This window comes from Chiloscyllium plagiosum, unplaced genomic scaffold, assembly GCF_037043375.1.
Source record: "Chiloscyllium plagiosum isolate Xiang-an unplaced genomic scaffold, Cpla_swu_hap1 HiC_scaffold_10, whole genome shotgun sequence".
Taxonomy (NCBI): Eukaryota; Metazoa; Chordata; class Chondrichthyes; order Orectolobiformes; family Hemiscylliidae; genus Chiloscyllium; species Chiloscyllium plagiosum.
Window position 1 is genome coordinate 71,016,562 of NW_028270148.1, and position 144,179 is coordinate 71,160,740.

Sequence of the window (144,179 nt, forward strand, 5' to 3'; positions counted from 1 at the left end):
GTCGTGACTGGAAGGGGGCAGGGAGATGGCGGGGAGCGTGACTGGGAGGGGGCAGGGAGATGGCGGGGACCGTGACTGGGAGGGGGAAGGGAGATGGCGGGGACCGTGACTGGGAGGGGGAAGGGAGATGGCGGGGACAGTGACTGGGAGGGGGCAGGGAGATGGCGGGGACCGTGACTGGGAGGGGGCAGGGAGATGGCGGGGACCGTGACTGGGAGGGGGCAGGGAGATGGCGGGGACCGTGACTGGGAGGGGGCAAGGAGACGGTGGGGACCGTGACTGGGAGGGGGCAAGGAGACGGTGGGGACCGTGACTGGGAGGGGGCAAGGAGATGTGGGGACCGTGACTGGGAGGGGAGATGGTGGGGACCGTGACTGGGAGGGGGCAGGGAGATGGTCAGGACTGTGACTGGCAGAGGGCAGGAAGATGGTGGGGACTGTGACTGGGAAGTGGTAGGGAGATGGTGGGGACCGTGACTGGGAAAGGAGATGGTGGGGACCGTGACTGGGAGGGGGCAGGGAGATGGTGGGGACCGTGACTGGGAGGGAGATGGTGGGGACCGTGACTGGGAGGGAGATGGTGGGGACTGTGACTGGGAGGGGGGAGGGAGATGGTGGTGACTGTGACTGGGAGGGAGATGGTGGTGACTGTGACTGGGAGGGGGGAGGGAGATGGTGGGGACTGTGACTGGGAGGGGGGAGGGAGATGGTGGGGACTCTGACTGGGAAAGGGGAGATGGTGGGGACTGTGACTGGGAGGGAGGAGGGAGATGGTGGGGACAGTGACTGGGAAAGGAGAGATGGTGGGGACTTTGACTGGGAAAGGGGAGATGGTGGGCACTGTGACTGGGAAAGGGGAGATGGTGGGGACTGTGACTGGGAAAGGGGAGATGGTGGGGATTGTGACTGGGTGGGGGGAGGGAGATGGTGGGGACTGTGACTGGGAGGGGGGAGGGAGATGGTGGGGACTGTGACTGGGAGAGGGGAGGGAGATGGTGGAGACCGTGACTGGGAAGGGAGATGGTGGGGACCTTGACTGGGAGCGGGCAGGGAGATGGGGGGGACTGTGACTGGGAGGGGGCAGGGAGATGGTGGGGACTGTGACTGGGAGGGGGCAGGGAGATGGTGGGGACTGTGACTGGGAGGGAGATGGTGGGGACCGTGACTGGGAGGGAGATGGTGGGGACCGTGACTGGGAGGGGGGAGGGAGATGGTGGGGACTGTGACTGGGAGGGGGGAGGGAGATGGTGGGGACTGTGACTGGGAGGGGGGAGGGAGATGGTGGGGACTGTGACTGGGAAGGGGACGAGATGGTGGGGACTGTGACTGGGAGGGGGGAGGGAGATGTTGGGGACTGTGACTGGGAGGGGGGAGGGAGATGGTGGGGACTGTGATTGGGAGGGGGGAGGGAGATGGTGGGGACTGTGACTGGGAGGGGGGAGGGAGATGGTGGGGACTGTGACTGGGAGGGGGGAGGGAGATGGTGGGGACTGTGACTGGGAAAGGGGAGATGGTGGGGACTGTGACTGGGAGGGGGGAGGGAGACGGTGGGGAAAGTTACTGGGAAAGGGGAGATGGTGGGGACTGTGACTGGGAAAGGGGAGATGGTGGGGACTGTGACTGGGAAAGAGGAGATGGTGGGGACTGTGACTGGGAAAGGGGAGATGGTGGGGACTGTGACTGGGAGAGGGCAGGGAGATGGTGGGGACCGTGACTGGGAAGTGGCAGGGAGATAGAACATAGAACATATAAGAATACAGCGCCGAACAGGCCCTTCGGCCCTCGATGTTGCGCCGATCCAAGCCCACCTAACCTACACTAGCCCACTATCCTCCATATGCCTATCCAATGCCCGCTTAAATGCCCATAATGAGTGAGAGTCCACCACTGCTACTGGCAGGGCATTCCATGAACTCATGACTCGCTGAGTAAAGAACCTACCCCTAACATCTGTCCTATACCTACCCCCCCTTAATTTAAAGCTATGCCCCCTTGTAATAGCTGACTCCATACCTGGAAAAAGATTCTCACTGTCGACCCTATCTAAACCCCTAATCATCTTATACACCTCTATCAAGTCACCCCTAAACCTTCTTTTCTCCAATCAAAACAACCCCAAGTGCCTCAGCCTTTCCTCATACGATCTTTCTACCATACCAGGCAACATCCTGGTAAACCTCCTCTGCACCCGTTCCAGTGCCTCCACATCCTTCCTCTAGTATGGCGACCAAAACTGCACACAATACTCCAGATGTGGCCGCACCAGAGTCTTATACAACTGTAACATGACCTCAGTACTCCGGAACTCAATTCCTCTACCAATAAAAGCCAGTACGCCATATGCCTTCTTCACCGCACTATTTACCTGGGTGACAACTTTCAAAGATTTGTGTACATGGACACCAAGATCCCTCTGCTCATCCACACTGCCAAGTATCCGACCGTTAGCCCAGTACCCCATCTTTTTATTACTCTTACCAAAGTGAATCACCTCACACTTAGCTACATTGAACTCCATTTGCCACCTTTCTGCCCAGTTCTGCAGCTTATCTATATCCCGCTGTAACCTGCCACATCCTTCCTCACTGTCAACAACTCCTCCGACTTTCGTATCATCCGCAAACTTGCTCACCCAACCTTCTAACCCCTCCTCCAGGTCATTTATAAAAATGACAAACAGCAATGGTCCCAAAACAGATCCTTGCGGAACACCGCTAGTGACGGCACTCCAAGATGAACCTTTGCCATCAACTACTACCCTCTGTCTTCTTCCAGCCAATCCACTCCTAATCCAAACCTCCAACTCACGCTCAATGCCATACCTCCGTATTTTTTGCAGTAGTCTACCATGGGGAACCTTATCAAACGCCTTACTAAAATCCATATACACCACATCTACTGCTTTCCCCTCGTCCACCTCCTTAGTCACCTTCTCAAAGAATTCAATAAGGTTTGTGAGGCATGACCTGCCCTTCACAAAACCATGCTGACTATCCTTGATCACATTATTCCTATCCAGATGTTCATAAATCCTATCCCGTACAATTCTCTCTAAGACTTTGCCCACAACAGAAGTGAGACTCAACGGCCTGTAGTTCCTAGGGTTATCCCTACTCCCCTTCTTGAACAAAGATGGTGGGGACCGTGACTGGGAAGGGAGGTGGTGGGGGTCGTGACTGGGAGGGGGCAGGGAGATGGTCGGGACTGTGACTGGGAGGGGGCAGGGAGATGGTGGGGACCATGACTGGGAGGGGGCAGGGAGATGGTGGGGACCGTGACTGGGAGGGGGCAGGGAGATGGTGGGGACCGTGACTGGGAGGGGGCAGGGAGATGGCGGGGGTCGTGACTGGGAGGGGGCAGGGAGATGGCGGGGACCGTGACTGGGAGGGGGCAGGGAGATGGCAGGGACCGTGACTGGGAGGGGGCAGGGAGATGGCGGGGACCGTGACTGGGAGGGGGAAGGGAGAAGGTCGGGACTGTGACTGGGAAGGGGCAGGGAGATGGTGGGGACCGTGACTGGGAGGTGGCAGGGAGATGGTGGGGACCGTGACTGGGAGGGAGATGGTGGGGACCGTGACTGGGAGGGAGATGGTGGGGACTGTGACTGGAAGGGAGATGGTGGGGACTGTGACTGGAAGGGAGATGGTGGGGACTGTGACTGGGAGGGGGGGGGGGGGGGGAGATGGTGGGGACTGTGACTGGGAGGGAGATGGTGGGGACTGTGACTGGGAGGGGGGAGGGAGATGGTGGGGACTGTGACTGGGAGGGGGGAGGGAGATGGTGGGGACTGTGACTGGGAGAGGGGAGATGGTGGGGACTGTGACTGGGAGGGGGGAGGGAGATGGTGGGGACAGTGACTGGGAAAGGGGAGATGGTGGGGACTGTGACTGGGAAAGGGGAGATGGTGGGGACAGTGACTGGGAAAGGGGAGATGGTGGGGACTGTGACTGGGAAAGGGGAGATGGTGGGGACTGTGACTGGGAAAGGGGAGATGGTGGGGACTGTGACTGGGAAAGGGGAGATGGTGGGGACTGTGACTGGGAAAGGGGAGATGGTGGGGACTGTGACTGGGAGGGGGGAGGGAGATGGTGGGGACTGTGACTGGAAGGGGGCAGGGAGATGGTGGGGGTCGTGACTGGGAGGGGCCAGGGAGATGGTGGGGACCGTGACTGGGAGGGGGCAGGGAGATGGTGGGGTTGTGACTGGGAGGGGGCAGGGAGATGGCGGGGGTCGTGACTGGGAGGGGGCAGGGAGATGGCAGGGACCGTGACTGGGAGGGGGCAGGGAGATGGCGGGGACCGTGACTGGGAGGGGGCAAGGAGATGGCGGGGGTCGTGACTGGTAGGGGGCAGGGAGATGGTGGGGACCGTGACTGGGAGGGGTGTGGGGAATGGGGCGGACATGAAGGACATTGGGACCATGAAAAAAACATATGGGATGAAGAGCGCCAGCGGAACAGAAAATGGAGATTCCCGAGCCCTCCTTTCCACACTATTTCTCGGAACTTGGGCTCTGCTTGTCACAGCCTCCATTCAGCGGCCTCCTCCTTACTCCGCGGGTTTCCCCCTCTGTCACCACTGAACTCCTGCTCAAAATCCCTCGAGCTTCATTCGTCCGCTCTGTAGTGCCTTGGCACATGTCGGTTGACGTAAAGCCTACGTGATGACGTTGACGATTGGAACCGTTTGTGTGCCCAGTTCGCAATGTGCGCATGTGTGTGTTTTCTTGCTGTTGTTGGTGTCAGCCCACAGTACCTTGTTTAATTGTCTAACGCTGCTCTACTCACGACTGGATTTGGCACGATTGCAGGTTGTCTAAATTTTCATCTAAATGAGATACCAACTGTGTAAAGAAATTCAGGAGTTGTATTATTTTCGTTGATCGTTCTGTGTCATTACCCGAGTGACTGACAAAGTTTGTGAATACTGAGAACATTGATCAGAGTTGGGTTTGTTCTGGAAATTTTATGATAGTGCCCAATGATCGACTGGAATCAGAGTTTCCTTGGATCCATAAAGTATTATTAATAACATTGCCAGTTATTTCCCTTGGTTTATGCTGTTTTCTTTTATTGATGTTCCCCTCCTCTGTCTGTAAGGGCTTTAGCCCGAAACGTCGATTTTACTGCTCCTCGGATGCTGCCTGAACTGCTGTGCTGGATTAGCACCACTAATCCAGAATCTGGTTTCCAGCTTCGGCAGTCATTGTTTTTACCCAGTTACTTTCTATGTCTATTTCCAACCTACATTCTTAAAGCCATCCTTAGACTATTGCTCCCCCACTCTATTTCTGTCATTCTTGCTCATCTTTTTATCTACTGTTATTTGTACCCTGGCTATTTCTCTTTTGCTTTCTCTTCCTGCATTCTTTTCCAGAAAGATATTACAGAAAAACAAACAGTAGAAAATCCATAGAAAAAAAAATACAGTTTTAGACTCAATGGACATCCTAACAGCAAATAACTGCAGATGCTGGAATCTATACTGAAAACAAAAATGCTGAAAATCACAGTGGGTCAGACAGCTTCTGTGGAGAGAAAGCAAGCTAATGTTTCGAGTCTAGATAACTCTTCTTCAGAGCTGACGTGAAATGTGGAGGGGGCAACATTTATGCAATGGTCACCAAATACCAGACTAATGCCATTCAACAGGTTTGCTGATGACACCACTATACTCGGTCGAATCTCAGATGGCGTTGAAACAAACTACTGACAGGAGGTGGAAAACCTGGAAAAATGGAGCACTGAGAACAACCTAATTCTCAATGCCGGCAAAACTCATTATTCACTTTCGGCAGGATGTTACTCATGCCCCCTACACATTAACAGCATAGAGGTGGAACAAGTGGAGAGTGTCAAGCTCCTGGGAGTGGTCATCTACAACAAGCCTTCTTGGACTCTTCATGTGGACGCACTGGTTATAAAGGCCCAACAGCATCACTTCCTCAGGCAGCTGAGGAAATTTGGCATGACGGTGAATACTCTTGCCAACTTTTATAGGTGCACCATCGAGAGCATCCTGTCTGGATGTATCCCTACCTGGTATAGCAACTGTACCATTCAAGATCGGAGATGGTTACAGAGAGTGGTGAACTCAGCTCAGACAATCACAAAGGCCAATCTCTCATCTATAGATTCCATCTACCAGGCCCACTGTCAAGGAAAGGCTGCCAGCATTCTTAAAGATCCAACCCACCCTGGCAATGTTTTTCTACAACTCTACCACTGGGGAGAAGGTACAGAAGCCTGAACACATGCACCAGTTGGTTTCAAAACAGTTTCTACTCTACTTTTGTTAGAATACTGAATGGACTCACAAACTCTTAACATTCGCCTGTACCTGTGTTTTTGTTTTTGCCGCTGTTTACCTATTATTTACTTATCTATGTCACTTAATTATGTGATCTGCCTGTATTGCTTATAAGACAAAGCTTTTCTCTGTGCCTTGGTACACGTGACAATAAATTCAATTCAATTTGGTAGTGTTGGTGGTGGTGGTTCTTGGTAGAGTAGTTGGGAGGGTTTAAATTAATGTGGCACACATAGGAACCATAGGCTTAGGGCAGTAGATGCAGAAGTTAAGGGGGAGGTAGAAACCAAGGCAAACATGACTAAGAGTGAGAGGCAGGGAAACACTGCTGAAAAGAACAGAGGTGGTCTAAAATGCATGTGATTCAATGCAAGAATCATAGTAGGCAAGGTAGATGAACTTAGAGGTTTGATTAGTACTTACAACTGTGATATTATTATGATTACGGAGATTTGGCTGAAAGAGGGAAAGGACTGTTAGCTGAATGTCCTAGGGTTTAGATGTTTCGGGTTTGATTGTAAAAGGGATGGAGGAGCTGCAATACAGGATAAAGGTATCATAGCTGTACTGAAGGAGGATACATCTGAGGACTCGTGTAGTGAGAAAATATTTGATTTGATTTATTTAGATTAGATTCCGTACAGTGTGGAAACAGGCCCTTCAGCTCAACAAGTGCACACCAACCCAGACCCATTTCCCCCTGACTAACGCACCTAACCTATGGCCAATTCACCTGACCTGCACATCTTTGGAGTGTAGGAGGAGACCGGAGCTCCCGGAGGAAACCCACGCAGACACGGGGAGAATGTGCAAACTCAACACAGACAGTCGTCCGAGGCTGGAATCGAACCTGGGACCCTGATGCTGTGAGGCAGCAGTGCTAACCACTGAGCCATTTATTGTCATGCTTACCCTAAGTACAATGAAAAGCTTTGCTTACAAGCAATACAGGCAGATCATCGTAAGCAAGGATGTACAGACCATATGGTTGAAAAAAACTTAGAGGCACAGGTTACATCGCACAGGGTGTGCGCAAGGCAAGATCAATATTAGCAAGATCAGCATTTTTTGAAGTTAGAGAATCCATGCATCAGTCTTACAACGACCAATAAAAAATTGTTACTGAACCTGCTGGTGCGTGTGTTCAAGCTTCTGTATCTTTTGCCTGAAAGAAAAGGTTGTAGGAGAGCATTCCTGGGGTGCGATGGGCCTTTTATGATATTGGCAGCCTTTCCGCTGCAATGAGCCGTGTAAGTGGAGTCCATGCATCGAAGGTTGGCCTCCGTGATGGTCTGCGCTGTGCATGCAACCTTCTGTAGTTTCTTAGGGTCCTGGGCAGATTAGTTGCCATACCATTATGCACCTGCACAGTTTGCTTTCAATGGTGCATTTGTAAAAGTTGGTGGGGCGATTGTTCGGAATTTGGCAACACAGTTGTGGGTGTACAAGGAGTGCAATAGGAGGCTGAAGACACATCCTTGGGGGGCTCCAGTGTTTGAGTGTTATTGTGGAGGGGTTCCGTTTTTCTATCTTCACTAATTGTGGGTCAGAAAGCTGAGGATCCAGTTGCAGAGGGTGGAGCCAAGACCAAGATCTACAACTCAGGAATAGCAAAGGTAAAATCACAATGCTAGGGGTATACTACAGGCCTTTCAACAGCCAGGGGGAGTTAGAGGAGAGGATATGTAGACAGATTTTGGAAAGAAGTAAAAATTGCAGGGTTGTAGTGGTTGGTCATTTTTAACTTCCCCTATATTGACTCAGACTCATTTTGTGCTAGAGGCTTTGATGGGGCAGAATTTGTAAGGACTATTCAGGAGGGCTTCTTGACACAGGATATAAACAGTCCAACCAGGGAAGGGGTTATACTGGACCCAGTTTTGGGAAATGAGCCCAGCCGAGTGAATGAAGGCTCAGTAGAGGAGCATTTTGCAAATAGAGACCATAATACCGTGAGTTTTAAGATATTCATAGATAGGAATAAAAGCAGTCCTCGGGTGAAGATGTTAAATTGGGGGAAGGTGAACTAAAGCAATATTGGATGTAGATGTTTTGGGTTTGATAGAAAGAGATGTAAAAGGGGTGGAAGAAGCAGAGTATATTGACTGAAGCCGGCTGTTTTTGAGGGTAGATCCATATTGGATGTGTGGGAGTATTTCAAACGGTAGTTGATAAGAGTTCAGGAGCGGCACACTCCTGCGAGAAAGAAGCATGGGTACAGCAAGTTATGTGGACATTGGGTAACCAGGGATGTTATGACCTTGGTTAAATAGAAAGAGGAAGCATATGTAAAGTCAGGAAGGATAGGACCTGACAAAGCTGTTGAAGTGTATAAGGAAAGTAGTAAAGAACTTAAACAAGGAATTAGAAGGGCTAAGAGGGATCATGAAAAGTCATTAGCAAACAGGATTAAAGAGAATCCCAAGGCCTTTTATACATATATAAAAACAAGAGGGTAGCCAGAGAAAGGATTGACCCACTCAAGGACAAAGGAGGAAATCTATTTGTGGAGCCAGAAGAGGTATATGAAGTCTGAAACGAATACTTTGTATCACTGTTCACCAAAGAGAAGGAATTAGTGGAGGATGGTCTCAGGGAAGGGAGTGTCGAATTTCTAAGCCAAATTGCTAGTAAAAAGGACGGGTTGTTGTGCGTCTTCAAAAGTATTGAAGTAGATATGTCCCCAGATCCTCATGGGATCTATCCCAGAATGTTGAGAGAGGAAAGAGAACAAATTGTTGAAGTATTGGCAGACAACTTTATATCCTCTTTGGCCACACGTGAGGTTCCAGACAACTGGAGAAAAGCCAATGTTGTCCCATTGTTTAAAAAGGGTAGCAGGGATAATCCAGGAAATTACAGGTCCGTGAGCCTTATGTCGGTGGTAAGGAAATTATTGGAAAAGATTCTCAGGGACAAGACCTGTACACATTTAAAAGCAAATGGACTTATTAGCGATAGATATCATGGTTTTGTCCGGGGAGGATTTAGCCTCAGTAACTTGACTGAGTTTTTCAAGGAGGTGACGAAGATGATTGAGGGAAAGGTGGTTGGTATTGTCTACTTGGACTTCAGTAAAGCCTTCGACAAGACCCCTCATGGCAGACTGGTATAAAAGGTGCTGTCACATGGTATCGGGATGAGCTGGCAAGATGGATACAGAGTTGGCTTAGTTATAGGAGACAAAGGATAGCGGTGGAAGGATGCTTTTCGGAATGGAGAGTCATGACTAGTGGTGTTCCACCTGGATCAGTGCTGGGACCTCTGCGGTTTGCAGTCAACATAAATGATTTGGAAGAAAATGTAGCTGGTCTAATTAATAAGTTTGCGGATGATACAAAGATTAGTGGAATTGTGGATAGTCGGGGGGGGGGGATGTTAAGAGGATTGTCAGACGATACAGCAGGATATAGATCAGTTGGAGGTGTGAGCAGAAACTTGGTTGGAGTTTAATCCTGACAAATGTGGGGTGATACATTTTTTGGAAGGTCAAGTACAGGTGGAAATTAGTTAAAAATCACACAACATCAGGTTACAGTCCAATAAGTTTATTTCAGAACAGTAGCTTTTGGAGCGCTGCTCCTTCAGGTGAGTGTGGAGAATAAAATTCTAAGACACAGAGTTTGTAGCAAAAGTTTACAGTGTGATGTAACTGAAATTATATATTGAAAAAGACCCAGATTGTTTGTTAAGTCTCTCATCTTTTAGAATGACAATGTAGGTTTCAGTTCTTTCATATGTAAATCGCAAAACATTTTTAAAAAGTTACATTCTCAAGTGCACTTTAACAATTGGTGTCATGTCAGCCCAGATAAGGTATTGAAGGTGTCAACTCCCTTTGAGGCTGTCTGTGCAGAATGTTCAGACTGATTCTAATCTAAAAAAACGATTTTGCAGAATCCTACATGGATTCATGCAGTTTTTGAGCAAAGTAAAATGTACTTACACTATTACATTTTCATCCACATGTTTATCCAAAGACCATTTAAATACCCTTAATATTGGCGAGTCTACTACTGTTGCAGATAGTGCATTCCATGCCCCTACTACTCTGAGTAAAGAAACTATCTCTGATATCTGTTCTATATCTATCGCTAACATTCTTATTTTTACAAAAGCAAAATACTGAACTTGCTGGACGTTTGAAATAAGAACAAAATGTGCTGGAAATACTCAGCATGTTAGGCAGGATCTATGTAAACATTTTTGGTCAATGACCTTTCACCAGAACCAACTTAAGACAGGAGTATAGTAATTATACAGTGAATGGCAGAACCCTTAGGAGTATTGACATGGAGAGGGATCTGGGTGTGCAGGACCACAGATCACTGAAGGCAGCAGTGCAGGTTGATTAGTTGTGAAAAAGGCCTGTATAATGCTTGCCTTCATTTAAAGTGGCATTGTGTATAAGGATAGGCAGGTTATGCTGCAGATTTATGGAACTTTAGTTAAACCATGCTTGGAATATTGCATAAAGTGCTGTTGACAAGACTATCAGAAGGATGTGGATGCTTTGGAGAGGGTACAGGAAAGGTTTACCAGGATGTTGCCCATGTGATGATGCTGCCCCTTTAACAAGGTTATGTTGTTCTTGTTTATTTGTCAAGAGGGGTTGTAAAGGCAGAGGTGCTGATTTATCTGGAAATAGTTAGTTTGAACAATGCCTTGAGGAGTGGCCAGTTCTCTCGGTTCAGGTTTTTTTCTAGTTTGGTTTAGTTTTGGCTTTGAAGAACAGTTGGATAGATGGGTTTGTTTTCACTGGAACACAGGAGGTTAAGAGGCACCCTGACAGAAGTTTATAAGTCTGTGAGTGGCATGGATAGAGTGGAAAATATGAGGCTTTTTCCCAGGGTGAAAGGGTCAATTACTAGGGGATACACGTTCAAGGTGCCAGAGGGGTGGGGGAAATTTAAAAGAGATCTGCGAGGCAAGTTTTTCACTCAGAGGTGATGAGTTCCTGGAACGTGATGTCAGAGGAGATGGTGGAAGCAGACACAATAGCAGCATTCAAGAAATTAATCGATGAATAGGAAGAGAATAGATGGATACAGGATCCTATAAGTGAAGACAGTTTTAGTATGGAAGCGCAAAATGCGTCGGCACAGGCTTGGAGGGCTGAAGAGGCTGTTCCTGTGCCGTTTTTTTTTCTTCTTTGAGATATTGTTCCTCCTGTTTGCGCTGTGATTTGTCGGAACACTACAGTGTGCCAAGTGAACATGCAAGCAGGATGCTGTGTTAAAATGACTGGCTAGAAGAAGGTTTGGGTCATGGACCAGAGGTGTTCAGGAGTAAAAATTAACCTAAAACAAATAGAAGTCTGGAAAGCGCTCATTCAAAAGATTGTAAATTCAGTAGCCTCGTTAATTTTCAGCACAAAATACACAAAACATAATGGATGAACGTTGGGTTGATGGAGATGAAGTAATTGAATGCCAAAAAAGTCTCAAGGAGCTGAATTGGTTTACTCCTATTCTTACATTTCAGGCACTCCTGTGCACCCACTAGTCACAATTTTCTTGGCACCAATTTGGAAGGAAGTGTCTTGCTTGCTGACTTGGACATGTTAAAGAAAAACTGTAAAATAAAGATGTATAAAGCAAATTAAACATTTAAAAATAATCCAAGGCATTCTCAAGTTTTGACAGACTTGTGGTTTTGCCATAATTGTCTTAATTTTGTTTAGAAACCAAAACAGAATAAAAGAACAAATTTTGGAGTTAACATTTATTCTGTATGAGCATCGTACATTTCCAGAGAGAACTGCTTCGTCTCACTAGCTGGGTGTAGCAGCTCATGTTGCATAGCCCAACCTACGCTTCAAGGATTTTAGCAAGGTTACCAAAGCAAAGACTGAATGGCATTTCAAGTGTGCAAGCTTATTTTATGTCCTGTAAGTGCTCTTATGGTTCCCTCTAAACTGAACAGGAATAGTTAAAACTTTATTTTTCATTGTAACATTACATTTATGGTGGAATTGCAGGACACAATAAAGAACTGTGAAGAACAAGTTTTCTTTCAATTAGGAGTGAGGCATCTGATGTTTCTCACTCAAGGAATCAATTCTGCCATTGCTATTTATTTATGTCCAGAGTTTGAATCTACAGAACATAAAACATTACAGCACAGTACAGGCCTTACGGCTTTCGATGTTGCACTGACCTGTCTGAACCAATCTGAAGCCCATCTATCTTACACTATTATATTTTCATCCACATGTTTATCCAATGACCATTTAAATGCCCTTAACATTGGCGAGTATACTACTGTTGCAGACCGTACATTCCAAGCTCCTACTACTCTCTGAGTAAAGAAGCTACTTCTGATATTTGTTCTATATCGATCGCTAACATTTTTACAAAAGCAAAATACTGAAGTTGCTGGATGTCTGAAATAAGAACAAAATATACTGGAAATACTGAGCATGTTAGGCAGCATCTATGTAAACGTTTCTGGTTGATGACCTTTCACCAGAACCTAAGACAGGAGTACAGTAAGAATTTCAAACCAGTAAAAGATGGTAGGAAACAAAGCTCTGTGGCTGGTGGAGGGAAGGGCTGATTGTACAACAAAAAAATTCATGATAAGACAAAGAGTGGCAATGGATAGTTTGGAAAAACGAAGGTTCTGTCAAAATGGGATATGAATTGCATATAAAAACACATCTGAACGCCAATACGAAAGGTTGAAGAAAACAAACCAGATCAAAAACAAAGATGGAGGCTGGGGTTATTATCAAAACTTGTTGAAAATCTAAAATAAAACAAAAAAGAAAATGAACAAACGTAGGTATGGCGGTATCTGTGGAGGCAAACATTCCACCCTTCCCTACATTCACCAACTGATTTCAGATCCTTCCTCAAATTCTCTGTCTCCATTCTTGGAGGTGGAGCTATCAAGTAATGTCCACTACAAACTCTCAGACTCCCACAGCTACCTTGACTGCTTTCTCACATCCGTTTTCATGACACCAATTTTTCACACCAGCGCTGTCAGCATGTCTTCATTTTCCCTTGAACCTCAGATTCCCACTCAGCATGTCCATCCATTCCTATTTTCACCACTTCCCTTTCTTCCCAGAATCGTGGTATAGTTTTCCTTTGTTTTCAATTTCCACCCCAACAGACATCAGATTCAATGGATTGTCTTCTGCCATTTTGACCAGCACCAGCACATTATCACCAGCATTCCCTTTCAGTATTCCGTAAATTACATTCCACATTGCAAGGCAGGTTGTAACTGTACTGGAACAGCTTAATTAAGGAAACGTCTATTTTCTTGTGACTGTGCCAACAACTATGAAAAATAGTGCTGCCTATCTGATATTTAACTTGCACAAAGAAATGAGTGAAGTGCCATTGTGTAGCAAACCTGGCCAAAGCCTCTTAACACATTCAACTGTGGCAGGTGAAGTATCCAAACAAATATTCCTAATACACACATGTTATGATTCCAGATTAGTAAATCACATCAAATGCATCGAACTGGCTAACTATTTAATTAGACAGGTATCAAAAAGATCTGCACAGTTCCAGTGGATACATTTTTAGCTTAGGTTGCTTAAGCTGCTGATCAAAATTTTTAATCAGATCCCACTGTTATTGAGTCCTTAGTCATAGCAATTGCATGTAAACATTAAACATGTTAAACAGGAAAACAAGTTATGTTATTTTAGGAAATGGTAAAACATCTACATATGAGACCGACTCTTTTCTCTAGAAAACTGTCTCTGGTATAGCTCTGAAGATAGGTGTGGCTGAATATGTAAAATGAGCACCGCACCTCTAAGGACAAATACAACAGGTGTATATATAGATCATATTCAGTGCCTTTGGCTTACTCTAACTGAACGCACTTTGTAAATAACATTTATTAATCATTATTGAAGAAATGGAGAGTAAGGATCAAGATACCAATAAGGCAAAAAGACTGCATAGAAGCAGGTAAAACCTTTAAAAATTATCTTGTGGTATTAGTTTATTTCTAAAACTGTATCTATAAACAATTCTGTAAAATATTTAAAATATTATTTGATATATAGATTATGTGATATTAAATATCAGTTTTTAGAACTAGTTTTGCAAATTAAGTGAATAGTTGAAAATCTTTGGACACATTGTGTGGAGGGGAAACATCTGTGCCTAACAATATCTCAGTAATCGAAATAATTTCAGAGCAGTATGAAAGGAATTCTTGTTCAAGGTAACAAGGTATTAAACACGCAAAATTGGTCAAATGCTGATTAGTTTTCTTTACAAAGTCAATTAATTGCAAATCATTTTTTCAAGTTGAACGCTGCAGTTTTTGAGAATTTGTAATTGATGTTGAAGTGCAAAGAAATTCAAAATTGCATTGTTCACCTGCATACCTGCTCTGTCTCAGTTTTATTCATCACCAATTAAGATATGTAAAAATCTGGGTAATTTTACCCAAAATAAAACTAATTGAATTTTATATATTTAAATGATTATTCTTCAAAGGCCAATATGCAGTAGGTGCTGCATTATATATTTCTTTGTTTAGTTTCAGGAAAACATGGGATCCGTTTATGTTGAAAATGGTAAATGACGAAGAAGAAGTCACGGGGAAATTTGTGTTACTCTTGCAATACGTAATCTGCTTCATTTTTGGAGTCTGTGTACTGGGGTTAATCTTTCTCAGCAAGGTCAGTACATCCTTAAAGAAACAGCATTGAACATTTAAATAAAACTCTTAAAGTTATTCAGCACCTTTTGTTATGTTCCAAATCAATTACTGTAAAATTAATAATAGCATTATAGTGTTCCTTTCAATAACTTTTCAGATTTCAGGATGCCCAGAGCATTTTCACTACTCATTAATTATTTTTTGAAAAACACAGCATAAAATAAATAGTCAGAAGACTTGTTTTGAGTAGTCATTGAGAGATAAATATTGTGCGGGTAACTAGGATACCTCAAATAGTGCCATGGAACATTTTACACCCACCTGAGATTACAGACAGGGGCTTCAAATTAATGTTTCATCCAAAAGAAATCAGCTCATGACAGTGCAGCACTCCGGTCTACTATCGATCTAGTTTTGTTCTTAAGCCTTTGAATTGGGATTTCTGAGGGGTATCTGGTAGTTTCTAACTGGCATCTGGTACTTTCTGAGGGGTATCTAGTAACCTCTGAGGGGTATCTGGTACTTCAGAAGATGAGTGAGATCAGAAAGATTGTAATGTTTCATTACAACTACATTAATAACATGAGGATATGTTTTGGGATGCAGTGGAGGCTGGTACAATTGCAACATTTTAAAAGGCATCTGGATGGGTATATGAATACGAAGGGTTTGGAGGGATATGGGCCGGGTGCTGGCAGGTGGGACTACATTGGGTTGGGAATATCTGTTCAGCATGGACATGTTGGACTGAAGGGTCTGTTTCCATGTTGTACATCTCTATGACTCTAAATGGCATTAGTATGAAGCAAAACATATTAATGGACCAGAATTTATTGTAAACAAAAATGGCAAAGTGAACTGGACTCTGCATCACTCATGTACAAATTAAAGAGAAGCTTTATTTCAGTGCAAATGGAAAGTTTAGGTACAAAAGTCTAGAATCCATGTGACAGGTAGTAGACTGGAAGTTATGTAGGATGGCAGGTGGATAAAATGAGTAAGTGGGTGAGCTGTAGGTGGTTTGAGGGGAGTCAAGTTTAGCTGTGAAGTCAAGTCAGGTGATGGAAGGTGGGAAAGGATCATCAGATTGGATTGAGTTGGGCTAGTCAGCTGGTGGGGGGAAGCTGATTAGTCAAGTTGGAAGTTAGTTGGTTGGTAGGAGGTGGGCAGGGCCAGATCGGGTGTATGGTAGAGTGATCAGGATAATGCAGTTGGTCATGGTAGTCAGGTTGGACTGAAGAGATAATCAGGATTTTGATGGATATTCAGGAGATCTGGGGTTGTGGCCAGGTCATTGGGGCTATTGTCAGGTTGTGCCAAGTCAGAGTGGTAATCAGGTTTTTGGGGTCTACTTCATTTTGGACTGACAACAGAGCATGATGTGTTGAAGGGAAGGATTTACTGACAGGAAGTGTTCTCAGCTTCAGTCTTTGTTCCACCCAGTGACCTGGTGGTAGGAGATACCTGATGTACAGATCAGCCAAGGGGAGAAGTGAAGTCTGTTGGGTCACCAGGCTACCCAAAATGCAGCTAGTGGTATAAGGAAAGGGCATATCTTGCTTTCTCCCAAAGATACAACACTGCGATAGATTACTTCTTTGGATACTGTGCTCCTCATTTCTGGAAAAGCTGGGCTCAGAAGACCTCACAAAAAAGTTCAGAGCAGTGTCTGACATGGAAAGGTTCAAGCAAAGCAATAACCCAATGATGATTGCTCACTTTCAAACTTTGATTAATTAATTCCAACCAGTGATAGGGTCATCACTTTTGCTGCTGTAAATGCTGTGACAAAATATCATGGAAAGAAGTCACTAATTTGTAGTTTTCTGACATTTTAGTGAGTGGTATTTGTGTTGAAGAATATGCACTTTTATGTTTCACAGGCCAGTCTTCTGTTACTGATCAGTGCTTCAAACAGTGAATCACCTTTTGAGAACAAACCTTTCACTCACCTTGTCCTCGCTTGTGCATTAGTTGTACCTAATGTTCTGGCCTTGGCAAAGGCCTTATGGAAGGTATCATTTGGATCATCCGATGCTCCTTCACTTAATATTCTAGGAATGGTAAGATGTTTTTTAAAATTCAATTTAAGAGCTTTCAGGTTTTCTAGAAAAAGAAATTAAAGGAATAGAAGGGTATATTTATAATTTCACTGGACTAGTAAACCAAAACCCCAAGCTCATGCCTTGAGGACTTGGATTCAAATCATGGCAGATGGGGGAATTTGACTCTACAGAGGCCGGTATCCCATTACCAAGTCACCCTTTATTTACATGTGGAGAGTCCTTAACGATCTAGCTTCCTCAGAGCCAGCTGACATACCTGCTCTTACAGCCTCAATGAGGGAACTCATATTCTATGAGGTCCACCTGGTTGACCTTGTTACAAAGAGTTGCTCAACTGATGATCAATAACTGTCGATTGTTGTAAAATGTATTTCAGAGAATGTAATCTGCCATCCTTGTCTGGACAGTATGTAACTGCAGACCCAAGGCAATGTAGTTAACTTTTATTTGCTTTCTGAGCAATTAGAGAAGAATGATAAAAGTTGGCTTAGCCAGCAACATCTATATCTCATGTATAAATAAAAAATACTTGGAGAGAAGCTAATGTTATGCTTGTGGCAGAATTTGGGGGTAGAACTGATGCAGCAATTGTTTTGCACAGTTTTGTTCATGCCTCTATGAAAACATCAGAAAAAAAATTAGACATTGTCTATATTCTGTCCATATTCAGCACATATCACTCAATGCAACTTTAAGTGCTTTAGTCACTCGAAGAGCTTCTATATTTTCAAAAAATATATAATTTTAATGTCTCTTCAAGTTATGTAAATACTTTTGTGCCTTTCAATGATGAATTGACAAGGAATTGACACAAACCAGGAGCTCTTAGGAAGTAATAAATATTGACAAACCTGATTATCTGAGAACAAATCTGCAAAATGTGGAAAGGGACAACTTTAACCTTAATGCATTAAGTTCACTCATCTAAGTGTGCTCTTTTTGAAGGAGTAAATTAGTTGTCATTTTAGAATTTTTTTAGCTAACTTTACAAAGTTATTTCTCAAAAGACATTTAGGAAACAAGAAAACAGAAAAATAACATATTTTGAACATTTCATTTGTGATTTATTAAATATCACAAGTAGTTCTCATAACCTGGCCCCAATTTTTGTTCCCTGATTGAGCGCCGAGATGGGAGAGACCCTAGTTCCATGAACCTGACTTTTGAGTGTAGCTACCAGCCTTATGGGGAGACAATGACCCAGTGCAATTACCACTTGACTGTCAATCCAGAGATCTAGGTTCTGAGGATCTGTGTTCAAATCATGCAGTGGTAGATGGTGGAAGTTGAATTAATTCATGAAACCATTATTGGAGGAAAAACACATATGGTTCACTAATCTCCTTTAGAAAGGAAATTCCTGACTTATATGGTTGGCACATGTGTGACTCCAGACTGTCACCAATGTGGTTGACTTCCAACTGCCCTCTGACCAATTGGAGATGGGCAATAAATACTGGCCAAGCCAACCATGCTGACATTATGTGAGAGAATAAAAAATAAGCTAGAGTAGAAATTGGGGCTGACAATCCCAGAAGACCTGAAGAGGATGTTCAGTGAAAAAGCAAGAGAGGTGGAAAGCCTGATTTAAGGCCCTGTCACTGCGTATAAAACCTAAAAGAATAGTGCATAAAACATGTCTTCACCCCTCCTAACCACACACACACCCCACACACTCCCTCCATCTTTCTCTCTCTCACTCTCTCTCTTTCTCACTCTCTCTCTCACAACCACACACAAACGTTTCCCATTCCACATTCATTGTATATCAATTTTTACGGTCATATGCCAAACCATACTCATAATCAACACCCTTTCCTTTTCACCTCTTGGGTTAAGTCACTTAGTATTCACCACAGAAGATCTCAGAACACATCCATAGGTGTGAGAAAAAAAAGGTCTATTTAGTGTGTGGCATTACAGATTTTAATATTGAGAAAAAAACCTCTTTAATTAAACACGTTTACTACATTTAAATTAGTTCACTTCAGTAAAGTCTTATAAAACATTTCAAATTCATCATGCATTGAAATTCCTGCATTCCCCATGGCCAAGTCAATTAATTTACACATCCCTGAACATTATAGACAATTTAGCATGGCTAATTCACCCTAACCTGCATTTGGGATGGAAACTGGAGCACCTGGAGGAAACCCATGTGGACACAGGAAGAATGTGCAAACTCCACACAGACATTCATCTAAAGCTGGAATTGAACCCAGGCCTCTGTTGCTGTGAGGCAGCAGTGGTAACTATTGAGCCTCTGCCACCAACCCAGCACCTGATAATTTAAATGGCTAGCTGACTCTATGAATTCATCATGCATAAATTTTCAGTTGAGTCTGTGAAATTGTGAAGTATCATGGTCAGAGCAGGATTTGAGATTTACTGGTATGTTTTGGAAAAAAAAATTAAGCCTCTGTATTTGGGTCTCACATTCTGCAAGAGAAAGTCAAACCAGCAGATGCATATATCATATGAAATTGTAGCTGGGTGCTATTTGACTGGCCACCGTTGTACACCTGATATTTAAATTCATTGACTTCAGTAATCTGAAAATTGTACCAAAGGAGCTACTTCAGCACTAGCTGTAGACAACATTCAGAACTTAACTATCACAACAAACTTAACTAATTGAGCATGAATGTAAATCCATGTTGGTCCAAAACCTTATTTCAATGATTAATCTTCTTTAAGTGTAATGCAATATTATAATTTAACTTTGTGGATTTTCTTTCTGTCATCTCTCTAATTTTCTTTCCAGGTTTGTTTGATTGAAGCAGTTGTTGCTTTTGGCACTTCAATCTTGGTCCTGGTCTGCATGCCTCACTTTGACATTGTAACCAATTTGTATATTTTGAATGGTGTTTGCCTTCTTCCTGCTCTTCTGCAAGTAGTATTTCAGCTGAAACCACTCAAATCTTCTATGTTGCTTCCATTGGTAGGCTTTGGTTTTGTTTTCATGGGTCTCTTGCTTTTCATTTTAGCTCACAACCCACAGCAACATTCAGAAGAGGTTAAACACATTAAACCGTACGTAGCCCTTGCAATAGTTGCCTTAATTTTCATATCTTTCAATTGGTGGGAAAATTTTACATCATACTGCAAATTTGGAATAATGGAAAATATAAGGGAAAACTTGCAATGTACCAGAAACATCACATATGTTTGTACTAGTACAGTGCGAATTCTAGTTATTGGTACTGTAGTGGCAGCTTGGATTCCAGTGAAGGAATATAAGTGGGAAGATGTAAAAACAGTCTCTCAATTCGATTTAAAAATTATTTTGTGCCTCTTTGGAATACAGGGGATTTCTTCTGCTCTTTGTCACTGGTTTGGGGTTCTGGTATGTAAAATGCATGCAGTCAGACGCAGCTTTGCTGTGCCTTCCGTATTAGCCACACCAATTGTATTTTTTGCTTTTTTGATTGTGTTGTATGACAGCTTCAATAAATACGGCAAAGCAGATAGCTTTAACTTGACTGCCCTCTGCCACAATTTAAAAACCTCCAACGATAGCGATTCTGTGCAAATCCTACTTTTAGAAATTCCTCGCAGCCTTTGCAGAGCAGAAGCGATATTAATTTCCAACAAAGTTGGCTTGGCACTGCTTGGCTCCTTGGCTGTATGCTTTTGGCTAGGGCTGATTTTCTCCACATTCTACGTGTGGGGCCAGCACATTCAAAGGATTGAAAGGACATCCCAGCTGTTTGTCCGACGACTGTACGAGGCGGCCTTCATGGAACAGTCAATGCTGCTTAACACACGGGTCCAGAAAAAGAAAGAGAAGAAGGATAAAAGGTAAAACCCTCATATATTTTCTTCCTGATGTTTTTATGGAAAGATATTTTTTCTCCAGAATTGTTTAGTACAACGAAGCTCATTTGGCTTCCCTGTTAACATTCTGTCGTTCTGCAGCATTTTTTTCTCTTTTTGAATGACAAAAATATGTGCCAAGTGGAGAAACAGACTTATTTCATTCACAGATTGTTGTTATCCTTTACCCTGAAGGAAATTTATTTGAGCAATTCACAGCTAAGTCTGCAGTCTGCAGATAATGCTTAAAGAGCACCGCAATGAATGACCAATTTCTCTGATTTTTGAAATGACATTCTGTTTCTCAGCAGTACAACAAAATCAACATGGCCTGATTTACTTGGGACAGTAAGGTTGCCAACCATGTAGGACTGAGCATGCAGTCCCCAGGACACTGCCTTGCATGGCCTTGGAAATAAAAAGACATATGGACATGAAAGAAGATTTATTTTGACATTTTCTTTGAATTGTTGGAAAATTGTTGGAAAAACCCATCTGGTTGAGTAATGTCCTCAGGGAAGGAATCTGCTATCCTTACCTGACAAAGGGTCAGTTAGACTCGAAACGTCAGCTCTTTTCTCTCCTTACAGATGCTGCCAGACCTGCTGAGATTTTCCAGCATTTTCTCTTTTGCTATTCTTACCTGCTTTGGTCTACATGTGACTGTAGATCCATAGCAATGTACTTGACTCTTATCTGCCCTATGGGCAATTAGAGGTGGGTAATAAATACTGTTCTGGCCAGTGTTGCCCACATCCTATGAATTTAAAAATGTCATATTCACTGACAATTGCACAATGTTCAGTTCTATCTGCCACTTTTCAGATACTAAAGCTGTCTCTGCATAAAACAAGATCTGGACAACATTTAGGTTTCAGCTGATATGTAATGTTTACAAATAATATTTGTGCCTTGCAAGTGCCAGAGAATGACAACCCCAACAAGAGAGAATCTATTTGCCTGTGATGTTCAGATTTTTTTTTAGATTAGATTCCTTCTATGTGAAAACAGGCCCTTTGGCCCAACAAGTCCACAATGACCCTCTGAAGAGTAACTCACCCAGACCCATTTCCCTCTGACTAATGCACCTAACACTACATGCGATTTAGAATGGCCAATTAACCCGACCTGCACATCTTTGGACTGTTGGAGGAAACCAGAGCACCCAGAGCAGACATGGAGAAAAAGTGCAAACTCCACACAGTCGCCCAAGGCTGGAATCGAACCTGGGTCCCTGGTGCTGTGAGGCAGCAGTGCTAACCACTGAGCCTCCGTGCCACCCGTATGTTCAGATGCTTCTGCATCACCATCACCGAATTCCCTACTAGCGATGTCCTGGGTTATTATTGACTAGAAACTGAACTGAATCAGCCATTTAATATACTGGTGACAAGAACAGAGGAATTCTGAGCTGAATAACTCTCCTGTCTCTCCAATGCATGTCCACCATTTGTATGCATAAGTTAGGAATGTGATAGAATACTCTCTGCTTCCCTGGATGAATGCAGTGCGAACAACACTCAACAAATTCAACACCATCCAGGGTAAAGCAGCCCATTCGGCTGACACCCCATTCACCACCTTCAACATCACTCCCTTCACCACTGATGCATTGTGGCAGAAACTGTGAAGTATCTGTGCTGCAACAACTCACCAAGATTGCTTCAACAGCACCTTCCAAATCCATGACCTCTACCATCTAGAAGAACAAGGTCAGTGGATACGTAGAAAGTCTACCACCTGCAAAATCTCTTCCAAGAAGCATACCATCCTGACTTTAAACTTTATTGCTTCCTCTTCATTGTAACTGGATTAAAATCCTGAAACTCCCTTCCTTCCTAAACAGCACTGTAGATGACCCTACACCACAAGGACTGCAGCAGTTAAGTAGGCAGCTCACTTTTACCTTCTTCAGGGCAGTTAGGGATAAGGGGTCTAGATTGGAGTGGTGCTGGAAAAGCACAGCAGTTCAGGCAGCATCTGAGGAGCAGTAAAATCGATGTTTCGGGCAAAAGCCCTTCATCAGGAATACAGGCAGAGTGCCTGAAGGGTGCAGAGATAAATGAGAGAAGGGTGGGGGTGGGGAGAAAGTAACATAGAGTACAATAAGTGAGTGGGGGAGGAGATGAAGATGATAGGTCGGGAGGAGGGTGGAGTGGATAGGTGGAAAAGAAGATAGGCAGGTAGGACAAGTCATGGGGACAGTGCTGAGCTGGAAGTTTGGAACTGGGGTGAGGTGGGGGAAGGGGAAATGAGGAAACTGTTGAAGTCCACATTGATGTCCTGAGGTTGAAGTGTTCCGAGGCGGAAGATGAGGTGTTCTTCCTCCAGGCGTCTGGTGGTGAGGGAGCAGCGGTGAAGGAGGCCCAGTACCTCCATGTCCTTGGCTGAGTGGGAGGGGGAGTTGAAATGTTGGGCCACCGGGCGGTGTGGTTAATTGATGCGGGTGTCCCAGAGATGTTCCCTAAAGTGCTCTGCTAGGAGGCGTCCAGTCTCCCCAATGTAGAGGATACCGCATCGGGAGCAATGGATACAATAAATGATATTGGTGGATGTGCAGGTAAAACACTGAAGGATGTGGAAGGCTCCTTTAGGGCCTTGGATGGAAGTGAGGGAGGAGGTGTGGGCTCAATTCCTGCGGTGACAGGGGAAGGTGCCAGGATGGGAGGGTGGATTGTTGGGGGGCGTGGACCTGACCAGGTAGTCACGGAGGGAGTGGTCTTTGCGGAAGGCGGAAAGGGGTGGCGAGGGAAATATATCCCTGGTGGTAGGGTCCATTTGGAGGTGGCAGAAATGTCGGCGGATGATTTGGTTTATGTGAAGGTTGGTAGGGTGGAAGGTGAGCACCAGGGGTGTTCTGTCCTTGTTACGGTTGGAGGGGTGGGGTCTGAGGGCGGAGGTGTGGGATGTGGACGAGATGCGTTGGAGGGCATCTTTAACCACGTGGGAAGGGAAATTGCGGTCTCTAAAGAAGGAGGCCACCTGGTGTGTTCTGTGGTGGAACTGGTCCTCCTGGGAGCAGATACGGTGGAGGCGGAGGAAGTGGGAATATGGGATGGCATTTTTGCAGGAGGTAGGGTGGGAAGAGGTGTAATCCAGGTAGCTGTGGGAGTCGGTGGGTTTGTAAAAAATGTCGGTGTCAAGTCGGTCGTCATTAATGGAGATGGAGAGGTCCAGGAAGGGGAGGGAAGTGTCAGAGATAGTCCAGGTAAATTTAAGGTCAAGGTGGAATGTGTTGGTGAAGTTGATGAATTGCTCAATCTCCTCTCAGGAGCATGGGGTGGCACCAATGCTGTCATCAGTGTAGCGGAAGAAGAGGTGGGGAGTGGTGCCGGTGTAATTACGGAAGATGGACTGTTCTATGTGGCCAACAAAGAGACAGGCATAGCTGGGGCCCATATGGGTGCCCATGGCTACCCCTTTGGTCTGGAGGAAGTGGGAGGATTCGAAGGAGAAATTGTTAAGGGTGAGGACCAGTTTGGCCAAACGAATGAGAGTGTCGGTGGAAGGGTACTGTTGGGGACATCGGGAGAGGAATAAATGGAGGGCTTGGAGGCCCTGGTCATGGCGGATGGAGGTGTAGAGGGACTGGATATCCATGGTGAAGATGAGGCGTTGGGGGCCGGGGAAACACAAATCTTGGAGGAGGTGGAGGGCGTGGGTGGTGTCTCGAATGTATATGGGGAGTTCCTGGACGAGGGGGGATAGGACAGTGTTGAGGTAGGTAGAAATGAATTCAGTGGGGCAGGAGCATGCTGAGACGATGGGTCGGCCAGTGTGGTCAGGCTTATGGATCTTGGGAAGGAGGTAGAACCAGGCAGTGCGGGGCTCCCGGACTATGAGGTTGGAAGCTGTGGGTGGGAGATCTCCTGAGGTGATGAGGTTCTGTATGGTCTGGGAGATGATGGTTTGGTGATGAGGGGTGGGGCCATGGTCGAGGGGACAGTAGGAAGACATGTCCTCGAGTTGGCGTTTGGCTTCCATGCTGTAGAGGTCAGTGCGCCAGATTACCACTGCGCCCCTTTATCTGCTGGCTTGATGGTGAGGTTGGGATTGGAGCAGAGGGATTGGAGGGCTGCGCGTTGTGAGGGTGAGAGGTTGGAGTGGGGGTAGACAGGTTGAGGCGGTTAATGTCCCGGCGTCAGTTGGAAATGAAGAGGTCGAGGGCAGGTAATAGGCCAGCATGGGGTGTCCAGGCGGATGGAGTGTGTTGGAGGCAGGCGAAGGGGTCCTTGGAAGGTGGGCGGGAGTCCTGATTGTGAAAGTAAACTCGGAGGTTGAGGCGGCGGAACAAGTGTTCGACGTCACGGCGTGTATTAAATTCATTGATGCGTGGGCAGAGGGGGATGAAGGTGAGTCCTTTGCTGAGGAATGATCGTTTGTCCTCAGTGAGGGGGAGGTCAGGGGGAATGGTGAAAACTCGGCACGGCTGCGAGCTGGGATCTGGTGTGGGTGTGGAGCTGGGAGTGGGGGCGGAGCTGGTAACTGGAGTGGGTGTGGTGGTGGGGGGAATGGGCGTGGAGTCATGAGAAGGGGTGGTGTTCCCCTCAGGGTTCTGGGGGGCGGGAATGGTGACAGTGGGAGCTGTGGGGAGGCATGTCAGCAGAATGCAGGTGAGTGGCATTGGTGGGGTGGAAGTGGTGGCAAACACGGCAGTGGGGGGGTGGAAGTCACTGAGCGTGTGACATCAGCGATGATGTGAGGGGTGAAAGGGATGTCACGTATGGTGCATGAGGAATTGTGAGGGGCGGAAGTGGCTGTGGAAGCGGCCATGATGGGGGCAGAAGTGACATCATCAATTAGTTAGGGATAGGCAATAAATGGTGGCTAAGCCATTTATCATCTCATGAACATAATAAAAGTGAATTCATCTAATCAAGTAATGACAGCTGTTCACAATCCACTTGATTTGGGAAGGCAATATTATATGAGGACCAACTAAGCAGCTAAAGTAAGGAAGGGGGCTGGCTGGTTTTAAAGAGGAGGTCATAAAATGTAAGCCCCCTGGCCACATTTAACAGACTTGATGAACGTGATCGGTGAAAATGAGTATTGCAGATGCTGGAGGTCAGAGTCAAGATTAGAGTGGTGCTGGAAAAGCACAGCAGGTCAGGCAGCATCTGAGGAGCAGGAAAATCCACATTTCTGGCAAAAGCCCTCCCTTTTGCCCAAAATATTGATTTTCCTGCTCCTCGGATGCTGTCTGACCTGCTGTGCTTTTCCAGCACCACTCTAATATTGATGAATGTGATAGTCAAAGGTATGGCAGGTATTTAAAAATAAAATGCTCCTAACCTGGAGACTTCTTTGGCTTCCTGCTGTATCTTAATGCTTCTGATATGGAGAGCATCTTGACATAAGTATGTGTCAACACTCCACCCAGCTGACAGGAAAACTCAAAATACATGGGGAAATTTTAAGAGGGTTATAGGGGAATTGCATTATTAGGTCTCCTCTACATTGTCCACTTGAAATTTGCACCTTCAGATTAGTCATTGCTAAAATATTGATTTTTGAAAATTTTCCAAGTAAATTATTAAATTTAAATTGTTTTCCTTGTAGTTTAATTGACTCACGTGTAATTAAACTGTCATAGTCACTGTAACTTCCTAGCATTGTACATTATTTAAATGATTAGGTATTAACAACAAATGGAAATATTTTCTACAATAGAAAATCGGACCATGTCATGATATATCTGTGTGCAACAATGTGGCATGAAACAGTGGATGAAATGGCAAAGATCCTTACTTCAATATTCAGGTAAATCCAGAAGCACCAATGTATGTTACCGCTGACATCAAAGCCAGTATGGGAGTTTCTCCTCAAGTTGTTTAACGACATAAATCACTATTCAAACAATGCACATTCTGAATAGCAAAGCAATAGTAACATTTCATTGTCTTTGCTGAGGTTGTCTATGAAGGCTTTCAATTTGTACAATGTCATGTTGCACTTCATCAAAGCACTGTGCGAAGCTTTCCAAAACTTTCTGCTTGGCGGAGCAGGCTCAACAACACCAAATGGCCTGCTCCTGTTCCTATTTCTTATGGCTTCCCTCCACTCTGCTGTTGCAGTGGCAATTCTGTTAATGTGTTGATACTTGAACTTTGATTCTTCTGCTCTGTATTCAAATGTTGTGGAATATATTGGCCCGGATTGCTGCTCTGCTCAAACCTTTCTGTCTGATTCATGCTGGTCTCCATTTCTAGCCTGGTCTTTTGAATCCAGCTGAGAGAAATAGGAGTTTATGGAAGTACTCGCCATAATCTTCCAATTCTCAGATACGATGAGAGTGGGGTGCTGCCAGAAGACTGAAAAATAACAAATATCCAGACAAGGCAGTAATCCGAACAATTACTGTCTAATCAGTTTATATGTGATAGTGAAAAATCTTTACAAACAATCTGGGACAAAATTAACAATTATTTAGAACAAATTCAGATTAATTATTAAAGTTAGCAGAGGTCTGTTAAACACATATCATGTTTAAGTAACTCGCTGCTTGAGTTTCCTCATAAGGTAATAGTCTTGTTAATTAGGGTAATGTGGTTGATGCAACATTTATGGACTTTCAAAATGCATTTGATAAAGAACTATTTAATATATTTCACTGCAAGGTTGAATCCTGTGGAATTAAAGGGACAGTGAAAGCGCAGGTAAAAGGTTGACTGACTGTCAGGAAACAGAGTTGTAGTCAATGGTTGGTTTTCAGACTAGAGAAAGGTAGACAGTGAATTTTCCCAGGGTTGGGACTTACCTGATTTTTATAAATGATCTCACCTTGCCTGTGCTGGACATGATTTCAATATTTGCAGCCAAAATGTGAAAGCATTGTGCACTGTCTGAAAGGTGATGACAAATTTCAAAAATTTATAGTAATGCTAGTGGAATAGGCAGACAGAGTGGGCAGATGAAATTTACAGTGTGAAATGGTACATTTTCATAGGAAGAACAAGTTGAGGCAATGTAATATAAAACACACTGTTCAAAAAAGGTGCTGGAACAGAGAGACCCAGGATATATGTGCACATTTCGCAAGAGTCAGACCAGAGACTGAGTAACTTAATAAGAAGTAAAACAAAATTTTGATCTTTGCAAATGGAGGCATGGTAAACAAAATCAAGCAAGTTCTTATGAACTATTTTGGCTTCATTTATACACTATACAAGTCTGTACATCACACTTTCGGAAGGATATGAAGGCTTTAGAGTGTATACAGAAACTTTTTATGGGAATGGTTCCAGGGATGAGGAACTTCAATAACAAGGATTGATTAGAGAAGTTAAATTTGCTGTCCTCAGACAGGAGAAGTCTGAAAGAAGGGTAGATAGGGAGAAACTGTTCCCATTAGCAGAAGGATCAATAAAGAGCATTGATGTAAGTAATTTGTAAAACATATAACTCAATTCTCACCATTACTACATCCTTTTTAAAATCAGCAGAAAAAAACCATAAGAACCTGAGAAATATCATTTTATGTTGCCAGGGTTTAGATACTACTCAAGGGTTGTGTTGAAGCAGTTTCAATCAGGGATTACAAAAGAGAATTGTATAAGCACCTGAAAATACAAAAGAAAATGCAAAACTACAGGGCAATGGTGGGGGATTTGGACCAACAGAGTTGCTGTTCCCTCCAACTGTAGGAACATGACAAGCTGAATGGTCTCCTTCTCTGCTGTAAATATTCTACGATTGGCAATCATAAAAGGGATGTATTCTAAAGCTGGGGCTAAGCTTCATGTATCACCTAAGGATGTGATCTCTCATTTCTAAATGATACACCATTTGTTTACCCAGCAAATTATTGAAAAATCAAAAAAAAAACAAATTGTTTAGAATCATGGGGCAGGATGCACTGAAGTCTAAACTAGTAATTTTATAATTGGAAATCTAGCTCTTAAAATCGCTTTGATATTTTCTCTGAATTAGGAGAAAGTGAGGACCCAGATGTTGGAAATCAGAGTTGAGACTGTGGTGCTGGAAAAGCACAGCAGGCCAAGGTGCAGGAGGATCGACATTTTGGCCATAAGTCCTTCATCAGGAATGAGGCTGGGGGGCTGAGAGATAAATGGGAGGGAAGTGGGGTTGGGAGAAGATAGGTGAGAATGCAATAGTTAGATGAAGATAGGGGAGAAGGTGATAGGTTGGAGAGGAGGGTGGAATGGATAGATGGGAAAGTTGATGGAGGTCAAGAGGGCAGTGTGCTGAGTTGGAGGTTTGGGACTGGGATAATGTAGAGGGAGAGGAAGTGAGGAAACTGTGAAATCCACATTGATCCCATGTGGTTGCAGGATCCCTAGGTGGAATATGAGGCGTCCTTCCAACAAGTGTTGGGTAGTCAGAGTTTGGCGATGGAGGAGGCCCAGGACCTGCATGTCCTTGTCGTAGTGGAGGAGGAGTTGAAGTGTTCAGCCACGAGGTGGAGGGATTGGTTGGTGCAAGTGTCCCAGAGATGTTCTCTGAAATGATCTTCAAATTGGCATCCTGTCTTCCCAGTGTAGAGGAGACCACATCAGGTGCAATGGATACAGTAGATGACATTAGTGGAGGTCCAGGTAAATTTCTGTCGGATGTGGAAGGATCCTTTGGGGCCTTGGATAGAGGGGAGGGGAGGGGAGAGGTATGGACGCAGGCTTTGCACTTCCTGCAGTGGCAGGGGAAGGTGCCGGGAGCGGGGTGTGGGCTGATGGAGGTGGGGGGTGTGGAATGGGGGGGCGGCAGGTGGGGGGTGGAATGGGGGAGGGAGGTGGGGGGTGGAATGGGGGGGAGGTGGGAGTATGGGGGTGGGGAAGGCATGGATCTGATGAGGGGGTCGCAGAGAGAATGGTCTCTCTGGAACCCTGATAAGGGTGTCTTTACTATTTTCCCAGACCTCCCCCTCATTTAGGAAGATTGTTTAGTCCTCAGAAAAAGCCTTACCTTTAACCCTTTACACTCTGAATTAATGAATTTGAAATGCATTGCGACCTTGAATATTTCTTTGGCTGCCTCCACCTCCAGGTCCACTTTTTCAATGAAGACTCCTAACTACCCACCGAGGACCCCTTCTCTTGCCTCCAACACACTCCATCCACCTGGACACTGTATACTGACTTCCACCAATGTCATCTACTGTATCCGTTGTACACGGTGTAGTCTTCTCTACACCGGGGAAACAGGACGCCAACTTGCGGATTGTTTCAGAGAACATCTCTGGGACACCTACACCAACGAACCCCATTTCCCTGTGGCTGAACACTTCAATTCCCCCTGCCGTTCCACCAAGGACATGTAGGCCCTCGGCCTCCTCTATCATCAAACCCTTACCACTCGACGCCTGGAGGAAGAACGCCTCATATTCTGCCTTGGGACCCTGCAACCATACGGAAGTAACGTGGATTTCACCAGTTTCCTCAATTTCCCTCCCCCAACATTATCCCAGTCAAAGCCTCAACTAAGCACCGCCCTCTTGACCTGTCCAAGACCTTTACCATCTATCGACTCCACCCTCCTCTCTGACCTATCACCTTCTCCCCCACCTTCATCTACCTATCACATTCTCAGCTACCTTCCCCCAAACCCCACCCACCTTCCATTTATCTCTCAGTGCCCCGGCCCACAAGCCTCGTTCCTGATGAAGTGCTTATGCCCGAAATGTCGATTCCCCTGCTCCTCGGATGCTGCCTGACCTGCTTTGCTTTTCCATCACCACACTCTCAACTATTTTTCTGAACTGCCTTATTGTAGTAATTGAATATATGCTGATGGAGATAATATTTGATATAATGCCTATTAGCAACCGATCATGACATAAGAGGTCTTCCATTAACTATTCCTACAATATACTGTTGCCTGTTTTGCTCATTCCACAGTTAATTTATCCATTTATTTTTCAGGTTGGATAAATACAAACCAAACTCTTCAAAGTCACATAAAGATAATTTTGAGTTTGAAGCACACATTTACTTTGATGATGCTTTTCACCTCACTAATCCCAATGACAATGTACAGAAAAGAGTTTTGAATCAATATGTTAAAAACCTTGTTTGCATAATGGAAGACATTTACAGGTACTGAAATTATCTTACATTCATTATTAACTCCCCTATATATAAATAACTAATTACAATATCAACAAGCCCCTCACTACCAACTACATCTTATGTTGGAAAATTAGCTTGGAAAGTAGATATAAAATATTGCAACATGTTTCTGGACTGTCTTTGACATTCTCTTATGTTCGATGACACTCGTGACATGATGTACATGGTCAAGTGATTTTTGTTCATGTCTGTGTGTCTGCTGCCTAATGACTAACTATGTGAGAGAGTTAACTCTGAGGGTGACTATTATACTGTCTCGCAATCTACTTGATAATTTGTGTGTCCATGTCAGCGTATGCACATTCTCTGCTCTTTCCGAAGATGAAATGACAGATTTTGTGGATCTTTAATCTACTTAATTTTATAGACAGACAATAAACATCCAGAATAACATACAAATTACATTTATTTTGATAAGTATAAATTCTTTCTTTGGAAACTTGTAAAAAAGAAATACATTTGTGGCCCTATTGTTTTTGTGAACTGACTTACTTGTCTTTTCTTTGTGAACAATTTCTAACTGCTCAAGCTGTCATCTCCTTAAAACCTACCACTCATGGTCTAACTGTACCCCTTGGTCTTTATTCCCTGTGTCTTGGCCAGTGTTTCTAAGTTTCTCCCCTTTCAATGTTTCATCAATAAGTTTGCCAATTTTCTTTCTTCTTCCCCTTTCTCCCTTGATTTACAACGTTAAAGAAAATGAAACTATGGACCAAGACTATTATTATTTTTTGTTTGTTGTTATATATTATTATATTTGTTCCAAATACTCTTAGTGAAAAAAATCTAAATAAAACTGTATATTAGGCACTACAATTTGAAGGAAGGCGATGGTAAAGTCACTAGCCCATAAGGCAGGGACCGAGTCTAATGCTGTAGGGACAAGTGTCCAAATTTTGCCATAGTAGCTAGTGAATTTAAATTCAATTATTTATTAAAAATATAACCTGGAATTGAAAGCTAGTCTCAGTGATAGTGAAAATAAAACTATCATTGATTGTTGTTCAAATGCATCAGGTTCATTAATTTCCTTCAGGCATGAAATCTGTCATCTTTACTTAATCCATCCTACATGTGACTCCACAACCATAAGATGGTTGAGCCAGTTCAAGGTAATGATGATAGTTCTACCAGGGATGCCCACATCCTAAGAGAGAAATTAAACAAAAATTAAGATGTGAACTGAATGAAGACATTAATTCTATCAGCGTAAAGAAATTCATGAATCATAGATAATAAATCATGCAAATATAAGTTGAAGTATAATTCAGATTTTAAAAATGTGAATACATTTAATTTGTATAGAATTTAAATGAATAATTGTTCAGAAAATATAACACATAAAAATCATTGACTAACTATTATTCACTACTTCCTGATAGTATTTTATAGTAATTGCTGCTGGCTTTAGTAATTCAACTAAATATTGGATCTCATAAATTTGGCATGATAGAAATAAAACCTGTGAACCTTCCCTAGCTTAACATCAGTATTCATTTTTAAAAAAACATGTAATTATTGTTATATGAAAAACTAAATGAATGGCACTAATGCATTGTAGTCTTTGGTCTGTTTCTGAGAACAGTGACAATTTCATTTTGCAGAATGTTTTTGTTTAGTCAGGGACTTTTAATAATGAGGAGAGACCATTCATGTAAGTGATACTTTTGAGGCGTTGTGCAAACACACAGTTTCAACATTAAGACTGCTCCAATACCATATGTGTCATGTATATGTCATGGATATCAAGAAGAAACTTGCAGTTAATTTTTTGGAATTGATCTTTTGTTGGCAGGATTTTCTCGCATGAAAAACAGAGTTTGAAGGATGAACAAGAAGATGATGACATAGTAAAGCAAACCATAATGGAGACACCTTATGGTGGAAGAATCACATATACTCTTCCATATGGAAACATACTTTATGTTCATTTGAAAGACAAGCAGAAAATTCGGCACAAGAAGAGATGGTCTCAAGTATGTTTAACTAATGAACATAGCATAAAATGGCCATGCAAATAGAAACCATTCCTACTAAATAGGAAACCTGGAAAATCATATTACACAATGTTAAGTATATGATTGTCTGGTGCTTTAAAGCTGCATTTCATATCAGGCTCTGAAGCTGTGTACCAGGCTCCCATCAAATGTTGTAATCCCTCCTATTCACATGATTGAATTTTTCTTTACGAAAGGATGAGATATTCTTTGTACAGAAAGTTAAGCCTGAAGCGATTTAGTAATTTTTAGATCCCATGATATCCATGTTTTATGTAACAGAAAGATATGTCGAAGAGAGTTCTTCATGTAAACCTAATGTTAAGTCTAAAACAAACTTTCCAATGTAACTTGACCCAATAACTGAATGGATCAAAAACTGTAATTATATTGACAAACCACTTCCTCTATAATCCCATTTTAGTTCAACAATATAATACCATGACAATTTTAGAGTACATGTAGTAGAAGTTATGAATTTCAGGGTGTGGCTATCACATTGTAAGTCAAGAAAAATCATCTTAAGCTTTTCATTTAGGAGTGTGTTGCTACTACCAAGAAATAACCTTCTGGCAATAATAAGACATCCGTTATATAATACTGTTGACAGTGTTTCCCAGTGTTGAGCAGTTCATTTTAAGTATTTGGTTGTTATGCTATTATACTTAGCAGGTATCATGGTTTATTGAGACGTAGACATAAGTGTGTAAGTTTTGAGTAGATTTAGTTATTGTTTATAAAATTCATAACCTAAGTAATCTTAATTTGAACATTTAAGGTTGATATAGTAATACTCAAATTTTGCTAGCATGAAAAAAAATTAGCAGCTACATTGGCATCATCCTCCACCTGCATTGATGACTATCTGCGCTACTTCGCGTTCCCACTAGGAGCTCAAACTGTTCGTCAACTTCACCCACACCTTCCAGCCTGACCTCAAATGCATCTGGACCATCTCTGACACCTCCCTCCCCTCGTGGACCACTCCATCTCCATCTCCAGCAACCAACGCAGTACTGACATCTATTTCAAATCCAGCAACTCCCACATTTACCCTAACTACATCTCCTTTCACCTCCTCCTCCTGCAAAAATGTGATCCCATGCTCTCAATTCCACCACCTCTGCTGTATCTGCTCCCAGGATGAGTGATTCCACTGCAGGGCATCCCAGATATCCTCCTACTTCAAGGACCATAATTTCCCCTCCCCTATGATCAGCAATGCCCTCATCCGCATCTCCTCCATTTCCCGCATCTCTGTCCTCAAACCCCACCCTCACAACCACAAGAATAGAGTCTCCCTGGTCCTCCCATTCTACCCCACTATCCTGAAAATCTAGTACACTATCCTCTTTCATTTTTGCCTTGTTCAGTCTGACCCCACTACCAAAATGATACTTTCTCCCCTACGCTTATCTGCTTTCCACAGGACCATTTCCTCCGCGACTCCCTGTTTAGCTCAACACTTCCCACTAACCTCTCCTCCCCACCTGGCATCTTTCCCTGCAGCTGCAGGAGGTGCAATACCTGCCCTCACAACGCCCCTCTTACCTCCATCAGACCCCAAAGGATCATTTCAAGTCTGGCAGAGGTAGACATGCATTCCCTCCAACCTAATTTATTGCACCCGTTGCTCCCAATGTGGTCTCCTCTACATCGGATAGACCAATTGCAAACTTGGGGACCAGTTCAGGGAATATTTATGGTCCATACTCTCCAATTGACCCCACCTTTCAGTTGTCAGCCAATCCAACTCCCCTTCCCACTCACCTGATGACACGTCCATCCTGGGCCTCCTCCACCATCAAAATAAGGCTACATGCAAACTGGAGGAAGAACCACCTCGGGACCTTACAACCAAGGTGTTGTAGCTTTCAAATTCACTAGCTTTCAAATCTCTCCACCTCATCCCAGCTTCACCCCTCCCTTTCTGCCCTGCCCCCTTGACCTGACCTAATCTATCCATTTTCCTTCCCGGCTATCTGCTCCACCCTTCCACTGACCAATCACAGTCACTTTCTAACTGCATCCACCTATTGCCAGATTCTGGATTAGAGTGATGCTGGAAAAGCACAGCAGTTCAGGCAGCAACTGAGGAGCAGCACCCCACCAAGCTTTCCCCAGTCCCAAACCCCCTCGCTCTATTTATATATCTTTCCCCTTTTCTCCTTCCCCAATCCTGATCGACTGCCCTCCACCTCTGATGCTGCTTGCCCAGCTGTGCTTTATCTACCTTCATACTTCATTGACTCTCACTTTCCAGCATCTGCAGCTGTCACTATCTCCTTCATTAGTTATGTTTGGCAATATTAACTTTATTTGTATTAAAGAACAAAGAACAATACAGCACAGGAACAGGCCCTTTGACCCTCCAAGCTTGCGCTGACACACTTTGCCCTTCCATACTAAAACAGTCTTCACTTACAGGATCCATATAACCCTATTCCCCTCCTATTCATGTATTCGTCCAGGTGCTTCTTGAGTGCTGCTATTGTGTCTGCTTCAATCACCTCCTCTGGCAGCATGTTCCAGGCACTCACCACCCTTTGTGTGAAAAATTTATCTTGCACATGTGTTTTAACACCCCCTTCCTCCCCACTCACCACTTTGAACCTGTGTTGCCCAGTAATTGACCCGTCCACCCTGGGAAAAAGCCTCATACTTTCCACTCTACCCATGCCATTCACAATCTTGTAAACCTCTATCAGGTTGCCTGTATTCCAGTGAAAACAAACCCAGTCTATCCAATCTTTCTTCACAGCTAAAATCTCCCATGTGCAGCAACATCCTCGTAAACCTTTTCTGTACCCTCTCCAAAGCATCCACCTCCTTCTGGTAGTGCTGTGACCAGAACTCTACACAATATTCCAAGTGTAGCCTAATTAAAGTTCTATAAAGCTGCAGCATAACTTGCCTATCTTTTATGCTTAATGCCCTTTCCAATGAAGGCAAGCATGCCATAAGCCTTTTTTCCTACCTTATTTACCTGCGCTACCACCTTCAGTGATCTGTGGTCCTGTATTCCCAGACCCCTCTGCATATCAATACACTTAAGGGTTCTGCCATTCACTGTATAATTTCTACCTGTACTTGACCTTCCAAAAAATGAATCATCTCACATTTGTCAGGATTGAACTCCATCTTCCATTTTTCTGCCCATCCCTCTAACTGGTCTATATTCTGCTGTATCCTCTGATAATCCTCCTCACACTCCGTAACTCCGCCAATCTTTGTATCGTCCACAAACTTACTAATTAGACCAGTCACGCTTTCCTCCAAATCAATTACGTAGACCATGATCAGCAGAGATCCCAGCTCTGCTCCCTGTGGAACACCACTAGTCACAACCCTCCATTCCAAAAGTCATCCTTCCACCGCTGCCCTCTGTCTCCAATGACTAAACTAGCTTTGTATCCATCTTGCCAGGTCATCCATAATACCATGTGACTTCACTTTTTGTCCCTGTCAGCCATGAGGGACCTTGTTGAAGGCTTTACTGAAGTCCACGTAGACAACATCAACTGCTTTTCCCTCATCAGTCACTTTCACTACCTACTCAAAAAACTTGATCAAGTTAGTAAGGCACAACCTCCCCTGCATAAAACCATGCTATCTATTGCTAATAAGTCCATTTCCTTCTAAATGTGTAATGATCTTGTCCCTGAGAATCTTTTCCAATAATTTCCTTACCACTGACAGGAGGCTCACAGGCCTATAATTTCTATCCTTCCTAAACAACAGACAACATTGGCTTTCTTCCAGTCATCTGGACCTCACCTGTGGTCAAAGAGAATGCAAGGATGTCTGTCAATGCTCCAGCATTTTGTTCTCTTGCCTCCCTCAATATTCTGGGACAGATCCCATTAGGATCCAGGGACTTATCAGATTAGATTCCCTACAGTATGGAAACAGGCCATTTGGCCTGACAAGTCCACACCGACCCTTCGACTAGTAACCCACCCATTTCCCTACCCTATATTTATCCATGGCTAATGCACCTAACACTATGGGCAATTTAGCATGGACAATTCACTTGGCCTGCACATCTTTGGATTGTGGGAGGAAACTGGAGCACCTGGAGGAAACCCACGGAGACAGGGGGAGAATGTGCAAACTCCACACAGACTGAGGTGGGTCCCTGGTGCTGTGAGGCAGCAGTGCTAACTACTGAGTCACTGTGTCGCTCCTAAACTCTCATCTACTTTAATACTTTTTAAGATGCATACTACCTCTTCCTTTTAATAGCAATTTGGCTTAGAACTTTGATACTCCCTTCCCTGAGATCACCTTCCACTGATTTCTTCTCTTTGGTGAATCCTGACACAAAGTATTTGATTAGGATCTCTTCTACCTCTTCTGGCTCCACACGTTGATTCTGTCCTTTGTCCTTGAGTAGATCAACCTTTTCCCTGACTACCCTTTTGCTTTTTATATAAGCATAAAAAAGCCTTTGGATTCTCTTTAATCCTGTTTGCTAATGACTTTTCATCATCCGTTTTTAGCCCTTCTAATTCCTTTGTAAGTTCTTTTCTACATATATACTTAAAGGCCTTTGTCAGTTCCCATCCTCCCTGACCTTACATATTCTTCCTGTTTCTTTTGACTAAAGTCATAACATCCCTGGTCATCCAAGGTCCACGTAACTTGTCATACCTATGCTTCATTCTCACAGGAACTTGTCGCTCCTAAACTCTTATCAGTTGCTGTTTGAAATGCCCACATATGTCCGATGTGGATTTACCCTCAAACGGTTACTGCCAATCAATATTCTCCAGTTCTTGCCTAATATTGTTGTAGTTTGCCTTTCCCCAATTTAATACCTTCGCCCAAGGACTGCTGTTATCCCTATCCATGAGCATCTTAAAACGCATAGTATTAGGATCACTACTCCTGAAGTTTTCCCCAGCTGTATTACAGCGACAGGGACCTGGATTCGATTCCAGCCTTAGGTGACTGCATGGAGTTTGCACATTCTCCCAGTGACTGCGTGGGTTTCCTCTGGGTGCTCTGGTTTCCTCCCACAGTCCAAAGATGTGCAGGTTATGTGAAGTGGCCGAGCTAAAATGCCTGTCGTGTTCAGGGATGTGTAGGTTAGGTGCAGTAGTCAAGGGAAATGTAGGATAGGGGAATGGGTCTGGGATACTCTTTAGAGGGTCATTGTGGACTTGTTGGGCCAAATGGCCTGTTTCCACACTGTAGGGATTCTATGAAACTTCATTCACCTGGCCATTCTCATTTCCTAAAACCAGGTTCAGTATAACCCCTTCTCTGGTTGGACTGTTTAAATCCTATGTCAAGAAACCTCTTGAATGGTTCTTACGAATTCTGCTCCAACCAAGCACTGAGCATGAAGTGAGTCTTAGTCAATATAGGAGAAAGTAAAATTACCCACCACAACACCCCTGCAATTTTTACATCTTTCCAAGGATTGTATATTCTTTATGTTCTTTTGATGAGACAAACAATCGTTCGTCTAAAAGAGTCAAGTCAGTGAGTTTTCATGAAAGCATAAAATCCCTACATTGCAGAAGCAGGCTTTTTGACCTACTGAGTCTGCATCGACCCTGTAAAGAGCGTACCACCCAGCCCCACTACCCACACCTATCCCTGTAACCCTGCATTCAATATGGTTAATCCAACTAAACTACACATCCTTGGAAACTATGGACAATTTAGCATGGCCAATCTACCTAACGGGCACATTTTTAGACTGCGGGAAAAAACCATAGCAACCACAGGGAACCCATGTAGACATAGGGAGAATGTGCAAACTCAAACGTCAAAAGGGAAAAAAAGCACATGTAAGGTTTAGGAAGCTAAAATCGGATAGGGCCTGTAAGGAATATAAAGAAAGCAGGAAAAAAAACTCAAGCAAGGAATTAGGAATGCAAGAAGGAACCGTGAAGTGACCTCGGCAAGTAGGGTTAAAGAGAATTCCAAGGCATTCTATACATACATTAAAAACAAGAGGATAACTAGGGAGAAGGTAGAGCCACTCAACAATAAAGGAGGGAACTTGTGTTTGGAGGCAGAAGATGTGGGTGAGATCCTAAATGAGTACTTTGTTTCACCCAGGAGAAGGATATGAAGGATAATGAGATTAGTGTGGAGCATGGTAATATACTGGAGCATTTTTAGATCAAGAAAGAAATAGTATTGGATCTCCTGAAGAGCATTAAGGTGGATAAAACCCCAGGCCTGATGGTAAGTATCCCAGGTTATTGAGAGAGACAAGAGAGGAAATTGCTGGGGCCTTGACCAAGATCTTTTCTTTTCTCCCTAGCCACTGGAGAGGATTGGTGAGTCACCAGTGTTGTTCCTCTGTACAAGAAGGGAAATAAGAATGATCCAGGAAACTATAGAACTCACATTGGTAGTTTTGAAGCTATTGGAAAGAATTCTTAGCAATCAGATTGATGTACAATTGGAAAAGCATGGCTTAATTAGGAACAGTTAGCATGGCTTTGTGTGTGGCAGGTCATGTCTTACTATTTTGATTGAATTTTTCGAGAAGGTGAGGAAGGTGATGGATGAGCTTGGAGCAGTAGATATGGACTACATGGGTTTAGTAAGGCTTTCGACAAGGTTCCATGCATTGAATCCATGGCAACTTGGCTATTTGGTTTCAGAATTGGCTTGACCATGTAAGGCCAAGGGTAGTGGTGGAAGGGTGTTCTTCTGGCTGGAGGCCTGTGAGAAGTGGTGTTCCACAGGAATCTGTGCAAAGATCTCTGCTGTTTGTGATATGTAAATGACTTGGATGAAAATGTAGATGGGCAGATGACACAAAGGTCGGTGGAGTTGTTGATAGTGTAGAAGATGGTCAAAGGTTACAGCTGGTTATAGATCATGGACAGAGAAATGGAAGGTGGAATTTAATCCAGGTAAGTATGAGGTGCTGCACTTTGGGAAATCTGATGTTAAGGAAAAGTATACAGTTAATTAGATTAGATTACTTACAGTGTGGAAACAGGCCCTTCGGCCCAACAAGTCCACACCGACCCGCCGAAGCGCAACCCACCCATACCCCTACATTTACCCCTTGCCTAACACTACGGGCAATTTTGCATGGCCAATTCACCTGACCTGCACATCTTTGGACTGTGGGAGGAAACCGGAGCACCCGGAGGAAACCCACGCAGACACGGGGAGAACGTGCAAACTCCACACAGTCAGTCGCCTGAGGCGGGAACTGAACCCGGGTCTCTGGTGCTGTGAGGCTAACCACTGTGCCACCGTGCCGCCCACTAATGGAAGGACCCCAAACAGCATTGATGTATAGAGGGATCTTGGGGTTCAAGTCCATAGCTCCCTGAAAGTGGCCACACAAGTAGATGGAGTGGTAAAGAAGGTGTGTGGCATGCTTGCCTTTATTGGTCGGGGAATTGCATACAAGAGTCGGATGTCATGTTGCAGCTTTATAAGACTTTGGTAAGACCACACTTATGGTATTGTGTTCAATTCTGATTGTTACATTACAGGAAATATGCGGAGGCTTTAGAGAGAGTGCAGGAGGAGTTTACCAGGATGCTGCCTGGATTAGAGGGTATGAGGAGAGATAAAAAAACTTTGGTTGTTTTCTCCGGAGCAGCAGAAGCTGAGGCGAGACTTGATAGAAGTCTGCAAAAATTATGAGATGTATAGACAGGGTTGACAGTCAGAATCTTTGTCCCAGAGTTGAAATATCTAATCCAAGGGGGCATCCATTTAAATGAGAGGGAGAAAGTTGAAAGGATATATGAAGGGCAAGTTTTTTAACAGAGCTTGATAGGAGTCTGGAACGTGTCGCCAGCAGTTGTGGTGGAGGCAGATACAATAGGGGTGTTTAAGGGACTTTTGATAAGCACATGAATATGCAAAGAATGGAGGGATATGGACCAAGGACAGGCAGGCAGAAGAGATTAGTTTAATGTGACATCATGTTCGACACAGAGTCTGACGATGATCGTGAATCCATTGTCGATTGTCGGAAAAACCCATCTGATTCACTAATGTCTTCTAGGAAAGGAAACTACCATCCTTACCTGGTCTGGCGTACATGTGACTTCAGACCCACAACAATGTGTTGACTTTAACTGCTCTCTGGGCAATTATGGATGGGAAATAAATGCTGGCCTAGCCAGTGATTCCATCATTGTGAATAAATTTTAAAATACTTGCAGGCTAAAGGGCCTGTTTCTGTTCTGTACTGTTCTATGTTCTGCGTTCCACACACACAGTCACCCAAGGGTAGAATTGAACCCAAGTCCCTGATACTGTGAGATAATAGTGCTAACCACTGACACATCTTGCTGCCTAAGTTATAGCAATAAATTATTTACCAATTCCCTTAAAGGTGCTTGAGATTAAAGTTGCCTTTTCCTGTTAATATACATATATAGTGAGGCTGTTTTGAAATTCCTGTTGAGGTTTCAGACACTAAAGAAGTTCTAAATCTGAAATCTAAGAAGATAATTGACACTCTTCAACATTGACTTGGTTGAGAATGGAAACCAAAATCTCCAAAGCAATAGAGGAACCTGAGACATATGTATGAAGTGAGTGATGTTTCAAAGGCATGTGATTCAATTTTGGCACTTTAAATGAGTCAAATAGCAAAGCTACAGCAGTGACGGGGGACAGTGCATGATTTGGCCCTGTGTTTGCTAGCATTTTTTATTTACACATTACATTCTTCTTTTCAGATCATGTACATGTATTATCTGCTGGGATGGAAATTAAATAAAAAATACATGACCTTGTCAGGCAAATTTGAAGATGAAATATCTACTACCAATGCCTTAAAGGTAAATTATGGGGCTTCCTTTCTAATGTCTCAAAATAAGGATCTGTGATAACAGTTTATAAATTGTGTTCGGGATGAATTTTAAATCCAAACAATAGGCTTGAGTCAAGTGAAATATCTTAACTGTAAAAATTGCAAGCTTGATTCAAAAACATCTGCCGTTTCAGATTGGATAGAGACAGGAGAAGGAATAGGTTGCCTTTCTGCTTCCAGGAGGTGTTGGTAATGCAGCTGACAGCTATTAAACATTGGCCAGACAGGTTTCCCGGACCTCAGGAAGGCTGTCATTTCAGAGCATAGGTGATGACATTTTAAGAGAGGAGTACCACAAGAGAAATATTTCTCTCTGCTCCCAAGCATACTTTCTCCCTGTGGACCCACTCCCTCACCAACTATCTCTGCACTTATCCCCAGACAAATTCCCTGAGTTGGGGATTGAATCCATCCAGGATCATATCACCTACTGTGATTAGCAGTCAGAACTCTCCTTGCCCCAAAGGTTGAACTTTCACTTTGGTTGCATCCCTCAGCTGAGGGTAGGAGTAGATTAAGAATACCCTCCAACTCCTCCCACCTACCCCCCACCCACCATGTTTCCAGTAGCAGTGAAATGTTTTGTATGTACCTAAGAAGACTCTCCACCCAACTGGAAGCCACGCCTAATTCAAGTCGTCTTTTGATCAAGGATCCCTCTCATATGGAAAGGCAATTTTGTCTATCCTATCTGAATCTCTACTTCCTGTATCCCCTGCCTAACAAACTTAACCCTGTCAGATATTTTAAATACAAAATAGTAAATATGTTATGTAAAAGACCAAGCTCTTGTATGCTTCCATCATGCTTAGTAATTTTGAATCCTTCTATTCAAAATCTTAAGTTCACTTTTGTATTAATTATGCTTAAAAGACAGAGAAGGAAAACACTTACATTTTGGCTTTGGATGGGGACACTGATTTCCAGCCCTCAGCTTTGATCTTGTTAGTTGACAGACTGAGAAGATATCCAGATGTCGGGGCTGCATGCGGTAGAATACATCCAACTGGAACTGGTATGAAGTTTTATCTCTCTCTACTCAACCTTATTTGATGTGTCTTTACATTTTTGCACTGTGTAAAGATTTATAGAGAGTCATAGAGCTTTTATAGCATACCAAGAGACCCATCAGAGCATTGTGTCTAGACCAGTCATCAAGCATCTATCTACTGTGATCCATTTACCAGCACTTAGCCAGCAGCCTTGCCTGCCACATCATTTCAAGTGCTCACCTAAATGGTTCTTAAATGTCTCAAGGGTTCTTGCCTCTATCATCCTTTTATGTAGTGAGTTCCAGATAGCCACAACATGCTGGTTGAAAAGATTTTACCTCAAATCCCCTTTAATCCAACTGCTCCTTAAAACTGTGATCCTGGTTATTGACCCCTCTACTAAGCAGAAATACTTCTCCCTATCTCCCTGTCAATACCCCTCACCACTTTGTACACCTCAATCACATCCCCCTTAGCCTTCTCTACATCTCTCCTGGACCTGGAAATTTATCCACTTCAAGCCTGCTAAAACTACTAATACGTACTTCCTCTTAATGCTATTTTGTTCAAGTAAATCACAACCACTTACTCACTATGGATAAAACTCAGCTCTTAATAATCTTTGTAATGCTCACAAAGCCATCAAAAGAAAGCAATCATCCATTCAACTTCATTTTTAAAAAGTGCTGTTCTTTGGAGGTCATAAAACTATTGTCTTTCAAACTCCATACAAAAAAAGCTAAAATAATTGTGAAGCTATCAAAATAAAGAAATAATTGAGAAAAAATGCTTCAAAAAGACATAATCATATTAAATATTTATAAAACTGTCAATCAAACTGTTCATAGGCCCCTTGAAATCTTTTCAGTTAACCCCTGCTGAGCTAAATCAAAGAATTGGATTTGGAACTCAGCGAACCATTCATAATATTTTTCCATTGCACCATTCCATATTCAAAACCCTCAGAGATAACTAAAGCATAGCTTTCACAATTATCTGAACAGGCATCTAACATAGAATTTCAATCGGTGAAGCCAGAAAACTATTCAATTTTTCAAAGACATAACAGATGTCTGGACTTCAAATCAAAGTATAAATGAAAGCATGGATTCAATGTGACATATGAATATCTGTTTCTGAACACTGTTGAATGCATAAGTATCTTTAGAAAATCTGCTATAACCTATAAATACTTCCACAATGCTGGCCATTCAATAGTCATAATCGTTTAAGAACAGAGCTTTATGATCAATCAGTGGATTAAAAAATATTTATTGTGCAGACTCATAGCAGTTGAAGTTAGCAACACTTTGCAACACTTTAAATACATAGATGCCCCAAAGATCATGAAGCAAGGATTCTTTAGTCCACTATCATCCGATCTTTACAAACATGAAGGACAATTAATGTCTTGGAAAACAAAGTATTTACATGGAAATAAACCTACATTTCATATCTGATTGAGAAATCCTTTGCCTGTCTCTCCCTTTTTCCATGAAGCCTCTCGATGGAGGAAAGGATGTAAGTGTCAGAAAGAGGCCTTATGACATTTGAAATTAGCAACACATTTTAAATGTATTTGTCAAAAGGTTCCTGACTCAATATTAGGCTTCTCCCAAGGTTCAAGGGCTGACTGAACTGATGTGATTCACATAGGCATCAAGATACCATCCACCCCACTGAAACTCTCAAACTTAGGAAAATGCAACATTGAGACAGACACTTAAAAAACATTGACCACAATGTTATCTCGAGTGCATGTCCGCAGACAGATGGTGATTTCCTGGTGATAATTTACTGACAGAGACAAATTAAGAGACCACCACTAGAATGCCATCCAACTGAGAATGGCAACCACTATCACAGAGTTGCTAGTCCAATCGGAGAGTTGGCAGTCTGTCCATTAAGACAGTAGAATGGAGAAGAGGATGCCTCTATCTTTTGCTTGAAGGCAAGGTAGAATTTCTTTTAATGTGCCAGTACTAGACGTGCGGAGACCAGTGTTTGGAGAGGTAACCTCTCTAACTGGCATCATTGGATCAGTGGTGGGTGGCCATTGGGGAATCCTCAAGGGACTATACAGCAGACATTGACAAAGCCCTCTTGGAAACCTATTGGGGTTCACAGTTTCACTTTAGCAAGTGCCTCCAGTTGGTGATTGGCTGTTATCACTGTCGTTCCTTCCTAAGAACATACAGAAAGATGTAAACCTCCTCTGCTTCAAGTTTGAAGTCTCCTGCCCTGAGCTGGTAGATTTTAGCCCAGCATTACCATTGTTTGTCAATGGTTGATGAAAGAAGCGGATTTAATCAACCAAATGTCCTTTTCTTACTCCATACTTTCTCATGTAAAATCATCTGATTTTGAATCTCTCAACAAATCTATGCATAACAGTAAAATGTACATGTCCTCCTCTCTCTCTCTCTCTCTCTCTCTCTCTCTCTCTCTCTCTATATATATATATATATATCTTCACCCACCCCTAACAGGTCCTATGGTTTGGTACCAGAAGTTTGAATACGCTGTTGGCCACTGGCTACAGAAGACAGCTGAACATGTGCTAGGCTGTGTCCTGTGTAGTCCAGGATGTTTCAGTTTGTACAGGGCAGCAGCCCTAATGGATGATAATGTTGTGAAAAAATATACTACCAAAGCGACAGCAGGGCAGCATTTTGTCCAGTATGATCAAGGTAAACCTAATGCATGTTACTGATGCCTGCTTTTACATGAGTTAGAATTTCTACATACTAGATTCACTTGAAATCTTTGTTTATCAAACATCTGACAATGTAAGCTTTAAACATATTCAATGATCCAGCTTCCACTGCTTTCTGTGGAAGGGAATTCCCAAAAGCAGACAATCTCTGAGGGAGAACTCACCTCCTTTTCATCTTAAATGGGAGAGGCCAATCTTAAGTAGAGAAGGCCTTATTTTTAAATAGTACTCCCTAGTTCTAGATTCCCCATTAGAGAAATATTGTTTCAGTGTCTACCTTTTTCAGATTCTTCAGAGTCTCTGATGTTTCAATTTGACCTCCACTCATTTTTTTCAAATCTAATGAGTACAAGCCCAAACTGCTCAACCTTTCCTCATAAGATTAATCCTCAGAACAGTGCTCAGTCAAGAGAACATTCTCTCAACTGCTCCAGCGTAAGAATATTCTTCCTTCAGTATGGAGATCAAAGTTGTGTAGAATGCTCTGCTGCGGTTTTACTGATGCCCTGTGCAATTGTAGCAGATTGAATGTAAAATTAAGTTCTGTTACAATCACCCTTAATTTATACAATTAGTTTACCCATACATTAATCAATGAGTGCATGAATTATCCTGAAGACAGACCTAATTCTTGCACGAGAGATTTTAACATTTTTGGATGTTTAAATGATTGATATTAGCATACTGGGCTGGAAGCCACCTTTAACAGGTACACTTATCACCTCCACCAGGAGAAGACCGTTGGCTGTGTACATTATTACTTCAGCAGGGGTGGCGTGTAGAATACAACGCAGCTTCAGATGCCTATACAAATGCACCACAGGAGTTCAAAGAGTTCTACAATCAACGACGACGTTGGGTACCTTCAACTTTGGCAAATACAATTGATCTTTTAAACAGTGGAGCACAAACATCCAAGAGAAACCACTCAATTTCAAAACTCTACATTCTGTATCAGATTGTTGGAACTGCAGCATCAATTCTAGGTCCTGCCACTGTGGTTTTAATGATTGCAGGTGACTATGCGTTTCTACTTTATTGTGAATTTTTTTTTGCTTTAACTTGGGATAACATACTGTAACCATAGGTCTTATTTCATTTCTGCAACATTATCATAAAAATGTGTCAGTGCCACAGATGCATTAGTGATTGTATTTTGCTGCATACTGATGAAATGGCACAGACTTTTTTTTTGCCTCCATGACTAAAGTACAGATTGCTGCATCAACATGAAGGTTATGCTAACACACAGTCATCCCCTAGTGTACCCTGTCAGGATCTACATAAACAATTATAAGCTATTTTAGATGCCAGTCAGGCCATTGTATTCAGCTATTGAAGTTGCATCATGACAGTTTCTCATACTGTTTTACAGTCTCATAGTAAGATGTATGCCCCGAAATTGTCCAGCATTCAGAATCATGCAAACCATTAGATTTATTTAAGAAAATTATTTGGCAAGCCTTGTTACAGTCTCCTCCATACAATAGAGAGTGAATTCAACAATTCTGCTTGCAGCTAGAGATATTATTTGTTGGGAATGCAGATTATTGACAAACCTGCAGCACTGATTCTGCAGCCCTTTTCTTAACAAGAGATGTTCTCAACTAGTAATGTAGGATAGCTGAATATTTTCAGTATAACAGAAATTGAATATTGCTATGAAAAAAAAAGTGCTTGTTAAAGCTTTTCATATTACACTCATCAGAGCAGATTGAGAAGAATGCCAAATTTCCAAAGGAGCAACAATTTATATTGCATGAGAAAAAGCTGATTGTTTGGCAAATGAACTCTGGTTGGTTGAGGTGCTGCCATAGAAAATGACCCAAGAAAATGTTGTCCCGCAAGTGTTAGTTAGTTGAAACAAGCTGCAATAATCACACAAGCTTTTTTTTAGTTTACAGCGGACAGGACCTGCATGTGAACAGTAGTAGCTTCCATTGAATCCCATTGTGAAACTCATTGATAATCTTGAATTGATTGTTAATGTAATTCTTAGCACACTCAGGATTGTTAAGTAATGCTGCCCTTTTGCAGAATCACATCTAATGTTGGTTTTAGTTTTACAAGCATGACCTGAGTGGGGACTGTCCATACTCTACCTATTGCAAACAATCAACAAGATGTATTATTTGATATAACCTACCAGTCATCGGGACATATGACCTACATACATTGGCACCATATTGTCACTTATTACAAAAATTACCGAATATACTATGCGATGTGTTGATTCACTTCAGACTGAAACACAAAATAGTGTTATTTGCATCTTTTCTCATCAAAACCTTTCATTTTCATCAAACAAACAAAATACGTTTACAAAAACCAAATACTAAGTCAATAATTCCACTCTCATGCCATGTTATGTATCGTGATATCGTTCTAACAGCACATTACGATGTGACCTTCTGAAGGCAACAGCTGATACGCATTGCTAAAGCAATGTGAACCATTTATAACAGAAAGAAGTTTCACCGTACAGCAGCTAGAACAGAAAATAATCCCAAATGCATTTGCAGAGAAGAGGAGAAAATGAGCATCAAGCAGCAGAAAAGTCAAGGATGGTCATCAAATATATGAGACAGAAATATTCTTAGAATTCCTCCCACTTTGCTATCTCAACTTCTTTGGAGGTGCAGTGAAATAGTTGTTTATTTTGAAATTATGGTGATTGAGCAGGAGCAATTTTGAACATATGCTTGATTGTGGTCTATCAAGTAGGTCTTGAAGAGGTTATTGTTGTATAGTTCCTGATAGTCCTAATGAATTATGCTTAGCAAGTGAAAGCAAAGTGTACCTATTGCTATCATGCAATAAATTACCTTGTTATGTAAGGCAAGTGCCTCTTTGTTTACTTTCATCAGTGGTCTGTCCTCTACCACTGGTAATTAGACAGTCTCTGGACTCAGCATGGAAAAAGGAAAACTGGTGACAGGGAACCACTCAAACCAGAATATGACAGTCATGTGTTACGATGAAAAAATATAAATGCCTCCAAATATGTTTTCTTAAATATTGATTAATTTTAATTATATATAAGGTTATTGACAGAAAACTTATAGGATAATTTTGTTTTATCCAATCTTAATAATACAAAGTTCTTCTTAATTCAAGATGGTGACTTTTTGTATACAACAATTTACAGGAGCATTTACCTTTGTGTTTAACTGGAATGGAAACGTTGCTCTAGCTCTTGGAGTTGTGCCTCCTGCCATCTACATACTGATCTGTTACAAAGTCAAGTCAGATACCCAGATCATAATTGCTGCTGTGATGAGCATCTTTTATGCTTTTCTAATGATTGCAACAATAATGTCTATTATTGGTGAGTGTTTCATGACCTACGTTTTGGCAAATAAAATGACATTTACAAGAGTTAATTGTATTGATGCAAACCTTTGAAATTAATCAATTTAAAACATTGTAATATTGATTTCCTTTTATATTAATTAATCATTGGCAATATGAATTACCAATTTAAAGATACAGAGTGACATTCAAAGCATTTTTCCCTTGTCAGATTAGAAAATGAAATGTAATGTAAAAATGCAATGCACAGTATTGAAGAACAAAGAAACAGAGAGAGGTCACTGAGCCCTTGAAAATATTCCAACATTCAGTTAGATCATGGCTAATATCAAAATATTTTGCATCTTAACTGTATTCAGTTCTCTTGGTCCCACATTCTTGTGATTTATTAATAGTGGTCCAAATATCTTTTTTCCTCTTCTGAGCAATTAAGTAGTTTTTGGACCATCGTAAATCAACAACCTATTAAGAGCCTTACTTTTTTGTGCATTACCACCTATTTTATTTATTATATAGACCCACTTTCAAGTTTATAACAGAAACTCCCAATGGAAGGTTTAGTCCAATTAGGTTGATTCCCAGGAATTTTACACTTTGAATTTCATCTAAGGAGTTAAAATTGTAATTAGATATAGCTTACATACAGTGTGGAAACAGGCTCTTTGGCCCAACAAGTCCACACTGACCCACCGAAGCGCAACCCACCCAGACCCATTCCCCTACATTTACCCCTTCAGCTAACACTATGGGCTAATTCACCTAACCTGCATATTTTTGGTCTGTGGGTGGAAACCCACGCAGACACAGGGAGAATGTGCAAACTCCACACAGTCAGTCACCTGAGGCAGGTCTCTGGTGCTGTGAGGCAGCAGTGCTAACCACTGTGCCACCATGCTGCCCATATTTAGTAACCTTAATAAATTACTGTCTCATTACAGAACAACTGATGGCAATTTATATATAAATATATGTATGTACATATTTATGTTAGAACACAAACTCATATACAAAAAGAGTACTTTTATTCAGCAAAATTAAAATAGTCAACTTTATTGCATGAAATGAAGCAGCAGCATTAAAATGGATGCTATAGGAAAGGCTCCAGCAATGGAGTTATGGCTGCTGAAAACCTGGTTTTTGTGCTGTTCTCAGAATTATATTACAGCTGAGCTGTCGAGGAATCAATTTTAGTGTTTAAATGTGCCAGCTGGTCCCATTTCCATTTGGCTGTTAAACTTTACAGACGTCTCTGATGTTCATGTACATCTACTTAGCATCCTTTTGTACTTTCCAGTCGGGGTCACGTGCAGTGGCTGGAATAACCACAAAAACGTTTGAATGTAGTTCTTTAGCCATTGTTCAGGGACAAAAGGATTAATGCTCTTTTGTGTTCCAGTATTGCACTTATTTTTAAATGTTATTTGAATGTAGGGAAGAGGATAATGTTCACATATAATCCAAACATGAATGCTAATAATAAATCAGAGATTTCCGATATTTGTCTTTCTTTTAATTTCATGGGCCAAATCTTCTGGTCTTTGGACTGCTGCAGGACAGGTGTTTGGCTGAGTTAGAACATAGAACATAGAAGAATACAGCGCAGTACAGGCCCTTTGGCCCTCGATGTTGCGCCGATCCAAGCCCACCTAACCTATACTAACCCACTATCCTCCATATACCTATCCAATGCCCGCTTAAATGCCCATAAAGAGGGAGAGTCCACCACTGCTGCTGGCAGGGCATTCCATGAACTTACGACTCGCTGAGTGAAGAACCTACCCCTAACATCAGTCCTATATCTACCCCCCCTTAATTTAAAGCTATGCCCCCTTGTAATACCCGACTCCATACGCGGGAAAAGGTTCACACTGTCAACCCTATCTAACCCCCTAATCATCTTGTACACCTCAATCAAGTCACCCCTAAACCTTCTTTTCTCTAATGAAAACAGCCCCAAGTGTCTCAGTCTATCCTCATACGATCTTCCTTCCATACCAGGCAACATCCTGGTAAACCTCCTCTGCACCCGTTCCAGTGCCTCCACATCCTTCCTATAGTATGGCGACCAAAACTGCACACAATATTCCAGATGCGGCCGCACCAGAGTTTTATACAACTGCATCATGACCTCAGGACTCCGGAACTCAATTCCTCTACCAATAAAAGCCAGTACGCCATATGCCTTCCTCACCGCACTATTTACCTGGGTGGCAACTTTCAGAGATCTGTGTACATGGACACCAAGATCCCTCTGCTCATCCACACTACCAAGTATCCGACCATTAGCCCAGTACCCCATCTTTTTGTTATTCTTCCCAAAGTGAATCACCTCACATTTAGCTACATTGAATTCCATTTGCCACCTTTCTGCCCAGCTCTGCAGCTTCTCTATATCCTGCTGTAACCTGCCACATCCTTCCTCACTGTCAACAACTCCTCCGACTTTCGTATCATAAAGTTGTGCATTGGTCCCTGTAGAAGTTTTATTATGTTGCAGTCTGGGAGAATTGTTTGGGGAATTTCAGCTTTGAATGGGCATTTACTTTGCCCCATGATATCCGTGCAACTGTTTCTGATTCTGAACTGGAGACAGAGATTTTGGGCTGTTCTAATATGCTTATCTGGATAGCCATCCGGAAAATAAAAGACAAATTAAAACGTAATCTAACTCCTGGTTAACTGCACAATTTGCTTTAATATTCACCATTACCACTAGAGTAAGTTCTCTCAATGAGGCTACCCCCACAAATCCAACTTGACCTGAATATACCCTCCTCGAGAAATCCCCAAACCCTGACTACCTCTCAAACCTGACTACCTTCCTGTCATGACCCGACCTTCTGGACCTATCCTGGCTAACTCCTTAAACTTCCAATGACACCAGATAACTAGATGAGATTGTGGAGTACTTTGAAATGTAGGGCTGAGTCAGCTCAACTTTGTCAAGGGGAGCAAAAACAGAAGTGGTTGGAAAAGCTCAGGAAGTCCGGCAGCATCTGTGAATAGAAATCAGGGTTAATGTTTTGGGTCCGGTGACCCATCCTCAAAGGAAGGGTCATCAGACCAGAAACATTCACCCTGATTTCTCTGTGCAGATGCGGCTAGACCTGCTGAGCTTTTCCAGGAACTTTTGTTTTTGTTTCTGATTTACAGCATCTGCAGACCTGTCAGTTTTATCAAGGGGAGGTCGTGCTTGACAAATCTGTTAGAATTCTTTGAGGAGGTAATGAGCAAGTTAAACAAATGTAAAGAAAGTATTTAGCATACTTACCCTCATTGCTCAGACCTTTGAGTATAGGAGTTGGGATCTAATGTTGACGTTGTACAGGATGTTGGTGAGGCCTTTTCAGGAGTACTGTGTCTAATTCTGGTCTCCCTGTTATAGGAAGGATATTATTAAGCTGGAGAGGGTTCAGAAGAGATTTACCAGGGTGTTGCTGGGAATGGACGGTTTGAATTATAAGAAGAGACTGGATAAGCTGGGACCTTTTTCACTGGAGTGTAGGCGGTTGAGAGGTGACCTTTTAGAGGTTTATGAAATAATGAGGGGGATAGATAAAGTGAATGATAAGCGACTACAGTCACTATGTTTAAAAAACATTTACGTAAGTACACGAATAAGAAATATTTGAAGGGATATGGGCCAAGCACAGGCAGTTGGGAATAATTTAGTTTGGGATTATGGTCAGCATGAACTGTTTGGCCTTCACAGTCTATTTCCGTGCTCTATAACTCTATGACTCTACATATCCTCCAAACATTCAAACCACCAGGAATGCAGTTTTTGTGCTAATACCATTTTTAAAATGTGTTGACAATTACCTACGCTCTGCTATCTTCCTATGTCTTTATTTGAGGGTGTAACCATATAGGTATTTAGTTACCAGACCAATGGGTGTGACCGTTAAAATTATTATCGTAAATGTCAAGGGACCTTTCAATTAAGAAGAACAAAGTATTCACTATATTTAGAAAGGAGACTGTGCAGGTGTCAATGCAGCAAGGGCACCATTGAATGACAAAGATAAAATCTTGGGGAAGACATTAAACTCACATGAGCCCATTTCATGTTTGCAAATATATTTGTAATTTTAAAAATTGTTAGTGTTAGGAGAGAGGCTAAGACTTCAAAAAAGGTACAGCACAGAAATTGTCTGGGGTCTTGCAGATGACATGCTTCATGTGCAGAGCCAGAATGAGCTGAGGGTTTCTGTTTCGACCATCAAACTGCGCAGTGAATTCTAGACACCCACTACCCTTGAAGAAAAAAGATTTTTTCATGTTCCCTCAAATTCTTCTACCTCCTTTAGGCCACTCTAACCCCTCCCTCCATCCACTCTCCCTATTGTCCTCTGCTCCCTCTCTCACAGTTCACTCTCCCTCTCCCCCATCTAGTTTATCCCACGCTCATTCACTTCACCCCTCCCCATTCATTCAATTCCCTCCTCTGTTCAGTCAACACCCCCACTCTCCTCTCCCCTTTGATTCTTTCCCTTCCCTACTTCTCTATATCCCTTCCCCATCCTGTTCCCCTTCTACCTCTCCACTTTCACCTTTCACCTCATAAATTCCTCCTCCACACTTTTTCACATCCCCATTCTTTTTTCCCGACACCATGCTCCATTCTAACTATTCCCCCTCTTGACTCTACCCCTTTCCCATTTTACTTCGCCGCCCCACTGCCCCTTCTCCGTTGACCTCCTATCCTCTAGCAGCTGCTACACAAACAGTTTCAATTCACCTTTGACACGTTTTGTTAAAAGCTGAGCTATAAGTGGACAAATGGTGCATCGCCCTAAAACAGCATTAGAACGTTAAACATGCAAAGAGGGAACCCACATTAATTGTTGGACTCTGATTGACAAATTCAAGTATAAAATGAGTGAAACAAGGCCACAGCAGTGATTCCTGAACTAAACAAGGGCCTTCATGTGAAAGTAAAGTCATTCCTATTCACACTTACATGATACTTGGAGGTGGATTTGTCATAGGCTCTTTCAAATTTTTAATCAACTTGTTATGGTCCCACTCTGTGGTCATTATATCCTAAGGTGGGACCTGACCCGGCCCTCCAGGGAGCATGCTACAAGACTCAGAGCTTTTTGCATTGATGCTAACATTATGTTATCTTTTTTAGGTGAAATGTTGAAAGAAAACACCTTTATTACTCCAACAGGCTTATTCTTCATCTCGATGATGATCCTTTACTTCTCAACAGCAATGCTGCATCCCCAAGAATTCCCTCTTGTATTTTACGGATTGTTGTACATCATCTGTATCCCCAGTGGATACTTGTTGCTGCCAATTTACTCCATGGTAAACATGAATAATGTTTCATGGGGCACACGTGAAACAGTTACTCCAAAAATACAGGACAAAAATAAAACTAAGCAGGTTCTGCGATATGAAAAGAAATGCAAATGCATCTGTTGGGATATTGAATTTTTAGTCAAAGAGGATAAAAAGGAATTAATTCACCATGCAGACAGGTAAGTTTCTTTTAAAGTAACTTACAATAAGCTGTCGTTGTGCAAATTAACAGTACCGTCTCCTTGTGCCTGGTGTTGGTTTGTATTTCTTTGTTTTGAACTATAGGTTAGTTATTAATTATTGATTGATTTATTTTCTTTGGATTAAATTGGTCTCTCAAATTGTCTCTTACAAGCTCAAAAGGATGGATGATATTAAGTCCCTGCTCTTCAAGAGAACTCAGGCTTTATAACAAGGCTCTGTATCAAATTCTCACTCACCTACGCTTCTCTGACTGGTTGGACTTTCAGGTTTAGCTGGGCTTGATTTGTTAGGTGCTTTCCAGATACTGAAAATTATGACATGAAGCTGGAATCCTAATTTCTGCTGCAAGGGGCAATGGAATTTCTTTTGTTGGGTTTTTAGAGAGTGAGGCTGATATTCTGATTCTTCGGTGGGATTATATTCTTCCAGAGCTGGAAATGTGTTGCTGGAAAAGCGCAGCAGGTCAGGCAGCATCCAGGGAACAGGAGAATCGACGTTTCGGGCATAAGCCCTTAAGGGCTTATGCCCGAAACGTCGATTCTCCTGTTCCCTGGATGCTGCCTGACCTGCTGCGCTTTTCCAGCAACACATTTCCAGCTCTGATCTCCAGCATCTGCAGACCTCACTTTCTCCTTATATTCTTCCAGGGATGTTTTTGGATGGAAAGACGAACAAGAGAGAAAGCTTTGTTCCTACAGTAAGATTCTGACTACTTATTCCAGTTTTAAGCATTAAAAGGTTTAATTGCACATTTTCCCATGAATTAAGATGACAAATGCAAAATATTTCAGGATTTACAAAGGCAAAATTCTTTCTGATATTGTTCTATTTAATATTCAGTTCAGGGGTACTCATAAGTGCCTCAAAACATCTGAAACGTGATATTCCTTCTCATTGCCAACGTCAGTCTTTTCACCACATTTAGGAATGCAGAGCTCAATTTTAACCCATTAAAAATCCATCCCTTGTACAGCATCAAAATTGGGGATTGGTCCTACTTTTCCGTTCTACTTTTGTTGTGCCCTTGAGAGTTCTGGGTGTATCTTTGGAATGTTTTGCTCCTGGAGAGATCATGTCCTTTGATCTTTTTAATTAGAACATCACATTTGATTCTAAAGATTGATATACTTAACTTATAGCTTTTACTGTCTGGGTGGAATCTTACCAGGCACTGAAAGACGTGGGCTATAGTGAGATGCGTGGTAGATCACTAAGGTTATTAGTGAGCCCCATCTCAATGTCGAGATCATCACGTTGCATTTTGCTCATTACTTTTCTCAAGCACCTTGAAGAGACGAGTTCCCAGTTGATGCTCATAATTGTTTATTAAATGTCTCATTAACAGTCCAACTCACTGCGGCTGCAAACTTACCAAACTCACCAAAGAAACCAACCATCCACATGGAAACAAGACTGTTTCTTAGTCAGTTCATTTTGCTTGCTGTCATAGCACTCACTCACTACATTTGCCTTATCTTACCTTTTTGCACTTTGCATCCAGAGGTGCCAGGGTCTTACTACTTTTATCCTGTCTTGATATTTAGTGCGCGCACAACCAGCTTGACTCTTTCTGCCCCTTTGGAGGCTGCTTTCTTTCTAGAATGAGACAGATGCATGTACTAAGACAAATTAAAATGGGTGGTACAACTGTCACTTTTGGTGTATGTGGAGAAGTATCCCTAGCAAATGAGTAAGCAGAGCAGAGGACATGCAGGCTTAGTAGTTTCAGGGGTTTGGGTGGGTGACAGTGAGTGAGGAAAGATGTTGCTAGCAATAATGAGAGTGTTGGAGCATGAGCCTTATTGGGAGGTGGACCAGTGGCTCATTGGTTAGCACTGCTGCCTCACAGTTGACCTGGGTTCAATTCCAGCCTCAGGCAACTATCTGTGTGGAGTTTGCACATTCTCCCCGTGTCTGCGTGGGTTTCCTACCAGTGCTCCAGTCTCCTCCCACAATCCAAAGATGCGTAAGTTAGGTGAATTGGCCTTGCTAAGTTGCCCACAGTATTTAGGGATGTGTAGGTTAGGTGCATTAGTCAGGAGTAAATGTAAAGTATAGGGGAAGGTGAAAGGTTACTCTTCAGAGGATTGGCGTGGCCTTGTTGGGCCAAATGGCCTTTTTTGATACTGTAGAGATTCTATGATAACAGTAGTAAAGAGAGTTTAAAGTTTCAGAAGGAAGATGGTTGCATGTATGCTGACAGAGTGGAGAAGCGCATTTACCTTCTTCCTACAGAACTGGATGTTCCTTCAGACCAGCTGAGACTGTTGTAACCTGGATGGCGAGATGAGATGTCAGTATAATGGCTTCCACTGCTGGTCCTGTGTGGTTGATAAAGTTCCACCTTTGCATCACCCCATCAGAGCGAGGCATGGGTTTCTGCCATTTTGGCCATATCCAGGGCAAATGTCAGGAACCACACAGGGCTGTTCTAAACTGCCAGTGCTTGTCCAGGAGTACATGAGCTTTTAAATATGATGCCAGTGCCAGGAATTCCGGTCAATTCCAGGATCTCCTGTGAGTAGGTTGCACCAGGAATGGAACGTGGTAAGATGGGGTGGAAATCATATCATAAAAGAATCATAGAATCCCTGCGGTGTGGAAACAAGTCATTTGGCCAAACAAGTTCACACTGACCCTCTGAAGAGTAACCCCCCCAGACCCATTGCTGTATGTTTACTGTTGACTAATGCTCACAACCCTGAACACTATGGGCAATTTAGCATGGCCAATTCACCAGACCTGCACATCTTTGGATTGTGGAAAGAAACCAGAGCTCCCAGAGGAAACCCACACAGACACGGGGAGAATGTGCAAACTCCACACAGACAGTTGCCCGAGGTTGGAATCAAATCCAGGTCCCTGGCGCTGTGAGGCAGTAGTGCTAACCGCTAAGCCACCAAGCCGCCCCGATGATATTCACCATAAGGGCTGAATTGTCAAATAAAGTAGCGAGTTTGGTAGGATATGACAATAAGCCACATGGCCTTGAGGCAAACATTACTCCACCAAACTCAACCTAACATGTACTTGACAAAAAAATCTAAGATTCAGCTCCATACACTTTATGTTTGAACTTTTTCAATTTAAATAAAAATTGTTTTTCTTTCTTTCAGTATCATTGAAGAAGAAGAAATAATTGAATTGAGTATTGAAGATAGTGAGTATTAATATCATTTTCTTTGGTAGTGTTTTCCAGAAATATATTGCCAATATAATTGTATTTGATATTAGTATTGCAGGACTTTCTTTAGACTTGAGCTATTTTCTTCAGATTTTCTGCTCCTTCTTGTAAACACAGAATCATGGCACTTTACTGTTGCAGCCATGGCACATACCTTTCCTTACTGTAGTCAAGTATCTTTCTGATCTGTCAGCCAAGATATTCAGTAGCTGTAGGCCATCTGACCACATCACTTACAGAATTCAATTCTACATTTACCCTGTGTTCACATGCATACCTGTGAAGCATGTCAGAGCAGCAATTTGCCATTCAGCGCCCTCAGTCCTCCCAGCCATTCAATTGGCTGATAGCTGATCCATATCTTGGCTTGATTTAACTACCATGGTTTGATCTTCTAAAACCTTTAGCCAATCAGGATCTCTCAAACTTAGTTTTAGCATTTTCAATTGATCTAGCTTCAAATGCTTCTTGAGAGGGAGAGACAGCAAGAGAGAGTGAGAGATTCCTGTTACTTTCATGTAAAAACTCGTTTTCTGACAGCCAGAATGGTTTAGCTAATTTGTAAAATTATATCCTTTGTTCAGGGCTCCCCCATTTTTCTAGGAGGAGAGAAGACAGTTTGACTGACTGGGGTCAAGACGTTCCTTCTGTTCATTTTAGCATAAAACACAAAAATTCTGGAAATACACATTTAAAATCTTTCAGAAACAAACTCAGTTACTGGTCTTTCATTTGTATCCTTGATCAGAATGGAAGTTTGCAATTTGAATGGACATTTTAGTACGATTGAAAAAAATAAACAAAATTAAAGGAGAGGGGATAGAACCGCAGATACAGATGGAGCTTTATGTGTGTTAGTGGGTAGCTAATGGAAATGCAAACTGTTTTTAAAGAGCAGTTACAGATAAAATACATCAGAAGTGAGGCCACACAATGATGCTGGTTAAGAGAACACCTAATTTGTTGATAAAAGCAGAAAGAACTGCAGGTGCTGAAAATCAAACACAAAAATAGAAATTGTTGAAAAAGCACAGCAGGTCTGGCAGTATCTGTTGAGAGAAATCAGAGATAACGTTTTGAGTCAAGTGATCCTTCCTCAGAACTGGTCACTCAAATCAAAATGTTAACTTTGATTTCTCGCCACAATTTGTTGATATATCAGTCTAACGCTTATGTTATTTTAGAGATTTCTAGGCTGCAAAGTGATACTGGGAGAATAAAAGATACCTGGATTAACTGTAAAATATGCTTGGTGGTTCCACTGGGTCAACAATTTGTGGTTTTTGAACCCCAATTCAGTCTGACTCCATTGCAGCATTGAGGGTGTGCTATATATTCTGGGGTAGCACCGTTAAACTAAAGAGTCCATTGCCCCTTTCAAGTTAATATGAAAGATCTTATGAGACTATTCAAGATAAAACAGGGAGTCCTTGCTGCTGTAATCGCTTTTAATCACCTTCGATTAAGATCTGATTATTTCACTACTTGCTACAGTTTTGTTTATAAGACTTTGTTGTGCATATATTGACAACTGTTTCTCTGTCCAATATAACCATTCAAAAAACTGTGTTTTGTTTCTCTTTCTTGTGTTTCCCTTGTATAGAGTGGATAAGCAACTTGCAAGAGCAGTCATTCCATATGATGCTTGTTGTAGAAGAACTTGATGAAGTGAGTTGCTTTGAATGACATTTGTCATTATTTCCTTGTACATTCATCTCAGTGAGTCGTATGAACTCCATTCTGTTTCATGCAGTTACTAACCTCTAATGTACTGTAATATAGACATTTGGAACATAATTTCCCAAGCGAGTTTTGAGAAGATTTGTAATTCAGGTTGAGGTTCTTATGCATAATTGCCCAAATTGTGCAGTCTAAAGCTCATCGGAGTTTTGACATACAACAAAAGATGTGCAAAGAGATGCTGGGGAAAGTCATGATGCATGGCCCTATGTGAAAATGGACTAGGAAATTTCAACCTGCAATGGATAATTTCCATGCACTTCAGAATCCTCTGTGAACTGAAGAGTTGTAATGTGAATCCTCACCCAGGAAATACTACACAAAAAAAACAAGTCCAACTCCTAGGGAACCACAAAACCAACCCCACAATCAGCAATACTAACCTCTGACTACCTCCCTGACCGTCCTGACTACCATCTGACAGCACCCTCTCACTGACTACTCCTTTCAGTTCAGATATCACCCACCCACAAATACCTATTGAAACTCCCAGAACCGCTTGACACTCTGGTTACTCCTGATTTTCTGATTATCTTCCTCACTCCAACTGACTATCCCCTGAATCTGCGACTACCACAAAAATCCCTTACCAATCAAATATTTACAGTTTTGACTATCATCCCACCTAGCTGCTTCACATGGAGGTGTGTATGGGCCTTGGCTAGTGAGGAGGGAGGAAGAAAATGGGCAGGTGTTACACCTCCTGCGATTGCATGGGAAGGTCCTATGGTGTTTTGAGAGCTGGTGAGTGTGGAGAAAGACTGGACCAAGGTGTTCCCAGAGGGAATAGTCCTTGTGGAATGCTGAACTGGGAGCGGAGGGCAATATGTGTCTAGGGATGGCATTCTGCTAGAGATTGTGGAAATGGTGGCTCAGATCATTTGGATGTGGATGCTGGCAGATTGGTAAGTGAGGATCAGGGGTTAGAAGCAAAGGGGTGAGGGCCGAAGTGCGGGAGATGAATCAGGCACAACTGAGGGTCCTGTTAAACATGAGGGAAATCTCAGTTGAGGAAGAAGGTGGACATTTTGGAGACCCCTTTGTAGAAAGAATTATCATCAGAACAGATGCGATGGAGATGGAGAAACCGGGAGAAAGGAATAGAGTCTTTATAGGACACAGAGTGTGAGGACATATAGTCAAGGTAATCATGGGAGTGTTTGCGTTTGTAATGGATGTTGGAGGCCAGCCTATCACCAAAAATGGAAACAAATGTCATGAATGGAAACAGAGGAGTCAGAGATGGACCAAGTGAAGGTGAGAGTGGGGTGGTAATTGGAAGCGAAATAGATAAATTTCTCCAATTCCAGAAGATAGAGGGAAGCACCACTGATGATGTCATCGATGTACTGGAGAAAAAGTTGAGGTGGAGACCGGAGTAGGACTGGAACAAAAAATGTTTCATGTACCCCACAAAGGGACAGGCATAACCATTCAAGTGGAGCAGGTATGCAACTATGGTAGTGTCTCCTCAGAAGAGCTGGGCCAGTATTTTTATTGACCTTATTGTTCTTATATTTCTTATATGTAGGAAGAAATCCCATTCTGGAATGATCTCATTGAATTGTACCTTAAACCAATTGAAGAAGATAAAGCAAAACAGGCAGAGATAGCAAAGGAACTGAAATCTCTCAGAAACAAGGTAAGTACAACTTACAAGTGGTTGTTCTGACTCGATCACTTGTTCAAGCCCAGAGGGGAAAACAGTGCTGCATTATTTTTGGTTGTTGGAGGACAAAACAATGGAGGTGCATAAGGCACTGAAAAAGTTAGTCAGCCTCATGCTTCTAACATGGTTTACCAACCTATCTCCTGATTTGTTCAATTTTCTGAACATAACAGACCAGCTGTAATTTCTACTCTTGCTTGGTACTAAATGCCTCCTCATTGAAAGAATGCAAAATGTGTATGATAATGGACTAAAGGGTAAATTTTGTGTTGGTTTATTTGCAGAGTCAAATTTCACTTAGTAAGACAGAGAATTGGAGAATCACTTTGAGTGTTGGTTAGCACACCCAGTAGGTACAATTCCTCTTTTTCCAGTGATTAAAATAAATCAGGAACTCCTATTGTACAGCTGCACTCATTAATCAGGCTGATTTTTGTTGTTACATGTACAAGTCTACAAGAATCATACTGCAGATGTATATTGTACTTGGGTAGCATTTATAATGTTGTCATTATGAATAAACCTTTACATTCTTTGCAGGCCACTTTTCTCTTCTTCATTATTAATACTCTGTGGATTGTTTCAACGTTTTTTCTGCAAGCAATTGGTTCAGAGATACACATCAAGATCCCCAAAATCCTTCCAAATGGTACTTTTTCAAAAAGTGAAATTCTAACCATCGAACCACTCAGTTTTATGTTCTTGCTATCGTTTGCTGGGCTGTTGGGAATTCAGTTCCTCACCATGTTGTACCACAGGTATTAATTCAAATATATTTTGTTTTCTAAATAATTAGGTCCAGGGTCACATTCTTGGATTGGATGCTTGGGTTTGGGAGCAATCCTGGCTCTGCAACCCCAACTTTTAAAAATAGCTGCCCACACTTGCCATGTTTGATCCCATGTACTACCCTATACTCAACCACTCATCTCAATGGCCTCTCTTATGCCTACACCTCTAATCATCTCAATAACTCATCATAGCCCTTGTGCCAACATATGCTAACTCATGTACCCTCACCCTGCCTTCCATAACAATTCATCTAATATCCATCATGGGCACACCTCAGGAGTCATGTTAATAGACGGTGGTACAGTGGGCAGCACAGTGGCACAGAGGTTAACACTGCTGCCTCACAGCGCCAGAGACCCAGGTTCAATTCCCACCTCAGGCGACTGACTGTGTGGAGTTTGCACATTCTCCCTGTGCCTGCGTGGGTGTGCTCTGGTTTCCTCCCACAGTCCAAAAATGTGCATGTTAGGTGAATTGGCCATGCTAAATTGCCCGTAGTGTTAGGTAAAGGGGTAAATGTAGGGGAGTGGGTATGGGTGGGTTGCGCTTCGGCAGGTCAGTGTGGACTTATTGGGCCGAAGGGTCTGTTTTCACACTGTAAGTAATCTAATCTAAATATTCACAGATGATTTTCTTTTGAAAAACATACATTTTGATCAAAACAAAAAAAACTATTCAATACATTGAAATTCTTTCAACTAATCCCTTAGGTAGACAAACGTTTCATTCAAGTACTCAATCCCTTATGAAAGTATCCCGTAGATAAACAAATACTTCTATAATCAGTTGGAGCTGTCCTTCAAAATGCTAACTAGATAGGTACCCTATCGTGAAAATCATAGTTTGGGAATTCAATCAAAGAGCACAAATCCTATAATGGCTTTTGTCGACAGGAATGTTAAAATACCTAGCACAGTTTCTGTTTCAATTCACACTTTTTTTTGTCAGTTCCTTGACAACTTTAACAGATTTGGCAGTCCCAAACATCATCCCAGTCATCCACAAAGTGGTACAATGGGGTGTTGACAATGATATCAAGTAGCATTTGCTGTGCAATAACCTGCTCACTGAGACCGAGGTTTGGTTGCACTAGGGCCAATTAATTCCTCACAACTTGGTCTAAACATAGCCAAAAAAAGCAGAATTCCAGAGGTGAGGGGAGAGTGACTGCAAGGTTATATTTGACTGAATCTGGCACCGAGGAGCTCTTGACATACCTGGCACAAAAGACAATAGTTGTGGTTGTTGGAGGTTAATTAACTCAGTCCCAGGGCATCAGTATAAGCATTCCTCAAGGTTGTGTCCTCAGCCGAACCATCCTTAGCTGCTTCATCAATGTCCATCTTTCCATCATATGGTCAAAAGTGGGCATGTTCACTGATGATTACACAACGTTCAATACTATTCACACCTCTACCAATACTGAATCACCTCTTGTCCATATGGAGCAAGTCTTAGTCAAATTAGGACTAAACTGATAAATGGAAAATAACATTAGTGACAAACAAATGCCAGGCAATTACCATCTCCAAGAGAGAATCAAACCGCATCCCCTGCCACTCAATGGTATTACCATCACTAAAACCATCAATATCAACATCCTTGAGTTACCATTAACCACCCTTATAAATACTCTGGCTATAAGAGTGGGTCAAACACTAGGAATTCAATGAAAAGTAACTCACCTCCTTACTTTTCAAAGTGTTTCCGTTCTCGACAGAGCATAAGTCAGGTGCTTGATGAACGTATTCCCACTTTCCTGAACCGGTTCTATTCCAAAAACACTCAAGAACCTTGACAGCACCCAGGAAAGGCAGTCTGTTTGATCAACACCCCACATACTGTCTTCAGTATTCATTCCTCTTACCACCAATGCATGACCGCAGCACTATGTACTAACTACAATATGGAGTGCAATAAGTTACCAAGGCCCATTTGACAGCACCTTCTAAATACGTGACCATTACCACCTAGAAGGACATCAGGCACATGGGAACACCATCATCTACAAGATCCTTTTTCCAAAACATACATCATCCTGACATGGAACAATACCACTGAGCCTTCGATGTCACTCAGTCAAAATCCTGGAACTCACTGCCAAACAGCACTGTGGGTGTCGTTACACTACAGTAACTGCTGCAGTTCAAGAAGGCAGATCACCCCCAACTTCGCCAGGACATTGAGGGATGGACTGTGTTGTTGGCCCAAGCAATAATACCCACATTCTATGAATGTGTTAGTAAAATGAGTTCAGGAACTTCTTAGACACCAGCATGTCGACATTTCACAGTCCCAAAGGGGGCCTTTTGCCCTACTTCCACTAAAAGGCAACTAACTCCCCCACCATCACCTGTCCATCTCCCTCAACAAAGGCACCGTGGGATCAGATCCCAAGATGTGCCTTACCACATGAAAAGGGTACACTAACTATCCAAAAGGAATGCATGTTCAACAGACCTGGTTGATTCCTGGTTTACCTGGTTTATTTGCCACACCCTGGATTCCACACTCCAAGACTCCAAAATCCTATTTTATTGAAGCCAGCTTGTCATTAAAATGGCTAGCCATTTTCAGAGACCATTGTAGCCTATGAATTGTAGCCTATCCCAATCCCTCTCCCCATCCCCCACAAAATATGAGGGATGCTAGTTTCTGGAGTGCGACTTGGTTTTCTCTCTATCTTTTAGCATTTTCACCACAGCAGAGACACACCATTGTCTCAAAATTCTAGGCGTTAATGCAATGTTCTGGAAGTGGTAACAATTTGTTAACTTCATTCTAGGATTACAACACTCACCCATTTTATTGCATATAAAGGAACTGAAATAAAACCTCAACAGAAAGTTGGAAAGTATCACCAAATGGTAAGACAAATAAATTTCATTATGCATTTGCTGACAAGAATCAAATTTTCAGAAATATATTAAAATGTATCCAGTTTAATATTTGCACTTTGGTCACACTGCCCTTGTGTCATGCTTCAGCCATTATATTTTATCATTTCAAAGAAAATCAGCAAGTGTCGAAGGTGTGAGGGGTTTCTAGAGAACCATGAGTCATACCTTTACATCGTGCATCACCATGGCTTAATACTCAAAATGCTTTTTAATAATGAGATATTGTCCTTACATTGTCAAGTATACAACCTTGCAAGAGGTTTTTGTGACACAGTAGTAGTGTGCCTACTTCTGGGCCAAAAGGTTTGGGTTCAAGTTCCATCTGGCCCAGACATATGTCATAGTATGTCCCAGCAGGCTAAATAAAAGAACTACAACTTCTCTGATCCAGAAAGAGAAAAACTCCAACTGTAGAAGTGGACTTCTACAAGTGATAAATTATTTGAAGAAATTTTTAAAATATGAAATTTTTTTTTTCCTTTTTTAACTCAATACAATATTTTCTTAACTCTTTTTATATAATCTTTCTGATCATTGATTCAACTTTAATTTGCCATATTTCCAATATGCTTCTGTTTCCTTTTTATTCCTTAAAATATTCTTGCTTCAGAACAGAGACTATTGGTTCCAACAAGATTAAAGATGCCTTCTTCTCCGCCCACTCTTTCAGTTACTTAGTCTTTTGAGCTAAAGGATGTTTTGTTCTGGAAAAATCTGAGCTGTTGTAAAATGTTATATCCTCAAATTCACCATGAAGAACACAGGTTTAGTGTTTAATTATAGCTTTAGTTTATATTGTTCTACCTGGTCAGATAAGCATTTTATTTACATTTTCTAAAATAATACTTTCTTGATGATTGGATAGTAAATGGTTATCCCAGGAACAGGAAATTTTCTCGCCATAGCAAACTAATTATAATATGTCTTTTGTCTTCATGGTGTTGTCGGACTGAGAGAGAGCAGTGGCATTTCATAAATCATTAGCAACTATTTGCATGCCAGAGCAGATTTTATTCTGCGAGGTGACTGTCATAGGAAGAATTAGTTTTCCTTAATTTCCTGTAAGTTAAAGATAGGACTAATCACACTCACCTATTACTGTGAAAATGCCACAGTAATGTCATGTCAGGGCTTAGTTAATTACAGAAATCTAGATGTTAGTGTCCAAGATGTATCTCATTATCTGTCTCTTTCTGCCTCACTCCTAAATTGCACAGAGAAATGTGCAGTTCCTGTACTTGCACTGTGAGTAAAAAGAAAGTTAGAGCTGGTCTGAATTGATGTACGGTGTCTGTTTTATCTCACTTAATATCCAACAATTTATTAAAGTCTGGTTTAGCTGTCAGAGATTATTTTCATGGTATTCTCATTGTTAATTACTTACAATGAATTTCTCTGGCACTGAATAGCAACTGTTACAAATATGGAGTCTCATTCCTTTAAATTTTAACTGCTGTTGGCGTTTTAATACATGCAAGTTTAAATCTATTTTAATTTACTGTTCTATCCCTCATTTTTGTCTCCATTTCAATCCAAGCTTTATTTTCTTCCTCATTAGCATTTCTCTTTCTGTACCTGATTTGGCTAAGAACGTCACAAATATATTTTAGTTTTGTATCCGAGTCCTTGCAGTGAGCATCTCAAAGTCCTGTAATTTAAATTATTAAGTTGACACACAGTTGCTTATCTGTTCACCCAGTTCCTATTGCTGCAAAGTTATAGCCTTGTGATCTTAGCAATTTACATAATAAATTATTGTGAAAATTTTAAAAAGACAAGTTTAACTAAAGGACACCCTGTTAGTTTCACTTCAACAGTAAATTTTGCTACAATGTATTTTGAGTTTTACTTTTAATCTAAGTAAATGCAATTTTGTATTCCAGGTACAAATACAGAATTAAAATTTAATATTATTTAACTTTCTCCTTTTCTAGTATAAAGATCATGAGGTTTGACAATATACAGAAGAAAAATAACTGGTGGTTGAGAAAAATCGAGCAACATCTCACCAGTGTCACAAATATATTACCATGAGCTTTATGTGTGAAACACAACTTGACAACTACTCAGGGACATCGCAGCGAAATCTGTGGCTCGTGTTACAAATCAGAAAAATATACAATGGGAGAGCTATTTTCGAGTACATCAACAATAGCTGAGAAATTTGTTGGTATTACATCCATTTTTAAAGAGGCATATAAGTGCCCTGTTCATCTCACTTCCTGTCTCACTCTTGACTGTGCTGACCAACTAGATTCATATCTAAACAAGCTATTCCTCATTTTTCCCTAAACTTGTGAGCTACCTTGAAGCCATGACTGGGACTCAGAACTCTCTATTTTTGGGAATAAGTACAATTGACTGGCTTAGATTTTGACTCGGGTACATGAGGCCAATTTTTGATAATTCTGCTACCACTTCCATTTGGCACAAGCAATTTGTGCCGCACCAGGATGATAGCCTGATTTGAGAGGTATCCAATTATTAGCTTATAAAATTAAATATATATTTCAAGAGAGGAAACCTTTTGGAAATCTGTTGATCCTTGGTATTATCAGATTTAATTAATGCTCCCTACCTCTGAACTTAATTCAACGTGCAGAGAATGATTTTTATAACATAAACATCTCCACAAATTAGCTCAGACAACTCAGGGAAGAATAAGTTCTGATCAGTCTCGAGATTGTAAATATTTACCAAGATACATAGCAATCCACTATTTAATGTACTTATGACAGTTACTAAATTGAAGAATTAGGAAGATAATTTTGTCCATGTTTCCAGATTGCAAAACTGCATCTATGTTTTTTATAAGAATTTTACAATTTTATTACACATTGACCACAAAGGAAATTTTTCTGAAGAAAGCATGCAGAGGTCCAGATAAGTCTTCATTCATAGAAATTAAGAGCAGAAGTAGTCCATTCAACATTGACCCTGCTGGAACATTCAAGATGAGGATGGCTGATCCTCGATCTCATTGTCATATTTCTGCTTTCTCCTAACACCTCTTGATGCCTTTAAAATTTAAACATTTATGTATCTCTTTCCTGAATATGTTCAATAACTTGACCTCCACAGCCTTGTATGGTCAAGAATTTAAATGGTTCACTACTATCCAAGTGAAGAAATCTTTCTTCATCTCAGTCCTAAATGATCTAGTCCATATCCTGAGATTGTGTCATTGGTTCTACACTGCACAACTTAGGAAAACATCATCTCTGCATCTAATTTTTCCAGACCCGTTAGTATTTTACATGTTTTAATCAGATTCCCTCTCATTCTTCTGAACTCTAGTGAAAACAGGCTTCTCATAGGGCTGGAAATGTGTTGCTGGAGAAGCGCAGCAGGTCAGGCAGCATCTAGGGAACAGGAGAATCGACGTTTCGGGCATTAGCCCTTCTTCAGCCCTTCCCTAGATGCTGCCTGACCTGCTGCGCTTCTCCAGCAACACATTTCCATCTCTGATCTCCAGCATCTGCAGACCTCATTTTCTCTTCTCATAGGGCTGTCCTGCTAACCCCAGTATCAGCCTCCACTGCTCTCCCTCTATGGCAAGTGCCTCCTTGCTTAACTAGGGAGACCAAAACTGTATTTAGTACTCTAGCTGTGGTTTCACCGAGGCTCTATATAACTACAGCGAGACATCCCCACTTCTGAACTAAAATCTTCTAGCAATGAAGACCAATTTACCATTTTCCATCCTAATTGCTTGCTGCACTTTTATATCTATTCCATTGACTGGTGTACTAGGACACAGAGATCCCTTATACATCCACGCTTCTCATATCACAATTTATTTTTCTATTTTCCATACTGAAGTGTATAACTGTATATTTAGCGGTATTGTACTGGATCTGCCCTGTGTTTGTCCACTCCCTCGAGTCGTCTCAATCATCTTGAAGCTCATTGCATCCTCATTACAGCTCAGATTCCCAACCAATTTTGTGTCATCAGCGAACGTCCTCCTGAACTGTTCCCCTTTCTGTTCATATCTGAGCCACATGTTCCATGCTGGATATCTGTTGAAGACAGGACTTTACATTAGACCTTAGATTTCTCTTATGCTAAATGATTTTATTCAAGTCTTAAAAGTGATCAAAATTTGCCTATAATCATGACTTTAAAAATTATCAATAGATATAAAACGGGATTATACAGTATTGTATTTCTTTGTGTGTGCAATGTCTATGAACTGATGCATATAACTGATCATATGCAAAAGGAAATTAAGATGATTTTGTATCCAAATACATGTGCACAAGACACACACTAGGTGCATCATACCAAGCATAAGGAATTATTAATGTGCAATTAAGATGCTTCACAATTGATCATGAATTGATTAATATACATATAATTTTGCACAAAATGGTCAATTGTTCCAGTCTCTTGTTTACAAAAATCTGGTAGATGCAAAATGTTAAATGCAAATATAAATGTTAATTTATAAAACAATGAAATTACTTATTAAATGTATAATCTATCAAAAGACACCTATTACTTATTTACATTTAAACTGCAACTGTGATAAGTTTTTGTCTGCACTTTTCCTATTATAAAATGCAGTTGACTCTGTAGACATGTATGCTTGATTTACACAGTTAAGATTGAAACTTAGAACTGCCACATGTCAAACCTGCCTTTTTCACTCTGCAGAATTTTAAACCATTAAACATGTTTTGTTTTTTTGAATGCATAAATTTCCCAAGCCAAACAAAAAAAATGCTATAATCACAAGATATTCTTGATGAACCTTTTCTAATGTTCCATGCACAGGTTAATGTCCATTGAATTTTAGCTGAGGATAAGCAGGACATTTTAGAAACAATGGATTTGATTTTATATAATATATATACTTTCTTGTGTTTATTTTTGAATTTTTGATTGATTTACTAAATCAATTTCTAAATGGTCTGTGTTACACAATTTAAAATTAGACTGGACTTGTGTATAATTTATTGGGAAGCTCAACCGAAGGTGACCAGAGTCTACATACTGCTTTTTAATAACTGGTAACCTGGTTAATATGATCCTTTAACTGAGCTGTCATTTTTGTTCCATATTTACTGATAGCAAATGACTACTATTTTAGGTGGATAGCCTGCACAAATAATTATATTCATAAATTTCCATTACTACATATAACGAAGTGAATGTTTAGCCAAATTTTTAAGATGCCAATCATTGATGTGTGATGCCTTTGCTGACTTAATAAACTAGTTAAATTTAATATTTCTATCTGATTAGTTTGAATAAAGATCAGTTTGAATAAAGAGTGTCTCAGTATTGTTGTAAATGTATACACAGTAATGTCAAGATTACAGATGTCTGCTATAGAAGGGTTAAGTGTGATCTTATGAAAGCGTTTTAAAATCAACGTAAGACAACCAAATAAATAATAAAGGGACAGAAAATAAGTTTGAGGAAAATTGCAAGTAATATCAAGATTGACAGCAAGAGCTTCTTTAAATATATAAAAAGAAAGAAAGAAGTCAAAGTGAACATATGTTCCTGAGAAAACAAAGTTGAGGAACATTGGGGTTCTGCAAAGTGATCTCAGGTATGGAGGATCTATTTTATGAGAAGTTGAATAGATTAGACCTGTACTCATTGAAATTAGAAGAATAAAAGGCTACCTTAATGAAATATAGAAGATTCTTATGGGAATTGGCAGGCTGTACGTGCAAATGTTGTTTCCCTCTGTGAGAGAGTCGAGAATTAGAGGAGATAATGTCAGATTAAGGAGTTGCTCATTTAAAACAGAGATAAGGTGGAATTTCCTCTTTCAAAGGGTAGTGAATCTGTAATTCTTTACTGCGGAAGGCTGTTAAGGTTGGATTGTTAAGTATATGCAAGGCTGAGATAGACAGATTTTTAATCAATAAGAGAATCAAAGGTTATGGAAAAACAGCAGGAAAGTGGATTTTTGGATTTTCAGGTTAGCCATGACCTCATTGAATTGTGGAACACACTCAATTGGCTGAATGGCCCATTTCTAGTCTGATGTTTTAGGGTCTTAAGTTGCACAAGCTCCAGGCGCTCAGCCTTTCTGCCATGCCCAAGAAGCCTGTGAGTTTTGCGAACATCTCACTTGCATTGTTCACGGCAGGTTCCTGTGCTGCCTCTCATAATTTTCAGCAACTCCCTTAATTTTGGAGGTTGCATGTAAGTTGCCCTTTACTGACAAGTTAATGGTTATTATGAATGTGTGTTAATTGATCAATCAATGTTGTTGACTCATTCGGTGGGTTTGAACATTGTACTTTAGAACTCAGAATGTCAGAAGTGAGATGTGGGTTCACTCACCTGCAGTTTCCATTCCAACATCGCGGCATGAAGTACCACTCTGATGTCTACATTTTAGCTATGCACCAAAAGACCTCACTCTTTGCCATTGATCTTTCCACTGAGGGAAGCACACTTAGTAGATCACTCTATTATGAGATATTTAAATGCTATCCTAGCATGCAACTCGATAACATTCACTGTCACTGTCTTAGTCACCAAAATTGGAAACTAATAAACTGGTTAGGGCCTATTATTTACCAAGATCCTTGTACAGCTTCTTCTAAACACATGAACACTTACATCTAGAAGGACAAGGGCAGCAGTTACATGGCAACACCCACCACCTGCAAGCCACGCACCATGCTGACTTGGAAATATATCACCTTTTCTTCAGTGTCACTAGGTCAAAATCCTGGAATTGGCTCTCTAACAACATTGTGAGGCACATGTATAGCACATGGACTGCAGCAGTTCAAGAAGGGAACTCACCACCATCACATTCTTAAAGGCAACTAGGGAAAAGCAATAAAAATGCCCACATACCACAAATTAATTTTTATAAAATTTCATGTCATGATATCCCCCATCAAAGTCTCAAAGAGTGTCCCTATGTCTAACATAAAAGAGACATTTAATAATTGAGAATTCATTTCCTACCCTGTTTTTAAAGATTTCAGATCTTTAGATTAAGTGATCGGAATGTGAGAATGACAAAACATTGGTGTGTCTAACTGCCAGACTGGAAAGAACAGGTAGTCTCACGGGGTGGGGGAGGGGAGAGAGGGTGACAGAGAATGTGACAAGGAAAGCTAAAAGAAAGGGAAAGAATGTGTTCACAGTTTGAAAGCGTTGAACTCAATATTGAGCCCAAAGGTTGTAAACTGCCTCGCTTGAAGATGAGATGTTGCTCCTCCAGTCTGTGCAGTGATTTGCTGCAGCATTGCAACATGTCAAGGACAAACAAGTGGGCATGTAAGCAAGACACTGTTAAAATGATCAATTACGGGAAGGTCAAGGTCATGCTTGTGCACATACCAGAGGTGTTCTGCAAAGCGGTCACCCAGTCTGTGTTTAGTTTCTCCAATCTTGTACTTAATCTGAACTATCAACATCCTTTGTCCCCCAGCACTCCAACATCCCCCCCTCCCCCCACTCCACACTACTGCATAAATGCTGCCCCCTCCATGCTTCACTTCAGCTCTGATAAAGAGTCATCTAGACTCAAAACTTTAACTTGCTTTCTCTCCGTGGATGCTGTCTGTGATTGTCAGCATTTTTTGTTTTCAGTTAATGTTTCTTTCTTAACATTAATAAGCCAGTTAATAACTTCTCCAACTTCTTTTTATTTTCATTGATCTCTTGCACCCTTTGTGGAATTTCTTAATGTTCCTTAAACCACACCAAAAAAAATTACAAATTGACAGAAAAACTCTAGCCTTACCTCTCTGCCTTTATAGTTTTACTGATGCTGATCTGTCGTTTTAATTGGAAACCTGAGTGCGGAACAAATGACAGCTTCTTCCTCAGGCCAAGCCTGTCATAAGCTCAATCTTGGGAAGGTGGAACCACAAACCACCAAGGTCCTCAGCCATGAGAAGTAGCAGAACTTCACAGATTTCTACTCGGAAACATTATAACTCTGTTGACCTGGGCTTTCCTCTCTGTCTTTCTATCCCCATCCCCCAATCAGTTGACTGCTGGAGATCCCTGACTGCAGCCACCTGTCTCCCACGTTTCATTTCTTTCCATCTACATAACCGTTATCATTAGGTTCAAATGGACGTTGGAGCCTTGTAGTCCTCATCCTGGCCCTCAAATGAAAGGATCCTGCTTCACAATGAAATCTGGATAGTGTTCATTCCATTTGCTTTTCTTATGTTTCAAAACTATCTATGTGAAGTGCATTACCTATTCCTGGAAGCCACGAGGCCATGTGACTTATAGGCAGTGATAGCAGGCCATTCCCTGAATTCAGCCTCCTTTCTCCCCAACACTCCAACCAACACTCTCCCCCCTCCACTATTGCATAAAGGCTGCCCCCTGCACACTTCATTTCAACTCTGATAAAAGGTCATCTGGACCTGAAATGTTAGCTAGCTTGCATCCATGGATGCTGCCTGACCTGCTGTGGTCTCCAGCATTTTTTTTGTTTTCAGTTCAGATTCTAGCATCTGTAATAATTTGTTCCTAATGAAAAATTAACAATATGTTTGGTTTGAACAACAGTATGAAGCAAAATCTCATCTTACAGGTGAGATAGGAAGGATCAGGAACTATTTGCAAGTCACTAGTGCCAGTCATATTAGAATTGCCAATTCTCAAAAATGTCAACTCTCATACATGGAAATACAAATCAAACTTATCCAACATGTCTTACCTTCAATCCTTTAAGGTGTTGTACTATGTTAGAGAATGTATTCTACAAGTAGCCAATGCCCAATATATCTACCTTGTAATTTTATTATTCAGTACTGCATGCAGTTCTCCAAATGGGTTCTGATCAAGACTTCGTAGTCGTATAATTCAGCAGCATTGTGGACTAGTGCTATGAAGACCTAATTGGAGCCACCTTCAGTTTTGTTAAGCCTTGGTCTCCCAGTTAGAACATGTACAGTTGGTGCCCTTTTAGTTGCATATTTAGAATGGACAGTTAGAAACGTGAGAACTAGAAGAACGTGTAAGCCTTTTGGTATCTCAAGTCTACTCCGTCATTCTATTGCCTCTACTCCTTTATCCTTCATTCCCTTTTCAAACAAAAAGTGGAGAGTATTCCATCACACTCCTGACATGCATCTTTAAGATGATGGACAGGTTTTGGAAGGTCAAGAGGTGAATTACTTGCCACAGGATTCCTAGCTTCTTTTGTGCTCTGTAACCACAGTATGAATATGTCTGATCCAATTTAGTTTCTGTTATTGACTGGCATCTGTGGGGCACAAATGTTATTTGCCACTTTTCAGTCCAAACCTAGATATTATCCTGAACAATGTGCAAACAACAGCAATCACCCCTGCTTCTGACCTTATGGAGGGAAGGTCATTATGAACCAACTGAAGTTGGTTGGGCCTAGGACACTACCCTGAGGAACATCTACAGAAATGTGCTGGAGCTGAGATGTAGAAACACAGGAAATTGGAGCAAAAGTAAATCATTCAGACCATTAAGCCTGCACCACTATTCAACCAGATCATGGCTGATCTTCTACCTCAAAGTTCCCATACTATCCTCATATCCCTTGATATCATAAATACCTGGAAATCACTGAATGGGAAAGTGGGTTTTAACTGGTACACACATCTAACATGCAGTGAAACAACATGTTTCAAAATGACTGTCATTCACACTAGAAGGGCAGTCATGCGATGAATGTGGTTCACAAGTGAGCAATTAGAATGATTTAGAGAATTTAATTCTTGACAAGTGACTCAAAAACTGAACTGATTTTCATGGCAGAAAGAAATAATGGAAGATGCGAGTGAAATTTAAGTTGAAAATCAGATGACAATGACAAAACCAAAGAAAAACTAGAGTTTGGAAGAAATGACAGTATCTGTCCTTTCCTTCCAAAATGCTGTGAACAAGACATGATTTGGTAAAAATATGCTGGGAGAGAAAAACGCAAATTTCAAGGTGGGAATAGAGATGGTTCAGAAAAATAAACATTCTCATCATGAGCCCGGATGGGACTTAAAAATTCAAAACTTCCCTCGATTCATCAGGATGCATTCTGAGTAGGACAAGACAAAAAAAAAAGCTTTGGTAGATATCAGGTACAGAATGCTGCAGAAATCCTGCAGGAGGATGGAAAGTGCATGGAATATATCAAGTACTTCCAACCTAAATTTAAGGAGACTGAGTAAGAAGTTTGTAGACGAAACAAAAATTGACCACATGGTTAAGGAAGAGAACTGCAGAGTGCAGGAAAATATCAATGGACTGATCAGGTGGCCAAATAGAGCTTGAAACTAATTTTTGGGGAGGTGGGTTGGGGGGGTGGTGGTGGGGGAGGAGAGGGGGGATATTCAGTTGTGTAGAAAGTTAGGAAATCAAAGGTAAAGGAGAAGTTAGGAATGCAGCTTAGTGATGAGGCTGATTGTTACCAAAAAATAGCAGGAAAAAACTGCACTAAGGAATCAAAAGACTATCGGGAAATTTGGGAATAATTGTAACATGACCTGCCAACTCATGTACTCAATACCCCATGCATGACATAAAAGCATGCCAGATGCCTTCTTGACCACTCTATCGACCTGCGTTGCCACTTTCAGGGTCTCTCTGTCCATCAATTTTCCCCAGCGCTTTTCCATTTGCCATATAGTTTGCTTTAGAATTGGGGATCTTCCAAAATGCATCACCTCACATTTGCCCAGATTGAACTACATCTGCTATTTCTCTGCTCAACTCTCTAATCTATCTATATTCTGCTGCATTCTCTGACAGCAGCTTTGTATCTGAATACATGAACCATTTAGAATGGAATGAATATGTTTATAGTGTAAATCGAGACAAATGGGTATGATTTGATGGCAATTACTGAGACATGATTCCAGGTAGACCAAGGGTGCCCCCTCAAATGGGGCACCCTCAAAGGAGTCTTATTTCTATGAGATGGATTGACCATGCAATCTGCATTCAGTGTCTCTAAAGCCTGTAATTTTAGTCAGTTTCAAATCATTCAAATTAACCTGTACTTATTTGCAGAGGAAGAAATGTTACACAAATGCCACAGCATTTAGTTTGGTTAATGTTGCAGACTAATGATTTAAAAACTAAGATTTTGTTCTATACACAGTTCAAGCAGCTGGAACAGAAGAACAAAGAACAAAGAAAATTACAGCACTCGGACAGGCCCTTCGGACTTCCAAGCCTGCGCTGACCCAGATCCTCTACCTAAACCTGTTGCCAATTTCCAAGGATCTGTATCCCTCTGCTCCCTGCCCATTCATGTATCTGCCTAGATACATCTTCAATGATGCTATCGTGATTGCCTCTACCACCTCCGCTGGCAACGCATTCCAGGTACCCACCACCCTGTGCGTAAAGAACTTGCCATTTATATTTCCCTTAAACTTTTCCCCTCTCACCTTGAACTCGCGATCTCTAGCAATTGAGTCCCCCAGTCTGGAAAAAAGCTTCTTGCTATCCACCCTGTCCAAATCTCTCATGATTTTATAGACTTCAATCAGGACCTCCTCATCCTCCGTCTTTCTAATGAAAATAATCCTAATCAACCTTTCTTCATAGCTCCATACCAGGTAATATCCTGGTGAACCTCCTCTGCACCTTCACCAAAGTATCCGCATCCTTCTGATAATGTGGTGACCAGAACTGTATGCAGTATTCCAAATGTGGCCGAACTAAATTCTTGTACAATTGTAACATGACCTGCCAACTCATGTACTCAATACCCCATGCGATGACGTAAAAGCATGCCAGATGCCTCCTTGACCACTCTATTGACCTGCGTTGCCACCTTCAGGGTACAATGGAACTGAACACACAGATCTCTCTGTACATCAATTTTCCCCAGGGCTTTTCCATTTACCGCATAGTTCGCTCTGGAATTGAGGTTCTTCCAAAATGCATCTCCTCACATTTGCCCAGATTGAACTACATCTGCCATTTCCCTGCCCAACTCTCCCATCTATTCATATTCTGCTACATTCTCTGACAGTCCCCTTCACTATCTGCTACTCCACCAATCTTAGTGTCATCTGCTAATCAGACGACTTACGCCTTCCTCCAAATCACTTATGTATATCACAAACAACAGTGGTCCTAGCATGGATCCCTGTGGAACACCACTGGTTACAGTTCTCCATTTTGAGAAACTCCCTTCTACTACTACTCTCTGTCTCCTGTTGCCCAGCCACTTTTATATCCATCTAGCTAGCACACCCTGGACCCCATGTGACTTCACTTTCTCCATCAGCCTACCAAGGGGAACCTTATCAAATGCCTTACTGAAGTCCATATATGTGACATCTCCAGCCCTTCCCTCATCAATCAACTTTGTCACTTCCTCAAAGAATTCTATTAAGTTGGTAAGACATGACCTTCCCTGTACAAAACCATGCTGTCTATCACTAATAAGTCAATTGTCTTCCAAATGAAAATACATCCTATCCCTCAGTATCTTCTCCAGCAGCTTCCCTACCACTGATGTCAGGCTCACCGGTCTTTAATTATGTGGATTATCCTTGCTATCCTTCTTAAACAATGGGAGAATATTAGCAATTCTCCAGTCCTCCAGGACCTCACCTGTGTTCAAGGATGCTGCAAAGATATCTGTTAAGGCCCCAGCTTTCCTCTCTCACTTCCCTCAGTAATCTGGGATAGATCCCATCCGGACATGAGGACTTGTTCACCTTGATGCCTTTTACAATATCCAACACTTTCTCCCTCCCTATGCCGACTTGACCGAGAGTAATCAAACATCTATCCCTAACCTCAACATCCATCGTGTCTCTCGGTGAATACTGATGCAAAGTACTCATTAAGAATCTCATCCATTATCTCTAACTCCACAAATAACTTTCCTCCTTTGTTCTTGAGTGGGCCAACCATTTCTCTGGCTACCTCTTGCTCGTTATATACAAATAAAAGACTTTGGGATTTTCCTTAACCCTGTTTGCTAAAGATATCTTGTGACCCCTTTTAGCCCTCTTAATTCCTCGTTTCAGACTGGTCTACTTTTCCGATATTCTTCCAAAGCTTTGTCTTTTTTCAGCCACCTAGACCTTATGTATGCTTCCTTTTACCTCTTAGCTAGTCTCACAATTTCACCTGCCATCCATGGTTTCCTAATCTTGCCATTTCTATCCCTCATTTTCACAGGGACATGCCTGTCCTGCACTCTAATCAACCTCTCTTAAAAGCCTCATACATATCAAATGTGCATTATTCCTCAAACAGCTGCTGCCAATCCACATTCCACAGCTCCTGCCAAATTTTGCTTTAGTTGGCCTTCCCCCAATTTAGCACTGTTCCTTTAGGACCACTCTCATCTTTGTCCATGAGTATTCTAAAACTTATGGAATTGTGATCACTATTGCCAAAGTTATCCCCTACTGAAACTTCAACCACCTGGCTGAGCTTATTCCCCAACACCAGGTCCAGTATGGCCCCTTCCCGAGTCGGGCTATTTACATACTGCTCTATAAAACTCTCCTGGAGGCTCCTTACAAATTCTGCTCCAACTAAACCTTTAACACTAAGTGAATCCCATTCAACGTTGGGAAATTAAAATCTCCCATCACCACCACCCTGTTGCTACTATATTGTTCCATAAACTGTCTACATATTTGTACCTCTATCTCACGCTCACTGTTGGGAGGCCTGTAGTATAACCCCAACATTGTTACCGCACCCTTTCTATTTCTGAGCTCTGCTCATATTGCCTCACTGCTCGAGTCCTCCATAGGGCCCTCCTTCAGCACAGCTGTGATATCCTCTCTGACCAGTGATAGAACTCATCCACCCTTTTACCTCCCTCTCTATCCCGCCTGAAACGTCTATATCCTGGGGTATTTATTTGACCTCCTATAATGCTTGTATTTGCTTTTGTTTTGAATAAATCTCTCAATTGTTGAAAGGAACATTTGGTGCCAAAATAATCAATACTGTGCCATCAAGATATATTTTTTCTCACTCCACAAAGTCAAATGAAAGACAATGAGGAATAATTATGATTGTGGTGCTGAGATCCAACTCTCATTTTTAAAACAAAAGACTGGTAGTAATTAGTTGCTTTAAGATCTCTGTTATCAAACATAAACAATTCGAAAAGAAGTTCAAGCAGAAATGTGATAAAACTATAAGATTGTATTATAAGCAGCATCGATGTTCTCAGCTTCAAATCTGTTCAGAACATAATGGACGTGAATTCTTCTGCCCTTGAGTCTACTCACCTTTCAGTGAGATCATGGATGATCTGCAACCGTACTCTATCCAGCTGTGTTGGCTTCAATTTTCCCGAATAAGGAAGTGGTGTTGGAGTTGAAAATGTTAAGAGATATCCGATCCTCCTTAGAAAACATACGCAACGAACAGCACATTGCGGGTTCAGCACATAGGACTCAGCAAATGAGCTCAGCACATAGGACTCATGACTCTTTCACCTTTCTCCATGCAATCATTCAGTACTGGACTTTACTACTTTTCGAGTAGTTAGGAATCAGGCTTTTCTTTTACCTACTTGCTTTATCATTGTATTGTTCACCATCTCCATCTGATCAATATTAAATCTTACTGAAGGATCATGTGTCACACATAGCAGAGCTCCCATTGGTGTAAGTCAGGGAGCCACCCTCGTCACTGTGGGAGAAAAGGATAGGGTATCCATATAGATTGCTGATTTCAGATGTTTACTTCCAATCAGTCTATAGGTGTCTTTAAACATCCCACAGTCATGGACAGTGGAACAACGGGAGGAGACATGCCTAATCTTGTTTCAAATTGGACACTGGCAAGTTGGAGAAGACCTAAAGAAGAAAATGTGTTTCTTCTCTCATCAAGTGTGGGACAATTTTCAGTGAATATGATGATGGCATTAGGTATTGTGACTAAAGATGATCATCCAGCGAAGATTCCTCATTGCCAGATGCCATCGATCACTGGGATGAAGTCCAGGATCACCTACAGAGGTCTTTACGACAAGGTGTCATCCAAGAGTCACCAATTTTGTACGCCTCCTCCACTTATTCTGAAAGTGGATAAATCACTGGACCAGATGGACGACATCCCAGAGTTCAAAAGGGGATAGCTGAAAAGATAGTGGAGGCATTAGAGTGATCCTTCAGGAATCGCTAGAATCAGGGAGGGTCCTGGAAAATCGCTAACATAGCACCCCTATTTAATAAGTGAGTAAGGCAAATGACAGAAAATTACAGGCCAATTAGCCCAACCTCGATCGTAGGTAAGATTTTGGAGTCTATTGTAAAGGATGAGATTTCTGAATACTTAGAAGCGTATGGTAAAATAAGGCAAAGTCAGCATGGTTTCATCAAGGGAAGGTCATGCCTGACAAATCTATTAGAATCCTTTGGGGAGGTAATGAGCAAGTTAGAGCAAGGAGAGCCAATGGGTGTTATCTACCCAGACTTCAAGATGGCCTTTGACAAGGTGCTGCACAGGAGGCTAATGAGTAAGATAAGGGCCCATGATGTCAGAGGCAAAGTGCGAGCATGGATAGAAGATTGGCCTTCTGGCAGAAAGCAGAGAATGGAGATAAAAGGGTCTTTCTCAGGATGGCAACCGGTGACAAGTGGTGTTCCACAAGGGTCAGTGTTAGGACCACAACTTTTCACTTTTTAGAGATTAAAGATCTAGATGAAGGAACTGAGGGCAGTTTAGCTAAGTTTGCAGAGAGACAGGTAGGCTTTACCATTGAGGAGGCAGTGAGGCTGCAGAAGGATTTGGAAAAGTTAGGAGAGTGGCAAAGAAGTGGCAGCTGGAGTACAATGTGGGAAGCTGTGAGGCCATGCACTTTGGTAAGAATAAAAGCATGAACTATTTTCTTAGTGGGGAGAAAACTTAGGAGTCTGAAGTGCAAGGAGACTTGGGAGTTCTAGTCCAGGATTCTCTCAAGTAACCTTGCAAGTTGAGTCAGTAATTAGGAAGGCAAATGCAATAATGGCATTTAATTTGAGAGAACTAGAATATAAAAGCAAGGATGTACTTCTGAGGCTCTATAAGACTCTTGTCAGACCATATTTAGAGTATTGTGTCCAGTTTTGGGCCCCATATCACAGTAAGGATATACTGGCCCTGGAGCGGGTTCAGGATTGGTTCACAAGAATGGTCCCAGGAATGAAAAGATTAACATATCAGGGAATCTAATCTAATCTAATATCAGGAACGTTGAGGACTCTGGGACTATACTCGATGGAGATTAGAAGGTTGAGGAATACCCGATAAAACTTATAGAATATTGATTGGCCTGGACAAAGTGAATGTTGAAAAGATATTTCCATTAGTAGGAGAGACTAGGACACAGCCTTAGAGTAAAGGGAAGATGTTTTAGAACGGAGATAAGGACAAATGTCTTCAGTCAGTGGTAAATCTATGGGATTCACGGCCACAGAAGTCTGTAGAGACCAGACCATTGAATATATTTAAGACTGAGATAAATAGGTTCTTGATTGTCAAAGGGATCAAGGGTTATGGAGAGAAAGCTGGAGAATGGGGTTGAAAAACCTATCAGTCATGATTGCATGGTGGAGAAGACTTGATGGGCTGAATGGCCTAATTTCTGCTCCCATGTCTTATGGTCTTACATCATTGTGAGGAAGAAAAACTAAACACAAAGAATCTGTGGTGATTACTGGATAGTCAACACCAAGACTACAAAGACTCATAAACATTAATCTTTACCTAGGATTGAGGAAACATTGCAAGTTGTCAAAGGTGCAAAATATTTCTGCAGTTTTGATTTGACCTAATTTTACAATGGCCAATAGCCCAGCTACTCATTGCTCAATAATATATTGAAAAGAGGGTATTCTGAAGAGGCCATGAGGGACTTTAAAATACATAAGAAGGCCATTTGAGCTCTTCAGTGTCCCTTCCACTCTCATGCATGTGATGGACAAAGCTTTTGCTGATCTTAGTTTCCAATTTCCGGGTGTATCTGGACATGTGGGTAGGCCTTTGCAAGACGGACACCACCTTAGCCGAAATAATATCAAAACATTTCCTACGTTGAAAATTTTAAATAAAAACAATAAGTGCTGGTTTTTCAGATGAGAAGAAGCCATTCTAGCCTCAAAACTGAAACTTTATTACAGTTTAACTTCAATGGCAAACCAGAGAATGGCTAACTTTTCGAGATAAAAGTACGTAACTTGAAGCACCTTGTTACCAAGGAAGGTATTCTCCTGATGATGAGAAAATCTGAGTAGTGAAGAAATGGGCCTGGCCTAAGAGGAAGAGGGAACTGCATAGGTTCCTTGGTCTAGCTTCTTATTATGGAGGGTTTGTATGATGTTATGCACAGTTGGCTGCTGCACACCAGAATGTGCTGAGGAACTCAGAGATTGCTGCAGGAATGGTTGGGGATGGATATAGAAGTGTGATACAACATACAGGGAGTTGGACCTCAGCACATAAAGAATCCTCTTGCATCCTCAAGCTGAAGCTTATCTCATTATCTGTCCTTGGCTTCACAGATTTCCAGCTCCCTTTCAGTTTGAAAACCGGTGCCAGTTTCCTTGGCCCACGAACCGGCCTGTCAAAGGTTCAAAAGGAGACTCAAGCCAAATGAGAGGAAGATGAAGTATTTCACCAGGATAAAACTGAAACTGCAAGCTCTGAGGGCTATTTCTCAGAAGTTCAGAAACACTCGGATTGGGATGAAGTTTGAAGCATTTACTACCCACTAAGCTATTTTCAAATATTCGCCAAGTTGTGAACAGCAGAGATGTATGGGCTGTTGAACTCACCCAGTTGCAATTTGCAGATTCAGTACAAGTCAGGCCAATGTGACATGAATTATGGCCACAGGAAGGAACCTATGCCCACCTGGCCACAGGGTGCATGACTGAAGCCATGCTCATTGTTATGGACCAGGCCCGGCTCCTCAAAACATTTCAAGGAAGTAGCCCAGACCCTAGCATTGCTGGTTGTTTTAAGCATGTATGAAGTGGATATTCCAGGAGAGAATCAGCTGGTCAAACCACTTAGGTTTACACAGTTCAGAATTTATTTACAAGATTGCTGAATGAAACACAAACAATAGAAAACAGAATACCAAATAATTTAACCCCCTTGAAAACCCAACAAATCATCCCAACTTAATGATACTGTTCCAAATACTTGAAACAATCCCCATAAACACCCCTTGGCACAAAAAGTAAAACCAAACACAGGTTCTTACAAGATTGAAGTCAGAGCGAGAGTACCAGCCTGGACCTGCTTCTTTGAGTCCAGCAGCTTGTTTCCACACAGCTTTAAAAACCAAACCAGAGAAAAGCTGAGCTGGGATAACTGGCCACTCCCCTTTCATTGTACAAGCTTTTTTATTTAAAACCTGAAAGAATTCTCCGTCAGGCAGTATCTGTTAACTATTATCAAATCGGCCCTAAAGCCCTTCACCTCCAGACTTTTCAGAGTCTGTGTTGTTTACAACCTCTTTGATAAAAAGGCCAAGGACAGCATAACCTTGCTAAAGGAGCAGCACCGTCACACCATGTTCTAAGTCAAAGGCAGCATTCTGTGCCTGATGCCGCATGACATTCAAAATAAATTGCAGCGAAGTGTCAATGATGTACTTCTGAAAGAGACCCAAACCAGACTCAAGACAGGTAGGCAGGAGGCTGGAAGAACACAGCAAGCCAGGCAGCATCAGGAGGTTTAGAAGTCAATGTTTTGGATGTAACCCTTCTTCAGGACTGGTGTTGGGTGTAGGGGGAGCTGCAGATAAAGGGAGAGGTGGGGGTAGTTTGGTGAAGAGGGGATAGGTGAAGACAGGTGGAGGGTATGACCTGCCAGGCGTGTTTTCATCTTTACTAACAATCTTGAAAGAGGACCACGTAGTGCTTCACCTGTTTGATGATAACATCAATTGTCTGCAATATTACTTGAAAACCCAACATTCATCAACAACACCAGCAGTTGAAAGATTCTAAAGCTATGAAGAAACTGCTGATGGACTAGAAGATCAGGGTGGAATAGTTTGTCCAGTTCTGGTTGCCCAGTTTTAGGAAGGATATTACCAAGTTGGAGAGGATTCAGAAGAGATTTACCAGGACATTGCTAGATATGGAAGCTTTTGAGTTATAAAGAAAGAATGAATAGGCTGGGACTTGTTTCACTGGAGTGTAGGAGATTGAGAGGTGACCTGATAGAAGTTTACAAAATAATGAGAGGTATAGATAGAGTTGATGGTAGGCATTTGTTTTCCCTAAGATGGGGAATTTCAAGACTTGGGAGAGGGGTGGGGGACACATTTTTAAGGTGAGAGGAGAGAAATTTAAAAAAGATATCAAAGGCAAATGTTTTATACAAAGGCTGGTTCACATGTAGAATGAATCTCCTGAGGAGGTGGTGGATGTGAGTACAACGACAACCTTTAAAAGGCATTTGGATGGATACATGAATAGGAAAGGTTTGGAGGGATATGGGCCGGGACCAAGCAGGCGGGACTAGTTTAGTTTGGGATTATGTTCAGCATGAACTGGTTGGACCGAAGGGTCTGTTTCCATGCTGTATGGCTCTGTCAGAAAGGTGAAGCAAGTCATCCTTCTTGACAGCCTCAGGTGGTGGTAGCTGCTCAGAATAATTAGGAGGAGAAAGTGAGGTCTGCAGATGCTGGAGATCAGAGCTGAAAATGTGTCGCTGGAAAAGCGCAGCAGGTCAGGCAGCATCCAGGGAACAGGAGAATCGACGTTTCGGGCATAAGCCCTTCTTCAGGAATGAGGAAACCACCTTCCTAACCTGCAATCTTCTTCCTGACCTCTCTGCCCCCACCCCAGTCTGACCTATCACCCTCACCTTGACCTCCTTCCACCTATCGCATTTCCAACGCCCCTCCCCCAAGTCCCTCCTCCCTACCTTTTATCTTAGCCTGCTGGGCACACTTTCCTCATTCCTGAAGAAGGGCTTATGCCCGAAACGTCAATTCTCCTGTTCCCTGGATGCTGCCTGACCTGCTGCGCTTTTCCAGCGACACATTTTCAGCTCACAATAATTACCCTGACTAGAGAAGGACGGTACTGGCTCAACTTAGCTGCTGATATTGTCGATTGCTGTTGCAATCGTGAGAAGTGTACTTTGGCCAAAGCAAGGAAGTGACTTCACTCCAGCGGGGAATCTCTCATCATCAAGAGACCTCGAGAGATTCTTGTCACAGATTTTACAGTTCTTAATCTCTGTAGTAACAGAACTGAGCACATTCTCATACTCACAGATATTTTCACCAAGTTCAAGCCGGTCATTCCTACCTGAGACCTAAAGGCCTCAACTCTCAGCCAGAGTGTGAGTGCATGACTGATTTGTTTGTTTCTGTGTTCCATGTTGGATTTGCAGTGATCAGGAAAGCAAGCTTGAGAGCAAGGAACTTTGTAAAGCCTGTGACATTGCTAAAAGCCCATATCCACGATCATAATGGACAATGTGAATGATTCAACCATACTCTGCATGACTGCCTGGGCAACTTGCCTCTCTACAGTGAATGAAAGTGGCCTGAGTACCTTCCAGAACTGGTTTATGTTTATAATAAAACCCTCACACTCATACACAAGCTATTCTCCACTCTTATTTGTGGTGAGACCAATCATTCCTGTGGACCATTTCCTTGGGCTCACCATGTCTTCTGATAGGGTGTGACCAGGTCTGTTTTTAAAATTAAATTATGGGATAAGGGGGTCACTGGCTAGGCCAGCATTTATTGCCTATCCCTTATCTGCCCAGAGGGCAGTTCAGAGTCAACCGCATTGCTGTGGGTCAGGAGTCACATGTAAGATGGTAATTTTCTTTCCTGAAGGACAATAGTAAACCACCTGGATTTTTCTGACAATCATCAGACTTTTAATCCCAGATATTTATTGAATCACATTTCACCATCTGCCATGGCAGGATTCGAACTGAGGTCCCCGGAATACTACCTGGGTCTTTGATTTAACAGTCCAGTGATAATACCATAACAGCTGAGCATCATATAAAGATAAGCTAAGTATTCAAGATGATGTCCATGAGCACAAACAGAGAGATAACCTGAAAAGAGAAAATTTTGATTGATGGATTACAAAGCCGACAGGACTGACAGTTAAATTGGTTCAAGGGTATTTCGCAAAACCTGAATGTCAGGGTCAGAATCAGACACAGGTTGTATGGGACCCTGAACCCCACCGAATCTTCAAGCAGCTGGATACAGATGCACACCTATTTTGTGAACCAATAGTTTGGGAAAGCCTCAGAAAACAGTTCACTCAGGGGAGGTGTGAGAAGTCAAGATGATGTTGAGGAAGCACTCACTCAACAGTGTTGTGGAACCTGAAGTGTTAGTGCTTTGTTCGCCCAGTGTAGTGGAGTCAGATAATGATGTGGAATCCTGGAATAAGCCATATGCTGTGAATCCAAGGGATGGATCTGGACTATCAACCAAGGACTAACGATTATATAACCTCTGGAATGTGATTGGCTTAGACCCCACTGTGGGTGATCTGCCACAGATCCTGGATCAGTTGGAAGGTAACAGTAGAGATAAGAGGCTGAGAAGATCTTCTCAAGCAAATAATGGATATCACCCTAACACGTACCATTTGCCCAGACTGACAAGACAAGAAGAGAATACTACCATCACTGTGGACTCAAAGCATTTTAGCCATTGTGGTACATTTGAACCTGTCAATCATATAACTGCTTAGCACATAGTTACTGTAAAACATTAGGGTCTGTTATAAATGATAGATATCAGAGCACTTATAAAATACCAGCAATGGTACATCCAGTCAGTTGGATATATGAATGGGAAGTAATGTTTGCAAAATCTACTGGAGTATTTTGATGATGTTAACTAGTAGAATAGATATAGGAGGACCAGTGGAATTAGTGCATTTGGATCTTCATGTTTTTGGTAAAGTCCTACCTAAGACATTAGTGTGCATGATTAAAGCATATGGAATTGGGGGTAATGTACTTGCATGGATGGGGAATCGGTTAGCAGATAGAAAACACAGAGTAGGAATAAATTGATTGCAGTGTAGTGACCAAGATACCACAGTGATCAGTGCTTTGGCCCTAAGTATTCACAATACATATCAATAATTTAAATGAGGAAGTTAAACGTAAGATTTTCAGTTTTGCTGATGGCACAAAACTAAGGTGAATTGTGAAGAAGGAGGCAATAAATAGGTTTCAGGCATTTAGACAAGTTGGGTGAGTGGACAAATATATGGCAGATGCAGTATAATGTGGATTAATGTGGATACATATGGAATTGTGGGAGGGAAACAGAATGGCAGAATTCTATTTAAATTGCAATAAATTGAAAAAATGTTAATGTATGAAATAACCTGGGTGTCCTTAATCATTGGTCACTGAAAGCCAATTATGTTGGTACAGCGAACAGTTAGGAAAGCAAATGTTGGGCTTCTTTGCAGTAGGATCAGGGAAGTCATAATGCAGCTGTACATGGCCTTGGTGCGATTGTATCTGGAGTACTGTGCATAGTTTTGCTCTCCTTACCTAAGGAAAGATAGACTTGAGAAAGTTCAGCAAAAGTTCACCAGATTAATTCCTGGAATGGCAAGTCTGTCCTAGAAAGAAACACCAGGTAGGCTAGGCCTGTTTTTGCTGCATTTTGGGAGAATGAGAGGGGACCTCATTGAAACAGATAAAATTCTGACAGCACTGGACTAACTAGATCCAGGAAGGATGCTCCCCTGGCTGGAACATCTAGAACAAATGGTCACAGTCTTAGGGTATAGGGTAGACCACTTTGAACTGAGATGTGGACAAATTTCTTCACCCAGTGGTAGTTAAACAGTGGAGTTCTCTGTCACACAAGGTGGTGGAGGCCTAGTTACTGAGTATTAAGAAAAAAATAGATAAAAGCATCCAGAGATTTGGGGTGAGAATGGGAATATGGAGTTGCAATGAAGGATTAATCATGATCATACTGAATGATGGAGCGAGCTTGATGGACCACAAAGCCTACTCCTTGTTCTGTTTTCCATGTTTCTATAAGATAACCAAATCTCAGAACTGCAAATTAATAAAGATTCTTTATTGTAAAACAAATACCATACAAATGTCTGAAACAAACCAAAAACAGAAATTGTTGGAGAGACTCAGCAGGTCTGACAGCTTTTGTGAAGCAGCAGAAACTGCAGTTCTGAAGGGGGGGGGGTCATTGAATTTGAAACATTAGCTCTGTCTCCTCTTGACAGATATTGAAACCTGCGGAGTTTCTCCAGCAATTTCGGTTTTATCTGTTTCAGATCTGCTGTTCTTTGTTTTGTTTTAGCATACAAATGTCAATGAACCATTCCATTTTATTTCCAACAATACACATCTTATAAACAAAAATGGAAATTGCTGGAAAAGCTCAGCAGGCCTGGCAGCATCAGTGAACAGACATCAGAACCAACATTTCAGGTTGAGTGATCCTTCCTCATTCTGAATGAGGGAGGGTCACCTGACCCAAGACATTAACTCTGATTTCTCTCCACAGATGCTGCCAGATCTACTGAGATTTTCCAGCAACTTCTATTTTGTTTCTGATTTACAGCATCTGCGGTTCTTTCAGTTTTAATATACATCTTATGCTGTTTCCTTTAATTTCAAGTTGCAGACACTGTTAGCTTTGATTCTATTTAATTTCAAACATTACTCACGTCAGCAATCAGTCAGGAGGATATACATGTATTCCCATCTGTTCAAATCGTCAGATCCTTCAGCTTTTCACGTGCAAGTTACCAAAGAATGCAAAAATGAGCTCTTCTTGTAATATAAAGATCACTCATGTAATAACAGATTGACACAAACCTACCACTCCCTACTTTGATCTTGATTTGATCACCACTCATCCAAGGTTAGTGAATAGTGCATTCTCACGCAAGGAAATCTTACTCTGTTTGGTGTTGATCCGTTGGAGACCAGAAATCTGCCCAGGCCCATGCAAAGGATGTGCCCCTGTTCTTGGCCAAAAATGACATGGTCAACAGGCAGGGGGACATCACGCAGGCAGGTAGGAATGTAAGATGGAGCAGTCCACAATACTCTCACTATTGTGGTGCCTTCAACATGCAAGCACTCACTGTCTACAAAGAAAGGCTACCTTGGTGCTGAAGAATGTCTGCTGCATATACACCAGACCTGTACTCCATTGCTTTAGCCATGGGAGCACAGCATCAATGGCAAGGTGAAAGGGGAATAACAACTGATTCTTTGTATTGACTAAATTAATGCCCAGCAACATCTGAGAGTGTTGGAAATGAATAAGACACAAGGCAGAAGTCTGGATGCCAACTGGGCAAATGAACTTAAAACTTGCAAATAGAACTATCCAACCAGCTTGGTAATCCCGGAGACATCCTGCTCTCTGGTTACCTCTGACTTTTTAGGGTCCCTGGACCATTATCCTTCATTCCTCTCAATGATGCACCTCATGGACCATATCAAGATCATTATCCTCAGAGAATTCCTGTCTCTCCTGCATCTCTGCCTCATTTAATGCAGTGCCCCTTTGATGGCTCAGTTTTGTAGAGTGCACCAAAAACAATAGGGAAACCCTGTCTGGACATCATTATATGGCTCCATCTGACTGGTCCAGGCAATATAACTTGATCTTTAGGAGGCCTGCTCCACAACTTTGTCACACCCTTGTCAAAGTGTAAGAGCAAGTGAGGACTGTAGATGCTGGAGAGATGGGCTTATGCCCGAAAGGTCGATTCTCTTGCTCCTCGGATGCTGCCTCACCTGCTATGCTTTTCCAGCTCCACACTTTTCGACCCTTGTCAAAGCGTGGACAATGTTGTTGAACACTTGCTCCATGGCATTCTGACAATTTCTAAGAAACACCATGAGACAGGCTTGGAGGGGATAACCCTTGTCACCCAAAACTGACTGACTCTACCCTCTCCTCATCAGACCTTTCTTCCATTTGACTTTCACATCACCATTCACTTCAAGGACATTTGTATGGATGCTGGCACATGTTGCACCTCAGACAAAGATGTAACACTGTGCCATTGGGTAACATGCCCAACCCAGTTAGGATTTAAACATGTGCATTTCACTGTTTCCAACAGCCACAAGCTTCCTGTCCCCCCATCTCTCCACAACAAACCAGCATTTGTGAGAAATAAACTTCCTACCTGTCCGTCTCTGCTGAAGCAATAGCTAACAGTCAGAACAAGCCGACTGAACTTGTCCTTTAGAGCTTCCTCAAATCTAAGACCCTTGTCAATAAAAAGGAACCTGATGTTTTGAAACTGATGTATTGTAGTTGCGCAGTTGTGCAAATAGAGGGTTCAGGGAGACCATTGCCATTCACCAAGAAGACACTTGTTGCAGTTGAAGCAATAAGTTCTGTGTAAAGCAAAGAAAAGGAAAATGGCCACACAGCCACAGACTCATCCTGACTCACCTCTGAAGATTAAGCTTGGCAGGTCCAGGCTCTGTTTTTGCCATTTAATTTTTTTAAGTGTTGAGTTTCTCAACTGGGGATAGCTTAATCAGGAAAAGGGATCAACCGGGCAAGTACAATTAATCACATGCAAGTATGTGCCAATAGGATTCGCACCACTTTGATCTTGCCATGTAAGAAGGGAAAGTTTAATTACAGATGGCAAGAATGTGATTTTTGGATCCTGGATCGATTAAATCATCAGCTTTTCCACTATGCTTGCCACAGGAGGGGAAAGTCACATTGTGTGCCTTTGTACAAATAATTACCTTTCAACTCATGTTGTTTTAGAAGTTAAGCTGGACGTCTCATTGATTTTTGAAACAAATTGAGATAAGATGATTGTTTAATTTCTTAAAATTTCATTTACTAAACAGTATAACTTTGAATGTTAGTTTACTTTACGTTAAATATGTTCTTGCTGCAGGGGTGGCTGTATCCTTAGTACACTGTCTTTTGTTTCTATTAAAAATTGTAATAACTCATAAATGCATTCTGTCCATCTAAATTGAGAATATACTGTGCTTGAGCTGATACATGACTGATATATAAAATCGTAAATTATAGTTGGCAAAGTAATAGTTCTGTCATGTCCAGTTGAATTTATTAAAACAAATATTTTTATTAGTGTGTAATGTTAAAAAATGATTAATCAGAGGAAATTTGTAGGTGCAGACTTGAAATGTTTTCTATTTAACTGGGCACATTATTTATATGTTCCAATGTTTGTGCACACTTTAATTCCTTTGCTTTATTTCCATATCCATGTGACAACTCTAGCTCAAACCCAGCAGAAATCAATCTCAAGCAGATGGGTGAGGGCAGAAATTCAGCTGGCAGGAGGCCAAAAGCCAGGAGTGTCAATTGGTGAATATTGACTGAAGCAATGGTTGGGTAAAGGATTATAGGGACAGTTGTGATGGGGCACAAGCCTAGAATGAGGTTTCTAAATGGGGCCTAACGATGCATCTTCTGTCCAAAAATCAAATCCAGCTTGATTCAAACGATATCACCATTCCTTCACTGTCACTGGGCAAAATCTTGAAATACTCTCCCTAATGACAATCTGAGTATCCCTACATCCCAAGGACTCCAGCCCAAATTTTAAGAACATTCCTCCTTGGGCTCTTGCTGCAACAAATCCTTGTGTACCCACTATTTTAAGATCAGGGTTGAAATAGTAGTGAGTAACACCCCACTCCTTTATATTTGCACAGTCTTCTACTTTTATTCATTCAATTGATATGGGTGTCACTGGCTAGGCCAGCATGTATTGCCCATCCCTATTTGCCCTAAAAAAGATGGTTGTCAGCTGCGTTCTTGAATTGTCACAATCCTTGGGAGGTAGGGGATACTCACATTTCCATTAGAGAGGGTATTTCAGGATTTGGCCCAGCCGCAATGTAGGGATGGCAATATGGTTTCAGTTCAGGATGGTGTGTGACTTGGGAGATTGTGGTGCTCCAACACATCTGCTGCCCTTGTCCTTCTAAGTCGTAGAGGTTATGGATATGTGACATGCTGTCAGGGGAGTCTTAGTAAGTTATTGCAAAGCATTTTGTAGGTGGTACACACTCCTGATTCTATGCATCAGTGGTGAAGGAGAGAATGCTGAATGTGGTGGCTGGGGTGCCAATCAAGTGGGCTGTTTGGTCTTGGAAGGTATCACATTTCTTCAGTATTATTAAAATTGCACTCATTCAAACAAATGGAGAATATTCCATCACACTCCTGTGTGTGTAAATAGCTAAAAATGTGTTGCTGGTAAAGCGCGGCAGGTCAGGCAGCATCCAAGGAGCAGGAGAATTGATGTTTTGGGCATGAGCCCTTCTTCAGGATCATGCCCGAAATGTTGATTCTCCTGCTCCTTGGATGCTGCCTGACCTGCTGCGTTTTTCCAGCAACACATTTTCAGCTCTGATCTCCAGCATCTGCAGTCCTCACTTTCTCCTGTGTAACTAGCTAGTGTAGTTTAGTTTCTGGTCAATGGTAATCTCTAGGATGTTGATATTGAGTGAGTTAGTAATGGCATTGTTACTGAATGGCAAGGGGCTTTGGGTATTTCTGTCTTTTTGGAGTTGGCCATTGCCTGACATTTGTATGGAACAAATATTACTTGGCACTTTTTCAACCTAAACCTAGATATTGTCCAGATCATGCTACATATGTTCACAGTGTCAAGAGTGTGTTTTTGGGAAAACACAGCAGGTCAGGCAGTATCTAAAGAGCAGGAGAATCAACGTTTCAGGCATAAGCCCTTCAACAGGAATGAGGCTTGTGGGTCGGGCTGAGAGATAAATGGGAGGGGAGTGGGGTTGGGAAGGTAGCTGAGAAAGCGATAGGTGCATGAAGGTGAGGGAGAAGGTGATAGGTCAGAGGGGGGAGTGATGGACATGTCTGGAGGGCGGTGCCAAGTTGAAGGCTTGGGATTAGGATAATGTGAGGGGAAGGGAAATGAAAGAGCTGTTGAAATCCACATTTTTTCCATGTGGTTACCAGGACCCAAGGCAAAATATGAGGCGTTCTTCCTCCAGGCATCGGGTGGTAATGGTTTTGCGGTGGAGGAGGTCCAGGACCTGCATGTCCTTGATGGAGAGGGAGGGGGAGTTGAAGTGTTCAACCACAGGGCAGTGGGGTTGGTGGCTGAGGGTGTCCCAGAGATGTTTTCTGAAACAATCCACAAGAAGGCGTCCTGTCTCCCCAATGTAGAGGAGACCACATTGGATGCAACAGATGCAGTAGATGACATTTGTAGAGGTACAGGTAAATTTCTGATGGATGTGAAAGGATCCCTTGGGGCCTTGGATGGAGCTGAGGGGATTGGTGTTGGCGCAGGTTTTGCACTTCCTTTGGAGGCAGGGAATGGTGCCGGGAGTGGGCTGTGGGTTGGTGTGGAGTGTGGATCTGATGTGGGAGTTGCGGAGAGAATGGTCTCTCCGGAACGCTAATAGGGGTAGGGAGGGAAATATATCTTTGGTGGTGGGGTCCGTTTGGAGGTGGCGGAAGTGGTGGAAGTAGCGGAGGATGTTGTGCTTTGTGCGGAGGTTGGTGGGGTGGAAGGTGAGGACGGGGGGTTCTGTCCTTGTTGCGTTGAGTGGCGTTGGGTTCAAGGGCAGTGGTGCATTAAGTGGAGGAGATGTGCTAGAGGGCATTGTCAACCATAAAGGAAGGGAAGTTACGAACATGGAAGAAGGAGTTCATCTGGAACATTCTGAGGTGGAATTGGTCATCCTAGGAACAGATGCAGTGGTGGCGGAGGATGTGGGAATAAGGGATGGTGTTGTTACAGGAGGTAATGTGGGAGGAAGTGTAGTCTAGGCAGCTGTGGGAGTCGGTGGGCTACACATATATACATATGGACACAGGCTACTTCAAAAGCAAGCACTTCCATATTTTGCCTTAATGATAGAGGGGAAAAAATTCCAATTTGTTTCCACTTGAAATATAGGTTGGATACAGTTAAAATCTAAGCCTGTTTCTTAAACTGTCTGCCTGAATTTCAACAAAAGAGAGCATTTCATTTCACTCTTGCAACAGTGCAGTCTGATGTATTGACTTTGCTGAACACCTGATCCCTTCACAGGTTTGGTTTATTGGAAGCATGGCCTCCAACCGGTGGAATGTTTTCTCCAGATTCCCAGTGATCCTAGTTTTTTTGGGGCTCCTAATGCCACATTCAGTTAAATGAGGCCTTGATGTCACTTTCACCTCACCTCCCGGGGTACAGTTCGGTTTTCTCCATGTTTAAACCAGGGTTACAATGAGAGTCGGGCAGTAAGAAAGACATGGCAAGGTTTACAGGAACATGTTGTTGTCATTTCTAGTGTCTAGGTCAATGATAGGTGATACATCCAGTTTCATTCCCTGTTATCTTTTTTATTATGGCTAAATACAACTGAGTGGAATACTAGACCATTTCACAGAGCATTTAAGAGGGAACCACATTGCTGAGGGACCTGTAGACGAGGTAGGACAGTGGACTCTCTTTCTGATAGATATTAGAGAACCACATGGGTTTTCTGACAAATTGTCATCCTTACTGACACTAACTTTTTTAATTCCAAATTTATTCATTAATTCAATTTAAACTGCACCAGCATTTGTGATGGGATTTGAATTCATGTCACGACAGCATTAACCTGGGCCTCCAGTCTGTAAACTGGAATTACAGCTATGCTACCACCACCTCCTTTGTTATGTGTATAATCCAACACCTATCCTTGGGGCTGTTTCACTGCAGGGTTTCTGGTAAGATAATGAGTTAGTAATTTAACACATAAAGCTATCAATAAATATGCCATACCAGTAGCACCACGACCTCATGAAACCTCTAAAAGTGCCATAGCCCCATGGGGCTACTCTCTCATTCGAGAGAGAGGGACAGAGAGAGACAACTGATGCTGGTTTAACCTGAGGGTCATCACACCACAGGTAAGAAATGGGACTGAGGAGGTGAGACCTTCACAGTAACCTCAGCCAGTATAGGATGGGATCCACTCTGTTGGTGTCACTGCATTTCAAAATAGCCATCCATGCAACTGAGCTAATGAATCCCCAATGGCCTCGAACACTGAACAGGACAAGGGTGACAGATGTAAGGAGAATAGTATCGTATGGAAAGAACAAATTTAAATTAATGCAAAAATGAGCAGTAAACCAAATGATTAATAAAGTTTTAAAAGTCAACAAAAATGACCAACCAAAAATAAAAGGAGAAAAGAAATAATGAGGATAACCTAGCATATAATAAAAAAGACAGTAAGAGCTTCCTTAAATATATAAAAATGTAGAGCGATGCCAAAGGGTACATTGGCCCCTTAGGGTATAAGGCTGGGGAAGCAATATTGTGGAACCAGAAATGGCATAAGAGTTGAATAGACACTTTGCATCAGTCTTCACAGTAGAAGAAATAAATTGCATCCCAAAAATACTAAATAATCAACGGGTAGATGAAATAGCAATTGGATTAAGAAGTGGGAAAATGTGAAGATATGCACTTTGACAGGAAGACTAGAGGAGCTGAATATCATTTAAATAGAGACAGACTGCAGAAAGCAATTTAAGAGTCCTCAGGGATGATTAATAAAAAATAGCATCTGGGTTCAGCAGTTAATAGGCAAGGCAAATTAAATGTTAGGCTTTACTTCAATAGGAATGGAATATAAAAATAGGGATACTGTACTAAAACTGTACAAGGCACTAATTAGACCATAAGTGAATATACAAACAAGAAACAAAAGTGGGCCACTCAGCCATTTGACTCTGCTCCACATCACCTCTATATCACTGCACATCCCTAATAATCTTACATATCCATGGTAATCAAGAATCTAGCTACACCTACTTTAAATATATTTAAAGATTTTCCATTCACTGCTTTTTGAGGAAGGGAATTCCAAACACTCACAACCCTATAAGAGAAAAAAAATTCCTTATTTCTGTCTTAAATGTGTGACTTCTTATTTTTAAACTATGACCCCTCATTCTAGATTCACCCACAAGAAACAGACTTTCTTTATCCACTCAGTCAAGATCCCTCAGAATCTTATATATTTCATTTCAATCACCTCTGTGTTACGGCACGGGGTAAACCTCCTCTGCTAATTTAAAGCCCTCAACACAGAAATAATTTATCCCATACAGTAATCTGTGAAACTTCTAGAGGTCAATAACTATTTAAAGTAAAACAGAGAATGATTAACTAACAATTATTTACAACTCCTTCCTCTAACCTATCTTTTATCTTCCCCTTCTACAATACTAATCTGATAAAACCCCTGATTAAGATTTACAAAATGAACTCCTTATCTCAACACCAGGCAGCTTTCAGTTTTCTCCGAATCCCTGTCTTCTTTTCTTCTTTTGGGGGATTCTGCTTCTGTTACTAATTGATAAAGGTACCTTTAAGAGAGCTATTTGTCAGACAGTCTTTACAGGCTGGCAGCTTGACAGTTCTCCTCCCAACTGTTCAATTTTCTCTGGACTTATACCCCCAAAGCATCGGATTGTGTCATTGGCTTTTAAGATTGTCAACATACTAAATTCAACTTGATTGGAGTTTGTTATTTTGGGGGGTACAATTTAAACTGATTGGACTAATTTGAATCTGCTTTTGTCTCCAGGCAACCAGCTACCCCAGCTATTCCACTAGCTGGACCAAATGTTACATTGTATCTTTTTTCAGAACACTTGGTATTGTCATGTAGTGTTTGCTAGCTTTTAACTCTCTTAAAGGTATAGTACACCCACATCTTCATAACACCTTCCCCCTTAAGAAAAAAGAAACCATCATAATGAAAAGATGACTTCTTTGTCTTCTTTTTTTCAACACATTACCCTAACATACAGATTACTTTAATATAAGTTTACCTTAACTTCTTCCCATATACCTATATGTATATATAACATTGAATAAATACAAATCTCATCTAAACTCTATCAGTTAAGTCCACGATATCACACCTGCGATTACATTCTTAGGACCCGCAACATATATGATTTTTAAATTAAAAGTCTATGTACGAAACAGAACTCACTCACAAATCAGCCTGAGACAAAGCCTTGGAAACAAGAACAATTTATTACAGCCTTGCAAGTACCGGACGCTTCTGCAATCAAGCAGAAATGCGTGCGAAAACAAAACATCTAAGCATTCTTATTCAGTTTGCAAGTTGCGGAATCATGCCTCCCTTTTCCCATCCTATCATAAGCTGATTACCTCACTTGGTTTTTCTCTCTAGTTATTTTCTTATCTGGCCATCCTGCTGTCCTTATCTGCATTCTTTGTTCCTTGTTTGTTACAGCTTGTTCTTTTATCCAGTTTCTCTTATCATACTATAAGCTTTATTGTGAAATGCCCCTGCTGCTTCTTTTTGTGGTCAGCTACAACACTTTAAAGATATTTCCTAGCTTAAAACTATTTTCTTTAAAAGACCCTCAATATTCATTAAAGTCTTAGCCTTAAGTATGCTACACGCTACAAGAATTCCACAACTGTTTGTATAATGTCCCACCCCCGCAACACCCCACCCCCCCCACCTACAGAAACTACATTTCTAACCTCCCACAGTCTATAACATAAGACTGATGAAGTCGTCTCATTTTCTTGTCTTTAAAGTATTCTAAGAATGTAAGCGGAATGTGATCCGTGTACACAACCGTCTCTGACACATTGTTCGTGCCATGCACATTAAAATCTTGTAAGGCCACTATCAAACGCAAGAGTTCCTTTTCAGTTATGGAGTATTTCCTCAGGGGGAGGTTGATTTGCTTCTAAAGTAACCCACTAAATTCAAACTGGATTGGAGTTTGGTATTTTTGGGGGTATAATTTAAAGTGATTAGCCTAATTCAAACCTGTTTTGTCATTTCCAGGCAACCAACTACCCTAGCTGCCCAATAGCTGGAGCACATGTTACAGTGTATCTTTTATAGAACACTTGGTACTGTCAGGTAGTGTTTGCTCGCTTTTAACTCTCTTAAAGGTACAGTATATCCACTTCTTCATAACATCTGACTCTTCTGAACCCTGGAGCTTATAGGCCTAACTTGCTTAGCCTTTCTATGTAAGGCAATGCACTCATTCAAGGTACTAGTCTAGTAATTCTCAGAAATGCTTCTAATGCATGTTTAGATTACTAAGAACAGTTCCGGTCTCATTATCTAAGGAAAGATATACTGGCATTTGAGGCAGTGAACAGAAGGCTCACTAGATTGATTCTGATCACTTGGTATGGAAGGATTTTCTTATGGGGAGGCATTGTGTAGGTTGGGTTTGTAGTCACTGGAGTTTACAAGAAGGAGAGGAGACCTTATTGAAACATAAAATTCTGAAGGGGCTTGAGAGGATTGATATTGAGAGATTGTTTCCACTACTTGGAGCATCTAGGACCAGAGGGCATAATCTCAGAAGAAGAGTTCACCCATCTAAGGCAGATATGAAGAGTTTTTTTTATCTCAGAAGGTAATAAAGCTATGGAATTCTTTACTGCAGAGAGCTGTCACGGTTGTGTTGTCAAATACATAGAAGGCTGAGATAGTCAGAAGTTTAATCAGTAAAGGATTAATGTTATATGGGAGCAAGACAGGAAAGTGGAGTTAAGGATTATCAGATCAGCATTAATCTTATTGAATGTTGAAGCAGATTCATTGGCCAAATAACCCACTTCTGCTCCAATGCCTTATGGAAACACCATTATTTGCAACTTCGCTTCTGAGCCACACACTATTCTGACTTGGAACTACATTATTGTTTCTTCACTGATATTTGGTCAAAATCCACAAACTCCCTACATAGCAACACTTGCCTCTAGTAGATAGATATAAAGTTGTTCAAGAAGGCAGCTCATCACCATCTTCTGCAGGGCAATTAGGGATGTGCAACAAATGCTAAACTATTCAGCAACACACACATCATGTGAAAAGATAACTTTTTAAAAACAGGAAAAACGAGTATGGTTAAGTAGCCTGAGAATATAAGTCTCCAAATAAATGAATGTATGTTGAAAACTTACCATAAGCAAAATAATCAGTCTGCTGCACACATTTAAAAGTCTCAGCAAAACAAAGTTACAACATTTAAAATAAACACAAAATGCTATAGACTTGGCTATGGGCCAAGTGTGAAAATTGGATTAGAATAAATGGGGTGGTTGTTTTTGACTGACACAGACTCAATGGTCTGGAGGTCCTTTCTCTGAGGACTACAGGAAGGAAGAGCAAACTGACCACTTGGCTTAGGGAGCCATTCAAGTGGGAAGAGGGAATAGAAATGTCATAGTAGTAAGAAGAAGTACAATTAGGGGAATAAATATTATTCTGTGCAGACATGAGTCAGAATGCCGAAGGCTGTGTTGCCTGCCTGGTGATAGGGTTAAGGACATTCTTCGGCTGGAGCAGAACTTGAAGTGGGAGGGGAGGAATCCAGTTGTCATTGTCTATATTGATTACAATAATGTTGGTAAGATTAAAAAGGAGATTTTTCTAAAAGACTTTGAATAGTTAGGAGCTAAATTAAAAAGCAGAATCCCCAAGGAAATAATCTCTGTATTACTACCTGAGCCACGGGCAAACTCGCAAATGGTAAATAAAATCAACCAGTCAAAATGCATGACTCAGAATGTGAGGGAAGGGGTTTCAGTTTGCAAGGCACTGATGCCAGTAACTGGGTACTTCACTGGCACGGGCTTCAATTAAATCACAGGTTATCATTTACCAGTGTTCAGGGCTTTGAACTAATTCAGGGAGAGTGACTGGGAAAGGGGAAATCTGAACTTACAAAGAGGACACAGCAGTGTTTCAGGGCAGCTATTTGGATAATGGTACCCAGAGTGAGACAAGAAGGGAAAGATTATACAAACAGAAAAACAGCAGGAATTAGGATTGAAAAGAGAGAAAATGACAGAAAGGCAAAATTAATGGATCTTGATTCGAATATGCCCAGTATTCAAACAAAATAAATTAATTAATGGTACAAATACAGGCTCATGTATGATCTTATAGCCCTTACATGGAAGACACCAAAGCTGTGATCTAAATTTTCATGGGCACACAATGTTTCAAAATTACAGACAAGAAAGAAAATATGGCGAGATAGCTTTATAGTACAGGATGGGTTAAGGATAATAGCAAGGCACGATCCTGTATCAGAAGATGTAGAATCCATATGACAACAGGTGGTGTTGTAGAACAGAGGCACCTAGGGGTGCAGGTACATAATTCTTTGAAGTTTCAATCACATATAGACAGGATGGTTAAAAAGGCACTTGGCACTGTTGCCTGCATTGCGCAGTCCTTTGAGGATAGGAGTTGAGAAGTCATGTTGAGGTTGTACACAACATTGGTGAGGGGTCTTCTGGAATACTGTGTCCACTTCTGATTGCCTACTTATAGGAAGGATATTGTTAAGCTGGAGAGGGTTCAGAAGAGATTTACCAGGAGGTTGCCAGGTATGGAAAGTTTGAGTTATAAAGAAGGGCTGGATAGGCTGGACCTTTTTTTCTCTGAAGCATAAGAGGTTGAGAGGTTACCAGATAGGAGTTTATAAAATAATGGCATAGATGGAGTTGATGGTAGTTATCTTTTCCCTAGGATGGAGGATTTCAAGACTAAACGGCACATTTAAAAGGTGAGAGGAGAAGAGAGAGATTTAACAAGGACATGGGAGGCAATTTTTTTTTTGTTTACAAGGCAGGTGGTTCTTGTGTGGAATGAATTTCTTGAAGAAGTGGTTGATGTGGGTACAATTGCAACGGTTAAAAGACGTTTGGATAAATACGTGAATAGGAAAGGTTTGGAAGCATATGGGCCAGGAGCAAGCAGGTGGGACTAGTTTAGTTTGGGATTATGTTTGGCATGGAGTGGTTGGACCGAAGGATCTGTTTCTGTGCTGGATCTACTCAATGTATCTGTAAATAGAAGACGACAATAGGAGTAGTTTGTAGGTCGAAAAGTTTGGCGTTGGAAAAGCACAGCACGTTAGGCAGCATCCAAGGAGAAGGGGAATCAATGTTTCGGGCATAAGCCCTTCATCAGGAATGTGACATTCCTGAAGGGCTTATGCCCAAAATGTCAATTCTCTGGCTCCTCGGATGCTGCCTGACATGCTGTGCTTTTCCAGCGGCACACTTTTTGACTCTGATCTCTGGCATCTGCAGTCCTCACTTTCTCGTAGTTAGTAGGTCCTCAAACAGCAGCCATATAGAGTCCCTTATCACTGCTGCTTGCCTACACTTCAACCCTCCCTGTTGTACAACTGTGCCAGTCATGGTACTGCTTCTCTGGCTGCTACTGCTTTCCCCTGAGAATCATTCTCCACCAACAGCATCCAAAGCTTCAACCCCAGGGCATCAATGTAGACTTCCTCAGTTTCCTCATTTCCCCTTCCCCAACCTCACCGTAGTTCCAAACTTCCAGCTCAGCACTGTCCCCATGACTTGTCCTACCTGCCTATCTTCTTTTCCACCTATCCACTCCACCCTCCTCCCTGGCCTATCACCTTCATCCCCTCCTCCACTCACCTATTGTACTCTATGCTACTTTCTCCCACCCCCAACCTCCTCTCATTTATCTCTTCACCCTTCAGGCACTCTGCCTCTATTCCTGATGAAGGGCTTTTGCCCGAAGTGTCGATTTTACTGCTCCTTGGATGCTGCCTGAACTGCTGTGCTTTTCTAGCACCTCTAATCCAGAATCTGGTTTCCAGCATCTGCAGTCATTGTTTTTACAAAGCACTATACCTGCTTGATAGGGGAATGATCACAAGGGGCTGTTGCACAACTGTCCACATTTACCCAGCTTCCCGGTGGTCATCCTCTGACTGCATAGTCCTTACTGGTGGTGGGCCCAGCTTGCTAAACATGCTATCCATGATCTACTCAGCCTAGTGGATGCTCGTTAGTGAGTCTGCCAACAGCTCCAGCGTTCTATGCAGTAAATAAGGAGCTTGCAGCTGAACACACTTCTTGTGTATATGGTCACCACAGACATTGGAAGATTCCAGATTTCTCACATATTGCAGGATGACCTCTCCTACCATTTCAAACTTTGTCGACTAAATCAACCTTATCAACTGCAGACAATATTTCAGGAACTGATTCCACAGCCTTACCCTCTTGTCACAAACGTAGGTCTCTCACTGTTGCTCTCTATTCCCAGCAGGCTATAGCTACAAAAACTAAGTACTTTATCTCTCTACTTCTCACCCAGTTTGTAAACCTGGTTCCTGAGCAGTCAAGGTTATGTCATTTTTTGAGTTGTGACTTCACCTCAAGATTCTACATCTAGATTCAGCTCCACATTCGCTCTGAGTGACCCGGCTCCTCAGATATTTACCCTGCTATTGCTGTTCAATCTCATGCTTGCTCTGACTGACCCTGCTCCTCGGGTATTTATCCTCCTGCTGCTATTGATTCCCAGATTCACTCTCCTTTGCACTGTTGCTCCTTGGAGTGACCTCGGTCCAGGCCCTGTTCCTCAGGCATTTATTCTGCTGTCACTGGTGCTGTTCACCGCCAAGTTTATTCTCCTTTGCTCTGTTGCTATCGCTGTCTGTCCTCAGACTGACTGATATGGCTCGTCCAGTCAGTTTCTTGTCAATGGTAACCTTTCAGGATATTGATATTGGAGATTTCAGTGATGGTAATGCTATTGAGTTGATGGCCTATGAGTATTATCATTAGACTATTAATCCAGAGGCCTAGGTTATATTCTGGGGACCTACGTTCTGCTCTTCGGATGCTGCCTGAACTGCTGTGCTTTTCCAGCATCACTAATCCAGAATTTGGTTTCCAGCATCTGCAGTCATTGTTTTTACCAAATCCTGTCAGGGTAGATAGTGGAATTTGAATTCAATAAAAATCTGGAATTAAGAGTTTAACGGTGACTTTGAAAGCATTGCTGATTGTTAGCGAAACTTACCCGATTCAACAACGCTCTTCAAGGAAGGAAACTGCTCCTCTTACCATATCGAAAAGATAGGCAGGTGGGCAGAGGAGGTAGGGTTGCCTTATTAGTGAGGAACAAAATTAAAGTTATAGTAAAAAATGAATAGGGTCAGATGGCGTAGAATCTGCATGTGTAGAATTGAGGAACTGCAAAGGTGAAAAAAACGTAGTTGGAGTTATGTAGTCCTTCAAACAGTAGTCAGGAGCTGGGGCACAAGATACACCAGGAGATAGAAATGGTGTGCAAGAAAGGCAAAGTTACAGTGATCATGGAGGTTTTCAATATGCAGGTGGACTGGGAAAATCAGGTTGGTGGTGATTCACAAGAAAAGGAATTTGTGGAATGTCTACTAGATGGCTTTTTGGAGCAGCTTGTGGCGGGGCCTGTAGGGAACAGGCAATACTGGATTTAATGCTGTGCAATGAGACAGACATGATAAGGGAGCTTAAGGAGAAGGAACCCTGAGGAAGTAGTGATCATAATATGAGTGAATTTACTCTGAAATTTGAGAAGGAGAAGATAGAATCAGAGGTAATGGTATTACAGCAGAATAAAGGCAAGTACAGAGGCATGAAGGAGGAGCTGGGCAGAATTGCAGGAAAGAACAGCAATGGCAGGAGTTACAGCAGAAATTCATCCCTAGGAAAAAGAAGCATGGCACAGGGTGGATGAGGCAACCATGGCTGACCAGGGAAGTCAGGGACTGCATAAAAGCAAAAGAGACAGCATGTAATGTGGTGAAGGGCAGTGGGAAACCAGAAGATTGGGAAGCTTACAAAAGCAAGAGGGCAACAAAAAAAGAAATAAGGAGAGTGAAGATTAAACATGAGGGTAAGCTAGCCATCAATATAAATGAAGACTGTAAGAATTTCTTTTGATATATAAAGGGCAAAAGAAGGCAATATTGGACATTGGACCTTTGGAAAATGACGCTGGAGAGATAGTAGTGGGGAACAAGGAAATGGCTGAGGAACTGAATAATTACTTTGCCTCAGTTTTCATGGTGGAAGACACAAATAATATCCCAAAAATTCAAGAGTCAGGGAGCAAAGCTGAGTATGGTGGCCATCACCAAGGAGAAGGTGGTAGAAAAACTGAATGGCCTGAATGCGGATAAATCAGCTGGACCAGATGGACTACATCTAAAGGCGATAGCTGAAGAGATAGTGGAGGCATTAATGGTGACCTTTCATGAATCACTGGATTTGGGAGGGTCCCAGAGGATACCTTTTTTTAAAAAGGGAATAAGGCAAAAGACAGAACATTACAGACCCATTTGCTTAATCTTGTTTGTGGAGGTTGCTTTTGAGGTAGATGGAACTTGAATGACTGAGGAGATGGATTATTTGGAGGTTTGTGCACTTGCTCCAACCCCTTGACTTCACCTGTCCTCATTACTGACAAAATTGCTTGACACATTCAGTCCTTTCCGGAAAAAAACCTTTTCCATTTTGGGTAAGTTTCAGGCCAGGGTCTTCTCTGAATCTACTGGTGAGTTTGACTGTTCAGGGATGCTTAAAAGACATCACTGAAGGAAACACTATAAAGATGGCTTAACCAGGCCTGGTAATAAAAGGAGCATAAATAATAAGAGAATGATAACAGATCTTCTCAGAATTCTGGCACTTGGTGTGCAAAGTTTGTGAGAAGATTTGTAGCTCGGGTGCTCGTTGTTGTGGTTCTGTTCACCAAGCTGGGAATTTGTGTTGCAGACATTTTGTCCCCTGTCTAGGTGACATCCTCAGTGCTTGGGAGCCTCCTGTGAAGCGCTTCTGTGATCTTTCCTCTGGCATTTGTAGTGGTTTGTCTCTGCTGCTTCCGGTTGTCAGTTCCGGTTATCAACAAACACATCGACCTGGACCCAATATACTGGCCACTGCAGTGGACAGCTGGAACTGACAACCGGAAGCGGCAGAGACAAACCACTATAAATGCCAGAGGAAACATCACAGAAGTGCATCACAGGAGGCTCCCAAGCACTGAGGATGTCACCTAGACAGGGGACGAAACGTCTGCAACACAAATTCCCAGCTCGGCGAACAGAACCACAACAACTTGGTGTGCCCTAGATGCTGTTTCCAGATATTGACCGTTCATTGCTTATGAACCAGTGATTAGAATGATTCCCAACATTTCCTTTATCAATGTTGAAGAAACATATTACAGGTCATCCATCCAGAAAAACCTCGAGTCACTCACCAAAGCATTCAACCAACTCTGAAAACATTTCAGGGGTTTTTGCCTTCTGCACCTTATGACAAAGTTAATGTCATGTTTGATTGCTTATTATGTAAAGAAGTTTCTGCTTTAAATTTGCCTTCTATCTGTTTGAACTCACAATCCTTGATAGAATCATAGAATCCCTGTATGCGAATAGAGGCCTTTCAGCCCATTGAGTTTGCACTGATCCTCTGAAGAGCATCCCATCAGCCCCACCTCATCTCCATAACAACATAGTTACCATGGTTAATTCACCTAGCCTGCATATCCATGGACATTAGCGGGCAATTAAACATGACCAATTTAGCTAACCTGCACATCTTTAGACTGTAGAAGGAAATGAGAACACCTGGCAGGGACACCCACACAGACACAGGGAGAACATGAAAACTCCACAAAGACAGTCACCCAAGGCTGGAATCAAACCCTATTCTGAATTCAAACTATCCTGGTTGTTTAGGTCTGTAACGTCAATGACCAATTTTGCTGTTATTCGCTACATTGGGCCAAATGTTCCCATATTTTGCTTAAATATCAATTTTGGGGACATTCCCTCTGTGAGCCCAATGTATGTCTTTGATGTTGATCTCATTAATTACCGATCCAGCCTCCATGTGTTGTTTTTGCACTATCTTGCAGTCAGTAAAGGCTGATGTGCTTGCCAGGGCCGGGCTCTTTCATTGTTTACGACATGGGCATTTTATTTAAAACCCAGCTGTGTACCATTTTAAATTCTGTGAGCCCTTTACTGTGTTTGGCTGCACCAATCCAAAAGACAGCTAAGAGAGGAACATCAGTACTCCACTTTGTCAACAGAGACTTGGAGGTCCTACTGGATGGGATGATAGGGAGAAAGGCTGCTTTCTTTCCCCAGGACTGACAAAGGAGATCATAGTACCAATGCCACCAGCCTGGTCTGAAGTAGGCACCCAGGTCAGTGTAGTGTCCATGTTCTGGAGGAACGTACAGCAATTCTGTCAGCAGATTAATAACTTTCTGCAGTCCATAGGGTGACTGTCAATCTCCCTTCAATCTTGCACTCACTCTTATTCTGCCACTAAGAAAATCTCCGACTGCACCTCACAGTCTACCACCCTCATTATTACATGCAGCATTTTCCATCACCCACTCTCACCAACGTCATTCACCAAACCATTAAGCCTCCCTGCCCTTTACCCTTCCTGCTCACTCACTGGGAACATCTCACCACCTTTCCTGTATCACACCACCAATAACATCTTTTCCAACCATTTCCATCTCACTCAAAAACCCTCTTTTTCTTATTGCAGGAGGAAACAATAATGCTGAAGGGCCATGACAGGTGGCAAGGTGGCTAAGGAGAGTATTCTTGAAATTGTAGAGAGAACTACGGCCACTCACGTGGTGTTGCTGTTATCTTTTATTACAGAACTGGAAAGTGAAGAAAGAACAGCAAACATGCTGCATTTGAATTTGGTATGAAATAAGATCTGCTTATCTTTGGATCAGCAACTAATCTATAGTCACCGAGTGATATGTTTACTCAACTCTAATCTCTAAGAAGTGTGGTGTCGATTGAGTCCTGTCTGGCTTGATGAACTCAAAGTTACATCACTCGATAATGGTGTAAATAATGTTCCTTCTGCTGTTTTTCCTCAGAAGACTACTGCTGCTGCCCCAGATCTTCAGCATCCATCACATTCCCTCTTTGTCTGTTTCAGTTATGCAGAGCACAGCTCCCTAGGATTATTCTGCCCACTCTGTCTGAATTTTACTATGTGGCTTCTCCATATATTCAAGTAAGTGAATACTATCTCCGGTAACTGACCCAACACAGACATCTATTTCAAACCCACTGACTCACACAGCTACCTTAACTACACCTCCTCCCACCCCCGCCTCATGTTTAAAAAAAAGTGATCACTTACTCCCAATTCCTCTGCCTCTGCCTCTGCCATATCTGCTCCCAGGTGCAGCAACTCCACTCCAGGACATCCCAGATCATCAATAATGCCCTCCATCACATCTCTTCCACTTCCTGCATCTCCATCTCCATCCCCCCAACTGCAACAAGGATACAACACCCCTGGTCCTCACATTCCACCTCAACGCATTATCCTCCACCATTTTTGCCAACTACAATCAGACCCCATCACCAAAAACATATTTCCCTCCCCACCCTTATCTGTATTCCGCTGAGACCATTCCTTCTGCGACTCCTTCGTTCGGTCCAAATTCCTCACCCAGCACCTTGCCCTGCCACCACACAAGGTGCAAAACCTATGCCCACACATCCCCCTTCACCTCCATCCAAGACCATAGAGAGTCATTTCAACTCTGGCAGAAATTTTCCTGCACATCCTCTCATCTTATTTACTGCATCCGTTGCTCTCAATGTGGTATCCTCTACATCAGCCAACTCATGGAGCGATTCAGGGAACATCTCTGATCTGCATGCACCAAACAACCCCATCGCCATGTAGCCAACCACTTCAACTCCCCCTCACATTCCCCCAAGGACATGCAAATCCTGGCCCTCTTCCGCTGCCAATCAGTCACCCACCAAGTGGAGGAAGTATGCCTCATCTTCTGCCTTGGGACCCTTCAACCACTTGGCATCAATATTGACTTCACCAGTTTCCAAATCTCCCCACCCCTCATGTCATCCCAGATCCAACCTTCCCACTCAACACCAGCCTCTTGACCTACCCTACCTATCCATCTTCATTCTAACCTATGCACTCCACCCTCCCCATTGATCTGTCATAATCACCTCCCACTTGCATCCACGTACTGTCATCCCATCTGCCTCCTATTTATCTCTCAGCCCCCTTCTTCCTTCACATTACTCATGAGGGCTTATGCCCGAAATGTCATATCTCCCGTTCCTCGGATACTGCCAGACCTGTGCTTTTTCCAGTGCCACACGTTTTGACCTTGACACTCCAGCATCTGCAGTTGTCACTTTCTCCTACTATCTTTAGGAAGCTTATTATCTACTCCTTGATGGCTCTAATGGAAGAAGAATGGACTGTACAGTATCTGTGCCTGGCCTCAGTAAAGAGATTACATAACAGAGTCATCAACTATGATTGAAGAGGGTAGCCCTTATCTCCGAGCAGCCATCTTTGTAACGCACTCCAGCTCTTAGAATAAAACAATAGCCTGAAAATTATCAACATATCGGTACCATGGCTGCTTCCAGACTACCTAGTACAGATCTCGAAAATGTGGTAATGATGATCGCAGATAATTTGGACATTGAAAAAGTAGAGGCCTTTTCCATTAATGAGTTCAGTCATATTATGGAATGGTGTTTTTTAATGTGGCAAGTATACAACCTCATACCTGGGGATATCAGTTATTTTGATAAAAAGCATTGCACTGGTTGCATCACTGATCTTGTCATAGGGAAACAAGATGGAATGGTATGATCTGGCACAGATATAATCAATAATAGCTTTCATACATGTTATGGACAAAGCCAGACCCCCTCAAATCATTTCAAGAAGATAGCCCAGATTCTAACTTTTTTAGTTGTTTTAAGCAGGTGTAGAGTGGATATTCCAGAAGAGATGCAGCTGACCCAACCACTTAGTTTTAAACAAAACAGAATTTATTTGCAAAGTTACTGAATGAAACACCGATAAAGGTGAACAGAATATAGAATAACTTAACTATTTAAAAACCCAATTAATCCTATTGAAACTTCATGATGCTGTTCTAAATACTTGTAACAGTCCCCATAAATACCCCCTTGGCAAAAAGGTAAAATGTTCTTACATAAGAGATGTCAGTGAGAAAGAGGATCAGCATAGAACTGCTTCTTTGACCAGCAGCCTCAAAACTGACTGCTTGCTAAAAAAAAACTGGAGAAAAGCTGAGCTGGGAGAACTGGCCACTCCCCTTTCATTTTCAAGTTTCTTTTGTCTGAGACAGTGTCTGTTAGCTATAATCAAATTGGCCCTAAAACCCATACATACTTCGGAACTTCTGTCTTTACGATCCCATTGAAAAACAGACCAAAGACAACATAACTTTCTTAAAGGAGCAGCATTGTCACACCTGCCCACTTAGAAAAGAACCATCAATATATAAAGATGGCTTCATTTAAAAACCCTTAGTGTTACACTGTTAGTACACTACAACACCCATATACATTACATTGACTATAAACATACAAACATGTGCTACTAGCTTCTATTTCAGTCCGTTTACTTCTGCCACCGAACACCTTCATTTCTCATCCAACTGCAATCATGTTTTCTTGTCCTGCCACATGCACAATTTTCAAATTGAATGGCTGTAACAACAAACTCTATCTAGACAGTCTGGAATTTTTGTCCTTAAATTTCTCCACAAACATCACTCGGTTATGATCAGTTTATATGATTGTCAGATACATTTCTGGTAACATAAACATTGAAATATTTTAATGCCAACACCAAGCTCAAAGTCTCCTTCTCAACTGTCAAATATTTCTGCTGATGGATGTTTGATTTCCTGAAGAAATATCCGATGGGTCTTTCTATCTTCTTATCGTCTTCCTGTAAGAGCACAACACCAACAGCCACATCACTTGCACCTTGAGTGGCTTTGCATAATTAGATGTGGCTAACCTTGGGGCAGCTTTCAGGCTGTCAAATGCCTTCTGACAGTCTGCTGTCCACAGAAAACTCTTGCCTTTCTTTAGTAATTCAGTTAGTGAAACAGCCAGACTGCTAAAATTTGATATGAATTTTTGATAAAACTCACTCAATCCCAAAAATCATAATACTGCTCTTTTTTGATGATGGTATAGGAAACTCCCCAAATACCTTTGTTTTTGCATTCCATGAGGCCATTTGTCAATGTCAAATAACATGGCCCAGGAAGGTGACCTGGACTTTGGCAAATTTACTTTTATCACCAAGCCTGCCTCCCAAAGTCGATCGAATAATTCTGATAAATGTTGCAAATGTCCCTTCCATGTGTGACTAAAAATCACCAGGTCATCTATCTATATCTATGACAGAATTCGGTAATCCGGAAATGACTTTATCGGTTAGTCTCTGAATTGTGGCTCGCACCATGTTGAAACCCTCTCTCTTCATGCTTTCAAACCTGGTGAGTTTCTCAAATAATTTCTGCTTTTGTTTGTGAAAATAAAATCAAGTTTTAAATTCTAATTTTGCTTTTCTTTTCTTTTCAGCTTTATTTTCTCTCTCAATTGCCTTATTTCTATATTCAGAAAATAATTGTTTTTTTATTCACTTTCTTTATGTTGTCCATACTCTAACTCACATCAAACCCCAATATCTGAAGTTTGTGGATCTACAATGGCTCCTGTTTCAGCAAAGCTTTAGTTTTAAAACCCTCATAGTTTACATCCCTCCAGGACCTCACTCTTCCTTATTTCTTTCAATTTTGATATGGCCATATACTACAAGTTCTGCCTTCTTGACATTTCTGATTGAAATCCTTCCATCATCTGTGTCTTTGGCTGCCTATGTACTAATCTCTAGAATTTGCTCCCTAACTGTCTGTGCTCCAGTCCCTCTTTTTCATTCTTTACTGGAATAAAACCCTACTACTTTTAACCAAAAATGTAGTTAACTAGTCTAAACTTCCCTTGTGTGATATCAGTGACAAAGGTTGTTTGCTAACGCACATGAGACATTTCAGTACAAATTGTAATCCCACCATACTGTTCCGTAAAATCTTCCTTCCAGTCTGGTTTGACACCATCACCTTGATAACTTGTTATGATCTCTCTAACTTAATTAGTTTGTACAGTTTTGGACTACTTGTTACTTTGGTTAGACCCTCCGTATGCAACTCTTATATCTAACATGTTATTCCAGTCATTGGTTTGTTTCCAATACCATCTTTTTTTTTTAGCTTTCTGTAATTATCTCTTTGCCTCAATTAATCAGATTATAGGCCATCCCTACAGATGTTATTCAGCTGTTGATACTTTACTCACACCTTCTGACACTCTTGATCATCTGCAGAAACCTGTTATTTGGCCTGTTGACACCCCACTCACACCATTTGTATGATCTTTTCATCTCTCTGATTATAAAGTCTGTGCTTGGATGCTGTCTTCACTTCATCTGATGAAGGGGCACCGCTTCAAAAGCTTGTGATTTCAAATAAACCTATTGGACTATAATCTGGTGCAATGTTCCTTTTGACCTTGTCCACCCCAATCAAACACTGGCACCTCCACATCACTACAATAACAGTGTTATCCAAAAGTAAGTTCTTGTCATTGTCCTCTGTTTCTTTGTCAATCCTTAATGCAGAGTCATCTGGACTTGAAATGTTGCCTTGCTTTCTCTCCATGAATGCTGCTTGACCTGCTGTGGTCTCCAAGATTTTTGTTTTCAGCTTAAATCTCGTGGGTTAAGGAGTTATCTTGTTAGCCCGTTCAGTCATACTGATGCAAATGCTGTCATTGTTCTATTATTAGCTTGTGCTTCTAGTGAGAGATTGTCAGAATTACTTTTTAAATTGAAGTGTGCAGGAACATAATCTATCAATGTGAGATGCTCTGGTACAACTAGATTTGACTTATTAATTTGTGAGACAATGGGGTCTGCAGATGCTGGAGAAATCAGAGTTGATGAAGCATAGCGATGGAAAAGACACAGGTCAAGCAGCATCCGAGGGACAAGAGAGTGAACGTTTCAGGGAGGACCTGCTTCGTTATTGACCCGAGGTTGTGAAATTTACTGCCCTCCTCCTTTGATATATCAATTTACATCACTGCAAGTAATAGAAGATTCTTACACAAGGATGGCAATGTTTTGATCTCACCATTGTTAAAATGGTACTTGACGACAAAGCTTTGAGATTATACTTGTAATGTCACTTCCAGTCACTCAATAGATTTACTGCCTTGTACTTAGTTCCTGGTATTGGCTACCCTTTACAATATACAGTACATAAGGAACCAACTCAGACTCAAACCATAAAGCAGAGTACTTTTAACACTCTGGTTTATGCTGGTTTGACCAAGTGATTTGACACACTGATCCTACAATAAACAATCTGTTGCTGCCTCATTCCTGCACTTCCATAGTAAAATCTCTGTATGATAGATTCCAAACAATTATGAGAAATACAAATCGCTGGTCCTAATTAGTTGATTTTTTTAATTGCATTATCCGCATTGGTTAGCAGGCATTTAATTTCAAAGGAAATGTATAGCTTTGATACCAACTATAAAGATCATAGTTTAACAACTTTTGACTGGTGTCAAAATGGCTCCGTTTAATTTTACAGGCTGACAGGAAAGGTGATGACATACATTTGCACGACAATGTGGCATGAAACTGCGGAAGAAATGATACAAATATCTTCATTGTTCAGGTAAGCTTCTTGGAATATGGGTCTCTAGGAGTTCTACCTATAATAATGTTTATATGGGCAGCTCAGGAATAAGCCAAAGCAACCACCACTTGCAATATATTTTTAGTTAAAAATCACACATCTGGTGTTGCGTGATTTGTAACTTTGGAGAAAGTGAGGACTGCAGATGCTGGAGATCAGAATCAAGACTGTGGTGCTGGAAGAGCACAGCAGATCAGGCAGCAGCAGAGGAGCAGGAGAATCTACGTTTTGGGTGTAAGCCATTCATGTGGAACTGTGAATCCCAATGAAGGTCTTATGCCCGAAACGTCGACTCTCCTGCTCCTCAGATATTCCTGACCTGCTGTGCTTTGCCAGCACCCCACTCTCAACTCTGATTTTTAACTTTGTCCACCCCAGTTCAACACAGGCACCTCCACAACTTATTTTAGTCAAATTAAAGCACTTCAGTTTTTTTTGTTATGAGATAATTTTTGTAAACGTTTGTTTACTTCTAATCGATTTTAATTCCTTCTTGACCCAGGAAATTAGCGTTTCCTCTCATTTTCTTACCTGCTGTACGAGCCTCTCGGGTCTGTGCTCAGCAGTGATTTTCAGTGTCAATGCTGTGGTCACCAGCCAATTATAATAACCATAGCTTCAAAACAGCATGCACAGCCAGTCGTCTTGCAGGGAACCTTTGTAGGAGATGGTAATATACTGTTTTCTTTTTAAAATTTATTCATGGATGTGGGGCATTGACAGCAAGATCAGTAATATGTGCCCCATCTTTGGTTTTCTTCCTCCGGGTTATGAAAATCATGAGGTGCTGCAGAATGAGCCTTGGTGTATCATTACTGTGCACCTTGTGAATGATAACCACTGAAAAGATGCAATGACAATGTTGGATGACATGCTAGTTACATGCATTGCTTTCTTCCATACGGTATAGAGTTATATTCATTCAGGCAAGTGTAGCTGTGGGATTGTGCCTTGTAGATTGTGGATAGGTTTTGGTGAGACAGGAGGTGAGTTACTCGCCACAGAATTCTTGTAACTATTCTAGTTATGTGACTGGTCGGGTTAGGTTGAGTTAATGACAAGCCTCCAGAAAGATGATAATAGTAGTTTCAGTGACAGAGAGCAATTACATGTCATGAGAAGATCATTCTCCCTTGCTGAAGATGGTATTGTCTTGCATTTGTCTGCTGACATTGCTATGAGTATGTAATCATCAGTGAACATCCCGATTTCTGCTCTTATGAGGGAAGAAAGGTCATTGATGAAGCAGCTCATGATGGTTGCTCTGAGAACACTACCTTGAGGAATTCTTGTAGAGATGGCTTTTGAAGGATGTTGTGAAACTTGAAAGGGTTCAGAAAAGTTTTACAAAGATATTGCCAGGGTTGGAGGATTTGAGCTATAGAGAGAGGTTGAATAGGCTGGAGTATTGGAGACTGAGGGGTAACCATCTATGGATAGGATAAATAGACAAAGGGTAGAGGAGTCTAGAACTAGAGGGTTTAGGGTGAGGGGGAAAGATTTTGAAGGGACCTAAGGGGCAAAGTTTTCACAGTGGGTGGTGTGTGTATGGAATGAGGTGGAGGCTGGTATAATTACAGCATAGGAAGAATTTGAATCAAGGATAGGGGGATTATGGGCCAAATGCTGGGAACTGGGATTACATTAATTTAGGATATCTCATCAGCATGGATGTGTTCGACAAAGGGTCTGTTTCTGTGCTGTACATTTCTATGACTCTATGACTGAGATGATTGACATCAACAACCACAAATCATCTGCCTTAAGGTTAGATATGACTCTGGCTGGTGGAGAGTTATAGCCTGATTTCCATTGACTTCAATTTTACTAGAGTTCTTTGATGTCACATTGCATCAAATACTGCCACATTATCAAGGACAATCTCTCTCACTTCACATTTGGAATTAGGCTCTTTGGCCTGCGTTTGAACCTAGACTATAATGGGGTCTGGAACAAAGTTGTCGTGGTTGTAAACAAACTCACATTTGGTCTGCAGGTTATTTGATGAGTAAGTGCTATATTAGAAATGATATCTCTCATCACTTATCTGCTGATAAGAGTAGATTGATGGGGTTGTAAATAGCTGGATTGTATTTAACCTGATTTTTGTGAACAATCTATATTTGTATGCAACTCTACCATGATACTGATGTAACAGTTTTGGGCGTGACCTGTTATGGAAGCAACTGCATTACAGATGAGATCCATACATTTTGCTCTATTCATTGCCTTCAATTGCTTTTTGATGTATCATGGAGAAAATGAAAATGGCCTAAAGATGGCATCCATGATATTGAGATCTCCGGAAAAGGCTGAGATGGATCATCCATTTGACACTTCTGGCTTAATACTGATTCTAACTTTCCAGTCTTTTGCACTGACATGCTGGTTACAACATAATTTAGTATGGGGATTTTTGTGCAGTTTTATATTGTCCAACATTTTTGACTGGTAGTTATGGTAGTTCAGTGGAGTTTTGAATTGTTCCATTAGCTATCTAGAGCATGATGCTTCTACTGTTTATCTTGTGTATAGTTGTATGGTTGTAGGCTTGTCAGACATATACCTAATTTTCAGGCTTACCTAGTGCTGTTTAGGACTTGCTGGCCTATATTCAACACTTGAACATTATGGTACAGTTAGGCTTAGGTGATTGATTGTAGTATACATAATAAGTCTGATCTCTGCTATTAATGTTACAATATTTATCAAAGCTTATGTGCTTTCAAGCTATTACAACTTTAAAAGAGTCTGGGTTATAATAATCAGATAATTTGCTGCTGTGGTGTAAGATTGAGAGTTTTTAACATAGTGGAATGCTATCCACTATTGATGTTTTCTACAAAAATACATTTTAATGGAGGGAACTTCATAAGAGCGTTAATTGCTTTTCTACATTGCAAAGTGGGTGAATGAGCATGAGTGACTACAAGGGTGAATGTGGGCATAAGTGAGATGGAAAGCATAAGAACTGAAGGGATATGAGATAAGACAGCTGCAGACCATTTCTATTCCTAATGACATTGTTCCATAATCTCAAGCACTAAAGAAGGCTTTTTATACAGCCTGTCTTGCTATCCAGCTGCCGATATGGCTTCCTCCAAATGCTTTCCAGGTCCTGCCAAGACTATTGCCTATACCCATGCCCAGCACTCAAGACTGTGCCTCCAGAGCTGGTATTTTCTGAGGCAGGTGCATAAAACTAAGAATTTTCAATCTTTCCACTATCTACCCTGAGGGTGAAATTCTGGTCCCAGATCTTGAAAAGTTCTGTTTTTTCTGTCTTCTTCTTTCTGAACAGAAAACTGAAACAGGAGAATCCTGCTGTCACAGTTTGTTTCCCTGCTTTGCACACACAGTAGAGTCTCTTCCTCTCTCTTGGCCTAGGTCAATCTACATGCCTAGTAGAAATAAAGGCAGTCACCTTTTTTTCTTTATTTCTAGGTAATAAAAAAAAATATCTTGTTTTCAGTAGGTATTGATCTGAGCCCCTTGTCTCCCTGGTATCCAGATCACAAGGACTTATGGGTATAAATAGTAGAAGGTCACAGTTCCTCTCTGCTAATGCATTTTACTGTGATTTAGAAGAACCAGTTTAAAGTATAGCCAACTTATACTGCCTTATATTTGTAACAAGTGGTGAAGAAGATATGTGGGAGACATCCAATTATGAACTAAGACATAAATGTATGATAGAGATTATGCTAGATGCATGTAAAAGGTATAGAAGGCTAAAGCTGGAGTGTACACAATTCTGGTTATTGCATGACAAGTAGGATGTGGTTACACTCGAGAGTACAGAGCAGATTTAGAAGGATGTTGCACCAAACTGAAGATTTCAGTGATGAGGAAAGATCAGATAGATTGGGTTTCATTTCTTAGGACAGAGGAAGCCAACTCAACTTAGGTATGAAAAATTATGAAAGGCCCAGTTAGAATTGAGGGAAGAACTATTTCAACTCAATACAGTTTGATAGCTAGGAGGCAAAGATTTTAAGTAATTAGAGTCATAGATAGAGTCACTAAGATGTACAGCACAGAAACAGACCCTTCGGTCCAACTTGTCCATGCCGACCAGATATCCCAACCCAATCTAGTCCCACCTGCCAGCACCCGGCCCATATCCCTCCAAACACTTCCTATTCATATATCCACCCAAATGCCTCTTAAATGTTGCAATTGTACCAGCCTCCACCACTTCCTCTGGCAGTTCATTCCACACATGTACCACCTTCTGTGTGAAAACGTTGCCCCTTAGGTCTCTTTTATATCTTTTCCCTCTCACCCTAAACCTATGCCCTCTAGCTCTGGACTCCCCCACCCCAGGGAAAAGACTTTGTCTATTTATCCTATCCATGCCCCTCATGATTTTGTAAACCTTTATAAGGTCATCCCTCAGCCTCTGACACTCCAGGGAAAACAGCCCCAGCCTATTCAACTTCTCCATATAGCTCAAATCCTCCAACCCTGGCAACATCCTTCTAAATCGTTTCTGAACCCTTCAAGTTTCACAATATCTTTCCGATAGGAAGGAGACCAGAATTGCTTGCAATATTCCAACAGTGGCCTAACCATGTTCTGTACAACCACAACATGACTTCCTAACTCCTGTACTCAATACTCTGACCAATAAAGGAAAGCATACCAAACGCCTTCTTCACTATCCTATCTACTTGCTACTCCACTTCAAGGAGCTATGAACCTGCACTCCAAGGTCTCTTTGTTCAGCAACACTCCCTAGGACCTTACCATTAAGTGTATGAGTCCTGCTAAGATTTGCTTTCCCAAAATGTAGCACCTCACATTTATCTAAATTAAACTCCATCTGCCACTTCTCAGCCCATTGGCCCATTTGATCAAGATCCTGTTGTAATCTGAGATAAACTTCTTCCCTGTCCACTACACCTCCAATTTGGTGTCATCTGCAAACTTACCAACTATATACCTCTTATGTTCACATCCAAATTATTTATGTAAATGATGAAAAGTAGTGGACCCAGCACCGATCCTTGTGGGACTCCACTGGTCACAGACTTCCAATCTGAAAAACAACCCTCCACCACCACCCTCTGTCTTCTATCTTTGAGCCAGTTCTGTATCCAAATGGTTAGTTCTCCCTGTATTCCATGAGATCTAACCTTGCCAACTGGTCTCCCATGGGGAACCTTGTTGAATGCCTTATTGAAGTCCACATAGATCACGTCCACCTTTCTGCCCTCATCAATCCCGTTACTTCTTCAAAAAACTCAATCAAATTATGTGAGACATGATTTCCCATGCACAAATCCATATTGACTATCCCTAATTAGTCCTTGCCTTTCCTAATACATGTGCATCCTGTCCCTCAAGATTCCCTCCAACAACTTGTCCACCACTGACATCAGGATCACTGGTCTATAGTTCCCTGGCTTGTCTTTAACAGTGGCAGTTTCTTAAACAGTTTCTTAAACAGTGGCACCACATTAGCTAACCTCCAGTCTTCTGGCACCTCAGCTGTGACTATTGATGTTACAAGTATCTCAGTGATAGGCCCAGCAATCACTTCCCTAGCTTCCCACAGGGTCCAGATCGGGTCCTGGGGATTTATTCATTTTTATGCGTTTCAAGACATCCAGCACCTCCTCCTCTGTAATTTGGACATTTTTCAAGATGTCACCATTTATTTCCCTACATTCTATATCTTCCATGTCCTTTTCCACAGTAAATACTGATGCAAAATACTTGTTTAGTATCTCCCCCATCTCCTGCGTCTCCACACAAAGGCTGTCTTGCTGATCTTTGAGGGGCCCTATTCTCTCCCTCATTATCCTTTTGTCCCTGAATGTATTTGTAAAAACCCTTTGGATTCTCCTTAACTCTATTTGCCAAAGCTATCTCATGCCCCCTTTTTGCCGTCCTGATTTCCCTCTTAAGATAAACTCCTACTGCCTTTATACCCTTTTAAGGATTCACTCGATCTATCCTGTCTATACCTTACATATACTTCTTTCTTTTTCTTAACCAAAACCTCAATTTCTTTCGTCACCCAGCATTCTCTATTCCTCTCAGCCTTTCCTTTTACCCTAACAGGTATATACTTTCTCTGGACTCTCATTATCTCATTTCGGAAGGTTTCCCATTTTCCAGTCATCCCTTTACCTACAAACATCTGCCCCCAATCAGCTTTTGAAAGTTCTTGCCTAATACCATCAAAATCAGCCTTCCTCCAATTTAGAACTTCAACTTTTAGATCTAGTCTATCCTTTTCCATCACTATTTTAAAACTAGTAGAATTATGGTCGCTGTCCCCAAAGTGCTCCCCCACTGACATCTCAGTTCCTGCCCTGCCTTACTTCCCGAGGGTAGGTCAAGTTTTGCACCTTCTCTAGTAGGTACATCCACATACTGAATCAGAAAATTTTCTTGTACACACTTAACAAATTCCTCTCCATCTAAACCCTTAACACATAGTCCCAGTCTATGTTTGGAAAGTTAAAATCCCCTACCATAACCACTCTATTATTCTTACAGATAACTGAGATCTCCTTACAAGTTTGTTTCTCAATTTCCCACTGACTATTAGGGGGTCTCCTGAGCAGCTCTAGTAAATCTCCCTGCCAGCAAGTTAGTCCCCTTCCAATTTAGGTGCATCCGTCCTTCTTGTACAGGTTACTTCTACCCCAAAATAGCTTCTAACGATCCAAAAATGTGAATCCTTATCCCATACACCAGCTCCTCAGCCATGCATTCATCTGCTCTATCCTCCTATTCCTGCCCTCACTAGCCTGTAGCACCGGGAAGAATCCAGATATTACTACTCTCAAGGGCCTCCTTTTTAAATTCTTGCCTAACTCTCTGTAATCTCCTTTCAGAATCTCAACCATTTCCCTTCCTATGTTATTGGTTCCAATGTGTACAAGGACCTCCTGCTGGTCCCTCTCCCCCTTGAGAACATTCTGCACCCTCTCTGAGACATCCTTGATCCTGGCACCAGGGAAGCAACACACCATTCTGATTTAGATTAGATTAGATTACAGTGTGGAAACAGGCCATTCGGCCCAACAAGTCCACACCGACCCGCCGAAGCGAAACCCACCCATACCCCTACATTTACCCCTTACCTAACACTACAGGCAATTTAGTATGGCCAATTCACCTGACCCGGCACATCTTTGGATGGTGGGAGGAAACCGGAGCACCCGGAGGAAACCCACGCAGACACGGGGAGAACGTGCAAACTCCACACAGTCAGTCGCCTGAGGCGGGAAATGAACCCGGGACTCTGGCGCTGTGAGGCAGCAGTGCTAACCACTGTGCCACCGTGCCGCCCACTACAGAAATATCTGTGGTGGCCACAGAAATATCTGTCTGTACTTCGGAGTAGAGTGTCCCCTAAGACAATCGATCGCTTGGAACCCGACATGCCTCTTATTACATTAGAGCCGGTCTCAATACCAGAAACTTGGCTGTTCGTGCTACGTTCCCCTGAGAATCCATCACCCCCTACATTTTCCAAAACAACATACTTATTTGAAATAGGGATAGCCAAAGAAAACTCCTACACTTCCTGCCTACCTCTCTTACCTTTCCTGGAATTAACCCATCTATGTGACTGTATCTGAGACTTACCCCCCCCTTCCTAGAACTGCCATCCATCACATCCCCTTGTTCTTATGTATTCCTCATTGCCTCTAACTACCTCACCAACTGATCCATTCGATCTGATAGGATTCGCAACCAATGGCATTTATTGCAGACATAATCCTCAGTAATCTGTAAACTCTCCCTTATCTCCCACATCTGACAAGAAGAGCATATCACTCTACTAAGGGCCATTTTTGCTTCTTTCAATCTACAGACCCAGAAACTAGCACTGTCTTATTCCTCTTACAAAACACTGCTCCAGATTAAATTAATACCTATGGCTTATATTTTAAGTTTAATCAAGAGACATAGCTCAATAGAACATATAATCAAGAAAGAACCAAATCTACTCAGCACTGCAGACTTATTTTAAGGCCACGTTTAAAACATCTACTTGTCTGTTTTTGTGCTGTGACCTCTCCCAACAGGTTCCTCCAAAATCAGTTGTGAATCCCACTGTTTTTTAAATTTTCCCAGACGCACTCCAGTGTCCAGTGATACATGAATTCAACAGCAAAGGCAGTAACTGCTAACTCTGTCAGTTAACAATATGGCTTTCTTTCTCTCGCTCTCTCCTGCATTTACCTCACCGTGTGCTTCCTTTGTCAGTTCTACTTCCTTTTAAAAGTGCTGTTGTTTTGACTTTTTTATCTCCAAAATTCCAAAACAATGCGACAGCATATAAAACAGCACTTGCTGCTCCTGGAATTTGAGGAAATCACCTCCAACACCTAAAACACCTCAAAAAAGGAGCAGCTGTTAGAGCCAGAAATTTTTCCCGTCCTCCATCTTGGATTACCCAGAATCCTCTCCTGCCAAAAGCATTAGAGGGGATTGAGAGAAAAGCTGTTCATCTAGATGGTAGTTGGGATCTGGAACTAGCTGAATGATACATTGATAGATGCAGAAGCTGGCACTGTAAACAATAAATGCTTGGACATGTACTTGAAGTTATGTAACCTATAGTGATACTGACCAAGTCCTGGAAAGTGTGGTTAGACCAAATAGCTCTTCTTTAACTGCTGCATGATCATAATGGACTCAATGCAACTTTCCGTTTAGTGCCTTTATTCAATGTTAATATTCTGGTGTTCCATGGAGGTTTGTTTTTGTGAGCTGTGTTGAGTTATCTCACACAATTCTCCAATGCAAACCTCGTTATGGATGCACCAGGCTCAATGGTAGTTCCCACACTATTGCATGCTCACTGCTGGGGGTACTCACCACTACTAGGACCTTCCAGGATTTCTGTCACTGGTGCCATTTTTAAAGCCCAGTTCTGTACCAGGCCAATCATTGGTAGCCATGAGTAGCCAATCACAGTAGGCATAATTGGAGGGAATTGTAAAAGAATAGCTACAGAAGGGACATGAATGACATCCTGCTGGAAACAGAAGCTGACACAGCTGCCCAGTGCATAACATCTTCCCAGCATTCAGAACTGATAATGGTCCAACTCTTCTGACTGACCTGGAAGGTCAGCCCCGAACAATAAGTGACCATACCTCTTACTGGTCTCTGTGAAGCTACCTGATTGAGTCATCACTAATCCCTTGTCTGATTGCACTGAACCTGTAGGACTGACTGTGACCACTCTCCATCTGTAATGATACAGACCCCCCTCACCAATCCTGAACATTTCTAATGGCCAAATGAGTGTGTCCAAGCCTCTGGACTAGTATCAGATGATGCCATTTACTTTGCTAATACCGCTGGCTGATAACAGTCTCCCTTAAATTTGACTGAGAATTGCTCATGTTAGAATTTGAGATGTGGTCATTTGGTAGAAACACATGTCCCGTATATGCTGCATGAGGTACTGGTGAATGCTGTAGCTGTATTAACATAACATAGTGCCACGCAGAAATTTAGGAGAAAATGAGGACTGCAGATGCTGGAGATCAGAGTCAAAAAATGTGTGCTGGCAAGGCACAGCCGGCCAGGCAGCATCCGAGGAACAGGAGAGTCAGCGTTTCAAGCATAAGCAGCTCATCAAGAATGAAGATCTTATGCTCGAAACAACGACTCTCCTGCTCCTCCGATGCTGCCTGACTGGCTGAACTTTTCCACACAGAAGTTTAGTCAGTTCCCTTGAGCGATCATTGCTGGCAGCCATGCAATGGCTGCTTCGCTTTGTGTCTGTGTGAGAAAGCAAGACAAGTCAAAACTATGGTGAGCAAATATGTTCTGAATGCAGCAGAAAGCTGTAAAAGGCCAAGGCAATTCAGACCAGTCATGAGCATCTAAGTAGGTGCAAACTGAGTGAGGTGTAAAGAGAACACGCTAAGATCCCAGACATATACCGTGCTCTGACCCATGAGACAGGTGCCTATCCCAGAGTAGAGGCATTTTGGTAGCAACATTATAATGCAACATGTCGATGGTCAAACTTGGATGCACAAAACCATTTTATTTTTCTTGACATCAGCAATCTAATTGTTTCGATCTTGCCATTTTTCCCAATTGAGTTGCCAATGCCCATATTCTTCAGGGCCTTGGAAAATTCAGCCTGTGTTTTTAAATGTCTTTCAACTTGGACAGTTCAGTGTGTAGTGGTGTTACTAAGCAACTCTTGGTAATGGACATTGAATTCATTGAAAGAGAGTACATTCTGTGACCTTGTTACCCAAGTTGTGCTCAATGTAGAGCAGTATTAAATCATTAGTTTAAGGAGGTTAGGAGGTAGGAATCAGTAGAAGGTTTTTTTTGCCTGTGTTTGACCTAACAAATTAATGGAGTCTGGAATCAATTTAGAGGGCTCCAGGAGTGATCTAAGTGTTGCTACCTGTGGTAGATCCATGTTGGTGATCAGACGGGAAAACCCTAAAGGTTACAAAAGAAGGAATCTGTGTGTTGGCTGCAAGATCTTACTCTGTGAATATGTGAGAAACAAAGCTCACTCACTTCAATAATTTCAGTCCGAGACAAGATCTGAATCAGTAGTATCGTTTATTATGCTCTTGCAAGAGGGCTGTGGTGTCCACTGTCCACAAGGCAGGCACACACACACACTGAATTTAACGAGTACACAATATTGATGTCATTCGTTTCTCTTCCCTCCTCCCATTGCTCCTCCCCTGTTTACATCTGTTTCTAATCTAAACCTGGCTGTTTATCTCTGAAGTCATCCGGCCTTGTCCGTGACAAAATGTTTATCTCTGGCCTCACAAGACTGTTTGACCACCTCCCTCTGTGGTCTTATTGTTATTTATCCTTCTTCATTCCATCTGTTTCCGTGCTTTCCAAAGTAATATTTCCTTTTATTCTTTATTTACACAGAGCCTTATGACCTCTTGATGGTGTTTTTTTTTGTTTTTGCTGAAGCGGAAAATAGATGCTTGTAACTGTTTGTACAGGCAGATCTAGCTTAACCTACACCCCCTCCCCTCACAGCACCTTATCTATTTGTCTGTAACATCTACCATTGTTTGCAGGCACATTTCATTCTTGTGTGCACATTTTAGCTAATGCAAAAACAATTATATATTTCCTTCACATAGTTTTCATTCTTGTTAACTCAGCTCTTGGCTGAAACAATTATACACTGGTGTGAGTTCATTTACCTTGCATACACTATTATGATTGCAGAAGTAACACTGCTTTACCTATATCCCACAGAATATAACTGTGTTGGGCTATTGCTTAAGTAGGTTGTGAGAACTTCCATAATTTTGGCACAAGTCCCTGGATTAGTGAGGAGGACTTTGTAGGGTTGACTGGGCCTGGTGGAGAAGAGAGGTTAGCTGGGAAAACATTGCAATAATCAATAATCTAAAGGTATGGATGATGGTTTCAGCAGCAAATGTACTGACAAACTGTTGATGGTAAGATTTTCCTGATTGCAAAGTGATGACACCTTTGATCTTGAAGTTCACATTGTACTTGATGATGTCTTCAAGAATGTTCCAGATAAAGAAGCGCGCACCAGAAAGGGGGTTCTTAATGATCATGTTTTGTCACTTGTTGAAGCAATAAAGAAAACATGCAGGTATAGTCATTGAAGTTCACACTTTTAGGTATGAGCACCAAACAATGTCCTTAAATTATTCTGGTGCACAGGAAATGAGTTAACCTCAATATGTGAATCTTTCTCTGTAAAAAAATTGTTGAAATATTTAATTGCAGATGTGAGCTGATAGTGATGACAGGGAAGTGTACCCTGCAGGCTTTACCAGTCCACTTCAGGTATCTTCAAATTCCTTTTGCCTCCCCCTTTCATTTCCAATACATTTTCTACACCTCAGTTGTGACTACTAACCCATAGTTTGTCCTCCCTCAGCAATCTGTCTATGTTGAAGTACTCCCTCTTTCACCCTCACTCCTTGCTGCACTGATCACACTATTGTGTACAAATCAAGTGTCCAATCGGTGGTTTCCCATCATGGTCAGTTTCCAACAAGAAACATTAAAAGACTGAGTTTATGAAAAACGGATGGCTATTGAAAGCAAACAAGAGACCTGTTGTTTGCAACTTGTTCACAGTTTGTGCACAGTTAGATCCTGCTCACAGCTGGTTAATAGAAAGAAAAGTATATGGAGAGGTGTTGGGCCCAGGATCTTACGGGAAGTCCTGCAAGGCCAGCCAGCTCAAGGTGAGACGAAGCAATGATCAATTAGAGAAGAGTTTTGGAAGCATCAACAGGTGAATATATTTTAATCAAAAAAGAAAGCAAACCAAAGTGAAACCCACCCACAGCAGCAGGGAATATAAAATAAATTAAAATTTAAAATCCACTCGATGGGAACAAAGTCATTTAAAAAATGAGTTCCAATATTATATAGAGAGACCAGACTTTGAGACATGACTTAAAGAGCATTGTTGAGACGACTGAAAGGTAAGCAATAGACATGGTCATGCTTTAGATGTGACAGTCATTGCATAACATTTAAGAAGGTAGGGACAAAAAGATTGCAACAAAGTTACTATGATTGATATACCTTAGCCTCAAGATGGAAGACAGACCCTTAACATATTACAATTAAAGCATGTATTTACATTGTTCAATACTTGAGTATGAACATGTGAACTATAGTAATATGTCACTTGGTTTTAAAAATGTTAAAGAAAGTAATTTATTTACTTGGCATCTTCTTCCTCCTTCAATTTACTTGAATCAGAGATAACATATCACTTCCAGCTTCACAATTCCACTCTCTCCGCTCCTGTTCCTGGAATGCTCAGATCAAACAGATGTCTTTGAGACATTTTGATCTTTCTAGCCTTATTATATTCATTCTCAATGCAAATATTTGTACCCAAATTGATTGTATGCATTAATAACAGGTATGAACATGGGGGTTTATAGTACATAATATTCTCTGCCACTGTTGACACAGCACAGTGATATTAATAAGACAGCACTTCCACATATAACAGAATGGCATACATATGCATCTCAACTGATATATTTTCAAATATATTACTGATTTCAACTGGATTGACTTTTGCCTTTAGGGATAGATTAAACCCTGACCTGAAAATGATTTATGGGAACTTCTTTGATAAGTGATCTTTTCAAAATACTTCAATGTGTTTGCAGCAATTTAAAAATATTGACAAATTTTCTTAATTTTATTAGTAAAATTAGTAACTATTAGTTACAATCGTTAGTAAAATTAATTGAATCAGACCAACCCTGGTAATTGATTAAAATTGGTTTTACTCTGTTGCCATTGAATATTTACCAAAATGTTGACCTGAATTTTTTTTTCTCTTGTGTGTTGGAAGTTCAGTGAAACGGTACTCATATCCATTGTTCCTGGTCTTGCCTTCAGTCAAAGTAATTTTCTTGGAATGAACCTCATAAGGTATTCCTTTTAACCAGCACTCTGGGTGAGAGAATGCTTGTAGATCTAATCATGTTACTTCAGAGAGGTCTGGACTCAGGCAACACTCTCCCACTGCAACCAGAGCAGGGAGTAGGCAACAGTGGACCCAGTGTCAATAGGTGAAAGTGAAGATTACAGATGCTGGAGGTCAGAGTTGAGAGTGTGGCACTGGAACAGCACAGCAGGTCAGGAAGCATCCGAGGAGCAGGAAAATCGAGGCAAAAGCCCTTCATCAGGAATGAGCCTGGGAACCTCGGGGTGGAGAGATAAATGGGAGGGGTGTGGGGCTGGGGGGAAGGTAGCTGAAAGTGCGATAGGTGAATGGAGGTGGTGGTAATGGTTCGAGTCTGTTTGAGGATGCGGCTGAAGAGCTTCAGGGCAGTGGAGATGATCTGGGGGTTGCAGTGAGAATAGGGACAATATATCTCAATTGATGACGGGTGGGCAGTAGACACTACCTGTATTATCTGTTATTTAGTTGATTTCAAACATGATTGTGGAAGAGAATTGCCCCCTTCTTATATCTGTGTCGCAATTTTCATTTTTACCATTTAACCCCTAGCCTGCCAGATATGGCATTGTACTAAGGCAACTGCAAAGTGTCTGTTCAGCAATAAATTAGCTGCTTCCTTATTTACCAACAAAGTTGGTTTTGACTTGAAAACTTAAAATTAATAGGATTTCTTCTGTTAGAGTTTTTCAAGATGACAATCCAATGGTTTCTTCTAATGAAAATGAAAGAGGCTACAATAACAAAAGTGATCACAACTCCTTAGGAAGGAAAACTGTCTTACATGTTCCTTCATGGAAGTGGTCTACATGTTCACCTGAAAGATAAACATCTTACCCAAAAGGTCACAGGTTGTTATGTTTTGTGTTCTTGATGCATCAGAAAAGCAGATTGAAGTGCCATTGAAGTGCCTCAAAGAACCAGTGACATTTGTAAATTATGTACATTAGCTTATATATAGCCAAGTTCCACAAAACAGCAATGACAGGAATAACAAAATAGTTGGATGTCTTCTGTACATCTGCAAAATCTTTTACACCCATCTTTAGTAGGCAGATGGTTTAATGTGTCATCTGTAAGTCAGCACATCTGGCAATGCATCACTAACCCAAGCTCCCATTACACTGGAATACCATCTAATGATTGCATTAACAAGATGACATTTTCACTTGATGTGTTTTAATTTATTTGTGTTCCTTTTTGTTTTATTGTCAGAAGTGAGCAGATTTTATGCCACTGTTTTCCAAGACCGACCTGTACTGCTATGTGCTGATCTCAAGAGGGATGATTAATGCAATATGGAAAACTGCTGTGACTGAAATCTGTGTGCCAGCTTGAATGTCTCTTAAATCAGAGTAAATTAGAACATTTTCTTCCTTTTCCAGAGACATTGTGCAATGGCAGCATTTTAATCTGCCTCATGATACTTTCAACATTGAATAGATGATTAAGACTCCACTATGCATTGTAGCCAACAGTGGCCATGCAAGCTCATTTGAATGGTGTTTCTTTAAAAACTGGCAAAACTCAGATTGTGTTACTTATTGATTAATACTCCTTTTAAAGGCTGCAATGTTGGAAATATTTCTATAGGTGATGTTGGGCATTGAATCATTGCACCTACATAACAATCAAACCCAGGTCCCTGATTTTTTTTCAGAAAAGTGCTTTTTCTTCCCAGTGACCCTGCCGGCTGAAAAGGAAAATGAGAAAGAGAACAAGAAAACAGCAGGGAGATAGTGTGTAGAATGAGAAACAAAATAATGAATGGGGAGTTTGGGTAAGTCCTATATCTGCAATGGTAATTTCACTTTTATGCTTAGCGTTTGTCAGTCCCCATCTGTGGAGGGTAGTTTCAGAGCTTCAAAGGATAACATGTAGGGTATTTACACTTATACCTCCATTTTAACTGATGTATGTTTTATTTAGGTGATGTATATGTACTATCTTCTGGGGTGGAAACTATACAGAAAGCACTTGATTTTGATTACTTACAGTGTGGAAACAGGTCCTTCGGCCCAACAAGTCCACACCGACCCGCCGAAGCGTAACCCACCCAGACCCATTCCCCTACATTTACCCCATCACCTACCCCTACGGGCAATTTAGCATGGTCAATTCACCTAACCTGCACATTTTTGGATTGTGGGAGGAAACCGGAGCACCCCGAGGAAACCCACGCAGACACGGGGAGAATGTGCAAACTCCACACAGAGATTCGCCTGAGGCAGGAATTGAACCCGGATCTCTGGCACTGTGAGGCAACAGTGCTAACCACTATGCCACCGTGTCACCCATGCCACCGTGTCGCCCACTTATAGCCCAAAAATTGCATTCAGAGATCTGAGATAAACTTCAGAAACATTTGGAGGTGAGAAAGGTTTTTCAATAAGCTCGTGAAATATGAAAACAATCTGAATCTCACTCCAATCAATGTCCAATATGAATTAAAAAGTTGTTTAGGTCTGGAGCACAATTTTGATCACTGGCATGATTTCTCTCTGATCTCTAAAACAACAAAGAAAAGCCAAGCATATTCATCAGCCCCCATCTCCAGTATTTAAACCTGTCCATCCACAAGTGACATCTTGTTTCATTTGTGAACTGGCAATAAATTGCAACAGGATAGAAGGCAAAAGACTTTTAGGTGTGTTTATATTGCGTAATTCAAACCCAAGATATCCCCAAGTAATTTACAGAAAACAAAATAGTTGTGATATGCAACCACTGTTTTATTTTATGAAGCATGGCAGCCAGTTGGCACAATGCGAAACTCACCAATACGATAAAGATCGAATAGCTTTATTTTGATATTGATTCAAGGATAGAGAACCATAGAAAAAGTGTCATTTCTTTCTCAAAACCATGGCATGGAACCTTGTTACATTCAGCTGAGAAGACAAACAGGGCTTTGATTTAATGTCTCATCTGCAGGCTCCCTCAGTATTGCATTGGAATGTTCGCCTTGGTCTTTGTTCTCAAGTCTAAATAGAGCTTGAATTCTGAATTTTCTGGGTCTGAGACAAATGTTGTACATTTTTGCATACTTATGGAGTGAATATAAATGTTATTTATACAGCCAAAGCTTATATCACGAAAGAAATAATACATTTCAAAAAGCATTTAATCTATTTATGATTAGCCCCGAGCATTCAGTGACCCATCTGACTAGATATTTATTGCCCTAAAGTTGTTAAACCTGTATTTGTGTCTTCTAAAGCTGCACTCTCATTTCAAGTTATTGCTTATGTTACAGAGCGGAGGTTGATCCTGCCTCGGTGAGCTAAAAGCCAAAACACCCAAAAGGAGCATCTCTCCACTTAATTTGTTATAAAATGGAAGTAGTTAAATGAAATGAAATCCTTTCACTCACTCTACAATCAACAACTAACAATTTATTTACCTAACAGTGAACAATTTAACAGAACTATTAGCAAACTGACCAATTCCCCTCTAACTACTAACTATTCCCTAATAAAGCAAAGTCCTAATGGTATGCTGTTTCAATAAAATATAAGTCACACATGTGTAACAAAACAATAGAAATTAGTCTCAACATTACAGCTGGGATAAGACTTCTGGAATGTTCCTCCTCCTCTCCACTGACCTTCCACCAGGAACACCTTTCTCTATTGAATTCTTGGGTCAGGAATATTAGTTAAGAGTGCCATAGTACATTTTTATATGGTGCTTAATCAGAGAGCTTAAAGATTTGTGAGGGCCAGACATTTACTCTTCAGTTCGCTCTCACATCAATTTTCAAAAACCCTCTTCGTATATTCCCTTGATGACTTGTCAATTTTCTTATGATTGTTTTGACTACCTGGAACCAATCAGATTTAACTGTAATTGGGTTTTGATATAAAGGGCCTGGTTTAAATTAATTGGCTAATATTCAAGCTGGTTGCCTTAATATCAAAACAAGCCTAGGTTGCCAACCACACAGCCAATTAGAGTCATACAGTAATACAACATGGAAACAGGCTCTTCGGCTCAAATTGGTCCATGCTGACCATGGTTCCCACTCAGCTAGTTCCAATTGCCCGCATTTGGTCCATATCCCTCTAAATTCTTCTCATCCATGTACCTGTCCAAATGTCTTTTAAATGTTGCTATTGAACCTGCCTCAACCATGGCCTCTAACAGCCCATTCCATATACACATCACTCTCTGTGTGTAGAAGTTGCCTCTCAGGCCCTTCTTAAATCTTTCCCCTCTCACCTTAAATCCATGCCCTCCAGTTTTCAATTTCCCATCCCTGGGAAAAAGACTATATGCATTCATCCTATCTATGTCCCTCGTGATTTTATATACTTCAATAAGGTCACCCCTCATTCTCCCATGTTCCATGGAATCAAGTCCTATCCTGGCCAAACTGTCCCTGTAACTCAGGCCTACTAATCCAGGCAACATCCTCATAAACCGTCTTTGCACTCTTTCCAGTTTCGCTATGTCTTTCCTATAACAGGGTGACCAAAACTATACACAATACTCCAGTGCGGCCTCATCAATGACTTATACAAAGTAAAAATTATGTCCCAACTCCTATACTCAATTACTTTGACCAATGAAGGCAGGATGCTAAATGCATTCTTCACCACTCTGTCTAGCTGTGATGCTGCTTTCAAAGAACTATGTACTTGTGCTCCTAGATGCCTCTGTTCCCCAATACTCCTCAAGACCTTACCATTTGCTGAATAAGTCCTCCCTTGGTTTGACTTTCCAAAGTGCAACACTTCACACTTATCTGTCTTGAACTGCATTTGCCCATCCTCAGCCCACTTCCCCATTTGATCGGGATCCCTCTGTAATTTTTGATAACCTTCCTTGCGATCTTAATTTTGTATCATCCACAAACATACTCATCAGGCCTTGTCCATTCACATCCAGATCATTTCGGTAAATAATAAATAACAAAGGCCTCAGCATCAATCCCTGTGGCACACCACAAGTCACAGGCCTCTAGTCAAAGAAACAACCTTCAATTGATACATGTGTTTCAATTTCAGAACTGTCTATGCAGCTACAGCTGCTTGCAGACATTATTGTTTGTGAGTCACTGTGCATTTCCAAGTTGCTTTAGCATTGAGCAGTAGTGTAGTTGAAAAAAAATCACAATTGTACATTTGGTGATTCACCTTGATTCTTGCAGGTGTCTTACAGATATCTTGAAGTGTTAACTAACCTGAATTTAGGTGCTGCTATTAATACAGCAAGAGATAGCTTACGTTCCTCAGTCATATCTAATTTTAACCAGAAACTTTTGACATAGATTCAGATGTTTCTGTGCCCTCATGCCAATAAAAAGGTAGAATAAGTCCTTCATCACATCAAAAGATTTATGGAGCACTGACATTTTAAGAACCTTTTAATTACCAACACACTCCTATGAGGATGAATAGTACAGATGACCGCAGAAAGTAAAGTTACTTCTCGTACCATGGAACAGCTAATAATAAACCCGGCTCTCTTGGAAAAAGGAAGAGAAGGTAATGCCCAAAAGAAAATCCTAATGTAATTTGTTAAAGAACTCCCATTTGGTCTGTGTCCCCTGTCATGTGTTTATTTAAAGTGATATTCTTAGAGTCAGTCTTACTCTGATGAAATATTGCACATAAATCAATGGGCAGTTCTGTTTGCTTGAATGTTTTATACACAAAATGGCAAGTATACAGTGGAAGATGATCCCAAAGGAGCTCTGCTTAAGAAACATTTTAAAGAAAACTCAATTATAGGATATGGATGGATATTGATCCATCTTCTTTATTGCACATTATGTGATTTGAAATTGATGGAAAGTATTGGGAGGTCTTAGTCTGTCAGTTTTCCACAGTGGTTGGCATCATCTGTCCTGTAGGTAAGAAAACAGTCCTGAATGCATTGGTTTCAATCTTTCCTCACTTGGCAGGATCGATTTCTGTCTTGGGAGTATTCTTCCTAAATACATGACAAAAATTAACCATGGCCAGCAAAAGCAGGCTCAGCACTTGGCAAGCTCACTCAAAAACTTTGGAAAGAGCACAGAGCTTGTCACAGAACAAAGATCAAAGTCTCCCTGGAATTGTTTCATATATCACTTCATTATTGGAGCAAAACATGGCATCACAAAGTAGCTAGAAACATTTCAGCTACCCTCTCTCTGAGATATATTTGCAACATCTTAAATCTGAATCTGTTCTGGAACCAAAATATTAACTCTGTTCTCTGCTTACAAGGGCTCAGCATTGCTGGGTCAGTCAAGTGGTTTGTATGAAAGATTCCTGGATACTCTCCCTTCAGTTGAGCAGTAACCCACATCACAGGATATGCCTAACTTAGATATAAAGACAATCTGAAACCCAATCTCTATTTGCAAGCTGGATCCCAATACATGGAATAAAAATTAACCTTAGACAGACCCAAATGGAGAAATCACTATCATCTAGTGATTTTGACTCTGAGAAGGACACAGTCATGTTATTTCATGATATATAAGCCTGTGCAAAGCCAATGCCCTCATCCATAAGTTCACCTCTATTGTTCCATTTGGTCTGTAAACTGATCTTTATGCTTTGCTGAGCATTCAACAGTTGAAACGATGGAAGAATTCCACACTCACCATTCCATTTTACAGTCTCTAGATCATATGCAAATAATGTAAACGCAAATGAGTAGTTGACCCTTACAAACCAGGAAAATCCAAGGTTCACTGGACAGTCTGTGTTAATTTTATTGACATACCAAACCTAGTTGGATACATTCGACCATGTGCAGCTCCTACATTTGGATATCTTTGAAGTCTATCAAATAGAAGAGTTAAAGCTGATGGCTAGAATTCTGTGTCTCCATCTAGAGCTAAAATGTATGTGTTCATTTTCTCTGTCTACAAAATACAAAAGAGAACAGCATGAATAAATGCAAATGTGCTTACTTCTCTTTCCTTTTGGGAAGCCTGTGTTCACACAGAAGTTTGCTTCTGTAGACACCAGTAGAACAAATGATCTAGTGTTGAGTTTTAATCATTTATTCTTTGGGTGGCAACCCAAATTCAGTGACAGCCTACATCTTGAAAATCAAGACCTACTTCAAAATTTAAAGGTGTAGTCAGCTCAATTTAATGCAGCATTGGGAGAGTGCTTCACCATTCGACCTGGTACTTTACAGTTGAAATGTTAAAGCGAGATCCCATCAGCCTTCTGCTTAAAATGATCGGATAATACTATGTGTAGAAGAACAATGGAGTTCACCCACACAATATTAATGAAAATACCAACAAAATCAGATTACCTGATATGTTGTCTCACTGTTGTTTCTGTATATAAAATAACTATACATTAATGCGGAAAAGTGTGAGGTGATTCACTTTGGAAGGAGCAACAGGAATGCAGAATACTGGGCTAATGGTAAGATTCTTGGTAGTGGAGATGAGTAGAGAGATCTGTGTCCATGTACATGGAACCCTGAAAGTTGTCACCCATGTTGATAGGGTTGTTAAGAAGGCATACAATGTGTAGCTTTTATTAGCAGAGGGATTGAGTTTTGAAGCCACAAGGCCATGCTGCAGCTGTACAAAACTCTGGTGCGGCCGCACTTGGAGTATAGCTTACAGTTCTGGTCACTGCATTCTAGGAAGGATGTGAAATCTTTAGAAAGTGTTCAGCGGAGATTAATTAGGATGTTGCCTGGCATTGAGGGAAAGTCTTGTGAGGAAAGGCTGAGGGACTTGAGGTTGTTTTTATTCGAGAGCAGAAGGTTGAGAGGTGACATAATTGAAACATATAAGATTATTAGAGGGTGGATGTGAGAGACATTTTTCCTTGGATGGGGATGGCGAGCATGAGAGGACATAGCTTTAAAATGTGGGGTGATAGATATAGGAAAGCTGGCAGAGGTAGTTTCTTTACTCAGAGCAGTAAGGATATGGAATGCCCTGCCTGCAACAGTAGTAGACTCACCAACTTTAAGGGCATTTAAATGGTCATTGGATAAACATATGGACATAAATGGAATAGCATAGAATAGATTCCATGAGTCAGCACAACATTGAGGGCTGAAGGGCCTGTACTGCGCTGTAATGTTCTATGTTCTAAGCTAATCATCTGTCAGTTACCAAGAAGGTCCTGATAGCTTATACTATGTGAACAGATAGAGTAGGAACAGATTTAGCTGTGTGCCTCTGTGTTTCACAGAGGACATAAACTCATGTGTGAAGGACAGGCACTCCAGCAAGAAACTGAAGTGCCACTAACACTGATTATTTCATGCCCTGGCTTGACTCAATACTTTCAGATGAAGACCAGTGGAATATTGAAAATTGTAAGGAAATTTTTCAGCAATCTTTTGGACGAGCCTGAGCTTCTGGAAGCTGTAGACCATTAGGCTGGATTCCTTGTTCAGGCAGGCCCAGAGCCTGGACTCCCAGCAGCAGCAGCAGCAGGGCAACCTGGCAGCAGGAGATCTGGAGCCCGAATTCTTGGCAGTGGTGGTGGCAGTGCGGGCAAGTGGCAGCAGAGCTGGAGTCTCCTGGGGTATCGGCGTGAACTTTACTGTTCCCAGAACGGGAAACCTTGAGGACTGAAACAGTTTGCAGAGACCACACAAGCCCCGATGCAGTGCTTGAGACTCAGTTTGAACAGAAGGTGAAGTCTTATTTAAGTAATTTCTTTTCATCCTATTCTAATTCAAAATGGTGCAGATATATCTTGTCAAGATATATGTGACAATAAATATAAATATTATCAAAATAATACAAATGAACTGAATCAAAACCCGATCAAAAATGGGTCTTAAATCTTGGCATGAGTAAAACCTTCCAAGATTATTAATCCGGACAGCACATTTACTTGCCTCACTGGTAGCACTCTTCCTCCGAGTCAGGAGGTGATGGTTTAGGTCCCCTCCACATAATGCTGGTTAAAACCACAGTGCAGTGCTGAGAAGGTGCTGCTCTGCAGGGGGTGTCATCTGTTGACTGAGGAGCTGAGGCTGCACTCAAGTGGACATAATGAATTCCATCAAATTTGTTGAAGATGGTAGAGCAGTGTCCTTGTTAAAGGATTAACAATTCCTTTAAGCTTTTCTTCTCTAATTTTTGGGAAGTATTGTTGTTAAAGTTTGTTCTTCTAACTTTTTCTAATTAACTGTCATAAAGATCAAAACTAAATAAAGGTAAATGTTTTTTAAAATTTCTCCTGAATTACAGTACAATCCTGCTGCTCCAACTAGTGTGAACAGTTTGAAAAACCAGGTACATATTAGATGTGGATTCTTCAAATAAATTGCACACAAAGGAAGAACCGATTGGAGAAATGATTATTTACTAAGTCTATTCTAGTCAGTGATCACACTGACAATCTTATATGTGCATTGTAAGGCAGACATGTGCAGGTTTATGTATATAAAAGGCAGATTATAGAAAAGACAGTGTGCAAGAATGTATAAGTGAATCTGTGCAAATTGCAATACTAAAGGAAAATTGCTTAAACATGTTTTCTCAGCACTCAATAATTGTCCCTATCTGATTTTACAGCTGTCGTGATATATGTATTTCACTGGAATCCTATTGACGCTTTTGGTATTTTCAACAGCCCCTACGTTCTACATAATTGCCAGTTTTGTGACAAAACCAGACACAGATAAATGTGCGAGCATTTCTAAGCTTGCTGTATGCCTTTTTCTCATGGCTTCAGCCTTTTTCACTATAATAGGTAAGAGCACAATTTTTATTATTCTTCCCCTTAATCTTCCATTTGTTTCCATTATATTATTTCATTTTGTGCCTTTTAATGAGTCCAGAATGCCATATCTCTCCTCCCTAGAGAGCACATTCCGATCAGGATCTCAGGCTATGAGGCCACTTTGACAATAGTCCAATAACTTGTTGCATAAAATATGGAATCTCCAAGAAGCTGCTACACCACACGTTCTTGAAAAAAGTGATATTTCATTTTCTAAATAGCATCTGGAACAAAAAGAACAAAGAGCAATGCAGCTTAGGAATAGGGCCTTCAGGCTACCAGGAATGCACCAACATATGATGACTTTCTAAACTAAATCATTTTGCCTCAATGCTGACTGTATTCCTCTACAGGTAGTTCTCCAATAACAGCGTTTATTAAAAACGATTTGTCTGTGATGCAATTTGTGAATTGCTAAACTTTTATTATTAAGCGAACTCCACTGAAACGAAATTCTCATCCCGATGTGTCAGTGCGCGGAGGACTGGACTCCACATTGGCATCAGGTGATCAGTCATGAAGAGCTTCGTGAAAGGTATTGTGAAATGTTTGTGCTTATGGATATGGAAACGCATTGTGAAAATGTCTCCACAGCCTGAGGACAAGAAACTGGGAGCAATACATTAATTTAAAAGCTTAAAGAGTTGAGATAAGAGTGAAGTTTCACTGGAATTGACTAACAGTAAAAGCACAGTGTTGGGGAGCAGTTTGAAACTTGGCTTTGTTTATATTAAGAGCTTTTTTTCTCTCTCTTTCTGTTTAAAAAAAAATGTTTAATTGTTTAAAAAATATCTGCAGGCTCATGCAAATCCGTTTCAGTGACGAACCACTATGGTAACCAACTGCAAAAAAAAATGCCAGAACATGGTTAGGTACCTAGTCAGGGTGGTCAGAGTCAGGAAACTCTGCACATAGTGGGTGAGGGCTAGAAAGGTGGGTGGCACACTTTCACTTTTGGTGCATGTGTGGAGGTGTCCTGAGGGGGTGTGGAGGCTGTGCAGAACAGATTCAGGGTTAGTCAGGGCCAGATGTTAGTGAGGATGAGAGTAAGCAGGGAAAATGTTGCAAGAAACGGTGGGTACAGTGGCAGAGAATAAGTATGAGGTATCAACGAGAAGATGGTGGCATTTTCACTGGCAGAGTGGAGAAGGGCACTGATCATCTTCACACATTCTGTGCACCCCTTCAGAGGGTTGAGACTGCACTGGCCTGGATGGTAACTCTGGTTCAGGTTGACGTGGTTCCTGTAGAATGGCATCTTCTGTTGGCCTGAGAGAACAGGATGTCTTGCCTTTCCATTACCCATCTTAGACTGCTATTGTTTGTGTTAGGCTAGCTACTATTTTTATTTTTATTTTTACTAATATTTCTGGTGGTTTGCCCCTAACCCTGTTTTTCCCATAGACTCCATTATTTCTATTGCATGGTTTTCTATAACATGGCATCGCACGGGAACACAACTACGGCATTCTAGGAGGAATACCTGTATTTCCTGCCTATTCATATATCTGTCAAGATACCTCTTAAACATTGCTATTGTTTCTGCTGCCACCACCACTTCCTTTGGCAGTGCATTTCAGGCACTTATCATCCTTAGCGTAAAAAAACTCTGCCTCTCTCATCTCCTTTAAACTTATCCCCACTATCTTAAACCTCTTGTCCCCTATTAATTGACATTTCTCCTCTGATTAAAATACTCTGTCTATCCATTCTGTCAATGCCTCTCATAATTTTGTAAACTTTATCAACTTGCCCCTCATCCTTTAATGCTCAAGTAAAAACTAACCAAATTTATCCAATCTCTCCTCATAGTTAATAACCTCCAAATTAGGCAACACTCTGGTAAACCATTTCCATATCCTTTCCAAAGCCTCCACATCCTTCTGGTTGTGTGGCGTTATTCCAAATGTGGCCTAACTAAAGTTCCATACAGCTACAACATCTAGGACAACCATTGAGTGTATCTGCAGTCTTACATCAGTCTGAGATTTTGTTTTGCTTTCTTGGTGACAGTAATCAAAGTTAGGGCCAATATTAAGAACACAAAGGAGGGAGGGTCAGGAGTTTTGTTTCTTGCATTTTATGCTCGGAATAATTAAATATGAAAGAGGCTAATAGAATTCAGACATCTACAGCAGTTTGAAAAGAATCATAAATATTTAGAGGAAGTCATTGAGCCCTACAGCAAGGAGACAGATCCTTTGGCCCCAAACTGGTCCATGCCAACCAAAATGTCCACCAATGCTAACCTCATTGCCCTGCACTTCGCTCATATCCTTCTAAACCTTTTCTATCCATGTACTTGTCCAAATTATTTTTAAATGTTAATGTATCCACCTCAACCAATTCTGCTGGCAGCTAATTCCATATACATATTACTCTCTATGTAAAAGAATAAAAAAAATTGCCTCTTAATTTCCCTTTTATTCTTTCCACTCTAACCTTAAACTCACGCCCTCTACTCAGGGATTCCCCAACCCCGGGAAAAAGACCGAGTGCATTCACTCTATCCGTGCCTCTAATGATCTTATGCACTTCTATAAGATTCCCCCCATCCCCAAGACTCCTAAGCTCTAAAGAAAAATGTCCTAGCTTGTCCGACCCCTCCCTATAACTCAGACCGTTGAGCGCAAGCAACATTCTTGTAAATTTTTTGTGCACTGTTTCCGGTTTAGTAACATCCTTCCTGTAGCAAGGTGACCAAAGCTGAACATTCTATATGCAGCCTCACCAATGCCCTGTCCAACTGCAACATAACTTCCCAACTTCTGTACTCAATGCCCTGATGAAGGCCATTGTGCCAAAAGCCTTCTTCATTGCCCTGTCTACCTGTGACTCCATTTAAAAAAAAAACTGTGAACCTGAACTCCAAGGTCCCTCTACACACCTGAAGGCCTTTATATTTACCATGAAACTCCTATCTTGATTTGACTTTCCAAAATGCAAAACCTTGCACTTATCTATATTAAACTCCATTTGCCATTTCTCCGCCCACTTCCCTAGTTGATCAAGATCCTGCAACAATTTCCGATAACCTTCCTCATTGTCCATAATACCCACTAATTTGGTATTGTTATGACATGAGCTAAACTCCCCTCCCACTAATTTGAAACAGCAACACAGAAAAGATTTAGCCCATGCAGTAATCTGTGAAAATTCAAGAAGCAAAGATTTATCCCAGAGGTCACTATTTAAAGTAAAAATTAACAAATTTATTCTTTAAGTCCAACAGAGAATATTAAAACCAACAGCTATTTACAACTCCTTTCTCTTAAACCTATCTTTTACCTCCCATTCTACAATGCTAGTCTGATAAATCCCCCAATTAAGATTTACCAAAAAATTCAAATTTCAAAACCAGCCAGTTAGGGCCTTCTCTTTGTATCTTCCTCTGTCTTCTTTTCTTCTTTTGGATTCTGTTTCACAGGTCATTGATAGATAAAGTTACCTTTTAAGAGAGCTATTCTGCAGGCAGTCTGCATATGTTGGTGCTTGGCAGTTCTCCTCAAACAGTTCAATTTTTTTTTTGGTTTTACACCCCAAAGCATCGGATTATTTCATTGGTTTTTATATTGTCAAAATACCAAATTCAAATTTGATTGAAGTTTAGTATCTTGGGGCATAATTAAACTGTTTGGCTGAATTTGCATTTGTTTTTGTCTCATAGCAACCCAGGTATTGGTAGCTGCTGGATTAAATGTTACATTGTAAATTTTCCAGAACTCTGTGTGCTTGCTAAGTTCTTTAATTTCTTAAAGGTCCAGTACCTCTCTACACTTTCATAACACCTCTCCCCCAAAAGAAAAGAACCACCATAACGAAAAGATGGCTTCATTTCTTTCTATTCTTTAAACACATTAGCATAGCTAATCTAACTTTAATCTAAGTTCACCATAACTTCTTCCTATATATTATGTATATGTATACACTGAATAAATGCAAATCTCATCTAAACATTATTAATTAAAATCCACGATAACGCAACTGTGATTATATTCTTATGATTGGCAACATGTACAATTTTTAAATTAAACATCTGTAAATTAAGACTCCAATGAAGTAGTCTCATATTCTTGTCTTTAAAACATTCTAAGAAGGTAAGCAGATTGTGATCCATGTACGCAAACATCTCTGACACATTGGTTGTGACATAAATATTATAATGTTGTAAGGCCAATACCAAACTCAATAGTTCTTTTTCAATCGTGGAGTATTTCTTCTCGTGGCTGTTAAGTTTCTTTGAAAAGTAACCAATTGACAATTCAATCCCATCCCCACCCTCCTGAAGCAGTACACCAATATGTTCACATGACATACCAGATACCTTTTTTTCTCTATCTGGCATCTTTTCTAAATAGTTCACCTGACTCAACCTTTTCTCAATTTGATAGGGACCACTAAACCTGGCTTTGAAGAGATCTCCTATCATTGGTAACTGTACTATCATGTTATCCCCTCGGGAAAGTGTCCAAGTCTCAGAGCTTTTATCTGCCACCTGCTTCATTCTACACTGTGCCCTCTTTAGGTGCTGTTTAGCTAACTCATCTACTCAATTTAGTTTCTCCCTCACCTCCAATACATAATCTAAGTGTGAGATCTCTGACTGTGGTCCTGTCAATTTTTCTTTAATTACTTTCAAAGGGCCTCTCACTTCATGCCCGAATATTAACTTGAAGGGAGTGAACTGAGTAGATTCATTTGGGGCATCCCTAATGGCAAACAATATGAATGGGATACCTTTATCCCAATCATTTGGGTAATCCTGACAGTACACTCTCAACATGGTCTTCAAAGTCTGGTGCCACCTTTCTAAAGCTCCTTGGGATTCAGGAGGATATGCACTGGATTTAAAGTGCTGTTTGCTGAAGCTATACATAACCTCCTTAAACAGCCTAGCAGTAAAATTTGACCCTTGATTCAACTGAATCTCTATGAGTAGCTCATACTGTGTGAGAAAGCTACTAACACCTCTATCACCTTTATTGCCTTAATACTCTGTAACGGAATTGCCTCCGGAAATCTGGTAGACACATCCATTATGGTTAACAAGTACTGGTTCCTATTTTTAGTTCTTGGGAGGGGACCTACACAAACAATTCTAACCTGTGTGAAAGGTTCTTCAAATATGGGAGTTGGCAACAAAGCTGCTGGTTTTATTAACGCCTGTGGCTTACCTACCATTTGGCATGAATGACACGTACAGCAAAAGGTAATCAATCCTTGTGTGCATTCCAGGCCAATAAAAATGTTTTTGTACCTTAGCCTGAGTCTTTCGTACCCCTAGGTGATATCCTGCAGGTAGCTCATGTGCTATCTGTAACACCTCCTGTCTGTATGCTACTGGCAACACAATCTGGTGCACTTCGGCCCATTCCTCCTCTGCACTAACCAGCCATGGTCTCCATTTCCACCTTAGGATTCTATCTTTCAGCTAGTAAACCTCCAGAATATAATCTGCCTCCTTTTCAGAGTACTTATCCATATATATATAACTTTTATTGTCTTGTCTTGCTGTTGCAAGTCCCTCAGCCTTTTAGGACTAAACACTTCTGTCTGACCCTCTGCCTGTTCAGGTTTTTCCTGCACCATTATGTCAAACAAGGTATCAGCTAACTGAACCTCAACTCCCTCATCTTTCTCTCTACTTTTCACTTTGTGCTGTGACTTATGATAGTGGTATCTGGTTACTACACAGTGTGGGAAAATCCCAGGATTTCTATTTTAACTCCTCAGTTTCTTGGTCTTCCTTGGGCTTCTCCACAACAGGGGATGTCACTCCACCAAATCATTCCCAAGAATAAACTGAATTCCTGCAACTGATACTCTGTCAATCACTCCCGTTGTCATTTCCCCAGTCTTAAGTTGGCACTCCAACCTGATCTTACATAGGGGAATGTCTATCTATCCCACAAATTACTACACTCACAGGTAGCAGATCAGAAAGAGTGCATAGGCGCTCATCTCTTACTATCAGCGACTGGTTAGATCCTCTATCTCTCAAAATTATGACTTCTTGTCCTTCTCCCCTGGTGTTTCTGAGTAAACTTTACTCACACAGGTGAATTCTTTGTAGAGATCAATACTAACTCAATACACATCCCCTGCCTAGGCTGTGCAGTCAAATGCAGTTCCTCGGCTCTTCTTGGGGTCTCCTTTACTACCATCATTCATGCCACTGGCTTAGCTTCTTCTCCCACAGTGTCTTTCTTGAACAACCAGCACTGTGACTTTATGTGTCCCACTTTACCACAGTGGAAACCATTCACCTCCTTTCCACCCTCTTGGGCTTCTTTTTTATCCTGTGGTAAATTCTTACCAGTGCTCACTACTCTTGGTTTTGTAGTGTAGAGTCCCCTTCTCCCAACTTCTATCGCTCAGGATGAAATTCTGGCCGGAAGCTTTACTTATGCACCAACATGTATTCATCTGCTAATTCTGCTTCCCTTCTCATGTTCTGAACTTTCTGTTCCTCCACATGAATTCTTACCATCTCTGGAAGTGAATTTTTAAACTCCTCCAGCAGAATAGTCTCTATTAGAGCCACAAAGGTCTTATCTACTTTCAAAGCACGCACTCATCTATCAAAATGATTATGTTTAATTCTTTTGAATGCAAAGAAGTCTGACCTGGTACCTTCTTTATGTTTCTGAACTGCTGTCTATATGCTTCTGGTACCAATTCATAAACACTTAAAATAACCTGTTTAACCTTTTCTTAACCTCTTGATCTCACACCTGACAGTGCAGCAAACACCTCACTAGCTCTGCCAACCAGTTTAGTCTGAACTAGCATTACCCATAAATCCTCAGACCACTCCATCTGCCTAGACAATTTTTCAAATGAAATAAAGAAGGCTTCAGCATCTTTCTCATCACAATGTGGCAGAGTTTTGATATATTTGTATATATCACTATCTTCTCTTTTAAACTCCATCCATTAACTTAACTTTGCTGATTAAGTCACAGCTACTCAAGTTCAAATTCTCTCTCTTTTTGCTCAGTTGAGAACCTTCTCTCTCTGTCCCACTCTCTGTCCCTCTCTCTCTTCCTTCTCCCTCTCTTTGCTCAGCTAAGAACCTTCTCTCTCTCTCTCTCTCTCTCTCTCTCTGTTTCTCTTCTAACTCCATTTTCCTCGATTGTAATTTCAGTTTTTCTACCTTTATTGGACTTGTCTGTTTCTCTGACACATCTAATTATTTGAGACTTTTGCCCTTGGTTAAACTTATTTGCTAATTCTGAAAGTATGAACCTTTTTCTTTCCTTCTAAACTTTCTTGGCAAATTTGAGAATCATTTTCAAATCCCAGAACCTCTTTAGCAATTTTAAGAGCCATTTCTCTCACTTTTAATGTAATCAACCACAAGTCACCTAAATTAAACAAATTGTCTCACCTATGTGTTATTTAAAGATCTAACCTACAAGTATTTACATCTACTGAGATTTTTTGTAGCCCAGCCCCAAATCTATTCAAATCTGTCTAAAACTGTTCAAATCCTGGACAAAAGCCCCCAAATCTGTGATGACACGGGGTAAGCACCCTTCCTAATTTGAAGCAGCAACACAGAAAAGATTTATTCCGTGCTGTAATCTGTGAACATTCGAGAGGCAAGGACTTATCCAAAGGTCACTATTTAAAGCAAAAATTAACAACTTTATTCTTTAAGTCCAACAAAGAATGTTAAAACCAACAGCTATTTACAACTCCTTTATCTTAAACCTATCTTTTATCTCCCACTCGACAATACTAGTCTGATAAATTTTGAAGGTATTAGGCAAGAACTTTCAAAAGCTGACTGAGAGCAGATGTTCGCAGGTAAAGAAATGGCTGGCAAATGGGAAGCCTTCAGAAATGAGATAATGAGAGTCGAGAGAAAGTATATTCCTGTTAAGGTGAAAGGAAAGACTGGTAGGTATAGACAATGCTGGATGACTAAAGAAACTGAAAGTTTGGTTAAGTAAAAGAAGGAAGCATATGTCAGGTATAGTCAGGATAGATCGAATGAATCCTTCGAGTATAAAGGCAGTAGGAGTATACTTAAGAGAGAATTCAGGAGAGCAAAAAAGGGACAGGAGATAACTTTGGTGAATAGAGTTAAAGAGAATACAAAAGGTTTCTACAAATGCATTAAGGACAAAAGGGAAACCAGGGAGAGAATAGGACCCCTCAAAGAACAGCAAGGCGGCCTTTGTGTGGAGCCACAGGAGATGGGGGAGATAATAAACGAGTATGTTGCATCAGTATTTACTGTGGAAAAGGACATGGAAGATAGAGAATGTAGGAAAATAGATGGTGACATCTTGAAAAATGCCCATATTACAGAGGAGGAAGTGCTGGATGTCTTGAAACACATAAAAGTGGATAAATCCCCAGGACCTAATCAGGTATACCCTCGAACTTTGTGGGAAGCTAGGGAAGTGACTGCTGGGCCCCTTGCTGAGATATTTGTATCAAGGATAGTCACAGGTGAGTCAGAAGACTGGAGGTTGGCTAACAATGGTACCACTGTTTAATAAAGGTAAGGGCAAATCAGGGAACTATAGACCAATGAGCCTGGCATTGGTGGTGGGCAAGTAGTTGGAGAGAATCCTGAGGGACAGAATGCATATGTATTTGGAAAGGCAAAGACTGATTCGAGATAGTCAACATGGCTTTGTTCGTGGGAAATCATGTCTCATAAACTTGATTGAGTTTTTTGAAGAAGTAACAAAGAGGATTGATGATGGCAGAACAATAGATGTGATCTATATGGACTTCAGTAAGGCATTCAACAAGGTTCCCCATGGGAGACTGATTAGCAAGGTTAGATCTCATGGAATACAGGGAGAACTAGCCATTTGGATGCAGAACTGGCTCAAAGGTAGAAGACAGAGGGTGGTGGTGGAGGGTTGTTTTTCAGACTGGAGGCCTGTGACCGGTGGAGTGCCACAGGGATTGGTGCTGGGTCCTCTACTTTTTGTCATTTACATAAATGATTTGGATGTGAGCTTATGAGGTATAGTTCGTAAGTTTGG

The 144,179-nt window shown here is 41.4% G+C and overlaps 1 protein-coding gene, 1 long non-coding RNA gene and 1 pseudogene across 2 annotated transcripts; 1 reads left to right on the forward strand and 2 right to left on the reverse strand.

Annotated features, from left to right (window-relative positions):
* The first annotated feature begins 14,191 nt into the window (after positions 1-14,191).
* Positions 14,192-69,821, forward strand: LOC122553184 (chitin synthase chs-2-like). Its single transcript, XM_087991441.1, has 19 exons — positions 14,192-14,247; positions 14,828-14,969; positions 16,834-17,013; positions 19,781-20,817; positions 26,506-26,595; positions 30,711-30,884; positions 32,713-32,893; positions 41,599-41,700; positions 42,606-42,747; positions 45,214-45,414; positions 46,172-46,456; positions 48,589-48,768; positions 53,890-54,241; positions 57,383-57,426; positions 59,054-59,118; positions 60,722-60,832; positions 61,400-61,617; positions 64,437-64,518; positions 66,486-69,821. Exons 1-19 carry the CDS (start codon positions 14,195-14,197, stop codon positions 66,504-66,506), a joined length of 3,660 nt encoding a protein of 1,219 aa, XP_087847567.1. The 5' UTR covers positions 14,192-14,194; the 3' UTR covers positions 66,507-69,821.
* LOC148148981 (uncharacterized) lies at positions 20,647-26,602 on the reverse strand. Its single transcript, XR_015758467.1, has 3 exons — positions 26,584-26,602; positions 26,128-26,227; positions 20,647-20,770 (listed from the first exon to the last, which is right to left on the reverse strand). It is a non-coding gene; the product is annotated as an uncharacterized LOC148148981 (long non-coding RNA).
* LOC148148982 (uncharacterized) lies at positions 23,026-24,243 on the reverse strand (annotated as a pseudogene).
* Positions 69,822-144,179: the final 74,358 nt, after the last annotated feature.

Excerpts from the sequence above, each read along its gene's own strand:
- LOC122553184 (XM_087991441.1), top strand. The coding sequence starts at position 14,195 with ATGGAGAGTAAGGATCAAGATACCAATAAGGCAAAAAGACTGCATAGA. Across the intron at positions 14,248-14,827 it reads AAAAGACTGCATAGAAGCAG|TTTCAGGAAAACATGGGATC; the intron begins GTAAAACCTTTA and ends TTCTTTGTTTAG. Across the intron at positions 26,596-30,710 it reads ATCCTTACTTCAATATTCAG|GTTGGATAAATACAAACCAA; the intron begins GTAAATCCAGAA and ends TTTATTTTTCAG.